Here is a 144,179-nt window from a genome sequence, read left to right on the forward strand (position 1 = left end):
AGCGAACCGGCAACAAATGATTCCTCAATGAGCTCCGAGGGCGAGTCGAGAGCAGATTTAGCAGGTTTGTGAACTCTGAGGAGGGCAGAAGGAAGCTGCATGTTGACCTGGTCATGGGGGAAGGGGTGGGAGGGGGTCTCTTTAGCAGGGACACCACTATCTCGTCCTGTCAGACGTTGCTCTTTGCAGTGTGACCCCCCCGCCCCCGGCCTCAGTCGTCAATGGTATTCTCCCACATTCCTGCTGTTCGTGTTGCATGCCAGGTTGCCCTCTCAGACAGCGCTATTTGGTTACAGAATGTCACCTAATGCATCATGATCCATGCTGAGCAGTGCCAGGGGACATTTGCCAGGGTTACTTATTTAGCAGAGTTCTAAACCAGAACATCTTTGCATCTTTTTTTTCACCAGCTGTGGTCACTCTCTAGATGCAACATTTTTCCATTAACTCACGCCATATTGTTTTAATGAGAGTGGTTTATCATTTCCAGACTGTCATGTTGTTAATAGAGTCTCTATTGAGTAACGTAGGCTACCACAGAAACATGCTTCAGAAAACACTTGTAGTGGAAGGCTTTGGGCAGTTTAAGGTGAAGCTTTAAAAGTGAAACAATCTATGAAACTGCAAAGATGCAAATTTTTTCTGTTGCAACACAACCAACCAATGCTTAACACTTTCTGCCATAAAACCTCTGAGGTTTAAAGCTATGAAGTTACTTGGGTCAATTAGCTTTTCCATTTAGTTTCAGGTTTTTTATCAGATGCTGAGAGGGCAGACGTTCTGAAAATAGGCGTTCAAGTCCGGTCATGATCAGATCTAATGAATCGTGTGCTTTCTGCAGACAGGTGTCTCGTTCGTGCGCTCACCTTTTGACAGCATGTATCACTGGAATGCTGGAGGGGAAGACAGAAATATGATCAGATCGCATCATTCATGAGATGTAAAAACACAACATAGTTTTTCTTCTTTAAATAGTGCAGGCCCAGATGTTAAACATGATTGGCTATCAGATAAAAAACCTTGGCACACCATCTTGGTCTGTACGCTCTGCACACTGTGACTTGTGCCATCTACAGTTATTATGTGCTGATCATTCATGGAACATTTCAAGTTTGAATTGAAGTGTGAAATAAATAAGCACGCAGTATTAGCAGTGTTGTAGCTGTTTTAGCAGTGTCACTAATTTGGCCCTTTGCCCTTTGTTATTGCTTGGTATTTTAAACCATGACCTACTGGACCACCAAAAATACCCTCTTCCCCTTCCCACACACACCCACACACACCCACACACACCCACACCCACACACACCCACACACACACACACACACACACACACACAAAGGAAGAAGCAACATACAATTGCTGCAGCTTTATAAGCTGGGAAAGGACATATTTAGCCAAGGAAAACGTCCGTAGGAAGCAGGCAGTTAAAATCATAGTAGTTTAGTCTAGAAATATAAAATAGATTTGAGTTGTTTGTTAATTTGTTACAGTGTTACAGACATCTGTTGATCACTATTCATCTTCCAGTAAGTATATTTAGAGCTCTGTAATCAGATTCCCATTGGTAGATAAACTCCTTTAAGCGTACTGGTGAGAAAACTCAGTGGTGTGTCTGAGGAGACCTCGGGACATGTCTTGCTGCTTATGTTTCTTTGGGGTCCACTTACCTCCACAGAACTTTTCATGTCATTTGGACACCATCCGTACTATTAAATGTTTGGGTTTAGAGGCAAAACAAAATGGAAACAGCAAAAAAATTTGTCTGCACATTTTCCGGTTTTGATGTGCCCAATTAAATTTCGGCTTTGAAAGCCCTCATTACAAACTGTCTCTTGTTTGGCGTGGGTTTGATCTTTTGTTTGTTTGGGTTTTTCTTTTTAAACCCCATATTGAATGGCTCATTGTCAGAAAAGAAGCGGGGAGGTGATACAAACGTCTCCCTCCCTTCCTACTCTAGCATTATTCCACCCAAACACACACACACACACACACACACACACACACCATGTCCCCGCTCCTGCTGTTGCTGACTGGTAGTGTGGGTGTGTGACCTGTCATGGCTCATTTTGAACGAGCCCTTCTTCCGTCCCCATTCTCCCTTCCGCTCTCATCTCGGAACGAAGTTCGGTGGGAGTCTGAAGTCCAGGTCAGAGGTCAGCGGGAGAAGCAGCTCCTGGCCTGCACATCATCCAGCGTTTCCCTAGAGAAGTGCAGGTTTCTCCAGGAATGTGCCCGGCAGACGGGAAACAGCGGCTCACCTTGGCCCCGCCCTGCCCCGCTGAGATGAGGAGTGTTAGTGGGCGGGGCTTGAAGGCAAAGCTCAACCTGGGAACACAGAGACTGATATGGATATTAAAATCCTTTCAGGGGCCTTGACGATGGGCTTGATATTAGAGATTCCTCAGCTACTTTCACTAAGCTTGAGTCACACCAGAGTGGTTAGAGAACTTCTCGTGGCGGGACACCGAGACGACGGCCTACTGAAGTCAGTTCCCTATTGCAAAGTGGACACGCTTGCCCTCACCCATCTCTGGATCACCGAGGAGACAAGAACCACCACGTCCGATGGCAGAAAATACTTGTGTACATAAGCAGATCTGAAGGTTATGCTTTGCAAGAACACACAAAAGACACTGTTTTTGGTAGTTCAAGTTTTATCTTTGTAAAATAACACACATACACAGATACACAAGCGCACACATAAATATATTCCCACTTAGACATCGCTTGCTAGCACTGTCACAAGGTGTTATTTTAACAAGACATCACATACGTCTGCAGTGTCGTCTCCCTGTGGGTTGCGTTTAGTTAATAGATCTGTTCTTGACAAACACTCTTGACAAACGCCGATGTTTATTTTCAGAAATGAGATTGTCATCTGCAGATGTTTCCTTGAAGTAATTTTAATCCCAGTCACTTAGGAAGTGGGTTTTTACACGTATGTAACGTCTGTCTGAATCAATGGAGTTTTTCGCTCTCACTCTTTTTCTCTCGCTCTCTTTTTCGTAAAGGTCTTTTGTTCCTCCAGCATAATTAAGATGGAATGTATTCCCTGCAGGGGGCTTTTGGTCTGGAGGAGAGAATGCCAAAGAAGGGGAAAGAAACAGAGGGAATAAAAGTCTCCCTCCCTTTATGTCTTTCTGTCGGTTCACTCTCTGACCCCACCCCCACATCTCTCTCTCGCTCTCTCTCTCTCTCTCTCTCTCTCACTCTTGCTCTCTTTCTGTGTGGACCCTTCGAGCAGAAACAAGTGTATGTGTCCTATATTGGTCAGTGGCCTGTGCACTTCTGACTCATCAGTAATCTCATGAGAGCCCATTGTCCAAACAGTTATACACTCTCATCACTGAGTAAACAGCATGTGTGTGTGTTTGTGTGTTTTGTGAGTTTGTGTGTGTGTGTGTTAGTGCTGAATTGATGAATGCCACAATCGTAAACTTTCCCTTCCCTTCCTGCTTGTTTTGACGTCACCTTTCCTCTTGCCCTGGTCGTTCTGTGCAGGATACTCCATCCCCTGGATGTGGGAAAAACGTTTTAAAACATGAATACATTCCTTAAGTGTGCGTACAGAGGGATGCTGTTGTAGCTTTAGCGCCAGATGTCAACGGACCCTGTCGACCCCGTCTGCTTCCCCGAGGAAAGGGATTCGGTCTGATGGGGGCAGATGGCTAAAAATGGTGGATGGGCCTGTGAGACCCAGTGAGACCCAGTGAGACCCTGTGTCCCTCTCTTTGTGCAGCCATCCCATCACTTTACTTTATTCCATATACAAACCAGAGGAAACGGAAACACGCCTCGCAAACTCCAGACGCCTGATGCCTTTTCCCATGTTACCACAGCTTCCTCACGTTCCCTCAGGACATGAATCTTAGCATCACGTCCTATGAGTCAGCGTGAGGGATCCAAAATGATAAAAGATCATGGAGGACGACGGCACTGTTGCCTAAACTCCTCCTGCAGGTACAGATGTTTGTGCAGCTAATCATGCGGGCGGCAAGGTTTGCGGGGCCGGCTGAGGGCAGATGATCACACGCCGTGTCAGGAAGTTTCCTGTGTGTGAGAAGGTAGAGAGGGAGACAGCTTACTCACTGTCTGACACCCATATCATTTGTCTATGTTGATATTCTTAATATCACAGATTAATGACTCACCTGACACAGAAATATGTATTTTTCCTATTGTGTGTAGGCTACACAAAAGAGCTGAATTTGAATAGGTCCATATAATACATTAATTACTATTATACTGGTTATATTATACTTATATATGTATATTAAATACTGCAATATATAATTACATTGCAGAAGAATTCTATATGTTAATGACATTTTCTGTGTGCTGTAAGAAATCTGAGCTGTTTGAGTATCCTGGGGGTGTTTGAAACTATGGCATTTACTGTATATGATTCCGAAGTAATTGTGGTCAAACAGTCCCGGTGTTATAGAACTAATGACACTTCTTAGGGCCAAATTCCTCGATTACAATCAGTAACAGAAATCAAGGGCGTAAAAGTGTTTGTTGAAAACGAGGGCTGAGGAGCAGAAAATGATGAGGGCAGACGGGGGGGGGGGGGGCAAGTGGAGCGAGACGCGGCATGTGACTCCAGACGGCAGGCAGAAGACGCGGCGCACGTGCTGCAGCGCTCCTGACGTCTCACGTGGAGAAACGCAGGCCGTGGTACGCAGGTGACGCCCCCGGCGCTAGTCTAGCGGTGCGGGGCGTCGGGGTGCGGAGGTCCCAGGGCTCGTGCTGAGTGGTGTCCTCCTGCTTCCGGCTGCACAGCGTCGAGGAGGGCGGGTCGGTTTCCCGCACCTTCATCACGCAGCCTGCTCCTCTTCAGACAGCACATGTTCACTCGAAAGAACCCTGACGAGGATCACCTGCTTGTAAAACGGAGAGGAGACAACTGATGATTTGCAGATAAATACACACCTTGGCTGGTTATGCCTGCAACAGGAGTGCCTTCAGTAGCGTGCGGTAAACATCGTGGCCAACAGGTGTCGGCGGGAGATTCAGGCCCGGTCGTGTCCTCTGGTCCAGGTGTTAATGCCAGCGCTCATCACCCGCATTGCCGCTCTGACGCACGTGACCCTCAGACTCACAAAGATGCGGGAGTGACAGGGATGACAGGGCATAGTGTGTGTGTGTGTGTGTGTGTGTGTGTGTGTGTGTTTGTGTGTGCTCTCTGTCTCTCTCCTCCACTCACTCAGGCCCAGACCCCATCGTTGCTCCCCGTGCCGTTACAAACATGAGATGAACTGTTTGATCTACTGAACTGTTTATCTTTTCAGACTTTAGTTCTTTTTTACCCTGAAAACACAGCTGAAGTGTCGTGTTTTGGTCGGGCCTGGCCGTGAGTCAGAGGTTTAGCTTTCCTCCGCGGTGGCGTTGTGTTTCGGAGATGCCGGCGCGTGTCTGGAGGAGCTTGTGCTCCATCAAAGCCACGCCGACGTCCTCCTGAACTCGAGGCGAAGGCTGTTCAAAGCTGCTCCGCCCGCCTGCAGCCAGCTGCCGTCACCCGTGGAAACCCCCCCGGATGAACGGACTCTCAAGGCAGGGTGTGGTCTTCCTTCAGAGCCCTGCTTCTAAAAAGGGGACTTTGTGTGCTTAAAGGTGTCGATTGCAGCACCGGGGTCGACGCGCTGCTTGTTCTCAACAGCAGAGGGCACCATGGGGCCGGCCAGCTGGTCGCGTTTGACTTTCACCTCTTCATTCGATCCCCTTTTCCTCACTCCTGTCTTTCTTCTGCCAAGCGGAGAGCGGACGCTGGTCTGCTCCGGTTTGATCCTGCACAGGACGTCTTGTCTTTGCTTCTAAATCCTGTGTGTTTGATTTAGCCTCACCCATTGCTGCTGGCATGTGTTAATTATGAACCCGGGGTGGCCGGGGCTTGGCCCCTGTGTCTGGGTTGTGCAGGTGGAGCATGTCTGAGCTCCCTGCCCTGGTCAATCATTAGCACAGACTCACAGCAAAGCTATGACAGGCGTCATCAAAACGGGCAAGATCCCACGGCCACAAGCACAGTCTGTATGGCCTTTGTGTACACATACACACGCGCACACACACACACACACACACACACATTCACCCCTGCAGAGGTACACAGTGGAGCACTTAAGCCGTGCTAATGACAATGCTGCAATGGAGCTGCCCTCTGTAATGAGGTCAGTGCTACAGGGGCTGCACTCACCACATCCCCCCCCCCCCCCCCCACCCCATGGGTCCATGTCAGCTGCTCACCAGCTCCCCCTGCTGGTGACCCAGTGGAATGCTGATCCACGACCACTGCTTTCCCAGGAATACATTTCACTTCTGTCACTTCTTCCTGACTCAGTCCTCACTGGAATCAAAAAGATGTCATGTCTGAGTAACAATAATGAAGGAAATTTGAAGGAATTGGATTGTGGCAGCCAGAAAACACAGTAATAAAAACATAGATTTGTGGTTTGGGCAGCACTTTAGTCTTCAACAACAGTACAGAAGCAATTATGTACCTTTAGTTTAGCCTCTGGTTATTTTCTTTACCTGTTAGCATGTGGGTGGGTCGGGCATTACAGGTCTACAGAAACATATCAACCCACCAAAAGAGACATGTTAGTCAGCGCTTCAGTATGGCTAGGTCTTGTATAGCTGTCCACCTTCCTGATGGATGTCGGTTAAGAGGTCATGAGCGTGACCCAGACGTGAAGCCCTGCATCGTTGCACGTTGTACCCGCCTATCCCCTCCCCTCCCCTCCTCCGTCCGTCTCTGGGCTGCCTGATCGCAGCCTTTTGTTGCGCCGATATGCTGACAAGTCTTATTAACGCGCCCTGTGTGTGTGCGTGCACATGCATGCTTGCGCATGTGTTTGGACAGGTGTGTTGTGCCTGTGAGGGACACTCCTAATCTTTCTGTGTTTGCTCTCCCTTTCTGTGGCGTGGAGCACCAGGTTTGATCTGCCCTGGATAAAATAAAGAATAGGCAATCAAGCGCTGTAAGCCCGGTCAGGATGCACCGTAATGATAGTGTGGCTTTTTGCTCCTCTGTGCACAGGATAAAGGATCTATTATCCATGTAAGACCGACTCAACACTGAAGGCTTAGAGAAACACACGTACATAGAACAGCGTGCGCTTATCTTAAGTTACTTTTAGTTAAAGAACCATTCATGTATTTGTGTGTCTTTATTGCTTTGCTCTGAAACCTTCAGCTTGGGGGCATGTAGTATAGGAGTGTTCCATCATTCTTGTCCATTTTGCTGCTCTCTAGTGGTAATACAGAGAATTACAGTTTTGGCTGATTTGTATTCATTTCAGTTGTTTTTTTTTTAATTGGATAAATGCATATTGGCAAATGATTAGACAGATATTTGATGCAAACAGCGATTTTGCCTTTTGGAAACCTTTGGGCTACAGGTGAAATCTAGATGAAACGGAGTAATCTGGTCTTTAAATTTGATCTGTAAATTGTGCCAATTGAAAATCTTGCAGTTATTTTTCTCACAGCAATTGTTGCCATAGCAAATGTCTGGAAATGTAGTTGTTAAATGTGATTGGTTATTATGCTTTTAATTTGCAATTCTGATCTTTAAAAAAAAGTGACTGTGTGTGTCAAAAGAACTGTGTCACGTTCTTACGAAGACCTTTAGCTGGCCACCAGGGGGAGCTACTCACACACACTGGAACTGCAGTTTGCCTGTTAGGCCATGTATATTATGCACCGCTGCAGTTGTATTCTTAAATGTGGTCATATAATGCAGTTATTTTTATAACAGGAAATCATATTTTCTGTCCTTTGGGCATGAAAATAGCAGCAATCCATTTACTGTAGTGGTTTTCTGGTTTAAAATAGGCGTTCATTTGATTTAGCCACTTGTTTCCACAAGCAATTTTTCCAGCATCCCCCTGTAGTTTGTCCTAGAAGTAAAGAATTCTGTCATATCTACATCATGTTAAAACTTGTGGCCTACAGTTAGAAAGTGGCCTACAGTTGTATTATACAATGTTACACAATGCTTGTGACTAGCCATCACCTCACATGTAGGAGACCCTCCTCCACATGAACAAATAACAACAGGTTATCAGATTTATTATTTCAGTTGTATTTTTGTAAATATAATATAATAATTTCAAAAATCAGTGGGAATTTGCTTTAATTGTGGTATAAATTCAAACTGGATTTATAATTTCCGGTGAATATCTTTAATTATATTTTTGCTTCGGATATTTGAGTGGTGGTTTTGTGTGCAGTGATGAGGACTGATGGCTGTGCGTGGCGTTTCTAGGAGCGGGTGTTGTATGTGTTAAGTCTCTTGGGCTGGAGGGATGTGTTAGTGTAGGGGGAGATGGCCAGAGCGAGTCTGAGCACAGCTGCAAATCCTCTGGGATGATCTCTACCTGGAGCTGGGCTGTCTCCACAGGACGTGTTTACATCCAGCACATGGCCTCAAACAGACCACAAGAACCAATGATCACCTGACCAATCGCTCTGCTGTGCCATGGAACATCCTTGGTGGGGTTGAGAGGGATCTTTCTGTCATCTTTTTTGCTACACTCACACACACACACACACACACACACAACACAAATTACGGTCTCAATGAGAGGCTCTTGAGCAGTTCAGAGCATTGCTTCTTGCTGGTGTCTGTCCAGACTTGCCATGTTGAATCTTTCAGCAGTCAGAAGCAGACGGCTCGGTGAGCTCCAGTGCTGATAGGTGTGGGTGTCGTGTGGAGCAGAAGGTCATGGAGCTGATAAGGACTGTGGGTGCTAATTAAAACCGAGGTGTATGTGACAGTGAACTGATAGTTGTTTTTAAATTGCAACATACTCTTATACCCTACCTCTCTCATACCCTACCACCCTTATACCCTACCTCTCTCATACCCTACCTCTCTCATACCCTACCACCCTCATACCCTACCTCTCTCATACCCTACCACTCTCATACCCTACCTCTCTTAAACTCTACCACCCTCATACCCTACCTCTCTTATACTCTACCACTCTCATACCCTACCACCCTTATACGCTACCTCTCTCATACCCTACCACCCTTATACGCTACCTCTCTCATACCCTACCTCTCACACCCTACCTCTCATACCCTACCACCCTTATACCCTACCTCTCTCATACCCTACCACCCTTATACCCTACCTCTCTCATACCCTACCACCCTCATACCCTACCTCTCTCATATCCTACCTCTCTCATACCCTACCATCTTTATACCCTACCACTCTCATACCCTACCTCTCTCATACCCTACCACCCTTATACCCTACCTCTCATACCCTACCACCCTCATACCCTACCTCTCTCATACCCTACCTCTCTCATACCCTACCACCCTCATACCCTACCACCCTCATACCCTACCTCTCTCATACCCTACCACCCTCATACCCTACCTCTCTCATACCCTACCTCTCTCATATCCTACCACTCTCATACCCTACCACTCTCATACCCTACCACCTTTATACACTACCTCTCTCAAATTCTACCTCTCTCATACACTACCTCTCTCATACCCTACCACCCTTATACCCTACCACCCTTATACCCTACCACCCTCATACCCTACCTCTCTCATACCCTACCACCCTCATACCCTACCTCTCTCATACCCTACCACCCTCATACCCTACCACTCTCATATCCTACCACTCTCATACCCTACCACTCTCATACCCTACCACCTTTATACACTACCTCTCTCAAATTCTACCTCTCATACACTACCTCTCTCATACCCTACCACCCTTATACCCTACCTCTCTCATACCCTACCACCCTCATACCCTACCTCTCTCATACCCTACCACCCTCATACCCTACCTCTCTCATACCCTACCACTCTCATACCCTACCACCTTTATACACTACCTCTCTCAAATTCTACCTCTCTCATACACTACCACTCTCATACCCTACCTCTCTCATACCCTACCACCCTCATACCCTACCTCTCATCCTATTTTGCTTTGTTTTCCTCTATTTGCTGGTCAGGTCTTTAGACTCATGTAATGTAAAATGTTTTGATTCCCTGGCCCCGTTTTATGGCATAAGACAGCAAATCACTTGTTCTATGGGGAATACCAGACCTCCCCTCATCAAAGCACAGGCTACATTTCCATCATTCTCTCCACTCAGGTTCTCTTGAACAAAACAAGTCTTGTGTTTGCATACAGTTTAGGCTCTGGTGAAAGTGGTCTGTTGCCCACGTGGGGTCAGCAGATGAGATCAACTTCTGTCATCAGCACACAATCAGGCAGAGATTAACAGGGAACATCGCAAGCGCTTGAGATATGACTTACTCCTCTGTTGGAAGCTGCCCCCAAACGAAATCCAGCAATGTCCATCAAGTCTCCACCTCCCTCAAGGCACAGCAAGGCCTCTGCCAACAGTGTTTAGCATCTTAATGGCCCCCAACTGACTGCCCCAATACTGCCCCGCCCCCTGGGGGACCACACGGGGGAGCTCCAGACAAAAGGAAGTTGCCCTCAGGGTGACATGCCCTGCATGCCAAACCATTGTCATCAGACCTTTTGAAGTCTTTGCCCCACCCCCTGTTTTCAGGGTGCACACCTCCTCTCTCCGCTGTTAGTGAAAACACATTTGCAGACTGGTGTTCAGGGTGGGTGAGCTTTTCAGAACCAGAATCATCAGGGGTGTAGGGTGTGTGTGTGTGTGTGTGTGTGTGTGTGTGTGTGTGTGTGTGTGTGTGTGTGTGTGTGTGTGGGTGGGTCTGTGTGTGTGTTTTCACACTGAGCGAGGGATTCATTTTTTGTTTGCTTTCATTCTTGTTTTATGGTGCAGAGCATTCTGGACAGTCTCGCGACCTGGACAGGTGGGGGCTGGGATTTTTGGGCCCTGGGGAGCAGTACGGAGGCCTTATGGGTCAGACTCGTGTAAGAGTGTTTGGTCGGAGTGACCTGCCATTTTAATGGAGGTCCTTTATAATCATATCCAGGATGTGTCAGGAGGGACCAGGAAGGCAGAACTGCCCACGCATGAATATATTGGGAAAAGTGATCTGAAACATCTCAAACATCTATTTCAAATGTGCATAGCTGCTTAGTATAACCTTTAATTGAGGTTTCTTTTTCTTGAAAAGGAAAGTGTTGAAAAGCCAGAAAAGTCTCTGTTCTCATTTCTCATGATCAGCACCAACATTAGCCTCTGTCGCCGCATATCAGGTTTCAGGTACTGTTCTGAATGGGATTCGTATTCTCGTGTCGTCTTATTGGTTCAAATAATGGCATCAGCCTGACGAGTGGGAGTGCATACTGAGGAAATGATGAGGCTTTAAAAAGGTGAGATCTGTGAGGGATTATAGTCCAGTGAACTCCCTGGCTGGTGGTTCTGTCATCAAAGCCGAGACACGGTTGTGTGGGTGTGTTTGATTCGTTCTGTTACAGAACGGTGTTTGTATATTCACCATGTCGCAATCCTTTTTTCCACAAGGCATTTTACGAATCACTTATTTCCAACAGGGTTCTGGACAGTAAAATGTTTGTGGCCCTGCAATGCCGAGCTGGTGAAATGTTGTCAGGGAGGCGTTTAAACCAGGCGCTGACTGGTGTGTCAGTGTTGGCCTCGGGGAGGATACGGAGTGAACGGAATAACTCACTGCTCACTCGGGATGTCCAATCTGCAGGGAGAATGTGTACACTGATGAGTGATACGGCACTGGGGAGTGAAACTCTGCTCAGGTGTGAAGTGTGAGATCAAACCTGTACTTCTGAAGGTTTAAATTTACATCAAGCCCGTACTTTGCAACCCAAAGGGCAGCTCCACCTGTAACATCACCATCACATGCAAACTTTCTCAGGAAAGAAAAGAACTACAAACAGATAAATAAGCCTTCAAACATTGAGTGAGGACGTTTAATGTTAATAATGATTTGTGTCTTTGGTTACATGCATTAGCACCATCTTCCATACTGCAATAAAGCTGATTGACTTAGTACAAAAATGTATTATTGCATTACATATTTTATGACCAAGTGTATGATGCACTCATGTGGCTCCCAGTTCTGCAGTTTCCATGTGCCGCCTGGTGCAAAGTGGAGATCAAATGATGACTTTACCCTGCTGGGGTTTCTGCCTAGCTGCTATGGCCACAGGCCTTTCTCTGCAGCTGATTACTGGGCCTAGGGATGCAGTTTTTATTGAGTACCTGCACAAGCTCGGGCAGGCCTGGTCAGGCATGGCAGAGGGGTCACGTGAGGAAGTTTACTTTGTGGTCTACTATGCAGTAACTTCTGTAAACGTGATCTTTGGTAGACAGGCGAACTGCGTGACCCTGCCAAAAGATTCTGAAAGCATTAAAAGTGAAAGAATGCAACAGTCTGCTTTGTCGTGTCGGTGTGCAATCATTGAGGAATGGAATGAAATAGGCCAGTGTGAAGCCGGTTGGTGGAGTTTGGCTCGCCTTGTCCTGCTAGCAGAGGAAGAGTGCTAATGGCATCACATCTGGTTCTGTGTGATTTTGGATCAGTCACACTGCTTGCATGTCTCATCATCTCGTTGGCTCCTTGTCTGTTTGCAAGCTGACTTCCTCTGACAGCACAAACTTGCTATTGGGAGGTATTATTATCTGGGTATGTACAAGTTAATTACAAGCAGATGGCAAATTCATCCGATGGGCACATACAGATTGCTGTGCAGAAGCATAAACCTTTCATTTCTTTTATCGCTTCACCCAAATGCACCTATGCTCTAAGCTTATAGCTATAACTAATCCCCACGTTAATATTAATATTGTTTCTTATCTTTGTCAAATTTGAATAGATTTACCATAGCACAACTTGGGCAGCTTTCCTCTCATAATTCCCAGCCATAATTCCCAGCCGTAATTCCCAGGCGATGTTTAGTTTGGAGCACTGGCTCAGACACTCAAAGGTTCAGAAGCATTACAGACATGAAAGGGTGTGTTGCTGTGTTCTGTCACTGCAGCATGGTTTAGTATAGAGAGAGATAAGACTGACTTAGCCATAATTTACATTACAGGAGTTGTTTCCAGCCTCCCTGAACTGATCTTGAAAGTAATATTCCAGGTGCCGCCTGCCCCAGGGTCCTCACACCCTGACCCGGTAAGCACCAGCACAAATAAGGAAATTTGTGAACACTGAAGAACAAGAAAGGCATTTCCTTGTTGATTTCCTGACCACCCAACCTTCTGGCACTTCATCTGTCATAAATCTTCAGGGCTTGTGCACTCGAATCCCCGTGTTTCCTTCCCCATTCATTCGTCCTTAACTGCTCCGATAACAAACATGAGCAGACCCTCTAGACATGGCAGTTGGTCCACAGCATCCGAGTGGGGCGGAGGATGTTCTGGCTCAGGGGTTCGAACTAGCACCTGAGGTACGAATGGGGCAGAAGCTGTTGTAGCTCAGGGTGTTGCCCTAGCACCTGAGGTACGAATGGGGCAGAAGCTGTTGTAGCTCAGGGTGTTGCCCTAGCACCTGAGGTACGAATGGGGCAGAAGCTGTTGTAGCTCAGGGTGTTGCCCTAGCACCTGAGGTACGAATGGGGCAGAAGCTGTTGTAGCTCAGGGTGTTGCCCTAGCACCTGAGGTACGTGGAATGCGGGCAGAAGCTGTTGTAGCTCAGGGTGTTGCCCAAGCACCTGAGGTACGTGGAATGCGGGCAGGCTCCTGAAGCTCCCTGTGGGGCAAACGGGGGAATAAGGGGGGATTCTGTGAAGGCTACAGCCAATCAGAAGAAGGAAACGGTGATGCACCATTCTGCCCCAAGCTGGTGTTGCGATCCAGTAATCCCCCACAATCCAGCTGTGGAAGAGCAGACAGGCAGTGCATGCTGGGAAAGGTCACTGAGAAAGGGCTAGTGAGGAAGTTAGCACACAGAGTACTACAGTTGCTACCCACACAGAAATGGTGAGCTCTCTTAACAACCTTCTGTGGGTAACATCAGAGTAGGAACATTAAAAAAATCAAGGCCATTGTCACATTGTACTAACAAGCATGTTTTTAAACTGATGTTTGCAAAAGTTACATATGTCTTTATACAATAACATGTTGATGTTGTGTAAAAGTATGTAACAGTTCTAAAAGCTTCCAGTAGTTCTTGGTATGAACTTCATTAACTTGATGTGTTACTTTCCCTTTTTACGCAGTGCCAGTTATTAACATAGAAATGTTATTGACATCTGTTACACTTTTCCTTATCTGTTCTTAAGTTCACAGGTGTTAATTGTTAAAAGAATCCTTTCAGTCTCGAATAAACACAGTAAGTTCCTGTTTAAGACACAACAGTTGTTTGGTTGTGGTTTTGGCACAGGAGAGAAGTTCTGTTCAGCATTTGTCACTCCCTCATTTACCTTGGACAGCCCCATGATTCCTGGGGGTGGGGGTCAGGGAAGTGAGTCTCCTCTCTAGGGGCATTATGGGTTGCCAAACCTGTGCGTAGGTTGTTTCCGGAGAATTATCCTTATTTCCTTCTCTAACTCAGTTTGGCATAGAGGTACAGCGCAACTGCAGGGGTCAGAAGGTCGACCCCTACCACCCCCAGGCCCCCCACCCCATATCCCTTACCCCATCTCCAACATGACAATTTATGACAGATATGCTGAAAATACAGTTATGCTCACTCAGCATGCATGGTAATCTAATGTCTGGCTCTGTGGGAGTCACATGGGTTCTACCGTACTGGACCTCGTGTGATTATGTATAAGAAAAATGACCAAACAGTTGCCAAAGTGAGTTGTGGCCCTATACAGTCATTTATTAACTTTAAATATATTTAATTGGGTATCTGTGTGGGCTAGGGAGTCATGAGGCTGTCATTCCATCTCGTTTAGTTATCTGTGACCACTGCGAGCACTTTGGAATCGTTATAATGTAATCTAATGTATAACAGACATAGAATTCCCTTCCCCCATATGATTGGGCCCTGTGTCAGACTGGGCTGACGTGTGCGGTGGTCTCTGGTGAGTCAAAGCCATCAGCAGTGATGCGTGTGCACAACTCTGTCAACAATTGGAAAGTGAGCAGTCTTCGAAATAGACAAACACTGTGAGATCCATCAACCGTCTCCTCGTTCCTCTCCAGTGCTGTGGTACAGCTACAGCTTTCTTCTGTAATAATCCTCTAGTTCACGGTCTCTATTAGCGCACATAGATTGCATCTGTCACCAGCACCCGTGGGCCTGCCCGTACTGGTCTGAGTAGGACCGTGGGTCCTGGAACGCTGTGTGATGGCTCTCATGGAGGACTTGGGGGGTGGGATGGGTGGGCCGTAGCTGTGAGGTCGAGCTAAACAGCAGATTTTGAAGAGACAGTGGAGTGGGAGAGAGAGAGAGAGAGAGAGAGAGAGAGAGAGAGAGAGAGAGAGAGAGAGAGAGAGAGAGAGAGAGAGAGAGAGAGAGAGAGAGAGAGAGAGAGGGGGGGGGGGGGAGAGAGATGGAGAGAGGGAGAGATGGAGAGAGGGAGAGAGATGGAGAGAGGGAGAGAGAGGGAGAGATGGAGAGAGAGAGAGGGAGAGAGAGAGAGAGGGAGAGAGAGAGGGAGAGAGAGAGAGAGGGAGAGAGAGAGGGAGAGAGAGAGGGAGAGAGAGAGGGAGAGAGAGAGGGAGAGAGAGAGAGAGAGAGAGAGGGTGAGAGACAATGGGGTGGGAAAGAGTGGATTGAGAGAGTGAGAAAGAGAGTGAGAGACAGTGGGGTGGGAAAGAGTGGAGTGAGAGAGAAAGAGAGAGAGAGAGTGAAGGTGAGAGAGGGTGAAACACGGAGAGTGGGCTGAGAGATATTGGGGTGGGACAGAATGGGGTGAGAGAGAGGGAGAGAGAAAAAGGGATGAGAGAGACATTCTGTACTGCTGGTGAGAAAATTAAGAAGGGGTTTTCTCCTGGTGTTACTGAGTTGCCTCGTTATATGGTCCACTGATTTAAGGTCCTTCTTGCCATCCATAAAGGAACTGTCTTGTGACTCTTGCAGAGAGAGGTATTTTGGTGCCAAGTAGAAGTTCTCTTATCTGCCAGAGTATTCAAGGGTGGTTTCAACTGATTTTAAGATTTCTGGGGGGTAATCTGAGAGATAATCTCTTTGTTAAATGTTCAATAAGTAAATAAGTAAATAAAGATAATGTTAAAGCATTTTCAGAACAACTTTGCACTGTCCATGAAAATAGAAATTTGTCCTGATTTCTTGTGATGGTTTAAATGTGTCATGGTTGAGGACCCCCCAAAAAACAATAGATCATTATTCTTAATCAGGAATTAAATAACCATTACTTAGAGATTTAATCTACCTGCAGAACCTTTTTTAAAGGCTGCTTTGAACTAATTTTGCACAGTTCATTTAAATGTCAATGGAGAACAGATTGTGGAATTCTTGTGCCCCTGTGGAGACTGTAAAAGTGAGCTAAGAAAAAACAAAACAGATTCCATTAGAGAAACATTTGTCCCAGTTGCTCGGAGGCACCAGCAAATACAAAAGGAAGCTTCGCAGGCATTTTTGGTAAGATTATCTATCAGCAGAGACACTCTTTCACTACAGACACAAAAGGAGGGGGAGGAGTCATCGGAGGAAAAGTCCTTCTCTTGGCCCAATAAGGAGTCAGCTCCCCACACCCCCTGCCTGTTCCCTATGAATAGTTTACTCCTCCTCTGAACTTTTCCCGCCCACTTTGAGGACTGCGTGTGGTGACTCTGGGGTGAGTGTGTGTGAGGATTCCTGACTGTGGGCATGTCTGCTGCGCGGCCCTGTGCGATCTGCTGAAAGACGGATTGAGCGCAATGTTTCGGCACGGACTGTGGCTTGGCCTCTTTGTGCTCGCGGGCCTGTGTGTCGGGCACTCGCACGGATGGTTCTGGTTCGAAAACAAGGACAAGGGCGAGGGCACGCAGACACCCACTTATGTGACTACTGTGGACAATGCTGTGTCCACATTGGCACCTAAAGGAGAGATCCTGAGGAGAGGAGGCAAGGATGCTTCCAATGGGGAGGACGCTACTGAGGGTGAGGAGATGGGCAATGGAGGGGGATTTGGAACTGGTCATGAAGGCTCAGCCATGGATGGGGAGCCAGTGGCAGAGATTGTAACCAGTTCTGGGTTAGGGGCAGAGCTTGGATCTGGGTCTGGACCGTGGCCCCTTTTGGGGTCTAGGTCTTGGGTTGGTCCCAAGTCTGAGTCTGCACTTACACCCACCTCTGTGTCGCCTTTGTGGAAAATCCAGGAAGTTGCTGATATGCAAATTCATCCATCTAGTGTTGTTGAGGAAAACGTTCATGCTTTTGCAGAGGAAGTTGAGCAGGAGACGAGCCTTACCAAGGTGGACCTCACTCAGACGGACAAGCACAACATGGTCAATGAAAGTGCTGCTAGTCCCAGTGGCGAATTCATGGAGAACCAATTTAACATAGGCATGCATGTGTCTTCTGACAGTGTCAATGGCAGTTCTGAAAACACATCTGGTAGTAATAGCTCTGCTTGGCATGCTGATCATAACACGACGCAGTATTCTCCTGAATACTCTGTCTCGGCCGACACACTAACTGCCAGAAGCAGCCATGTTTCACCAGCTCCAGACCAGTCCACGCGCTGCGTGCCGGTCGACTCGGACCTGCCGTTCTGCGGCGGGAGGGGAGCGGAGAGCTTCGCCGTACCCAACTTCCTGAACCAGAGCAGCGTGGAGGAAGTGCGGGCGCTGCTGGGTGAGTGGGCGTGGTTCCTGCGTTCGGGCTGCCACCACGGCGCCCCCTGGTTCTTCTGCCTGCTGGCGACGCCCCGCTGCGGCCCCCCCGGCCGGCCCGCACCGCTGCCCTGCCGCGGCTTCTGCGAGCTCCTCACCGACAGCTGCTGGACGCTCCTGCAGGAGCGTCGCCTCCCCGTGGAGTGCAGCGCCCTGCCCGAGGAGAGCGAGGCCGGCTATCGGTGCCTGTCAGTTAGTACCCAGAAAGGTAAAGGTGGGTTGGAATGTCATCTCTCCTCCTCCTGTACAACGGGGGGAGATGCATTCCGAACCGGGCGGCCACCTGTTCACGTGGTGTGTTGGTCACCTGCTCTTTGAGGGCTTTTTTTTTTTGTTTTTATTTGTTTGTCCGTTTGTTTATGTGTCACAAAGGCTGTGTGGTCTCGAGCCTTGAGTGCATTACACTGTGGGTGGCAGTGGGGGTGGACACACACTGGGTGATCTTTGCTTCACACCTTCATGTATGTATGTAGCATGTCTGGAGAAAGGGTGCATGGCACAGTTCTGTTGACCCCTTGTATGTTCATGTTAATGACTTAATATTTTAATATTTAATATATAATATTTGCATGTGACTGTCAGTGCTGCGGTTTTGTTCTTTATGTTATCAGCGAAACTATGTGGATTGTTCTTGATTACTAACAGAGATCCCCTGAGGAAAATTATTTTTTGTTAACACAAAATTGTATTTAAATAAGTTTTCACCTATGTCCAGTTATCTTGAATAATTTCTTGAAGTGGTAGCATGATTGTTCTTTAGTGTGCAGTTAAAGAGCTAGAGGATCAGCCTCATTTCATCCTCTTAATACAGGTTTGACTTCTGCTCAAAACTCAAAGGTCTCACTAGAACATAGCACTTGCATATGAAACTAATGTTTCTTCTCTTATTGGTCAGAAATGTACTCACGTGGAAACTAAGCTTCGTTTTGCAGTGCATACACATTAATGAATATTGTGGAGTATTTGGGTTTCCTGGCAGATTAAACCCGGTTTAAATCTTCACAGACAATGTAGTTTGGTCCACGTCCAGGCATAATCTGCCCTAATAATGACTTTACATGAAACATTCACTTAATCCTCCCTCAGTGTCCCCAGCTAACTCTCAGCGAAGCCCTGGGACGCCGGATGGCACCGGTCTGCAATTATGGCTATAATACTAGAGGATGAGGAAGATGAGGAACACGAGGCTTCCGCTGCACTAAAGCCCCTGCTGGCAGGGGTCTCGTGATTGTGATCTGTTTGCCTTTGTGCCAAGGTTTGGAATATGGGAGATTCTGAGGAAAAAAGAGCCCTCATGGTGTATCAGACTTTATGGCTTAATTGTCTTGCCCAGTATGACTACAGAGTCAGCAGTTGGTGCATTTCTGTTGTTTATGACTGTTATCAGGACGTGAAATCAAAGACGTGTTCAACACGTAAAAAAAAAATTGCATGAAAGTGATTTATGACTGAAAACTGAAACTGAAGTCGAACAGCACGAGAGCAGAAACGATTATGTTTAAGAACAAAATTTCAGATTCCTTCCTGAACGCTTATCTTAAAACATTTAGACATAAAAGAAGTATCTTTAGACGGACTGCCTGAGTGGACAACACTGACCAAGTGAATCCAGAAAGACTTGGAGGAAATGCCTTTTTTAGACATTTCCTGAGATGGCAACTGTCACAACATTATTACTTTTCCCATGACTAAACACTGCGTGGCAGGCCAGTGACAGCTTTATGACAGATTAATTCCGTTTGTCTTCAGACACTATCAGTGTAGCTTGTTGGGTAACAGGTTTACACCGTGGGTCTGGGCTTAAGCATCTGGAATCACTCTTTCCAGCTCAGCAAAGTCGGATCCCTCTGAGTGACTCAGCGCTGTGGGGGCGACAGTAAGATTCAGGCTGCCATATTAGGGGACTTCTAATGTGAGCAGTATGTTGAATAACAAAAATGGCCTTGTGATCTAACAAACTTTGGTGCTGGACTTTTTGCAGAATAGTGTCTGAATGAGTGTGTGAAAAGCACGTTACAATTTTTTTTCTGACACAGCACTCGCAGTAAACCCATTTACAAAGTTACATTGTCCTATAATGATCATTTGAATTCCAGATGTGCCATGTGTTATGGGGATTAGAGCCTCATCAGAGATTGTACAAGATGAATCTCGTTACATTTGAACTTTTTAACTGAAGAGTGAGCTTTGTTTCTTAAACATACACACACTAATATGTACACGTTCATACACAGACATACATAAATTCATGCTTCAATAATCCCTTAGGGTAAGATGTCGATTTGAAGGGGTCATGTTAACATTTCCTGAATGGAAAGTCCAAATTTATTGGCGGTGTTGTTAATTTGCCTGTTAGCTTAAACGCAGTAGATCTCTCTCCCATTGGTACCCGTGTCCAGATTTCACCTCTGAACTGTATTTCTTCCACTCCCTCCTGCCTTAGCGACTATCTATCTTCAAACTGAACACAGGGTGTGCTTGTGTATGGTTTATAACCCACTATGGTCAGTACGTAAGTCTTGTTCTTTGTATATGTGGTTCCTGTGTCCTGTGTGTGGGGGAAGTGCCCACTTTATCAGTAGAATGAACGCTATGCTCTCTCAGCCACTAAAGGTCCCTCTGCAGATATTTCCCAGTCTCGTTTCATTTTAAGGAGCTGGAATTTGTGTAGACGTTGAGGAGAGATGGTGTTGGGGTGGAAAGATCTTTCAACACAAGACAGTGCAGATGATAATGGAAACTCTGTAGAATTCTTTTGTAGCTAATGGTGCAAGTTTGTGTGAGAACATGGCAGACTTCGGTTGCGATGTGGCTATAACTGTACGCTTTTATCATCACCAGTGGGTCAGAGGCCACATTTCTGCACGCCTTACAACAACAGGGTCTCTGACTAGCACCAGTCAGCATACCACGTCTGTGAGATGGGTCAACAGAGAGGGGAGATCTTTAGAATACGATACACAAAATGGCTTGAAGATAATGGAGATCACAGGCAATGCGCAGTAAAACGAACCAGAAGGGTGAACGATGACGGGCTTTGTGTCTGGAGGGAGTTTTTAAACCTGGCCAAATTTACCCATGATGCACATCCTGGTGTTTTTTCTTTCCTATACTGTTCCATGGTGGGCATAACATTAAAATATGTTTGCTGATGTTACTTGGCAATGTTTGTTGTCATAGCCTCAGTTCTGGCTCTCTAAGGAACTGTGTTATGCCAAAGAAAACAGAACTGTTGTGGGCAGTTTCTGTCGAAATGTATCACAGCCAAAACTCTAATGCCCACTAGTGTCTTACAAATAGTAATAGATCCCATTAGACCCTCAGACGTAGATCCGATAGGAGGGGCTGTGGCTGATTTTGGAGGGACCCATGATTACTTATTCCTAGCATTAAAAAAATGTCCAAATAAATCCAGTGTGCAGTCTGAACTCTTGATCTGAACCCAACTTTTTTGGAGCAGTTTGCTAACGTCTTGTTTAGGTAAGAACAGCCTCTATTCAGATTCTGGACATTTCCAGTATTGACAGTTGGTTGGTTTCTGTGGTTAAATGCTTCATTTACACAGGGATTTGTCTGCTTTAAAGCTTGAAGCTGGTAAAGTTTAGGGTATTTTCTAACACCAAACTAAATGTTGAAAAGCTCAATTCATTTAAAAATTGTACTTATCTCTACTTATCTGTATATCGGTAATAGACACCGGTTGCTTTCATGAGGCACTTATGAAGACCCAGTGGCTGCATAACATAAAGAGTTAATCGTACATCCCACAGCCTCTGCCAAATAATTAGACAACATAAAGCAGATTTGATCAAGGATACTGTGCAAATAGACTAAGCAACTGAAATGTCATTAGTGATACTGAAAGATTGAGCATAGCCTAATGCCCTCATCTCAGCTGTGCCCAGTTTCCCTTTACGCTTCCTAAAGCAAAAAGCACAGTCCTCCTTTGTTCTCTACAAACAAGGCATCAAAGGATGGTTGATCAGGCCGCTGCGTGCCACATTCTCTGTTCCATTCCCACAAATGTCAATGTAATTTTTAGTGAGTCTGGAGTCTCCTTGTGTCCACACATGAACCTCTGTCCCCTCAGGAACATGGCCTGATCGAGGCATAGCCACTTGGCAACTTGGGAAAAGGTCACCATAGGTCTTGGGAGCCCCTGAGGTGATGGTTTGTCTGGTGACCTAGCACAACCGGTTGCTTGGAGACTGGGACAATCGTTCCGAAACCATTCCTGTTTTCTCTCAGGTCCTATAATTAAAGAAGCCAGGAGTCTTGGGGAAGGTCAGCTGATGTTTGCTCAGGTCAAACTTCCATATATTCAAAAGTTTTCCCTACTGGAGCTCCACTACTTATAGGTGTGTTTCTAAACAGTGTATTTTTTCATGAACATAGTGAATGTAAATGGCCTGGCGTTGCTTTTTATTTTAGTCAGACCAAATCGCACCATAGTGGTGGGCAGGTCTTGAGGGAAAGACCCGCAGACATGTCAAGACGTCTGCTCCTACCCTGTCTCAAAGACCTGTTCAGACGTCTGCTCCTACCCTGTCTCACAGACCTGTTCAGACGTCTGCTCCTACCCTGTCTCACAGACCTGTTCAGATGTCTGCTCTTACCCTGTCTCACAGACCTGTTCAGACATCTGCTCTTACCCTGTCTCAAAGACCGGTTCAGATGTCTGCTGTTACCCTGTCTCACAGACCCGTTCAGACGTCTGCTGTTACCCTGTCTCACAGACCCGTTCAGACATCTGCTGTTACCCTGTCTCACAGACCCGTTCAGACATCTGCTGTTACCCTGTCTCACATACCCGTTCCAGACGTCTGCTGTTACCCTGTCTCATAGACTTGTTCAGATGTCTGCTCTTACTGTCTCACAGACCTGTTCAGACGTCTGCTCTTACCCTGTTTCACAGACCTGTTCAGATGTCTGCTCTTACCCTGTTTCACAGACCTGTTCAGATGTCTGCTCTTACCCTGCCTCACAGGCCTGTTCAAACATCTGCTCTTACCCTGTCTCACAGACCTGTTCAGACGTCTGCTCTTACCCTGTCTCACAGACCTGTTCAAACATCTGCTCTTACCCTGTCTCACAGACCTGTTCAGATGTCTGCTTTTACCCTGTTTCACAGACCTGTTCAGATGTCTGCTCTTACCCTGTCTCACAGACCTGTTCAGACGTCTGCTCTTACCCTGTTTCACAGACCTGTTCAGATGTCTGCTTTTACCCTGTCTCACAGACCTGTTCAGACGTCTGCTCTTACCCTGTCTCACATACTCCAATGATTCATTTAGTTGTCAGAGGTCAGTGCCAAGAGCCTGAATGCATGAATAAACAATCTAATTAAAGTGTTAATGCTTAACTCGTGATACAGGTACACTTTGACATGGTAATTGGAAACTGATACACTTTTACATGGTTAATGGATCTGTGCTTTGTATTCCTCTCAGAAGTGCTAGTTTGGCTGCTGGGATTTGTCAAAATTAAATTATATCCCTTTTCTTTTTTCCTCGAGTAAGTGATTCTGTCCCCAGCTACAACTCGGTAACAGAAAGAGATACATACCTTTTAGAAAGCAGACAGACATGCAGAACTCATTAAATTAATCTTTGGCAGTGGCTCAACTCAGCCGGCTAAGCAGAGAAGATCTAATTTCAGTTAATGGGAGTAATTACCTGAAAGACTGCGGTGTGTCTTAAGTGTTTGTCTAATGTCAGAAACCACCATACCAAGTTTCATTTATGAAAACTCCTTCCAGAGTTTGGTGTTTGGTTAACATTTTATTTCATTTAACTGAAAGTGTTGAAGAGCTCTCGTGTTTGTCCAGTGTTAGAGGTGCCCTGACATTTGAACAGCAGTCTTATGCTTTTTAACCACAGAGCCTTGTGCTGGTGGTGGAGACTGGCAATGCGGCATCAATTGGCAAGGTTCTTATCATTGGGTCAATGGTATTAAAGCTTTCAAAGAGCTCTTGTTAAAAAAAAAGTGTGATTTGGAGAGAGGGCTGTTTGGGACAGGAGTGCTGCATTGGCTCTTCATCACCGCATCTGTCTATTAATGGGCTTCATCTTCCTCAGCTGCCTGTTACATGGTTATTATTATAACTGAAATAATTGTGCAGTTGTACATTGAACATCCTGTGAACAGAAGTGAAGAAAACCATTCAGAAAAGGTCCATTTGTGCTGTAAAATGTCTGGTTTTGTGCTCATCTCGTGGACCCATTCTGCCCCAAAGGCGTTTCTTAGTGTGACTTACAAACATCTGGATTGTACTGTTCCAGTTCATTTCCTGCAGTTAAGGTAACAGTCAAGGTCTCTGGTTTCCCTACAGTCCTCTTCCCAAACCTTTCCCCGTGAGTCACAGGGTTCCTCTGCTTGTGCCCGGGGTGACTCTGGCCATATGTATGGGTCACTCCTGAGTTTTTCCTCCTGCCGCCCGTGCTGGAGCACCTGGACACGTGGAGCCCCAGGTGGTCATTTGGGTTGTCATTATCCTGTCAGGGCTTGACGTCGGCTTTCTTTCTGTTCGGTTATTTTGGCCTGTTTGTAGGCTTGAACAAAAGATGCACCGCGGGGTTGAATGGGACGTGCCTGTGTGTCACAGCTCGTGTGGGCTATGACGCTTGTGTTGATGTGACAGTGGCCTTTCAACAGCTGATTTATCCCCAGACATGCCGTGTAACCGCAGGCATCGCCTCTGATCATATGTTTTGACTTGCTTAAAAAAAAAAAACTTCCGTCTGCACCTTTTAATGAACTTACACAACGCCAAAGCACTTTCATCCCCGTTTGATGAACAACACCAGGTTTTCATAAGCTAAACCAGTCAGGCTGACATCATTCTCATTCTATTACTCTGTCATGACCTCAATACTTAATAACTAATAACAAGTACTGTTTTTAATGATGATTGCAGCCTGTCACATGTCCCCCTTATCACCTACTCTTGATGACGTGTTAGCACTGCAAGCTTGTCCCTTTTTTACCAGGCCGGGTGCAGAGACACCAGAGTGGTCCTGTCTTGGTGTGGTGATAGGAAGACTTATCTCTGCTGGGGAAGAGCACCCGGCCTTCAGTTTGGCATGTGAGACATAGATGGTGAGGGTGGGGGAGGCTGAGGGTCTCCATCTGTGATGACTGTCCACGGGTTTGGGTGTTTCACATCCAGATGAGCTGGTGCTACATCAGTGGAGCATAACCGTGACTGGTTTCCTGATTTTCACAGCCACACTAATGAGCATGTGGACAGGATCGTTAGATAACCATCTCTATCATAATAACTTACAAAGAAAAATGAAACGTGTTATTGTACCTGCTGCAAGGGGGGGGGGGGAAGCTGTCCTCAATAGGCCTTGGAGCGTTTTTATACTGCTTTTGAATACACTGAAATGCGTGTTTACTGTTCACCAGCAGACATTATTAGCTACTGTAATTTTAGTCACTCTTTTAGCTCACACAGACGTTTGTGATTCCGCCCTACCGCCACTGGTCATGGAATGAACACAGAAAGGTTGATTGGTAATAGGATTTCTGAGTTTTAAATGTGTGGCACACATTTGTAAAGCAGATTATTGATTAGCTGTTTCAAAATTGCTCCTCCTTTCAATGTACACGCAAAGTTTGTGTTCTTGTAGTCTTACTTTACAAAGAAGGCTTTCTATACAGCTTAAAAGAGGCTTTGAGATTAAAAAAAATGTATTCATGGATTTGTCGCAGGGCCTTAATACGATTGTTTGCTCCACCCTTTTGTGCTGAGGTCATGTGGTATGTTTTGATAAGGCACTCTATTTAGAGAAGCTTGCGTGGGCAGACTGGTCTTTGTTTAACCTCACTGTTGGGGTGACCTGGCTCGTCTTTGAGGAACTGACTGCTGAAGGTCATGCCTGCAGGAGAGTTGATATCACTGGTGTTGGGTAGATATCCTTTCCCATCAAGAAAATTCAGACACATTTCTCTTATTTTAATGGTATGTATAATATTGTGTAGATATTGTAACTTGAAAGGAACATGAACTATAAAAGTATTCATACAGTATTATAAAAAGTGTGTGGATTGCCTTATACTGACATAATTGCATAGATTATTGTTAGAAGAAACATGATTCCATGTCATGTCGGTTTAGTTATAAATCAATAAATCAATCCTGCAATATGTCGAAAATGTCCTGAAAATGTCCTTTTAACAAAGGAACTCCTCTCAAGTTGCTCAAGCTGCTAATGATGACTGAATAGTTCATCATGGGCCCAGCAAGTATGAGTCCAACCGCAGCCATTCCTACTGCTTCCTGCTGTCTTCTCTGCTTTGTGGTTCATGTTGTATTCCTTTAAGGGGTAGTCCAGCAGTCTAATACTGAGGCCTCCTAACCTGGTCCTTCCCTTCTGCCCACCATAACTCTCACATGTTCCCCCTTTTGAATCCGTGTGGCATGCATGTGTTGCATTAAGCTCCTGTCTTCTTCCACAGAAGAGAATGGTGTGTCACTCCTGCAGCTGGTTGGCGATCCTCTCCCCGAAGGCGTCACCAAGACCGCGGACAGCAGCCCCGGCTATGTGTTCGGCCTAAACTCCAAGACGGGTCAGCTGGCCCAAGCTCATGTGCCAAACCCGTTTTTCCGCGACTTCTCGCTCCTCTTCAACATAAAGCCCACCTCCAGCAAAGCCGGCATTCTCTTTTCCATCACCGACTCCTACCAGAAGATCATGTATGTGGGGGTGAAGCTGACAGCCGTGCATGCCAAGAGGCAGAACATCTTGCTTTTCTACACGGAGCCAGATTCCGAGACGTCCTATGTGGCTGCCAGCTTCATCGTGCCCTCCTTGGTGGACTCTTGGACCCGTTTCTCCATCAGCGTGTTTGACGAGCAGGTCTCGCTCTACCTTAACTGCGATTCGGACCCACAGGTTGTCCGCATCGAGCGCTCCCCGGACGAGATGGAGCTAGAGAGTGGAGCTGGGATCTTTGTCGGACAGGCTGGAGGTGCTGATCCTGACAAGTTTGTGGTATGTTCCACCCTCGACTGATAGAGCCTCTAATTATACCAATAATAGCAGCAGGGTGCAGGGAACTCGAGAGACAGTGTAAGCCAGGGTAATTGCAGTTGATAATTAAGTGCCGTTGTGGTAGGAGAAAGCAAGACTGCTTGTCCTAATCAAAGCAAGCATGTGAAATGAATGGAGACCACTGTATGTGACCATACTGTAGTGCACACAGGTCGAGCCATCAAGCTTTATATAAATTGAAGAGTTAATGCAACTTTTAACTCTGCAGGGGAGCGATTACAGCTGATTAGACAGGATGTGATGGCCCCCTAGCCTTCCTTAACTAATCCTTAGCCTCCTTAATTAGTCCAGGACTTAAACGGATGAAAATATGAAAGCGATGAATTATGAATAGAGTTCTTTTAAATGGTTATCTCTGAGATCGGCACAGTAACGTGGTTCAGGGAGGTGGGGGGGTTAACCAGACTCTTAATGCTCGACTGTTTCTGAAAGGATGTCTGCGGGTCTCTGGTAGGAACGTTCTGCTCATTTATATGTGCAGTATCATATGAATGTCTCTCAGATGCGGTGCCTGAGGTCCTTTAGTACAGAAGAGCCTTTTGAGAGGCAATCCAGTATGGCTGAACTGCCTTGGGCCCAAGAGTTGTGCAAGAATTGAACCTAATTTAAAGCGAAAGAACACCCAGAAAGAACGTCTGCTTAGTCTGTATGTGCTAAAGCGTGGCCATTCCCCGACTAATTTGGGACTGTTAGCCTGTATGCTGTGGGCTTCGGTTCAAGCGTGACAGTCCAGTCCAGCGCGCAGAGGAACAGAGCCGGTGCAGGCAGTACTGACTGGCCCTGTTTGGTTCTGAGAGGGCTCTCGCTGACCTTCCTGATCAGAACAACTGGATTGTCAGCCAAATGGATTCTTTAGCAGCTGCAGAGGCACCACAGTGTGTCCCTTGAACTGTGAAAGTATGTGACATTATGTGCCTTTTCTCTCACAAGACAGATCTTAACTCCAGAGGCCCTGAACAGTAAAGTAAATTACTGTGATTTCAGGTTTACACTGTCCCCTTGCACAACACACAGCAGCATAAATCTTCCTTTCTCCACATAATCATAATATATGATTATTGTGTAATAAAATCACCATTTCTGAATTATCTGTTGCTCAAATGGACAGTGTAATTGAATTTGCTGATTAGTTTTATATATTACTTGCACATTAAGGTCCATTATATTTAGTTATTCATAATTTTTTTCACTGAACTTATATTTTTATTAGAATACATTTCAATAGTGCAGTCACAGATGAGCCAAAGTTGATATTGTGTCTGTGGTAAAGAGTACGAACATCCCCTTTTGAGCTGATTAGACCACACCGAGGATGGTAATCTCTCAGCAACCTACTAGCCATGGAAACCCCAGCCAGCTTTCTGCCCATAGCCATAGTGAGGCGAGCAAGCCTGCAGGAATGCTCCACTGTCTGTGCACGACAGCGGTTTGACAATAGGCACTCAAGAGCAGATGGCAGGGATGTGCTTCAGCATGTCTGCTCTGATCTCGCCATGTTTCATGTGGACCGTGGGGGGACGTGGAAAGGGATGGTCCCGTAACCAGGGGCCCATCATAATTACAGGCTTCATTAGTCCGGATATGATTACTGCCCTCCCGCTCTCGACGGACTGACGGGCAGATACGTCTGTCCCGCTGAGCTGGGCAGAGGCGCAGGCCGTGTGGGGTTCTCACACAACGTCACGCCACAAAGGCTTAATTAAGGCATCATAAAGCCCCCCTCTGAGAGAATTCCCGAGGCTAACCTTTAACCCCAACCCTGGGCATTCACACAGAGAGGGAAATACTGTTGGTTATGAAGGTCGTTAATGTCTCCCCTTCCGTGTCGTCCTTCTGTGGTGTAGATGGTGAGACCACTGTATTGAGTGTATCTTGAGCTTATGAGACTGTAACGAGTCCTGTTGTGGTGTTTGGTGCAAGCCAGTTTGAGTTGCGTGGTGTGACTGTGATGATGTCTGAAAGGAAACATTCTGGGGTTAAATGCTTTGGAAGTGAAGTACATGAGACATGTTTGTATTTGATTTAAGGGCTTTTATAATGGTGCTTGGATGCACAATGTAACATGTAAAGACAGGGAAAGCCGAACAAACAAAATGTCTGGTTCACAAGCAGCCAAACTATATAAATCCAATCTACTTATAAATCATGTCACACCTGTGTTCTTACCTGTGTGTGTATACATTAGGGCATTATCGGAGATCTGAAAGTGATCGGTGACCCTCGTGCAGCCGAACGCCACTGTGAGGAAGACGAAGATGACTCCGATGCAGTAAGTCGCAAAATGCCACTAACATGAGTCTGTAATCACACACTCACTCACTTTATACAGATGGATGGGTTTGAGGGATGACACCTTGTCTTGCGTTCGTTTATGTGGTCAGTGGAATTCAATTCGGATTCCTCAGACTACAAAGAGACTTGACCTGTGTCTGGGAAAGCAAGTCTGGGTTTGATGTTATAAGTCTGCTCCAACTTTAATTGTTTCTGCATTATGTCCTATTTAAAGTGTTAGAGCAGTTAACCAGTAAAATGCCATTATAGGGGATGAATTTAATTTGACCCACATTGGTCATTCACAAATAAATAGATTAATAAATAAGTGAAGTTTAAAACTATTAGCATGAAAAAGGGTAAAATACCTATATATGCATTTTTGCATTAAAAAAATATATATATATTATTTCTCTGATTTTTGCAATGTCTAACCATAGCCCTGTTCCACTAGTGGCAAGGGGTGGCACTGTATTGTTGGGTGTGCATTAACCCAAGCCCTGTCTTATGAGGGCCACAGCCAATGTTTGTGGGGCTAAGAAATATCAGCCCTGTGGCTGACGCTGGAATTCATTCACCAATTCAGTGGAATCCATTCACATATTTCAGAAGAATGTATCACCTCCAGCTAGGTTTTCCATAAGTTGAAGTCTTAAAACTGTCTCAGAAAATGTATGTCCTACAGAGATCCACTAACCAGTAACTTACTATCTTATCAAGATAATGCTGATAAAATGAGAGTAATTCTCTTTGTGAAGAATAGGGAGAAATCAATCTCTCTCTCTCTCTCGATATATATATATATATATCTCACTCTCTCATTCTCCTTCACAGGCCTCAGGTGACGATGGAAGTGGTTATAACGAAACACCAACTATCACGGTACAGTCTTCTCTTTTTAACCTCATTACCTTTAGTGCATTGCTTACATCTTCTGTGCGACCTCCAGCTCTCCTGATCAACCCCTATGTCTCGTCTCCTCACTCAAAGCCCCACCAAACATCACCACGTCCGGTGCCTCTAGGCTGTTTCCAAAGTGCATGGGCTTTATGAGCTTTGGCAGTGATTCACGTTTGACAGATTCCTATCTTCTGGAGGGAGTCCCAGTTAAACACTTTATCATCTGTGATTGAGCTTACAATATTTTAAAAATCCGCTCATTCCCTGTCCCACATACACAGACAGTGGACCATATGTAAGCAGAAACGATCCTAGGCCCCTGTTACCCAGTGCATCTGTCTGAGCACGCCACACCTGATTACAGAGGAAAGGCTAAACCAGGTGGTTCCTTAGCACCGAAGACGAGGTTTCCTCTGACTCCACCACTGTTTTGTCTGTGATCTCTTTCTTACCCTGGTTTCTCCATCACTGTATACGTGCAGCACTCTCAGAGAAAGGGAGGTTCTGACTGCTTCACCCTTGCTGAACTGAATGGGTCTAAGTGCCCCAGCTTTACTGCTTTGAAGCCTGATGTCAGGGGAGCTGCTACTTTTCTCAGAGGTCTGTTAGCATTATGTAAAGCAGGTTTGAAAGCAGATGGTACCAAACGTGGCTTCGTTCTTTCCCCTCTAGAATACGTGGCGGGTTTAAACAAGCACCTGAGGGGAGGGGAGGAGGTTCCGGGTGTAAGAATTCCGCTGTGCGAACTTTCCATTGTCTTCCAGTGGAATTAGTTCCTGATTGATGGTCTGTTCCCCGGAGGGCATTTCCCCACTTGTTTCATGCTGAATTAAGCCGTATGATGGCTCAAGAGAAAGAAAGAAAAAAAGTTTTGGAGGCAAAGACACTCTATGGGCTATGGGTGTGAATTCTTGTAGTCTCCTGAGTCTAGCATCTGCAAGCTGTTTAATGCAATCCAGTCATGTGGCTTTTTTTTTAAAGCACACACACAAAAAGGCTTCATCTTGTGACTACATAGCAAACATCTTGTTACCTTAATGAACTGAAATTAAGATTTGCAGAAGCACGCTGGGTTGGACTCAGCGTGAGGTCATGTCCATCTGTGTGGGCGTCTCTGGCCGTCTCCCCTTAATAAGCTCCAGACTGAGGAGTCAGTGATGGATGCATGTGGCTGCAGGGCCTTGTTTTCAGCCAAATTCCAATGAATGCGGATCTCCAATGCAACAGTCAAATCACGAGTGTCAACACAGGGGAGAGCGCTGTATGTTACTGTTCTATTTCCCAGCATTTGAGGCAAATTCCCAGAGCAGAGATCTCCCTATTCACCTGACCCACCCCATATTCTCCTACGTAAGGTTGCAATGTCTGATCTGGCCGGAGGTGGCTCCCTGTTACCTATACGCCTCATCCGTCTAGCTCCATGCCCCACCCCCCGGCCTCATGCCTCACTCCCCCTCCCGATTGCTCTCTCCAGGCTAAAACACACACCATCAGTCCACCACAAAGTCTCAGTTTTGCTTTTTAGAGTCAGCCATAAAATCAGATCATAGTCTCAGTCTGCGCATGTCTTGACCCCTGACCCCGAGACACGCCCTGTGTGCTTAGAGCACATCTAATTGAGCACTGTGTGTTTTAAAAGAATACTCCCCCCCCCCCCCCCCCCCCCCCAAAAATCTAAGCATGACTAATAACGAAAGTGATCTGACTACTGTGGGACAACTTACATTTGCACAATGGCCTGAGTGGGTTTCATTTTTAATAAGTAGCATGAGACATTTTGGTGTAGTTCTCCTTAGTGTCTCTGTCCCTAGAGGGTGTGGGTACTGAAGCATGTGAGCACACATGGCACGGCCCCCCGGGAGGGAGCATGACTGTTCTGTTATGCTCAGAGTCCGTCATGGCCCTCCTCTGTTCAAGGCAGCAAACTGTTCAGATGTGTTGTGCTGGTGTAGACACTGTGTCTGCTGTGAACAGAAATATATATATATATTACAATAATTCTGTATGTGTGTCTCCATCTGTAGACTACACCTTCCTTAAGACCCATCCAGGAACCACCAGTAAACCGCAAGATACCGAGTTTGTCAGAGACAGGTGAGTGTTCTCACAGCCCAGAGTTTGGCCCTAAGCATCTATTCGTGACACCACCAGCTTTACAGAACAACTTCATGTTTCATCAACATTTAGTGCAGTAGCCTAAGAATAATCCAGAGAGGTTTGTTTAAATCTTCTGCACCATTATTTTTGAATGATGAGGATACCCCAACCCTGTCTGGGGAGCATCTTCCAGCATTTAGTGCCCTCTAGTGGCAATCTGATATCCAACAAGTTGGCCCCTAGTCTTATAGTTTTTGTTTTACGTGTTCACATGTTAAAGGGCTCCTATTAAGGAAAAAATCATTCTGTAGTATATGTAAATATATAACATTGATAAAGTTTCAAAATACTTGGTTCATGCTCCCAGCCCATACAGCTGACATATGGAATCTTAGCTGCAGAATAACCCATTCTGACGTCAGTTTCTGTGGTGTCACGTGAACAAATTTATTTTGTTTGTTTTTAACAAACTTGTTCAGCCTATAGCAGTTCAGTCCCAACCACACTGCAGTTCTCATGTGTGTTTTATCTGAATGGGGCAGAATATAGGGCAGCCAATCAGAACATGTCATTTATCTTATATCCATCTTAAAGAGGCAGTAACAGAAACAGCCTGTTTAATTCTAAGGGATAAAGAGATGTTGGAAAATGGTGATGGAAAATGGATTATGACCATAATTATGGATATAAAGCCAAACAGACATTGTAAATGAACAAGGAAAAACGTGGATTAAAACAATTTTGAACATGGTACCTGTAAAGTAATGATATCACACTGTTCCAGATCCATAGATGGTTTAAACAGTTGGTTTTTGTAGTATCAGAATACCATAATTTATAGTGTTAAGCTGGAACATAACCATTCAGCAACCAACTAATGTTCAAAATGCTTACTCTGGTTTAAAGATTTGGGGTTGTTTATTGTTAATGAACATCAGACTCAGTTGACAGTTCTGAAAGAACATTTGGCTCATATGAAGATTCTTGTTGAACATCTGGGTTCATTTGCTGATCCCCAACAAGCTTCTGATTCATATGATGGTTCTCAACAAGTTTCTGGTTCATATGAAGGTTCACAACGAACATCCATCTCACACGAAGATGTCCGACAAACCTCTAGTTTGCGTGATGGTTCTCGAAGAACATCAGGCTCACATGATGAATCTCGACGCACATCCGCTTCACGCGATGGGTCTCGACGCACATCCGCTTCACGCGATGGGTCTCGACGAACATCCGGCTCGCATTCTGAATCTCAACCAATATCCAGCTTGTGGGAAGAAAGACAAATTTCTAGTTCCACTGATGACAGCAGGCAAATATCAGGCACATCGGGAGATTCACGGCAGACTAGTAAAACATCAGGCTCGTTTGATAGCTCCCGACATACATCTATGAGAAGTGGAGATGTCCAGGGGGTTCCTGCCTCTGTTGATGAGACACTCCACTCAGCATCGGTCAGGCCAGGAGCTCCTGGGCTGCGAGGTGGGTCTCGGAGCGTGATGCAAGCCTGCTTGGTGATCTTCGGCAGACCACATGGCACTGCATGAAATGCTGATATAAAGCTTTTGAGCTTCAGAACTGTCAGATGTCTTGTAAAGGAGACAGAGTGCTGGAAACATGTCACATGGACTACACGTGTTGCATGTAGTGCCGCAGTGCTATGCTAATGCTTGTTTGTTCCAAAGTGCTGCAACTAAGGGAGCTTCTGCCAAGGGCACTTCACAAAGGGCACTTTGCTCAAGATATCTATTGCTGTTAATGATGAATACAAGCAAGTCAGGAACAGTTTGCTTGATCGCATTTGCATATCATCATGGTATCATGCCATCTAGGTTCATCATTATCCTTGTTGGCTTTTTGCATGAAATACTCCTTAAGGAATATGATGCCTTTGGGGCTAAATGGGAGTACGGTTGGTTTGTTCTTGCCTTTGGGGCTAAATGGGAATAAGGTTGGTTTGTTCTGCTAAGGTAATTATTGTTTTTCATTTATATTGTTTAAATTGTTGTTTTTTAAGTTCTGAGAACGGAGTGCATTATCGTAGATATTTTCACAGATATTTTCATGCACTGGTAAACCGATTTATTTTGTGTCGTCAAAGCCAAAGGCATCAAAATGGCATCAAGGCTGTGAGGAGTTGTGTCGCCGTGTTATCTGGGGTTCTGACTGCAGCGTATTTACAGGCCCAACTGGAGCGCAGGGACAGAAAGGGGAAAAAGGAGACAAGGGAGACAAAGGAGACCGTGGCCCCCAGGGGCCCAAGGGAGATGAAGGCTCCAAGGCAGGACCAGGAGGAGGCCTCAAAGGAGACAGAGTATGGTGAAATAATATATTCACTAACCTGGTCTTTTAAGGTTTTTTTTTAACAACAAAACTGTGTTTTTATTCAAGGTTATACAAAGTGTGTAAATGTTTGAAGCACATGGAATGTAGGTTAGACCACACCAGGAGATCATGGGCTGTTTGGACTGGGGCTTCCAGGCCTGTAGCTTGGAAGATGGTCTGGGAGGGATCATCTCAAGAAAGGGATGTCAGAATGTTTAACCATCTGCTGCACTAGCGGCTGTGGCAGAGTGTAATTTATCTTTTATATGTGCTTCCTCAGGGTAGCCCAGGAGAGAAGGGAATGAAGGTATGTTATGACAGTCATCTTATGGGACCCCCAGTGTGTGCATTACTGCAGTGATAAAAGACTCTGCCTGGATCTTTCATGTTCAATGTGTAGCATATCTTCATTGTAGACTCTCATTTATGTCATTTATGTGTATTGAGCGAAACTGATAAATAGTCTTCTTAGATTTTTCTCTCAAATTATGATTAAATATTCTCTTGCTTGTCCGGCATTTACTAAAGATGTTGAATCATGATACGTCTAGATGCCCTTGGACCCATTTTTTTCTTTCTGACATTCTCAGGGTGCTGCAGGCTTTGGTTTTCCTGGACCAAAGGGTGAGCCAGGACTTCCTGGTCCACCAGGCCCACCTGGGGCATCTGGGCCCAGTTCTGATGTGGTGGAGAGAGGAGATGGGACTGTAGTCCATAGAGTTGCAGGACCCAAAGGACCTCCAGGACCCCAGGGGCCCTCAGGCCCAGCTGGTCCTGCTGGGACCGATGGAGAACCAGTGAGTAGTTGCAAATAATGTCTGAATGGTTCTTCACTCCAACCTTTACATTGTATCTTTAGTATCACCTCCACATGACCTTTTTGACTAGTCAAGTCTGCATTCTCTGATGAAGAATAATGTTCATGGTTCATAATTATCAGCACCTCTGCCCAAAGATAAGGGACCGTGAACTGCATTAATCAAAATGAGCGTTTCCGGATAGTGGTCCTGTACATGCAGCTATCCACAGAGCAGACAAATTTAGCGTTTACCCTCTTTAATTAATCAGTCTCAGCGCATTCGCTGAATGCCAAGCCCTTCATAACCTGAGGCGTAGTGGGGCAGGGGAACACCTTGCATAACTGTCCTCCACTGGACCACGAGGGAAGAACACCAGCCAAGAGTAACAGCCATGATTACTTAATAGCTCTCCTAAAGCATGAAGCCCTTTATTGAAGAAAGACCTTAACCACAGCTAGCGTGACACTGCTCTCTGTTTGTGTAATATGTATGTGCATGTGCTCTTCCGTCATTAATATCGCACAAGAGGCCATGTTTTGTCAATGCTCATTGGAATCATGCTTGGAAAATGTAATTAACGTAACCCGGTGAGAGATGGGGACGTATTGTATTCTGCCCTTGAGATGCGCGACCCCATGCCTTGTGCACCTCAGACACCGCTGGCCATAAAGATGGACAAATGTGCCATATAAATGTTCTTTCTGCACTTTGATAGGGTGACCCTGGCGAAGACGGAAAGGCGGTAAGTCCCTGCATGTAATTGATTCCATAATGGAACACATTCTAACATGGAGTCAAGTGCATGTCCTGCTCTTCAAATATCCATCTTCTTCTCTTCCTCCTCATCCATTCACCACGGCTGCTCTTCCTTCATCGCCTGCAGTTTAGAGTGTTTAACGCAGTGATGGGGCTTGTACGGACTTGTACAACCAACGGCCAAAAGCACTGCAGGGCCGTAGGACTCTACTCGCTTCAGTGCTCTCCCGGATTCAACTCAAGGACTTGATGATTAGCTGTAGTGTACTTACAAACATGTGATATCCAATCATTCAGTGCTGTAGCCGTCCAGGACTAAACTAGCCATTCCGGACATTGAGCAAAGCTTCATGGCTAATCATTTTCCTTGATGATGCATTTGACCTGTTCATCTTTACAGATCCCTCTTTTTGGTGATAGCATTGATTTACACTTTCATGGTTGTATAACCTTCAGTTTCTCTTGTGACCTTTTAGGGGGCAGCTGGTCCCCCAGGTTTCCCAGGAATCCCAGGTAACCCAGGACCAAAGGGAGAAAAGGTGAGTAAAGTGTGTTTTACAGCCCATATTAGAAAAACCTCTGCCTACATTAAAGTCAACAGTGTTTAACGGTCATTGATTCTTTGTATTGAGCCTCTGTTTAAAATCAAAAACTGAATCCAATGACAGAGCAAATCTGCTGTGTAAAACCATTTGAGCAGTATTACATCCATCAAACACTACTCTCTTGTTTTGGGGGCGACCAGGGAGAAGGCCACCCAGGACCAAGAGGACCTCCAGGGCCTCCAGGGCCCCCTGGACCCTCATCTCGCTCAGACAGACCTGTGAGTTCCTCTCTTCCAGGTTTTAGTGGTTCGGGTTGAATTTTTCCCTCTATGCAAACTCTTCAAGCATACAAATGTTTTAGTAATACATTTTCTGTATTTCACTTGCAGACATTTGTGGACATGGAAGGCTCTGGTTTTGGGGATGTAGAGGGCTGGAGGGTAGGAGCTGTTGGTGCTTGAAGCACAGTCTCCTCTTGTATGTACGGATCTCAGGAAACGTTTCTCTTATAACGAGTGACGGTTTTCACTCTCCTCTGTGTGTTTGTGCTCTTCTTGGTTCTCATCTCTGTGCAATAGGGCTTGCCAGGTTTGCCAGGCCCTCCTGGACCTCCTGGACCTCCAGGACTGCCGGGTCCTACCAGCTCTCCAATAGCTGCTGCTTCTGGTGCCTTTGGGCCACCTGGTCCACCCGGACACAACGGAGCTCCAGGCACACCAGTACGTCATGTACAGTATGCTATACAGTGTGCTAGCCATTATAGGCTCTGCAACACCCTTGGACTGCCTATGGTTTTCGGCGAGAAACCAACATGTCAGCTGACTGAGGAACCTCAAGGGTTGGGATGAGAACCGCTTGTGTTGGATATTTCCATTCACAGATTCACAGCACTGTTTTTTGTGTTATAAGTGCTTAATGTTCTATTTTGTAGGGGGTTTCTGGACCACCAGGTGCTGATGGCAAACCAGGCCTACCTGGCCCCAAGGGAGAGAAGGTAGGAGTAGATTAGCAGCCTAATCCCAGGCCCCCTACTAGTTTCTGAAGAGCTGTGGGTTTACATCATTAGTTTTCATGAATAAGAAGAATTTGCATGTTAAAAATAGACATGATGATAATCCTATATGGGATTCAAACTGCGTGGCAGAGTCCTAATTCTGCCCCGTGAAGCTAAAGAAGTGTCACTCACGTGTATGATATTAAACGTCCTCATGTCACTTCCTGCAGGGCGACGCCGGTGAACTTGGCTTACCTGGAGCAGTGGGAGCAAAGGTTTGCATGCACCGACACACATATATACAGACGCCCCTACACACACACACACACACACACACACACACACACACACACACACACACACAAATGCATTATGATGCAAACTCCTGCAACATGCACAGGATGCACATGCATTTTGAGAGTGGTGCATTCATGATACATTAGAATGTGCTGTTCAGTGTCATAGACAACCATGTGCTGGGGGTTCTGACACGGGATTAAGGAAAATAACCAAAATCTCATGGTTTTTGTCCTTTTCTACTTTTAAAGCTCGCAGCAGTCTTTAAAGCTTCTCAGCGCCTTTTTTCTCTTTAGCGAGCCATCGAGCATCTCCAGGCTTTCCTTGACCTCTTCTCTTTCTTCTCCTCATCCTCCACTGATAAATCCCTTGCAGCATGGTGGGCAGTACAGCTGTGTTACTCTGGGGCAAGCTTGCGTTATACGGCGAGTTGGGTGTTTTTTGTGAGAGTGGGGTTTGATCTCGTCATGCTGGGTGTTTAACTGTGAAGAAACCAGAATAGTTTGGGAGTATTTTTAATTTTGATGACTTGTGTCTTAATGCGCTACATTTGATTATATGTCATCAGGGTAACCGCGGGTCCTTAAAAAGTCTTAAAATGTCTTAAATTTAGTTTTACATATTCAAGGTCTAAAAATGTCTTAAAATGTCTGGAATTTTAGGAGGGGAGGCATTAAAAAGTGTGTTGCTCAGTTTTTCTATTTTATTTTACCGATGTATATCCCACAATAATTATCATTTCCGCAACGGCCGTATACTCCGCCTAATGGCAGTAGTACGTCACCTAACAGGTGGAAACAGCAGACGATGCTTTAGCTGCCTAACAAGCTGCTTTTCTTATTTGAGGGCTGCGGCGGGAACAACAATACAAGGCTCCGATACAGACATGGGTAAATGTCCATTCAGGCTGGAGGATGAAAAATATTGTGGCTGGCTGAAACCTTCCAGTGATTCGTATGAGGCGCGATGTGAACTTGCCGAAAAACATTCAAACTTGGTACAATGGGCTGTAAAGCGCTGGATTCTCATATGAAATCTGAAAAACACAAGCGATATGATGGCACTTGTAATAGTAATATGCATATCGAGTCATTCGCTGCTAACTGCAGTTTAACTGTAAGTGCCAAAAATGATTTGTCTACTGTGTAGTGCGACCAAACGTCTGTATTTCCCGGGACGTATTTCACGTCCTGTGAGGAAATGTCCTGATTTTTAAATTACCTTCATTGGACCATTCAATGTAAATGTACAGGCACTAGGGCACTGCGCACGGCGCTGCATGTGCCGTAACCCCTCAAGCTTTGTTTATACAAGATGCGCCGCGACCGTCGCGAGGTTTCGAGTGCCGACGATGACGTAATCGCGGTGGCTCCGCCCCTGCGCGAGGTCCCCGCGTGCTGTTGCTTCGCGAGGTTGTGCACCTCCCGTCAGCAACTTTACGGTCGCCACCCCCCCCCCCCCCCCTCAACAATTTACACTCGCCACCTTCTCCAGGTTCAAATCTCACTCCAAGAGATCTTGAAAAGTTGGCAACCCTGGTATTATTTTTTCTTGTGAGAGGTATTAAAAAGGTCTTAAAAGTCATTGAATTTGAGATTTAAAAATGTGCAGATACCCTGCGTATACCCATGATTATATGTAATATTTTCAGAATGTTGTTTATGTTAAATATGGTAACATATTTATCTCTGCCTCAAGCGTTGCTAATACAGACTTTCACACAAGGTCCCATCATCCCTTCTCTTCACACATTGTTCCTTCATTTCCTGCATTCCTACAGGGTGCCCAAGGGCCTCCAGGTGCTCCTGGAATAGCAGGAGAGACTGGGCTTGCTGGTCTCCCAGGACCAATGGGACCCGTCGGACCCCCAGGGCCCCCGGGGCCTCCAGGGCTGGGCTACCGAGTCGGCTTTGTGAGTATCAGCAGATAAAAGGGAAAGCTTGGACTCACCTTCACGCACAAGCAGCAGCTTTTCACAGAAGACATAATAGGAGCTTAACATGCAATTTAAACGTGAGGTGCTGCTGAGGAATCGGCAACATGGACATCCTTTTGCTTTTAAAGAAAACGGGCCCACCTGACCCAGAGTCGGATCGAATCGTCTGAAGCTTCAGACATGGTCGTAAAATAGCTGCTCAGTCGATGGCTGCCTTGTACGACAAGTCCAGCACCTTCGCCCGTTTGAAGCCGTGATCTCACTCTTTGTTTCAGGACGACATGGAGGGCTCTGCTGTAAATGTGTTCAGCAGTGTGCCCGGAGTCCGAGGGCCAGAAGGCATACAGGTCAGTGGAGGGTGTCCAGTGTGGAGCTCGTTTTCCCTTTCCACACCTTTTTAGAGCCCAAATGACAGCCACTCTCATTCATTTTCAGGGACCCCCTGGAATTCCAGGTCTCCCTGTAAGTTTTTTTTCTTCCTTTCTTTCTTTCCTTTTTTGGTATTTATTCATATAGAAATGTTCCATATAGAATATAGTATGCATATAGAAATATTTCTCTGATGTTTTTTGTCTTGGTGTATTCCTGATGTGCAGGGCACGCCAGGTCTGCATGGGCCTAAGGGAGAGAGAGGCAGCGAAGGACCTCCAGGAATGGAGGGCCGTCCAGGGCTCGATGGGATCCAGGGGCCACAGGTACTGGTTGGAGCCCTTCCAAAGCCAAGAGGCCCTGTCTCTTTGTCCTGTGTGTGTCATCCTCTCATGATGCATGGCTCCCCCAGACTAGCACTCACACTCATGGGCTTTGAACAGTTTTATCTGTGGGCTGCACAGATGAGTTCAGGTCAAAAGAAGATGTTGTGTGACCGAGGGAAACAGTGGTGTATATCTGTAAGCCCCTTCTTGTGCTGTTTTGGGATGTTTTTGGGCAAAGGTAAACCAGACCAATCTGCCACAAGCCTCTTTTGGTAGAGTTCTGTATATCACTAGCAAGGTGTTGATGAAACCGAACACAAGCTGGAGTGTTTCATGCTGATGTTGGTGCGGTTTGGGTTTTGCCTGTAGGGACACAAGGGTGAACGCGGAGACAAAGGAGACAAAGTGAGTACTTCCTCTGATGTTTCCAAACATCGCAGAACTTTGTGAACCTGACAGGCTGATGTGCAAACGGTTGGATGTACTCGTCTCGTAGGGTGAGCCGGGGAGGGACGGAACCGGCATTCCCGGCCCACCAGGCCCTCCGGGACCTCCAGGACAAGTCATCTATCAGACGTCCGAAGGTGTAAGTAAAATACTAGTAATATTAATAATAATAATACATGTTGTTTTCCATCATGCTTTACACCTAGTAAGTGCTGAATAATAATTATGTTTGTTTTTTTGTTTATTCACCAGCATAATACTGTTGGAGGGGTAAGTGCCTTTTTGACCATATGAGCCTCTAACATTTCCTAGCTTGCTGTAATAAACTTGTTTATCATCTAAAACCCTAAGAATGAATAATAAGGAATATTATGTATGTGCACCTTAGTCAGAATTATTCAGTAAACTGAAAATATATATAAAGAATATAAAGAATTTGGAATGAAAGTTTGGAATAGCCAGTGGTTCCTTGGAGTGTAAATGGTTAAATATGAAAAATTATTTATTAATTCTAAACACGATACACAGAAATTGAGAATAGAGAATAGAAACACCAGCTGTTTCGGTTATTACAGTATGATTGCAGTGCTAACTTTCAGATCTGTTCAATGATGGTCATATTGTGAGCAATGATTAAAAAATACCATCTCAGTTTTCTCAGCCAACAGCTACCAATTTGGAAGTCTGTTTTGTTTTTCACACTTGTTATTATTGTTGATGCTACCGTGGGAAGTAAGAGCTAAAACAGGTGTTCAGATTTTCGAATGTGTGTGTGTGTGTGTGTGTGTGTGTGAGAGAGAGAGAGAGAGAGATAGAGGTAGAGAGAGAGAGAAAGTAAGTATATTTCCTCCAACATAAAGAGGGGAAAAGATGGTTGTGCAGATAAACAAACTTAAGGAAAGCTAAACTCCAAATTGGACTTACATAAAGAGTCATTGTCTCATGAGACTCTGAAGGAATCTTTTCACAGTTCCTCTGTATTTAAGGGCTTTAGCACAACACTCAGATGGTCTTTCTTGGCCCTCCAGAACAAACATGAAGTTTGGAACATGGTTTGTGTTTGTGTTGTAAAGCGTGTGTGTTTTAATAAGTCACGTTGCTGTTCTTTTCAGGGCGTACCAGGTGTCCCCGGCCAAGCTGGCTTCCCAGTAAGTGTAGTGAGTCTGCTGAGCTGTTTACATTTGTAGTACAGTCCCTTTGAAAACTATGACTTCAGTCAGTGATGGGCGCCTGCTTACATGGGGTCATTGTCTTGAAAAAGGGCCCGATGGGACCGAAGGGGGAGAGAGGAGACCCAGGCGCCCCAGGCCACGCCACTAAGGTTAGTTACCCACTTTCCTTTGAGCCGAATCCTCTGTTTCTTTTATGGGTGTAAGCGTCATCAATTGCTAATGTCTTGGGGTATTACATGCATCTAAAGTATGCATTAGAGTGTAGCATAAAATATATCGGATGTATTTTAAGGAACTATGAAGCTAGCAGTAAACTGTTGCCCAGTTTGAAGGTGTTTTGTGTGGCAGGGTGAGAAAGGAGAACCTGGTGTTGTTATTGGACCTGACGGAAGCCCTTTTTACCTGGGTGGACTGGCTGGTCCAAAGGTGACTGCTTACAATCTAAAATAGGTTATTAGTTTAGTGATCTTGATAATAAAGACAAATATGCATGCTTCATGTTCACCCAAATAGTATTCTGCCCAATTTAGAAGGCATTCTCTTGTTGAAATACATCAGTATTGTTTCATATTATGCTATGTAATGTTGTTTCTAGGGTGATAGAGGACCTCCAGGACCTGAAGGACCCATGGTGGGTTTGATGTATTTTGGTATCACAATTCTCTAGTTTGATGACGTGACGTCTTCCTCGTGTAATGACGCTATCTGGCTGTGGTCTCACACAGGGGCCTTACGGCCGTCCCGGCATGAAAGGGGAGTTTGGAATGCCAGGCAGGCCTGTGAGTTCTCCATTTATAAAACAAAATATTAAAACCTGTCATTACATGCCTGACTTTCCCACAGCAGACAACAAGTCATCTAGCATTGGGTCTGGCTAAGCGCCCAAGTCGTGTCATTGCAGGGTCGGCCAGGAGTGAACGGATATAAAGGAGAGAAAGGAGAGCCGGGCTCGGGTGCTGGCTACAGCTACCCTGTAAGGACAAATTTTGTAGAGTATAAGGTATTTGCCCTTTGCCAAGTGAACTGCTGTTGTTCATAAGGGTATTCTTGTATGTTTTCAAGGGCCCACCGGGCCCTCCAGGGCCCCCTGGTCCCCCAGGACCTCCCGTGTCTCTGGACAGGTTCAGTGTAAGTGGGTTTTTCTGTTTATCAGATGTGTTATAATTCATGCGTGGAAGTTGCTAAGAGCACCATACGTGCAGAACACGGAAACGACTGCAGGATTGATTATCTTCATTCTCGAAGCAGCAACAGTAAACTTTGGCTCTGATCTCTTTGCCCTTCATTTCAGAGGTATGAAGATACTGGACGCTATCCAGGTGAGCTGATGTGCATCCCTGCACTATTTTTACATTGTTTCAGAAAGTGTAGCCAGGGGGAAATCTCTTAAATTAGAAGGCGTCACTACTCTGCCTAAATCGTAGTATAGAGACAATACCTGTCATGGTACAACCGTTAATTTGAACCTGCCACTGATTTCTAATTGCTTCTTACTTACTTATTGCTTCTTTTTAAGCCACTGATGTATATAGAACTGTGTAGCTGACAAGGTTTACATGGAGCACCTTGGTAGTTCAGTGTTGGCTCACAGTGGTGGTGCTTTAGACTGGACTCATGGTCACGTGCGGTGTCCTAATCAGGTGTCAGGAGTTATAATACACTGAGCTGCTAGCATTCACTGCTTAACTCACTGCTCAACATTGGATTTATTCCTACAGCTTTGAAAGGAGAGAAGGGAGATCGTGGTTCCCCAGGTGTTCCAGGACCAACAGGTGAAATTTCAGTTACTTCAGAGCAGTTACAGTCTAAAGTTGGTTGGCCAAATTCATTAAAGCATCCTAATGATAACTTTTAAGGGAAATGTGAATCTCTTGATACAGTGTGTGATGCTATGTGTAGGAATCTCCAACTATTAATGGCATCCGTTAACTGTATATTATTTAAAATCTTATTAAATCTCTTTTGGTGTTTGTTCTGTAGGCAACTTCGACATTTACACTTTGAAGGTCAGTTACTTTTCTCTAGCATATTGTTTCTCTAGCATGTTTGAGAACTGCTGGGTGGTGGTGTATGTATGTGAGTATTTGAGCTGTATGTGAGTATTTTGAGTGCTGTGTGTGTGTTTACAGAGTGAGCTGAAGGGTGAGCACGGAGATCCAGGCCTGAAAGGCGAGAAGGGTGAGCCAGGCGGCGGCTTCTACGACCCGCGCTACGGCGGCGTGGGACAACCAGGCCCTCCAGGAATCCCTGGACTTCCTGTAAGAACTCCTGGAGCAGATTTTGGGGGAAAATCCTTACATGGTTTAACACAAGGGTGTCAGCCTTCAGATTTGGAAGCTGCACACTAGCCACAGTTTGATTCAACTCACTAACTCATCACTTTTATTACGAGGCATCCACTCTGATATGATCCTAATGGCTAATGTGATCTTATGTTCCAGGGTCCTAAAGGAGATTCCATCAGAGGGCCCCCTGGTCCACAGGGTCCACCAGGGCCTCAAGGCGTTGGCTACGATGGCCGTCCAGGAAACCCAGGACCACCTGGACCTCCAGGCCCTCCCGGTTCCCCATCACTCCCGGGTGCTTACAGACCTAGTGAGTCAAAAACACCTCCTTCCCAAACCTGTAAAAATCTGTTATATCAGCAAATCGAATGCTGAGTCTGTGGCATGTTGCTTTTCTCTCCATGTGTGATGATTTCTCCCCTTCAGCGGTTGGCATTCCTGGCCCTCCTGGTCCGCCGGGGCCTCCTGGCCTGCCCGCCCAAAATGGTGGTGTAAGTAGCACACTACCAGAGCTCATTACTCACACAGCAACGACCTTGCGAGACAATCCTGTACTGCCCACAATTTTTGTGAGGTGTGCAGTATGTGAGGGACACTAACTGAGCCTCAGAGGGAATATTCTGTTAAAAGTTTTTTTGCTCATCAGTACAGCAATATTATGAGCACCTCCGAGTGCCCACGGCAATGGTGTTGCATAGCTGATAGAAAAAAGGAGTCACCTTCTATTTTCGATTTACATATAATATCCTGTAATGTTTTATAGGTGGTGATTTTGAGAACGCGTGATATAATGCTTGCAACATCACCTAGACAACCAGAGGGCACACTCATCTACACTGTGGAGAACAACGAACTCTATATCAGAGTGCGGGACGGCCTCAGACAAGTGATGGTAGAGTGAATTAGATGGACCTCTTTTGTGTGTTGTTGAAAAGAAATGCCCTGGTGTTAATCCATCCATCCACTGACATACAAGCCTCACTCTACTTCTTTGAGGCTGAATATCTGAATATGAAATTCTTCTTACTTTCAGCTTGGAGTTTATAGCCCCTTCTACAGAGATTTGGTAAGTAGTTTTACATCTGAATGAAGAGTGTGCTAAATCTGCCCCCTCTGGATATGAGCAGCCAGCAGCGAATCAAAGGAACAGCAGCTTTGCGCTAGCAGATACACACGTATTATTATAATGAGTTATGGCTCTGCCTTGCTGGCTCTCTCTCTCTCTCTCTCTCTCTCTCTCTCTCTCTCTCTCTCTCTCTCTCTCTCTCTCTCTCTCTCTCTCTCTCTCCCTCTCTCTCTCCATCTCTCTCTCCATCTCTCTCTCTCTCTCTCTCTCTCTCTCTCTCTCCATCTCTCCCTCTCTCTCTCCATCTCTCCTCTCTCTCTCTCTCTCTCTCTCTCTCTCTCTCTCTCTCTCTCTCTCTCTCTCTCTCTCTCTCTCTCCAGGACAATGAGGTGGCCGCGGTGCAGCCGCCCCCAGTGGTGCACTACTCCCAGGACCACTCAGCCAGTAGCGGAGCAGAGCAGTTTGCCCACGGCGGATCCGCCAGTCGCCCCATCGAGGCCCCGGCCCGGCAGCCCGTAGAGGAACACGTACCGGAGCCGCCTCAGCCCGCCCCCTTAGACCCCCGCTATGACCCCCGCTATGACCCCCGGTACTCCTCCCACCCAGACTCTAGGTACCAGCCCCAACCTGACCCCAGGTACCAGCCCCAACCGGACCCCAGGTACCAGCCCCAACCTGACCACAGGTACCAGCCCCAACCGGACCCCGGGTACCCGCCCCACACAGATCAAAGATACATCCCCGTGCAGCCGGACCTGTACCCTGTCACCCCGGCCCGCAGACCCAACCCGCCCAGCCGCCAGCGTGAGGATCATGCACATACATCAGAACCAGGGGTGAGCTCACTATATGGGTTTTCATTCTGTTGTTTTCTTTCACAAGCCATCAGGCATCACCGTAGTGCACGTATGCAACACTGCAAGAAATATTATTGAAAGCAAGCACAGCAATCCAATCTGATTACTATGAATATTTTATAAGTTACCTAATGACTCACTGTCTTTACATGACATATTTAGCCCTTTGTGGACAATGTTATCAGAAGAAGTGATTGTCCTTTATTTCATTTTGGCTGGGTTCGTCTTTTATGCCACATGGACAGTTGCACCTGATCGCGCTGAACAGCCCTCAGGTGGGGAACATGAGGGGGATCCGCGGCGCCGACTTCCTGTGCTTCCAGCAGGCACGGGCCGCGGGACTGAAGGGCACCTTCAGGGCCTTCCTGTCCTCCAAGCTTCAGGACCTCTACAGCATCGTGCGCAAGTCCGACAGGCACACCCTGCCTATTGTCAACCTCAAGGTGCTTCCGCACTCGACACTGCACCAATGATACGATTCAGGACGCTACGTTTTGCCTCAAATTCAGGTTTAGATTGCAATGTAAAAAACTCGTTTAAATGTAGGACTTTGGAGCACATGTTTGCTTCATGATTGGTTGTTTGTTTAAATTCAAGGCCCGCGGGCCATATCTGGCCCATAATACAATTATATTCGGCCTGCTAAATAATTTTACATTGATCTATTATTATTGTTATTAATGGCCCGGCGACAACGGCTGCCTTGCCGAATGATACATTCATGATACTGGGACCATTTCCACATCATTCAAGTCAAACCTCTATTAGTGTCTGCAACACTATTGTAACATCAAAGCTAAGCTAGCCCTTAACAATGGCACAAAGAAACATTGATTCTGAAAACAGAGCCTTCGAAAACCGATGGGAGGCTCAGTATATTGTGGCATTGTGTTCATAGCGCTACAGTTGGTAATTAGGGGGTGGAGCATTCATGTTGCCCAGAATGCTCCCGGGTTCCAACTTAGTCACCGTTATGGTGATTGCTGGCTGGGTTTAAGGAGTCGGTGTGTTTTCACTGTAAAGCAGTTTTCTCTCTCTCTCCTGATACTGTTGTTTTGTTTAAAAGAGCACTTATTGTGGTGGGTTAATTCCCTGCCTCGCTTCTTCACTTCACCACAATATGTTTATTGTAGTGGTGTCAATTCCAGGTGCCGCGATTAAAAGTCCTCACCAGGATTTTGCTCAAGCTTGCTAGATTTTCTAATTAGCAATCCAGGTAAAATTAGTGGAATCAACACAATCCAGGAAGCCTGAGCAAAATCCTGGTGAGGACTTTTAATCGCGGCACCTGGAATTGACAGCACTATTATTGACATTTCTGGTACACCTGTGTGTCTTTCTTGTGGAGCTAATGTGGCTGTAATTAAGGAATTTAATCTAAGACGGCACTCCGAGAAAAAACAATCAGGACAAGCTGAAAAACCTGAATGCAGACCAGAAGCTGCAGAGAGTGAAGGAGTTAAAGAAGACATTCGGCCCACGAACTAAAGTGTGCTTTGAGTTTGACACCCCTGGTTTAAACCAATCCAGTCGTTTGAAGTTCAGAATCTCTCAGCCCCTGTGAACAAGGCTGCGTGTTCTTGACTCTCCTTATCAGTTCAGTTCTCAAATCTGTTTACGTGCCGAATCGGCAGGGGCGTGAGTCACCCAGGCGTCACCTGCGTTCGGTCCTGCGTTCGGTTCTGACTCACTGCTGTGTCCATCCTCTGCAGGACCAAGTACTGTTTAGCAGCTGGGAGTCCCTTTTTGGGGATTCAGAGGGCAGGATGAAGAGCAACGCTCCTATCTACTCGTTTGATGGGAGGGACATACTAAGGGACAGTGCGTGGTGAGGCTCTCACTCTTTGTACAAACATTCTTCATCGTTAGCCTGATTATTTTATCCAGACACTTTAGGTAAGCATGAAGCTAAACAAGTTCAGACTATTGATTTAATAGTGCATAGTTCATTTAATATTTTGTACTTGTATGTTACTGTAAAACTTGGTTAATAGTAATACCAAATTACTAAAGTTTGGAAGTAAGCATGCCTTCATTACAAAAACAAAATGGTGAACCTTGTTGGGTTCTCACAGAGATGCTTGAATCACCTTCATGTATGACAGCACGTTTTTCCACTGTCTCTCGTTCCCGAGTGGAAGATCACTGGTATATCGAATATAGGGAACGTATCGGGTCATTCTCCCCCTCTCCCCACCTTGTGCCCTAGGCCAGAGAAGATGATCTGGCACGGCTCGGATGGCAAAGGTCACCGTCAGATGGACAACTACTGTGAGACGTGGAGGACAGCGGACAGTGCCGTGCTAGGTCTGGCCTCCTCGCTACAGGCTGGCCAACTCCTACAGCAGAACCCCAGCAGCTGTTCAGGCTCATATATAGTGCTGTGTATCGAGAACAGCTACATCACTCACTCCAAGAAGTAAGGGGCCCATCCGTCCCATAGAGTGCTAGGCAGCGCTATAGCAACTGTTGGAAGAGGACGATTTGGACCCCCACCACCCCCAACCCAATACACATAGCAACTGTCCTGCTTCAAAGCGTAAGAAAAATTGCAAAACACAAGACAGACAGACTGAGGATGACCGAGGGGCTGCCTGGTGTTCTGTGGGTCCCTGATGCTGAAGAAACGGGCAGAATTGAGCGGTGCTGGTTCTGTCTGCAGAACAGAGCGGTGCTGGTTCTGTCTGTAGAACAGAGCTGCTGGTTCTGTCTTCAGCCATTGGCACATATTTTCCAGATGGGGTTGAACCAGAGGAGAGGTGAGAGAGGCAGGGTTTTTAATTGCATCCAGATAAAAAGATTATTATTGTTTTTTTTTTTTTTTTTTTTTGTATATGAAATGTTTGTCACTCGTGTCGTTTTCTTTTTTTACATGTTTATTTTTGTTTCTTCTTAAGATGTCTTAATTGGTATATTTAACCAGTTTTAGCTACATGTTTTATGTAACTTTGCTTTTGTTCAATGCTTCAGTTTCAGACTTATTGGACACTGAGGGGCAGGAAAGACAAATGAGTTTTTAGAATTTACAAAGAGTAAATATTTATTCTACAGTAAAGACAAAATGATGAATTTGAAACAGGAGTAAACCGCATATGTTTAATCCTATTTTAGATAGCACATTTTTGCAGTATGTGCATTACATATACCTGTAAAAGTGTGAAACTAAAATAGGTAACTTTGGCTAAATTACAATTACACTGGCTAAGAAATATGTGATTCCTTTCATAATTCAGTGTATAGGTCCCTAAAGGACTTGCATCACGCATCAGTAAATGAGAACTGTGAGAAATGAGAAAATGTATTCTTGCTCATTCCAGACCAATTTATACAGGATAAAAAGATAAAACATATTTGTAAAAAAATATTTTACATAGTGTTAAAGGGTCAAAGTTAGTAAAAATAAATAAATTAATTAATAAAAAGGATTCCAGCTAATTCAAAAATCCCCACCAGGATAGAAAAGGAATTCTGAAGTTCCATTTGGTGCTGTTTCCTGTGAGAGGTGTCTGAACACAGAGTAACACTTCATAAGCAGTGTGGACGTATATGGAATTTCAGATCCTGAGTGCTCCAGAGATGGTGGTTCAGTACCACTCTGTCAAAGTCTTTTTGTAACCTAACATGCTCCACCCTTTTTTCAAGGCACTGAATAAATCAATTTTGAAATTCACCATAAAAATATCTGGCAGTGACACTGCTTCTTTTTAAATAAAATAAATGTTATCTTTACAGTTTGATAAACCTGTGGCTTTTTGTAGACCTGTACCAAAGGTCCTTGTTCAGTGGGAATGCAAACTGATCTACACTGTACAGAACAGATTTGCCTATAATCACATCCTGTTTTAATGCAGTAGTTATGACCACTTTATGCGTTTGGCAATGGCACTGCTGCCATCCTGTGGACTAATTGACCACTGACAACATATTAATGTGTCAATGTATATTTGTGTGACACAAATATTTGATGAGTTCATACCGAGCTTTGAGAGCTCAGCTGTCCGTGTGGGCCACGGTGCGGTTTCTGCCCTGCACAACTGCAGCTCGTCCCCTCGAGGCAGAAGCCCTACAGCTGTGATTCATGTGCGGCCTTAAACCGCATGGCTGGCCCCTGTGATGAGCCAGCACTGCCCTCTGTGGTGCTTTTTGCGCTGGCTCAGTGTCCGCCTCGGGGGCTTTACTGCCTCTTCCATAGGATTTAGCCCCGAGGCCTTCACTAGGCCTCTCAGGCACAAATCAGTGTACGCAGTGATGGACAGAGAGTTGCCCACGCGGCAGAACGCACGCGCTCCTGGCTCCGGCACGCAGGCTGCTTGATGAGAGGACAAACGCCACGGCGCCTTCCCCCTTCATTTATCTAAACCCACCATCTTCCCCCGGAGCAGACAAATATTATGCTTACTTTTTCCAGCAAAGTCATGTCTTATCGCGATCCTAACATTTGACATCGCGAAGGAAAAATATACCAGAGTGTGAATCAACGTTCAAAATATAATCTGCTGAGTGATGGATCATCTTCGTGTCTGAAAACAAGGAGACGATGTGCAGCTGGTTGTCGGCTCCACGCAGCTATGGCAAGGCTATACTTAGTATCTGGTGAGTAATAAGTAAACCCATCCAAATGGCCCACAGACAGTAATGATACAATACCCGGACAAGATGAAGACGTTAATTGCATTGCTGGTAGGGTGGAAGCCACGTGTGTCAGACGTGCTGTATTTATGCTGTCCCCCCCGTCACTGAAACTGTTTCTGCGCAGCTACTGTCAAGGTGCTGTATTTATATATTATTTTGCGCAGACTCGCTGGATGGTTCATATCTACACATGTCTGCAGACGTTCTGTCTTAAAACGGCAGGTAATTTATTTTTAGGCTTAAGTCCAAAATGTGACCTAAACAGGCCGATATGTGACCTAAAATATAATGAATGGTGTTCACGAAGAAATAAAGAACTTACAAAGCAAGGTATACTACGGCATGAATCCGTCTGTTTGTTTTTGTCGTAGGTTGTTGCAAAACACTACTTCGCTCACGCACTGCAAAACGAAAACTCATCCAGTTCAATTCTGCTGGTTTATGAAAAAAAAAATCAGCGTCTTATTTACTGACGCGCTTTTTAAAAAATTACATATTAATTATAAAATAATAATCTGGACATACAGAATATGTATCAATAAATTTAAATTTGGTTTATTGAAATTGAAACAGCCCCATCACCGACTGCTCCAATTTATGACAACATACACATATAAAAAATTGATTCACAGTTTAACATATAGCCATCATGTGAAGTGGCTTTTCCCCAAGCCTGACATTTAAAGCATGCCCTCCCCAGAGTGAATGCATATTTAATGAGGTCTCTTCCTGTAATCTTTCAGTATGGCAGCAGTCACCCACGTGCACTCTAACCTCACATCGCAGCGACTTTGGCATAAAGAGCACAGACGACGTTGTTCCGCATCTGCAAGCAAACGGCCTACGGGATAGTACTAAAACCACTTCCATTCTTCCACCTTTCGTTTTTCACGGCTTAACTGCGTTTCCGTGCCGTGTTGGAGCTGGCATTTTAGCGACGGTTAAGTGGTTTCCTCCAACCCCTGCGTAACACACACGCTTAGTCCCAAGTTCACTCGTACCTGCCTAGTCTCACAGTTTTCCATGCACCAATATATCTGCAGCTGCAAACGTATCCAATGTGACATCTCCTCCTGTCGCTCATGCATTTTTTATGAGGCCGTCTCCCTGACGCCGCGCACACTCCCGACACAGCCAACATGCTCCATAAGCGACTGCCTTTGGGTGTCAACATCCCGTCCTGCCCGCACCTTCCCAGGTAAACGGCGACGACCTCCGACAGGATGCTGGTGGAGGGAGGGTCATGCACGTGGAGAAAAGATCAGTGGGACGCGCGGACAGATGACGGCGCCAGAATGGCACGCTGTGCGCTGAACCAGCGATCCTGTCGAGTCATGATCGGCCCGTGTGCCGTGTAATATTGGCCCTCGTCGCAATGCACTCCGGTATCGATAGCCTTATTGATTTTGCTGCTTTGTAAAATTCACCGTGCGCGCTCACCCAGAGGAGCCAGCTCCGAGAAGCCGAGAGCGGCTCGGAGGTTCTCCAAAATCATTCCGCGGTTCATACGGCAGCAGGAGGGCTGAGAAAAGTTTGTTCACTCAGAGAGTCTTTTTTTCCATCACGCAAGCACGCAGTAGTGTGGAGATCCTACCTCAGAGAAACCCCCCCGTCTTTGTTAATAATGGGACATTATGGCTGTTCTCCCTCCTCGGAGCGCGCGCGCTTCCTGCAGCGAAGCGGCAAACACTTGATGTGCTTTTCATTTATCATTCTGACAGTTTGCCACTGATCATGTATCACACCGGGAACGCTATCGATCTGGAAAATAAAATAAGTCTTTATGAAATCAGCTCAGTTTTGGTGCTTGGCTTTTAGTCACGAAGGGGCAGAAACGCCGTTTCTGTTGTGATATTTAATGCGCCTGTGGAAGAAGGTCAGAAACTGGCTGCCTTGCTTATTCAAGCACGTTGATTCTTATTCGCGTAGCCTATATGCATCAGCTCAGTTTGGGTTTTCATCTGCCTCGACTGGCTTTATCTTGTGTCTGATGAAGTCCTCTGCACTTCGTTAAAGCCTTTCTGAGGATTTGAAGTCTGCCAGTTCTGCAGTAGAGCATACAGTGTTATTCTGCTGGGCTAAGTGCCTCACAATCTAATTACTCTAATGTCAGCTGCGGTCTTAAATCACCCTTACGAGCTAAGTGCATCGCTTCGTCTGTCCTTCAGAAACAGAAGCTTCACGCTGCTCTCTAAATGATTATTCCGATTGGGTATGAGGAATTGCACTTATTGGCTGGAACAAGACATGGGCTGCCTGGTCTCCTATTCGTTGCCACTGATACAGATTGCCCGCGTGCGATTGGCTCCTGGGAGAGAGTGGGAGGGGAGTTCTCCCTTTCCTCCTGGTACCGAAGCGCGTGTGCATTTAGGGGACTCTACTCTCCCATTATTTGACTGGCTGCAGGTATTGGAGTCAGCCTCTGTGCGTGCGCGCGCTTCTTGTGTCACTGTGTGTGTGTGTGTGTGTATGTGTGTGTTTGTGGCAGAGGGATAAAGAAAGAGGAAGAGGAGCAGCGTTTCATCTCCCCCCTCTGGCCTCCCCATCTCCCTGCTCCCTGTCACTCCGTCCTTCCTCCCTCCCGGACCTCCACCCTTCAGCGGCTGTGCCGGCCAGGACCCTCCACCCGTCACCCCCTTTGACTCTCCTCTCTTCACCGTCCCGCCGTGTCAGCCGCAGGTAAGGAGAGAGCAGGACCGCCCGCCCAGCTGCCCGGCTGCTCCCACGCTGCTATGGCTTCTCTCTTTTTTTTGCTTTGTTTTTATTTATCCGTTTATTTCATTCATTTTTCTCTCTGCCCATTTTGCCAGCACGTGCCCCCCCTTTTTTTCCTACTTCTTTCTCTCTTTCTTGTTCACACACACACACATACACACATTAGCGCTAACACCTTTTTGGGGTGGTTTAAAGTTCCCCCTCTGGCAGTTCCCTGTCTTGGAGAGGGAGGTGGGAGTTAGAGGAGGGGGGGGGGGGGGGGTTAGAGGTGGGAGTTAGAGGAGGTGGGAGTTAGAGGAGGTGGGAGTTAGAGGAGGGGGGGGGGGTTAGAGGTGGGAGTTAGAGGAGGTGGGAGTTAGGGGAGGTGGGAGTTGGGGGAGGTGGGGGTTAGAGGAGGTGGGGGTTAGAGGAGGTGGGAGTTAGGGGAGGTGGGGGTTAGAGGTGGGAGTTAGGGGAGGTGGGAGTTAGAGGAGGTGGGAGTTAGAGGAGGTGGGGGTTAGAGGAGGTGGGAGTTAGAGGAGGTGGGGGTTAGAGGAGGTGGGAGTTAGGGGAGGTGGGGGTTAGGGGAGGTGGGGGTTAGAGGTGGGAGTTAGGGGAGATGGGAGTTAGAGGAGGTGGGGGTTAGAGGAGGTGGGAGTTAGAGGTGGGAGTTAGGGGAGGTGGGGGTTTGAGGTGGGAGTTAGGGGAGGTGGGAGTTAGAGGAGGTGGGGGTTAGAGGTGGGGGTTAGAGGTGGGAGTTAGAGGAGGTGGGAGTTAGGGGAGGTGGGGGTTAGAGGTGGGAGTTAGGGGAGGTGGGGGGGTTAAGGCCACCTCAGAGTGTTGTATGTTCTGCTTCTCTAGTCATGACTCTCTTCTGTGCTACTTTGGAAACACTTCTTACCCAAACTGGCTGAGCTGTGAATCCGAAATGTAAACTGTAACTGCTCTTTGATCTGAAGTGCCATTTTAAATCAGTGTATTTCTACTTTTTCGATGAGCTGTTACTACAGTATAAACATTAACATGGGTCAATATCCATCTGATGGTGTTTGCTATTGTTTACTATAAGGACTTACTATAATTGTAATGTGTTGATGACTTTGCGGGTGGTTGGTATAAAGGAGTGAAAGCCAAATGTCACTGTAGGTCTCCTATAGAAAATATACGCCATGCTCGACGTGCTTCCTGAAGTTTGCATGATTTAGCAGAAAAAGTGTAATTGCAGCAGGAGTCGATTGACCTGGGCCAGTCAAGCAAGCGCTTAAGAGTGCAGCTCAGGCGTTCACATGCTGCGCTAGGCTTCGCAGGACACAGCGGCTCAAAAGCTGCTTATTCCCATGTCTTCTCCTGCACAGCATTCTGAGTGTTTTTCAGAAGACTGAAGGGACAGAGCTGTCAGCACTAACCAAAGCTCATCACGTCCACTCCTCTCTGCCTGGGGTTCTGCTACATGCTTGCTGGTCTGCCCTCCAGGTCTGGCCTGCAAAGATTTTTAAAGTTGGTTCACCGATACGCTCATGTGACAGTGGAATGAAAGTGACAAAGGCAGCCAGTACGCCAAGGACAGATTTTCCATAAGTTTGTCTGTTGTTTGTTACCGTAGGCTGGACAACGTTCTGCAGGTCATTAGTTACGAACTTCTGGTCACATTGCCCCACTGAACTGGATTTAAAACCACATTGCAGTCCATTGTTTCTCAGTGTCTGGTCAGGGGGGTATGCATCACCTCCATGTGGTTGACTGTAGGTGTGGAGGCTCACTTTTGTAATTCTGGAAGGTCCACATGTCCACAGACAGAACCACTTCACTGGGCCCTGGCTATGAGAGCTTTAAAGGGACCGGAGAGGTGGAATGGTGGCGCTGTGATTTGTTGGTCATGCGCGTGGCGAGGCCGGGCTCTTGTTCGTGGCTGTGGTCTTGTTTTGTAGCACAGTCCCCAGAGCGTCTCAGGACGCTGGGACTGTGGACGCATTGATTAGGCAAGTAAAGGGAGAGAAGAACAGGTGTCTTAATTAACACCAATATCCCTTTGCAGCCACCCTGGCTGTGTTCCAGCGGCAGGATAAAGAACAAGTGATTATTCAAATTAAAAGGCTGTTTCTTCATCGCAGGCAGTCGGCAGAAACAGGAAGGAACTGGAACTGGTTCCTAGCAGGGTGGCTCATTTTAGCACGTACACATTAAGAATCTCCAGTGCAGGATTAAACCCTACCGAGTTAAATGTTTATTCCAACAGAGCAAAATTGTATTCAGTTCACAGTTCATGCATGTGTGGTAAATGTTTTGTTGCATATCCTAGGGTAACTGTGGTGTGTGTGTGTGTGTGTGTGTGTGTGTGTGTGTGTGTGTGTGTGTGTTTTAAATCAGGACACCATGTCTACTGTCTTGACATGTAAACATATTTATACCCTGTTTTTACAGTGGCTCCACTCCTGTCTCCTAGAAAGGATTTCACTAAAAGCCTTGTCTGGGGTGCATATATCAGATCCCATGTGAAATTAGTAATTTATAGGGTTAGGGGTTTCTCTCTCTCTCTATCTCTCTCTCTCTATCACTCTCTCTATCTCTCTCTAATTTTCCCTCTCACTCCATCACTCTCTTTCTTTCTCTCTCTCTGTCTCTCCCTGCTCGCTGTCTCCTTTCTCACATTCCTCAACTTTCCTTGACTCCTGAAAACTGTAATGTGTCACCGGTGCATATAAAGGATCTTTCATTACAGCACACTTACTGCACTACACTTCACATATCCAAGCTCACAACATCACAGTGTCTTTCCCGCGGCCGTTATTTAATTGTAAATATTTGCATATTGACTCCTGCTCCTATAGACACAAACTCAGACTCAAGCTCATCATCACAGGTTGTGCTAGTTACACATGTATATTTATTAAGTACTGCTATTTTCTCTTCTTGCCATGTGCCATGGAGAGAAAAGTTGTTTTTTTTATATAATGCTGGAATCTTGTGAACTTTGCCTGTCAGTCAGGACGGATTTGCATTTTAGCTGCTGATTCCTGTGGTGCTCTGACTTCAGCCCCTATGCTTGTGGAATTACGCAGAGCTGGGTGTAGGAAATAAGACCAGCTTATCTCACGTACGGTATATTTAAAAATACGGACCAGCTCTTAAGCTCTGCTAAATTGGAAATGTCATCGATGAGGGCTAAAATTTCTGCTAAACCAATCCAGATTAGTTTCGGTTGCATATTTATCTGGCTGTGTGTATTTTCATCAGCTCCAGACAGATGTGTGACGTATGACAGTGAAGTGAAGAACTCTTACTTGCCAGATGAATTTCTCTAACAAGCTGTTTTTTTTCTTCTTTTCCTTTTCGCCCCTTTTTTTCCGCTGACGCCCATGCTCTCTAAGCAGCTGGCCCTTTTGTGCTTTTTGCTCGTTTTTTTCTCTCCCCCCGCTCCGGATCCCATGCTGTCCTGGCTTCCGAGCTGCTGGATGGGCAGAACCGCAGTGTGAATGGAGCGCTGCGTTCTGCGGGCTTCCTCTTCACTCTCGCTCTGCCAGAACTCTAGTGGGCGCCTGGACCTCAGAGTCACATTCATTTGACTGTCAAAATTGCACACAGATCAGCCTGCGCCAAACTTTGCAACAGGACGCTCATTGTGCTTGGTGTGCGGGGGACATGCGCTTCTAGATCTCGCTTCCTGTGTTCATGGTTTATTTAATGCATTGTATTTGCTTGGGGGGGGGGGGGGGGGGGGGGGGGGGGTGGGGGGGGGGGGGGGTGGGGGGTGGGGGGGTTGGGTGTATATCCCCCCACCCTCTTCTCTGATTGGTAAGCATCTCTACTCCGCTCGGCCGAGTAGTGAGTTAACGGCGTCAGGCCCATGTCATAACTCATGAAAGCATGCAAAGTGCTGCCCTGTGGTGGGGGTGGGGGGGGGGCGATTGGAGGGTTGGTGCTGAAATTGAAATGCTGCACCTTTTCAGAGTTGAGACCGGATAGAATTATGGTCTATGAAATCCAGGAGCCCTTTGTCTTTTTGCACAGCCACTCTGCAGTGTAATTTAACCTGCCGAAGGGCCGTGAGATCAATCAGGGCCCATGGGCTGACGAGGGGGGTGGGGTGTGTCGGAGTGGGCGGGGCCCCGCGTGGCCACCCGCAGTCTGTCTTAAAGATCCTCAGGCTGGAGCAGCTGTTTGTACGATTCGAGGCGTAATAAGCACCCTTCCTCCATGTATCTCAGCTCTCTCCAGTGCAGGTCAGACATGATGGGGCTGGATTTTAAGCAGTTTCTGTAGTATTACACCATGACTTGGTGTAATTTGTCCTGTGGTTCATGTAGGCTAAACATAGACCATCACACACGTCCCTGATTCTACAGCTTTGTGTATGTGAGCTGGTTCCCTGGTACTGCTCCGTAATGGCAGGGTGGAGGCCTGTCTTCCCTGCTACTTTTGTCCATCTGGATTTTTGGGTTTCTCGCTTGATTTAAATGTGTGAGTTTATTGCTTTTTGGTAGGTGTAAGCAGAGGTCTGGCAGCTTAACCACTGATTATACAAGGCTCTGATGCTAAGCTGTGGCACTGCCCTGATGAACGTCTCCTCCACTTTTCTCTCCTCTTCCCTCTCGCTCTCTCATTCTTTCATGCCCATTCTCTTGCTTTCTCTCTCCATACATCCTACTTTCTCCTGCTCTTTCTGTCTCTCTGTCTCTCTATATCTAACGTTTTCCCACTCTCTCTCCATCGCCGAGGCCCAGACAGCTCCGTGTCTCAGCCGGGATCATGCCGTGCGGGGGGCTGTATTTAGACATAATCCTCCGAGTGGTCACTTCTGCAAGGAGCTTTGTCGCCCCTCACCATAACCCCCCCCCCCCCCCCCCCCCCCCCCCCCCCCCCCCCCAGCCTCCGGTCACGTGACGCAGGCTGCCAGGAGAGGGACCACCCCGAGTGCCCTAGCGGCCCAACCCCAGTCGGTAGCATGTGGGTAAAGAATGCCACGGAGCGACGTCTCCCTCCGGCTGAAGTCTCCTGCGCTGTTGGACAGGCCTCTTCACACTACGCTCCCACCTGCTCCTTGGCAGGGTCTCCGTCCCAGCCGAGTAGGAGCACACCAGTGGACAGATTGGCCTCAGCAGGACGAGGGCCGGCGAGGGGGGAGGAGAGGACCAAAGAATGGGGAGTGGGAGGGGTATCATCTGTCCAATCACGGGTCTCAGCTCCCCTTAACTCAAAGACTGCCTCTTTGCAACGTCACCCCCGCTTACCTCAAGGTTTTACTTTTCTTTTAAACTCTAAATATCTTTCTTAATCTTCCCACCATGTTGCCTTCAGACCACTCCCACTCCCCCCCCCCCCCCCCCCCCCCCCCCGCCCCTCCCCCCACCCCCCCTTTTTTCCTGCGTAGTTCTTTGGCGTGTCCTCTCTGTAACAAATATGCTTGCCTGACACACTTTCCCCAAGCCGCTTGCGCTTGCGCTCCCAAAGCATCTGCCCAGCAAAGTCAGCAGTAAGTGTGCCGGGCGCGGTAGCAGATGGAGGAGGAGAGAACAGTTCCTCCCTGCTCAGCACAGTTTGCTGTTCTACGAGCCAGAGCCTCCTCTTCCAGATTAGCCCGCCGAGCAGAGATGCGCAGCATGTGTGGCCGTAAGATACTCGGCTTAGAAACACGCTAGCCCCGAACCACTCTGCTCAGAACGGCTAGGAAAATACACCCAAGCTAATGGCTGCCTATGGTGTGGTAATATCATATTCCAGATTTTGGGAATAATTGCCAGATGGTCAGTATAAATGTTTCAGATGTTGGCATCTCTTTAAAATCTTCCTGTTGTTATTAAAAAAAAATCTGTCGTTAGCTACAGCAAATGTCTTCTCCATTCATTGTATCTTATAAAGATCCCTTATGAACATGTCTTTACTGTACAGGTGGGTCCTTGAATACCATTTATAGATTATATCACGAGGTGGTTATCAAAGCTAACAGATTTCTCTGCTCTAAAACATTAGGCTTAGCAAACTATTAGGCAACTGCAAGTTCATCGGCCTTTAGTGCAATGTAATTAATAGGAGTGCCTTGATTTCTGACGCGTTTAAACAGCTCATCACAAGTTGGAGATTCTTTTTTTTTTTTTTTTTTTTTACCCGTAGGCAAATGTGAGTGCCAGATTACTCAGTGTGCCATGATTTCTCCCACGAGGCTTGAAATATGAGCGGCTGGCTAATTCCTCGCCATCATTCCCCTGAAGGAAGAGCAGTTAGTAACATCACAACACTCTTTCTCCTCTCCATTAAAACCTTCAGCATCGTAAATCAGAAGATAGCATTGTCTGTGTGTGTGTGTGTGTGTGTGTGTGTGTGTGTGTGTGTGTGTGTGTGTGTGTGTGTGTGTGGGTGTGTGTGTGTGTGTGTGTGTGTGTGTGTGTGTGTGTGTGTGTGTGTGTCTGTGTGTGTGTGTGTGTGTGTGTGTGTGTGTGTGTGTGTGTGTGTGTGTGTGTGTGTGTGTGTGTGTGGGTGTGTGTGTGTGTGTGTGTGTGTGTGTGTGTGTGTGTGTGTGGGTGTGTGGGTGGGTGTGTGTGTGTGTGTGTGGGTGTGTGTGTGTGTGGGTGTGTGTGTGTGTGTGGGTGTGTGTGTGTGTGTGTGGGTGTGTGTGTGTGGGTGTGGGTGTGTGTGTGTGTGTGTGTCTGTGTGTGTGTGTGTGTGTGTGTGTGTGTGGGTGTGTGTGTGTGTGTGTGTGTGTGTGTGTGTGTGTGTGTGTGTGTGTGTGTGTGTGGGTGTGTGTGTGTGTGGGTGTGTGTGTGTGTGTGTGTGTGTGTGTGTGTGTGTGTGTGTGTGTGTGTGTGTGTGTGTGTGTGTGTGTGTGTGTGTTTTGTGTTGGAGGTGGTGGGTGGGTGGAGTGGAGTGTTATGGGCAATACTCAAATCTAGGACAAGGCTTTGAATTTCGTAAAGGAGTCTTTTGTAGGATTAAGACTTTAAAGGCTCCCAATCATCAAAGTGTTTTAATGTCACTACTCCATAAGGGGGAAGCATTTGCTGCCATTGAGGTATGAGTGTGTGAAGTGTTTTGCTGAACATTGCACCATATCTCCCTCCCCTGCTCATTTAAAGGGCTAATTTACATCCTTTTCATATATGACCTGCCACTGAGCTACACACTTGAGAAGGATATAACATGCTCATATATATTTTTTTTTATTCTCTCTTCACTCTATCTCCATGCATACGAAAACAGGGGTTTTTTGGTTTGATTCTCCTGTGATGTATTTGAATTGATGCCTAATCTGCCAGATTCATGACTAATTAAGTAATCTATATTATGTGATTACATAATGTAGTGTGTACAAATTGATTACATTTCAGTTCTCCGTTGTGTAAATGCAAGTGATTTCGCTGGAAGACATAATTATATTCACAGCTGTATTGATTTTACGTTTAATTTAGACAAACAGACTGGGGCTTAGATACTTTGTTTCTCTGAAGCCTTCCTTTTCCACAGAGAGGTACACGTTTAGTTCCCAGAAGGCTGTGTGTCTCTATGGTGCTGGGGGCTGTTGGATATTTCGGTGTCGTTTTGCTTTTGTTGGCTGCGATTGTCACGCTGCTTGTGGACCTGCTCGTTTTAATAATTACACCTGCAGTGTGAGCCCCGTCTGCCAGAAGGAGACAGAGGAGAACGTGGCACAAAGACCCTGCCTCCTTCTGTGCTGGAAGTCCCCTGTCTGGAGTGGCATGGCCTCTCAGGGGGGTGTTTAGAGACTGCGCCCGCATGTCGTATGCAGTACTCAGAGGGTGCACGCAGTGAGATGGGTCGTGTGAAGGGTATCTACAGAATGACATTGGCACCCAATTAACTGCAAAGACATGTATAATACAACGGCCTATCCAGGGAATGTGCATCGGTCCCAAAAGAATCAGGCCCGAACTGGGTTCTGAGAAACGCTCGGTGTCTTGCGTATGTGTGTATGCTGCCGTGTCTGAGAAGGGTGAAACAAGACTCCGTTTATATCACGTGGATGATATTGTTTACAGGGGTGTGTTATTATAAGAAACTGCCATTTGGTTTTCGGTGCTGAAACGGGTTGTATCATGGTTGGACATGAGAATAGCAGGAATGCACTGCAACTTCTACTGAAGTGGGATTTAATGAGGAAAAGGGTTGATTTAAACTACAGATAAACCCATCGTAGATTATGTATTCCTGGAAAGATACACTTCAGTGTCTTTAATCTAGTCCCTGTCCATCTCCCTCTCTGTCCCTGTTAGATCTTAATTTCATGTTTTTGAGGTTTGGCTCAAGTGTTTAGATCAGTGCAGTTTAATCACAGGTCATGTCAGCAGCACTGGGAAGTCTGAAGGTTCCTTGTCGTTGTGGGGTTTAACAGTTTGGGTCCTTTGGCTTCTGCATTTTTTCTGCTTAGTACATTTTTTTCATGTCTTTTTGTTAATGCATGAAAAACTAGAGGATAAAAGACCAATTCACATGAAAATTCATTGACCATTTTTTCAGTAATTAGTTTTGCAGTCTTTTGTGAAGGGGGACAAAGACTTTTCAAATCTGTGTCTACTAATAAACTATTCAGTAGAACCACAGAACAGTGAGTCAACGCTTCAGATGGGCACTGGAGTAAAGTAGCTTACTCAGACAAATCCTGTTCCTCTGAGCCCAGCCATTGCCGTGGTAATCGCTGTGGCAGACATCAGCACCATCCTGGGTTTGACACGCAGTCCCTCGGCCCACTGTCAACACGGCCGCTCTGCTGATTAATCTGTAGTTATGTTTCATATATAGGAAGGAATTCTCACACAAAGTTTCTCTTCGTGGAGAATAATTTCAAAAGCCCAATTGTCTTTGACCACATTGGCATTCACTGCCTTGCAGCATGTTAAATTATTTGGCCAAGCTAAAGATGTCAGGCTATCTCTCTAACGGCATGACACAAAGTGCAGATCCACTACCGAAGGGGAACACTATTGATTACTGCCTGCTCGGCCTGCTAACAATACGCCATCGCACTTAACTGCTTGAGTCACGCTACGCCAACTGTGGGTTTATCAGTTAGTGGCTGTGCGTGACAAGAGTATGGGCCAAGTTCATGTTTCATTTGAAAACATCTCAGACAGAATGTATTTCTTTTTTATTTCGTGTGGCAACCTGAGTTTCACTGAAAATCAGTGAGTGTGTGTTTGTGTGTTGGTGTACTGTAGGTGCATCCGATTTTAATGATGACAGATAAGTATGTATATTATGTGTGTGTGCGCGTGTCCATGAGTGTTTAAGGGCGTTAGATGCTTCTGCTGATGGGGGTGGATAAAGGTGTGCTTAAGTAAAGGTGTCAGAACTCACACAACTCCAGTGAATGTTGTTGTGTGTAAGGGACAAACCACCAGCGTCCACCTCAGTTCATACACAGTTGTGTGTGTGTGTGTGTGTCCTGCTATATGTGCTCTGGCTTGCAAAGACTTCACTCTGCTTCTGAATGCTTACCAGTGTCTTAAGCAGAACGTAGCCAGACGTGCAGACGCACACGTGCAGACGCACACGTACCTTCTCGTTTCAGGTTGTGGAAAAAGTGCCTTCATCAATAATTTCTCTGTCACGTTTGTGCAGTGTTAGCTGTAATATTTCAGAGGTTATTTAGTTGCTTTTAATATTTTGTCAATTCAGCGTCATTGACAGCCTAGTCAGTACAGCCCGCGGACCATTTTTGAATCAGCAAAATACTGAACGTCTTTTATTTTTTACTCAAACACCATCGTCACCAACTTAATGTTTTTTTCTTCATTTTAATCTAATTGAAAAAGAAACCGTGGAAACGTTTGATTGATTAGGGCCTGGACTGCTGGGAGATTCATTCCCAAATCAATGACTGCTTCAATCTGCACATTAAAGCAAGTGCCCACCCACAGGAGCGAGTCTGGCTTTTTCTGTGCCTTTGCTGAAACACTCAACTTTAAAAAGCTCTGTATCGCTAAGCTTTTTTTTTTTTATGTTGTTAAAAAAAGGCTCATTTGAAAAATTTTTCCCCATAGGCGACAAAACCATTTCAGTTTCATTAAGGCAGAAACAATGCTGTGTTTAAAGCGCTCAAAGGCTGTGCTGTTGACTCATCTGTAGTTTCATTAGTCTACATTAATGTGAGCTACTGCCAACACACATTACTTAGGTGTGATATCTTCCTTGCCAATAAAGGCAATCCAGATTCGGCATCTGATTACTGAGTCCCATCCAAAGACAAAACAGTTGAGTGTAATTATTTATTTTAAAGGACCATTCTCACAATTGAATGGTTCACTGGATGAACATATAGCTTACACAGCATAGGTGCTAAATGAAACTGTCTCTGTAAAGACTTCACCCGATGAGGCATAAAGACCTCACGTGAGACGCACGCGAGTCCTCAATGCGGCGGCATGCGTGCGTCTCTGATGAAGGATACAGGCTTGAGAGGAATGGGAACACATGGGAAGTTCACACATCGTCACACGCTCTCTGAGCGCATCAGTCGTCCATGTCAGTCCTGTACTTCCTGGGGCTTGACAGTGTAAAGGAGGAGGACACCACTTCTGTCCTGTTCCTGCGTCTCTTTCCACGTGTGAACCCTGTGTCCTTCCTCACTGAAGACTCCAGGATAGGAAAGCAGACTTTATGGTGGATTACATGCTGGGATCATCAGCTCCCCAGTCAGGGACGCCTCTGGCCCCTCAGCAGGTCCCATGCAGTGAGCATACTAACAAATGGAAATGGATCAAATATCTGCTTTTATCTCTTGCACTTATCATTTAAAGCACAATTTAAAAGCCCTGTAATGCATAATTGATACTAATACAATATAAATTGTTTAGGCCCTATTAATATTTCAGGAATTTTACACAAAGATTTGAGTGACTGATGTTTGGAAAATGATAAACTTAACTCTTCAAGCTAGTAAAACTTCAACAATGTCCTTATTACACTTGGCTAGTGTACGGATGTTGCATTTGCAAGCTTCAAATTCTTTGATGTGTTTTGTTCAGAAATCTGCAGTGATGTTCACTGATCTTATGTTTAAAATATGACATTGATTTGTGTATTACGGTACTTTGACCTCATATCAATATTACAGAGATTGTATCTTCAGTCCCCTCTCAGCAACCTTCTATTTCTGTCTCATTAGCTGTCGCTCTCATTCTTTTTTCCCTCTCATATTCTTTCGTTTGCTCTCTCTCTCTTGCTCTGTCTCTCTCTTCATCTTTCTCTTTCTCTGTTTCTCTTTCACTAATGTGCACATGCGGTTTGTCCCTCCAGCTACGGGTCACTGCCTCTTGCCCAGCTGCAGGGATCGGCCACCTTTCTCTTGCTGGGGCTGCTTGGACAGGGTCAGGACAGAGCTAGGGCAGGGGTCAGGACAGAGCTAGGGCAGGGGTCAGGACAGAGCTAGAGCAGGGGTCAGGACACAGCTAGGGCAGGGGTCAGGACACAGCTAGGGCAGGGGTCAGGACAGAGCTAGGGCAGGGGTCAGGACAGAGCTAGGGCAGGGGTCAGGACACAGCTAGGGCAGAGGTCAGGACACAGCTAGGGCAGAGGTCAGGACACAGCTAGGGCAGGGGTCAGGACACAGCTAGGGCAGGGGTCAGGACAAAGCTAGGGCAGGGGTCAGGACACAGCTAGGGCAGGGGTCAGGACACAGCTAGGGCAGGGGTCAGGACACAGCTAGGGCAGGGGTCAGGACACAGCATGAGGACGTTTGGAGCTTACGTTCAGACAACTTTTAGGTGCCAGCTTTTAGGTACCGTTAAATATTCATGTGGCCCGATTTTTGTGCCGAGCCTTCTTTTGCAGAATTTCACGCTGCGTCGTAATAGAATTTCACCTCCGGGACTGTCTGGAGTAGCAGCGTGTCAAATGGGAGATCAGATCACCAGCTGCTTCAGAGGAAACAATTAACTGTTCTGCTCCCTGTATACCCGTCCTCGCAGTGTGAGGTCACACGAATGTGCTCAGCTAGTGGCCGCGTAGTGGGGTCTGCGTCCCCCTCTCATCAGGGCCCGCATATAGAATGAATGAATCTCAACAGATAATGCCACATCTGAAGTTATTTTTTTTCATTTAAGGCTGTTAATTTGGTCTTATGATGACTACACTTGATATAGTAAACATTCTGGGGTTTGTTTAGGTAAGAATTCTGTTTGTTATCAACTCACTCACTGCATCAACTATGCACTTTTTATATATGTACTAGATAATTGTTAATGGGTTTCGTCTGATTTATGTAGCCACTCTACTGTACCAGTAGAGGGCAGTCTACCCATAGCCTACTCTTTCTGGGAATTGTGGTATGATAAAATAAATTCCTTCTTATATAGTGCGAGGTAGTTCATACAGTGGTGAAGAAATATATGTCAGAACTGTTCTGTTTTGCCCTCTCTGTGCCGAACATTTTGCGTTGTATTCTCTAAAGAAACACTAACCCAAGACAATGATACTACTGTTTTAGTCAGATGTTTCAAGTAGCTCTCTCAAATTCACTGTGCTGTACATAAAACAGCACCATTAGATGGCGCTGTGGGGTTAAGAGCTAAAGCTAAAGTCCCTTTTATAGCCAATGAAGTGTTAACTCATTATTGCTGTCAATCTGAAAGGTCCTCTTCATTTCTTCCTGCAGTCAGTGCCAGAGGTGCGTAGCACCAGCTCTGACAGAAGGATCTTCCAACCAGCAGAGCTCAATAAGAGTCCAATTTAAAGACACTGCAGTCTTAACCCTCTTTATCTACCACCATGGCTCTCAATGACGACTGCAGTGCCGCCTGCAGTCGTTTCAATTAATTAATATAATTAATTAATGATATCAGGCAGTGTGCTGCCATATATCTATTTCTTCTGCTTTAGAATATCCGTACAGATGCACAGAAACACATACATACAAGTGGACAGAATAATTGGACAGTAGGACATCCATATTTCATTCTCGCTGCTAAAATCTATACTGCCTTATTGATAAAAACACCAGTGTTATCCTAGTTCTGTAACATAAACATATATGTCCTGTTCCACAGTGCCTGAGCATACAAGCTCCAGTATTTACTTCCTGAAGATCTTTCATGAGCAATCATCATCCATCTATGACTGGATCGAATTATAGGTCCCAATTAGAATTAGTCTGACCTGTTTTCCAAAAGTCAAATGACTGTTGCCTTGCAAAATGGCGAACGCCAGCAACTCGGTAACTCCATCAAAAATACAAGCAAATGTCTGCAATCTGCCTGCATGGCTTCCTATTACCCCGCACAAAAACGAGGTTGAATACGACGTGACATGATTGGAAATGTCATAATATCCCATCGCATGGTCAGAAGTGAAAAAAGACAGAGAACCTCAATCATTTAGATATTCTTCATGAAAACATGCAATATCAGTCTCCTCATTAAAAAGGAGAAATTATAAAGATGCCTCCAACAATCTGAATGCTAACTACACAAAGACTCCATATCTTTACTTAATATTACTGTTACTTTCAAATCTCTGATTGGTCCAAATACAAATTTGAAAATTTACTTCTGGATTAAAACAAACACACACACAATTGATGGGACTTTATTAGACAAATTCACACTATTAAACACATATATTTTCAGCATCATTCCACAAACGACCCGTCGGCTCAGTTAACATTTCACCAGGTTTCTCCAGGTCCTTCCAGCCTGTCTGTTTGTTGTGCTTTGGCTGTTTTATTCAAGAAAGATTAAGTTTTAGTCATCCTTGCCAGATCATGTGGTCTATTACAGTTTCACCTCTTTACAGGACCTTCACGTGTGACCAACATACAGTACAAACAGAGTTTTATATACATTTACTGTGGTGTACTTACATTATTCATTTTCCTGTTTACAGAAGTGTCTTCTCTATATAAGAAGAAGAAAAAAACTTTAATTACATCCACAAACCCCTTTAAAAGAACAGCAAGGCTTAGGTAATATTTGAATGCTACTAATGCTACAGTACTTTAAAAAATTCTTTAATCTAAATGTGCTGATGGATTATAATCTCTCTCTCTCTCTATCTCTCTATCACAACCTTCGCAGGTGGAACTGTGCTGGGCAGAACAAATTCCCCCAGTCTTCTGGAAGTGTGACAGCACTTGGTCACATGACCTGGAAGAGAAAACCCAAGAGACCTTTTGGATCCCTCTCTGGTCAGAGACCCACTGTATCTGTCCATCTGTCTGTATCGTGAGTCTAGAGGAATGCCTGCTGGCTTCTACTCTGTGATACACAGAGCACGCCAAGATCTACCTCTTGTTTGTATTGATATTTTATTTTTTACTTGATTAGGCTTATAAACCAGACATTTGTCTTTTTATTTTTTTATAACGATGCATTCACTAATTAATGAGAACCATGAGTGTGCTCAGATGTCTCATTTGGTCTGTATTTCTGTGGGGCCTTTCCTAATGAAGCGAGTCAGCTAAGCATGTGATAAGTAAATCGGTACCCATATGGCTGCTGTGTGTTCGGCCGAGCTGCTATAGGGGGGGTAGGGTGGGTGAAGGCCTTTTGGTTTCTGTAAGGCCGTGTCACAGTCAGCGTGCGGCGTATGGCCGCCTGGCCTGGCCAAATGCCGGGACGACGCTGTTTTCACACCCTTCCTGTTCTGTGGCCCTCTGCTCTGCAGAATGGGCCAGATATCAAGCTGGAAAGAAGTGGAAAGGCTGATGCGCTGATCTGCAAAGGCAACACAGCTGCGCTCTCTCTCTCTCTCTCCTCCGATTCCGCCCGACCTCACCATTTATGTCCTGAGAGCCGCAGGCTCCGGTGAGTGCCTGCTCCCACCCGTCCCGCACATCCCGCCCGTCCCACACGTCCCGCCCCCTTCCCGCCTCCGCCTCTGATCCACTGCAGCGATCTGAATGTTTTTCAGGCCAGCGCTCCTTATTTCCTGCCCCGGAGTCCCCAGCACTCACTGAGCTGAGTGATTCATTGCAGAGTTGGTTATTAGCTGTTTTGTTGCTGATGTTGTGGTTTAGATTGAACTTTACAGCACTATGGCTCTCTGTGACTAAGAGTGAGGAACACTGGTGTTATCTGAGATGAGCTTTTGAGCTTTGACTTGATGCCCAATGGCATAATACTCATCCATTATCATGCTTCTGATTTAATAGGAGGATAGCTGTGATTGTCATGGCAGGAAATCTTACTGAAGGATTTTCTACTGGTTTGTGAGGCTCTCTGAGCATTTAGCTCAATGTGTTCCCCACTCACTGAGCTCTGGTCACCTGGGGCTTTCTGCTCTGAAAATCTAGAGTGCAATCGAAAGAAATGAAACTATATCACAAAGAGATGTCTAAGACCTAATCAGCAGTGCTGCCTTATTAGAAGTGAAATCAGACCTGTGACTTGCTCCATGGAAACATTAGTAACGGTTAATCGTCTTGGGGACTGTAGTTACTTCCAGAGGTTTTTCTTACACCCCTTTCCCCTCCATGCTGCCTGTTGCGTGATGTTGCTTCCTCATGGCTGGGTGCTGACGTCCAGACACCTCGGCGGCGAGCTCTCGAGGGACCCTCTGTCCTTTGTCATCGCGAGCCCTTTCACCGCAGTGGCAGTTCTCGCCAAGGGAGGGGCGACTGGCACGTGAGCTGCAGGACGGGTGTTAAAAATAGCGCATGTGTGGGTGTTGCCTTCACACACTGGGTGGTGAAGAGCAGGCGTCAGGGGGTGGGAGGGGAGAGAGACATTGAGAGAACGGGATACCCAGAATCCTCCAGAGGACCTCGCCTCTCCTCACACAGCTGCACAGGTAGAAACGTTCTCGATGCTGAGAGGTTAGCGAACATGCCAAGAAAAGCGCCGTGTTGACCCTAAGTAGCTGTAGTAGTCACATGACCACATATTTCCAGCTGCTCTAGCAAACTATAGCCTAGGGCTATTTCTGTTTCAAGACTGTGTGCTATGGGTGATGGGTGCAATATTTCAATATATATCAACAGGCACAGGATCTCACAGCAAATGTGAACTCCAGGCTTGATGAAGGCAAGAACGCATGTGTGTCCCTGGGCCACCATAATCAACTCATCTGTGGTGGTGGGTCACCCTGTTTGTCAAATCTGCTGCTTCTTAAAGGGGATGTGTTTCATTTAAATCTGACACAAGGACACCTACTGGTCTGCACTGTATTCAGATATGCCTGAAATGTTTGCCTTTTTATAATTCCATTATATCATAGGCTTAGGCATGAGGCCTAGATTATTACTTTTTATTCTCCACATTAACTCACTGTTCTCAATCATTTCACATCTGTTTTTCCAGAACTAGTACAAAAATGAACTAAAATCCTGATCATTGAGTGGAATGAATAAAGATGTGAATGCAGCCACTGAGAGAAAGAGACCCTGAAGAAGCCCTCACCCCTCACAGTGCCCTCACACCGGGCTGCCCTGCCTGAGCAGCTGTGCCATGCCAAGACGCGTGCGTGTGCAATCAACCACGCGCTCCTGCGGCCTCACGCTCTCCCTGCTGAAAACACCTTCGTCCGCCTGGGCCGGGAGCTCTCGCTGGCTTCGCCGTGGCTATCGTACACCAGTGTGGAGCTGCTCGGCAGGAGCCCTATGTTGTGGAATCTGGGGGGTGGGGGGGATACTTCACAGGCTCGCAGCTGTATCTTGGCATGCGTTTCAGAGAGCCAGAGTGGTGTGAAAGAGCGACTTGCCTCCGTTCTGGGAGGCGAGGAAGGGCAGACTCAGACGTTCCATGAGGAGCGTCCCGCTGTGCCATGACTTCACGATCAGGACTTGACCCACAATGCTTTAAACGACTGCTGACGATTCACTTTGATGCTGATTGAGTCTGATTAATTGGCAGGCAATTAAACACAGCATGCGCACATGCACGCGCACGTACACACACACACACACACACACACACACACACACACACACACACACAGTCAAATTCTGCAAACTCTGCATTGTTCGGTTCACACCTACAGTGTTTATTTAAGCTCAGAGTTCACACTGTTGTTTGTTTGAATGTTTGCTTGCTTGCTTTTGCTAGGTGCCTTAGAAATAGTTTTGGTCTTTTTATCGTTTGATCTCTATAGCTAAATTCTTGTGTTTCAACATTTACTTTGGTATAAGAAAATGTATACCTGATGCTGCAATGCAATACTGACAACAACAGCTATCCCTCATCAAGCTGTCTATGGTAATTGCTAGTTGTCTATGGGCAGGGCTGCCCCAGGTACTGGTCCAGTTGCTGCCCCAGGTACTGCCCCAGGTGTGGGGCCACATCTGCGGGGCTGAGCTGGGAGCTGCTCTTCTTCAGCTACGATGCTAGTGAGTGGCAGCTATAATGGTGCAGAGTTTAGCCCCATGCCTCACGGATGACGTGCACCCTCAGTGAGAGTTGCGAGGGGTTGCGATTCCTCCTGTGGCCGCCGTGCTGTCTGCCAAATCCCGGGCGAGCGACACTTCCGGTCGAATGAGACACGTGGCCCAGCACAGCCTCCCGTGTCCCACGAGAGAGGGGTCGGCGTCTGGGTCCAGGAACGTCACACCAGGAACGTCACACCAGGAACGTCACACCAGGACAACTTTAGCAGTGAGCTGCTGTGACATCCTCCTCGTCCTCGGCCACTTCTTCTACAGACACACGCACCCACACACGGGTCGCTGCCGCTTGCTCATGGAGGAAAGGGCGATGGGTGGATTCCAGAGGCTCCTCTAAGTCTTCCCTATGAAGGAAGAGTCCGCATGCCTCTGGAGAAGAGCAAGTCCCTCTGACCTCCATTAAAGAAAAAACCCATACAGCGCTCTGTTCTGCACGGTGCCACCACCGGCTGTATTGGCTTACTGTTTTATGATGGTGTCATCAGATGTTATGTTTATTTTGGTTCATGCTTTCAGAACTTTGCCGCCTTAATCTATTTTTACATAACGTGACCGAGTTTCCTGCGTGCCGCGTGCACTCTTTCAAGTCTCTGCTTCAAGCCACAGTACATTCAAGCTACGACGTCAGTTCTCTAAAAACATTTTTGTTTGGATTTTTGACGTTCAGAAACTGGGAGATGAAAGTTCCTAGAGATCCTCGATAAACACCAGACTTTATTTCAAAGAGGTTTTGGCATACCAGCAACAATTAGCAGTGTTTAGATATTCACCCCCTAGTATTTAATTGTCGCGCAGTGACAATTTTGGCTCTGATCTTCAGCTGTAACCTTTCTGGAGCAGTTGTCCTCTATGGCGTCCATCATGCACTTATGCTTTTTAAACGGCACGCCACTGTGAACAGGCCAACAGATTCAGATTGTTGGAGCATCATTCAAATCTGTCTTGTATTCTGTCTCTAAGTAGGACTGCTCTGAACGCACTCTGACTGTCGTTTTGAGGTTGTGGTATCTAGACGGCGTCTTTGTTGGACATGGCCAATTGATGATCAGCAATGTCAGAATCTAAAGGAGCAGCACACACCACAGTGATGTTCCTGACACCACGGTGATTTTCCAAACACCACCACCTTTCTACTCCTTTCTACTGCCGACATCACCTGCGTGCATTTGACCAACTGGCCGGCGGTCTGGTTCAGATCCATGCACATCTCGCTGGTGTAGTAAACATCTGAGGCTGTGTAACTGCGCTCAAGAAAGTCTCACGGTGCCCCCTTGGTGCACTGCAGCTCTTCTTTAAAGCCAGAAAGGCTGTCGCCTGAGGGGCTGTGTCCTGTTTAGATTGGAACAGATGATAGTGACTCTGCCTCAAACACCAAAGCAGATCAAAAAGGAACTAGGATCAAACCCCACCTGCTTCCAACTGGGTCAAAAATCATAGCGCTAGACACTATCTCTGACAGACCATCTCTAAACACCAAAGTGTGTTCTGCACCTTAGAAATTCATAGCCTGAAAACAAGGCCATCTACCACTCTCATAGATATAAAGATGTTTTCAGCTGTACACATCGTGATTGGGGCCTGGGGTGGGGATCTTTTTAGATCTTTACATCATAGCATTGTTTGCTCAGCAAGACTTTACGAGGGAAACACCACAGGAGAAGCTTATGAAGATTACGATCTTCATAAGGAATGTTCTGAAATCCAGAATAAACTAAAAAAAAAGCATCCATGCATTGCACATTGTGGGATTAGTCTGGTTTTGATTCTTTTTTAATTTAGTCTTTTTTCCCAGTCCAGAGACAGTGTGCAATCTATTATCTTCCCATAATACCAATTAAGATGCTTCATCACCTGATTCACTTTGTAAGAGATCATTTATAATTAGCTGATGAGCAGAATCGAGTGTTTAGGTGTAGATGACGATACGCAGCACAACAGGCTCCAGGGAGGAGGTCCGACTTCAGCTGCAGCCAGTTTTACTTAGCCAGAAATATACATTTATTTTCTGTTATACTGGATGATTTTTATTGAAATGCATTAAATGGTGCTGCTGACTAAATCACTTTAAGTTTCTCCGAGGTGCATTTTATGCACAGTGACCTGGGCCTTTTGACCTGATCTACTCCATCACATTCGCACATTCTCCCACAGCAATTTCAGACTTTAATCACAGTCTCCCATATGGCAGTTGAAAAGTGCCTTGTCCAGCTCTATATTTATTAACGCCTGGAGTGATTAAGATCAGAAATGAATCCAGCATCTCTAGCAGAGAGTCGCAGTCACATGCAGGTCCCTGGGCGGGTTGACTCTGTATTTTGTGTCCTGCCTGGTCTAATCTTCCAGGATGGGGAATATAAATGTTCTCTCTCTGGAGACCCCTGCACAATATATGACCTGGGACTGTTGGAGGTGAGCGCAGAGAGAAGGAGGGGAGTGGTGAAAGTGTGGCAGGAGGCTGCTGTCATTGGTCCAGCCCAGGGCCATGCCTAACTCTCCTTCACACGCTCGGCTAATGGATAACGTGAAGTACAGAGTGCTCGTGAGCCTGGGGGGGTCCTCACCTCCTGGCGGTAATTTCCTCATCCATGATTGCACACATGGAAGGTCTATAGAAATTGAACTTCTATAGCTGTACTATTCACTGTTTTATTGTTGTTGTTGTTTTGTTCCCAGGATGATGTATTGATCTAATAACTAACACACGTGTTCTTCAATAGCATGTGGTTTCATGCACGTGTACATGTGAATTAGTAATGCATCACGGACATTACAGAAGCCCTCTGAAAGTTCCACTTCAAGCTCAATAGTTATTGGTTTTAGCTGCAGGGCCCTCCCACTGAAAGCATTGACTATGGCTGAGTATACAGTTAGGCGAAATTTTCCATTAACGTGTTCTGGGCAGGGTGGATGGAGACAGGGGTCATGAAAAGCTTGGGGTCAGCACCAAGTTACAGGGCCACTGAGTGCCAGAGAATCTTCCACTCATGAGCCACTTTCATGCACTTAGCCACTCCAGCCAAACCTAGAGAGAGAGACATGTCGTAAGTATCCCCCATCACTTACAGCTCTCAAACAGAGCGATAGAGCCCTGTGTGTTGTGATGGGACAGAGAGAGGGCCTATCACTGACCCCATGTCTGAAACACATGGTTCTTTCTTGGTATGAAGAGATATGGTATGAATTAGATTTGGTGAGGTGGCAGACGTTGGCGTTCTTGGTCAAGTGTCAGCATGAAAAGACAGCTGTCCTCTACTGTTTGTGTGTGTGTGTTTGTGTGTGTGTGTGTGTGTGTGTTTGTGTGTTTGTGTGTGTGTGTGTGTGTGTGTGAACATTTTAAACACTCCATTTCTAGTTGGTGATGTATGGATTTTCCGCTCATCTCACCCAGCAGTCTGAAGCGCTGAGCCAGTGGAGTCATGGCCTGCATCCCATAATGAACTGCTTGATTACAGCTTACTGGCCTGCAGCTCAATTAGACCCGATGCTGCCAAGCGAGCTGAGCAGATCGATCCGGGGAGCGCAGTGCAGCAACACCGCCGATCATGGAACTAAGTTGGAGAAAAATGCGTTATTGAATGTTACATATATGAGCTGCATTGTAAGAAAGGGATATATGTACATATAGTTCTTAATGTGCTCCATGCATGCAAATTCCCTGCCTGGAAGTTCTGGATGGTTTCATTCCACTGATCGTTTTCTCCTTCACGCTCGTCTGGGCAGGTTAGCTGCCCTGGTTGACAAGTGGATGATGAAGCAACGAAGGCATTAATGTAAACCAACAGTCCAGTAATGCAGCCTGCCCTGAACCACCCTCCCCCCACTGGGGGCAATAGGGTAGTTTACTTATAGGGCCGGGAAGCGTCCCAGATTCCTCATTGTGTCCGCACTCTTCTTCATCTGGTCCTAACTCAACCTCCGGAATTTCCCCTTGTCTGGTAAGACCAACAGACTAAATGACTACATTATAACACTAATAACGAATTATGGTAATCTTTAGTTAATTAAAGTTTCACTTCTCATATATACTTTTAACTTTTAAGGAGCTTCAGAAGAAGCTTGAGATTTTGTATGAGCATGTCCAGTTTAATATACGGAGGTGTCATGTGGTGTCACTCATAGTGAATTTCAGCAACACATGCAATTGCAGTGCTTCTCTGGACTTGAGTGTTTCTGAATCAGAGGCTATGTTCTGCAGTCACACTGACATACGCTCTGTAGTTGTATTATATGTGACAGATAATCCGACCCATGTAGGCAGTGGAAGAAATTCCCAACCAGTCATATTTGGTTAAAATTGGATCTAATTGTGCCCATAGTCCAGGCCTATAGAATATGCTCAGGAACACATGTTTCTATTCTGATACATATTGTTCCTGGCCTTAATTTCATTTCAGTGAGCAGAAAGGCTGAATTTGCGCTGATGTAACTGCGCTGATGTGTAGTGAGCTGATGTAATTCATCATCTGCGATGCCATCTGAAGGGCAGAGGATTGGCACGATGGCCCAAGGGCTGTGTGTGGGTTTTAGGAGGGATGTGAGATGGTGCTGGTGATGGTGGTCAGGCCACAACGTCATGTTCCATGAGCTCTTTGACCAGAAAGGTGTCTTTCCCCACTGAACCTCAATTCATGGCTCTCATCACCTTGATGGATATTCATTCAGCACTATATCTGTAAAGGCAACGCCGCTCTAGCAGCTAAGCCTCAGCCAGGGATGATTACATCCCGTTTTGCTGTCCAGTAGGTTAGTTTGCAAGGTTTATAATCCCATGTATCTGGGGCACTGCCCAAAATCCCACACGCTGCCAGATTAAACCAGGAAAAAAAGTGGGTGTGCGATGCTGATCTATGCTGGATTCATTTTCACTTTGTTGTTCATCAAACCAGGATAAGTTGGGGCATGATGGGTAAGCACACGATGGTCTAAATATCAGTAAAAAAATTGTTTGTCTAGAAGTTGATGACTGAAGTAGCAGATAGATGGAGACATGGCAGAGTGCGGGAACAACTGTAGTGAGGTGGACAAAACTACACAAGAGCATCGCCTGGGAAGAATCCAGATGACTGTAGCCTTGAGTGCCAACCACCCCTCCTGCCTGCCACAAATACCCCTGGGGCTGTTCACTGAGCGCACTGAAACAACTCTCTTTTTTAAAATAAAACTATCCAAAACAATGACAAAAGCATTAGGCATTGATCGGACCATCACAGCGGAATGTGGATTTAGATTTTTAATGCGTAGCTTCTCAAAGGTCACGTGTCCAGTGCCTCGCCCACATGACCTCTTACAGGGGCCAATCAGATGCCAGCATTCTGTAAGCGCAGACAGACAGAAAAGGGACGGCACAGAAATCCTTTCCTCGTACATTTAAAAAAATTAATTCAATTCTTACCAAACATCCTAAGTGGTGGGCATCTGTTAGGAGCCGAACAAAGGTAAAAAAAAAAAACCTTTTGAAAACTTACTTTTGCATGTTGCATGACTGGCTTAAAAAAGTCATTTGTGCCCTTATGGCTGAATCTTGGAATGCATTGGTAAAAATGAACGTATTCTATGGCAGGTTCTAAGCGTTAAAGAATGTGATGGTGTTTTGTAACGAAGAGGTGAGCAGAATCGATCCTTCCATTGCCTGTGCAACTTTGTTCCCACCCCAGTTTGGATTTCTGCATGGTTTTAACCATAGGTATGCTTATTAACCAAAGGACTAGATTCTACGTGAAATTGTGCTATATTTCCAGAAGGAACTATGCAGCTCAAATAATGGTGCTGGGTAGCTAAAAGAAGCCCAGAAGTCAATGGGCAAAGATGTCAGTATAGTACTGCACTATTGTAGTTGATTATAGCTACTGAACTATTGTCTGACTTGGACAATCATTCAGAACATTTAGAAATGCCACCCAACCCCATTGACTCTTGTTCAGAGCCATGGGATCCATCATCGCATCATTACTTCAATTACAATCATGTTTTTTTTTTTTCTGTCATAGTTAATTAGACGATGTTTTATCCCCAAACAAAATGTTCGGTATTACTGCTAACGTTGAGTGATGAATTAATGCGTCCTCTGAACATGTTAAGCAGACTTCATATTTAGAAAGCTCAGACAGAGATTATTGAAACCTAGGGATATTAAAAGGATTGCTATGCGATTGGTGAAACACTGATGTAGCCATATAAGAATGTTCTAGGTCAGTAAACATCTGATTTGCATCCAGCAAATTTACTGCCTAACAGGATTGAGGCAGCGGTGTACGTAATATGTCTCAGGAGGCTTATGCAGAGATCTGGGGTCTGGCTTTAGATGTGCTTATTGTCTAAGCATGTCTTTGGTGGTTTCCAGCCTTCAAGATGGCCAATATCGGAGCTAAGTGCAAATGGCAGCTCTTCTTGTCTTGTGTTGGTTACCTTCCTGCAGAGGATGGTGGCCCGATGTTGTGTTTTTTTGCAAGGCAGTTGTAATGAATTTGTAGGGGCTACACTGTGCATGAGAGACCGTGCATGCGTTGCCATAAGAACCAACATGGCGATAGTTGTGACTTCCAGTCTCCACTCATGCTGCCATGCCCACAGTCCATCTGTGGCATCGCTGTTATGTTCAGGCTTGCGCCATCACTGCTCATGCCGGTGGTTGGTAGGCTGGGGGAGTAGCCAGTGGAAGGTGATTGGCCCTGTGATTATAATTTGGGCTGAGATCAAGGCGAAGGCGACCGATCGGAGCTGACAGTTGTAGAGGCGGCTGCTGGAGACAAGGAGCATTGAGGGGAGGGGAAGGAAGGGGAGGTGTTTCCCATTACACGGACACTGCAACAAAGACCTCCAATTTGACTGACCCATGCCCCCTCCTCTTTCATGATGGCCAGTATTCTAGGGCCTGGCCATGCCGCATGCCTTGTGGACATTTCCCAAGACAAGCAGAGAAAGGATTTCTGACCAACAGCGAGGGTTAGTTAGCATTTTACAAAATGGAAATACCTTTAATAAAACACTTTTCTTCATTTATACAGGGGCGATTAGCCTTGAGTAGCTCAATTTTAATTCAACAGAAAAAAAGTTGTCTCTGATTTTTCAGGCTTGTTCCTCAGTGAACCTAAGACAGGGACAAATACAGTTTCTGCTCCTGACAGTACCTGAGGAAGGAGACCTGATTCTTAGAAAAATAAGAGGCTGTCAGGTCCTGACAGCGATTCAGATGGTGAAGAATATTTACATATCCCCAATAAAATGAAGCCTGGGGTTCTCCTGTCCACATTTCCTCAGCACTAATCAGACTGTTTCAGCAGTCAGCTCTCCAGTTCTCAGCCCAAACTGCTCATAGCTCTTCCCCATGAGCCTTCCCGTTTAGCACTGGGGGAACCAGTGAACGCTCGCAGAGATTACGTTATGGAAATGTTGAAATAATCAGCTTATTAAATAAGTCTGCATCCTGGTTAGAATACAGCTTTGGTGTCCCGATGACAGCAGCTCCTGGATATGTTGATATCGGGGGTCGTGTTCAAAAACCGATTTTCTCCTGGAAAATCAAACAGATGTGTAATGGCCTGGGAAACACTGTAGGCAAAACTCACTTTCCCAGTGCAAGGCTGGCAGGTCTGCTAGGAACCGAGTCTAATTACAGATATTATCTGCTCTAAAATATTGAAGCACCCTTATATTCCCCCCACAGATTATTCTATGTGCATTTATAATTTCCGAATATGTCACTTGTGTGTAGTGTTTCTATCATTAACCAGAGTAATGTCATGGTTTAAAAAGCTTAAACCTTCAAGGTAAACCTTAATCATATGTAAATGGATTATGGATATAGGGTAATATGCTTAATTTATTTAGGAGTTGATTGTTTCTGTGCTCAGTCTGAAATGATGAGAGGATTAGAGAAGGAAAGGACTGGCCCTTTATTGCCATTTTAATGGCGCGGTTACCCAGAAAAAGAGAGAAAGAGTAACTTTGAGGGTTTAATTTGGGAAGAAGACTTCCTTCAGTTACTAAGCACTGCTGTGTATGCACAAGCATTGTGGAGTAAGTTGCTTTGTCATGGCAGTGTTCAAGAAGTCCTTATGTTGAATATGACCAGGCTATCGTGTTTTAATAATGTTCCACTTAAGAGGGTGAAATAATTGGCGCTAATAATACCATAAATCTTGTTAATAATTTTAATAATAATTTTCGTTGTTGCACAATTGTTTCTTATATAAACACATTTGAATATACAAAGTTAATATACACTGGGATCTGCTTTTTAATACCTTGAATATTTTACTTTGTAATGTCTGTTGAGTTTGGTGTCAAATTGCAAGCGGCTAAATACTGATAACGTCACACTGTCTCTGATGAGTGAACACAGCAGACGTCTGTGACATCACTCTGATGGTTCATATTAGACTGGAAGGTCTGGTGGTCTGAGAGGACTGGGAGAAGCCCAGACATCAGTAGATCCACACGGACCACATTGTCTTTCCCACTGGGCTTGTAGAAATCTGGTTTTCTTGCTGTACAATTGTAAAGCTAACCATATGTTCTCACAAATATGAGAGTGATATTTGATCATATTGTTGAAAACTTGGTTTTCAATATACTGTCAGCCTCTACCCAGTTTCAGAAATGATGTGACATGCCTTTAAAATGAACACATGTAAATCTAACTGCATAAAAAAAGTGTGTGTATGTAATCAATTTGGCAACATGCAGGTAAATTACAGCACAGATGTGACCAGTGACCACTGACCAGAAATGCATTATATTTTGAGAATTCTCTACTTCTCAAGTAGCAGATGTTGAAATTAGTTCTGATGATGCATTCCAATCAGAACCATTCTGGAGCCCTGGGCTTACTCCATAGTGATGCTCCTACCACAGCATATCATCACACCATAAAAGAGAAACATTATCTAAGGGACATAGACCAGAATACAACCACCTAGTAGTCACACAATGTAACTGCATTTTTGTAAAGGACTATACTTATTTTGACAGATTTTATTGTTTGTGATTTATTCAGAAGCAGCCACTAATGGATTTTAACATTCGGATTAGTGACTTTTCCTGCTGTGACTTTGGTGGCTAAGAGGGAGAGGGAGGCTAGTGAAAGAGAATGTTTATTCTCCATAACGCCTCAACTCAAGCAAGCTCAAAGACAACAGCTGACAATGCAGTGGTAATAGCTCAGTGCGTAGAGTAAATTCAGCAATTATGGCACTTAAGAGCAGGCACTACAACAGACGCCATTACGGCAGACAGCATGACGACAGGTAACATACAGCAATGACTATCAGGGAGAAGAAAAGAGGGTAAACAAGGAACAGGTGTGTGCAATAACTAATAAGGGTGTGATTGGGACCATGGCGGTGTGTGTCCGTCCTGTGGAGTGCGTGGCGCACCGTGGTTTATACTTTCGCGAGCGACCGTAGCGCGCGGCTCCGCCCACCTCGCGCGACCCTGCGCGAGCGGTGTAGGCGTTTATACTTTCGCGAACGTCGCGAGCGTCGCTGCAGTGTTCTCCGAAACGATAGGTGGCGATAGGTGGCAGTGGAGAATAAAAAACCCATGCAAAACCGGTGAAAGAACATTTTTACCTGACCAGAGACCGTATATATACACATCAGGCATCAAACGTAAATATGGCTTTGCAGTGTTGTCCGAAACGATACGTTAACAAATACGAGCCTCTTGTAATTCCAGGACGAAACATGAGAGAACGTGAAGACGTTGCGTTTTGAAAATAAACAACCATTAAATAATGTGATAAAAAAAGCGAATTATTTCGATTCATTTCGAGTATATGTATAAATATTTAACTTAATTAAGTTTAACGTGCTGGGAAATATTGAAATGGACCTTTAAAGTGACGTACAAGTGCTTTAATTCCACCTTGTATAGGTGTATGAGCCCGGCAAACATGACTTTGTCCATCGCGCTGAAGCGCGGCGCGCGCGCGAAGTTACAAAATTCGAGAGGTGCACGACCTCGCGCCGCGACAGCGCGCGAGGCCCTCGCGCACGGGAGGAGCCACAGCGATTACGTCATTTTCGCCGCGCGGACCCTCGCGCCGCTTGCGGCGCGTCGAGTATAAACTAGGCTTAAAACACACGCATGAGTAGCAACTGTTCACACAAACGTGCTTTCAATAAAGAGTGAGGGAGAGAGTATTCATGAATTCATTTTTTTTAAATGACTGTCTAATCACAGTTTATTTTTAAAGAAAAATACTGCATCACATTTACTTAGCATTATTTTCACCTAATGATATACGGTCTGTATGATAATGATATATAACATTGCTTAAGGTACAAATGGTTCTTGCACGATCATGTCTAGTTTAATGCACAAGCTCAATTATCACTAAATGATGTGCACATTTCCATCCCTTCGTTAAGTAATTGAAGACAGCAGCATCCATTTACCATGACACTTAGGAAAGATAAATGTCCTGCTGTAAAACCTGTAATGAGGACATGATGAGCAGCTGAAAGCCTCCCGTAAGCAAGAACCATCGTCAGAGGCTGATGCAGCGTTGTGAATGTACAGGAGTCCTGGAGGCGACAGACGGACTCTCCGCTGGGCAAGGTCAGACAGTCGGAGACGCGCGTGCAGCGCCCAGCACACGCCAGCCGCGCGGGCTACCCGAGACGCTCGCGGAACTTCCTATTTCTGTGATCGTCAAGCGCTGCTGCTGCCGGCCCCTCGCCTTTTCTATAAACGCCTTCGGTTGAGACACGCCCTGCACCCATCGTCGTGATTTCTGGAAAGGCCCGCTCCATGCAGCGTTAGTCAAATGAAGCAGGTCTTGGCCAATCGGCCGGATGCACGAGAGTGTGTGATGGACGGGGCAGTTGCACATGATTATACATTGTGTGCAGTGTGTCTGAAATCAGTTTTGCCTGCTGGCTAAGGGGCGACCGAATACCATTGTCTGTCTTGAAGAAGAACATTTTAAAGATGTAGTGAAATAATAATGTCCTTTCATCGAGCGAATCAAAGTATATGGGCATCGGTGGATAATGAAGTGTGTTCTGTGAACTGCCCTCCCCCCTTTTCCGCTGCTCTGTCGTTCTTTGCCACCTTTTTTCTTCCACTCTGATGGCTTTGGTTGTCCTGCTTGCTCCAGGCTGCCACTGCAGCCCAGAGAGTGAACATGGAGTGGGAGGGGGAGGGGGGGTTGGGTTGAGGGGAGGGGGGGTGGTAAAGGCGTGTTGCTCCAGGCTGTAATTTGCCCTGAAATCTTGTATGAGCCACAGTGTCTCCAATAAACAGTGTCACTTCATGTTTGGCCCTGTCCCCTGATGCGCTGACAGGACTAGTGATGTGTTTAATACAATAAATCATAGCTCCCGATCTGTGCCGCCCTCTCTGCCAGCACTCCTCCAGCTCAAACCTGGGACAGAAGCCCCAGTCTGGGAGGGACTGGCAACCCACACCACCACCACCACCGTGTCCCCAGAGCCCCGAGCAAGGGCAGCTCGTCTTCATCTTTATATCTCCCTCATCTCTGTCACTCTTCCTGCTGGCTCGTCACCCCACGCTCCCACCACTGATACTTTTGAGTATTTTGATTTTATACAAAATGGGACAAGGCCAATCTTTCATTTACATTGGTCCTGATATCCACCAGGTGACACCGTTGCAATGACGATAGTGAGGGAAACGATTTTTCAGCTCAGAATATGAAAATGTTAGCCGATCCCTTACCGGACGCGCGGAGTGTTAAGCAGTGTAATCTCCTCCTCATCTCAGATAAAGTTCTGTCTAAAGAGAGGTGCAGAATCACAACTTCTTCCTGTCTCACAGATAGCCTAAGAGGGAGCAGTTTTTTGCAAATCATAAGTTACTGTAAGTTGCATGCATCCTTAAACATGAATAGGGGCCTGGATTCGTGTCTGTTCAATATGTAAAAATGCAGGGTGTGAGATATATAGACACTAAATCAACTAAATCAACCCCAGTTTAGAAACACATACATAAAGATATTTTTAGCATACTCATAAAAATTTCATATTTTAAAGAAGTTGGTAAACAAGTTTTGACAGCCTTTTCAGATGTGTTTCTCCACAGCCCTCATTTCCTCTTGGTTTTAGATGAATTGAAAACCGAACAGTCTGCCGTTGAAGGGAAACATTTTGATTTGTGTTTTCATTTCCTGATGGATTATTCTGAGGTGATTGTTTAGCAGGAGGAAGGTGTTTGTGTCGAGGGTTTATCTGATTGAAATGGCAGCCTGGGGCTGGGTCTGGCTGCGAATTAGATGGCGATGCTCCTCCCTGTTATAAGGTCTAACCACATTTCCAGTTTTTCCCCTGGGGATTAAACCTCAGTCAACACACTAGATGCGGTAAAATGACCTCCTTGAATTTAGCATGACCACATGCCGCCAAGATTAGCCTTTAGGCAGTCAGGGTGGGTCGACAACAAACCACATTGAGTTGCCGGGCTGAGCTGAGTTGATCTGAACATCTCTTTATCGAACAGCCTATTTCTCAGTGGGTTTTTTTTTATTTTTATGAAGGTGTAAATACAACATATACGGTAAATAAATTTGATATACGTGTATTGATAACATTATGTAAGGAATTTCAAATGAAATTTTTACATGAAATAATTGATGCTGACGTGCTTATTATACCAAAAAAGGGAGCGAGAAATAAGAGGGGAGATTTTAGGGTGCCTTGCTCGACCAGGCGTAAAGCGTGATTAATTCAGCCAGCACAGAGGCCAGCAGCTCTTTCCACGACAGCCTGACCCACTTTCGGCAATACACAGTACACCGCAAACATTGCTCATAATAGCCATCAGGGGCAGTTCAGATTTACATGTAATTCATATTAATGAGAACTGAAACGGTGAACAAAAGGAAAGTGTATTTATAAGGCTTCTCTGTGTTAATTTTGCCTATAATGAATTCGGATGCTCAGGAGCGCTTTTGTGCTCTCTCCCTTGCTGACATCTTCGCCAGGGTGGGGAGATCGCACGTGGCTTTGATTCACAGCCATTTTTGACATGCTGCTTTTGGGTTTGTGGGGTCTACACCTGTAATCAGAATGCACCCATGCAGAACGTGGACAGCCTCTGAATTATAAACATGCACCAGGGCCTGATTTTATTTATTCATTTACTTACTTATTTTTTGATAGCCCATTAGTGCAACTCCATGTTTAACATTTTCAATACAGAACCAGCTTTGAACACAGAACCTTTTAACCTTTTCTTAATCAAACCATAGCACAGCAGGAGGCTGGAAAGGCAAACATGCACATGAATGGCAGATATGCACCCAACTAGCCCGCTCTCCCTCTTTCCTAATGTTTTCAAGAGTGTGTCCAAAGGACCATGACTTGTTGAATCACTGTACAGGGCAACAAGTAAACATCACGGCTGTGATTATTACCGTAAAACTGCACGATGGTTTTATGGGGAGCACTTTGCTCTCCCTCCTACACGTCCCTTCTCAGTAGTGTGGACTAGATTTGTTCTTTGCTAAACATCAAACAGAATAAACCGAACTTTAACATTAGCATTCCCACATCCCGAAGGTACCCAGCCAAACCAGAACTTTCACTAATGCTGAGATAAACAGTATGTGCGTTAAAAAGCTTCAAACAAATTAATAACTTAGGGAGCTGGAGCCCTAAACTTCCTGTTTTATGTTTTGCCTCTTGACCTTCAGTGTAAGATCACGCCTTTCGCTGCCGCCCTGCAAGGTTATTCCGGTTATCGCGGTGTTTTACTCCATTAGCAAGCACAGAAGGCTCAGACTCTGATCGTTTTTATCCGGGTCACTGGCTCTCTGCGGCCTGTGAGAGGGAAGGGGCGTGGCCTTTGGTACATCGCAATCTCTTCATGTGTGACGTGGCCTTGCTCTCTGTCATGGTTTAAGAGGTTATTAGGATTTCTCTTTTTTTTAAGCCCAGTCTGAGCTCGGGGGGGGGGGGGGGGGGGGGGGGGGGGTGGACAGCTGGCTGCAGATATCATCTGTCAGTCTCATTTTACAGTTCTCTGTGATTTCATTTGCACAAATATACATATGCTCTAATTTCCCTCTTCTCTCCTCTCTCCTCTCTGTCTCTCTCTCTCTCACACACACACACACACACACACACACACACACACACACACACACACACACACTCACACAAACAAATCCCATTTGTCCCCTTATGCACCACCACTTTATCCATAGCGATTTCATGACTCAAGCTGTCACACACTCTGACCTTGAGTCTGGAAACTTCTCTGAAAGATACTAATGGGTCAGGCTGTCTGCCGGATGATGGCTGATCTTCACAAAGCACAAAACATAGAAGCAGAGAGAGAGAGAGAGAGAGAGAGAGAGAGTGTGAGAGAGAGAGAGGGGGTGTCTGAGAAATAGAGAGTGAAGTATAGATCTGAACTAAGAGAAGACTTATTCTACCCCCCCCCCCCCCCCCTCTCTCTCTCTCTCTCTCTCTCTCTCCCCAGTCTGTATCTGCCTTTCTGTGGATTTTCTGTTCAGGGGTCTGGTCATTATAAGAGATGTGGCAGACAAGTGGGATTGTATCCAAGCGTTTTACTTTTCCCATGTGGAATCAGGAAGCTTAGACACATGCAGGGCCACCGGTACTCATCTGTACGCGTGTTCAAGCACTGCTTTGTTCTGCTTTTGTTTACACGGCATGTTATTTTATCTTTTATCCCGTGCTCTTATTTTGTATTCAGACCACTCTGTGTACTGATGAACAGCTTGAATGTGTCTGAAGGAATCAGACACTCCTTAGCCAATTAGTGCATGTGGACTATGAGTACAGTTGGCATGAGCACCCTGAACCATAGAACTAGATTTGAGGGCAATTACATTATTGTCATAGTAATTTTGGATTAGTTAGGCAATGGTGTGTGAAATGTTATTTATGGGACTCTAGATATGTTAAATCCATTTGTAATGGTTTACAGAAACAGTAGGAACTGATATTTCTGTTTAAATGAATTTTCCACCATATAGTCAACGTCTGCTTTTGGGTGTGATAATAGAGTGACATCAAAAGTGTAATATATCCAAAGAAAATATTAGATGTCATTAAATGTATGAGAATTGAATTTATGAGAAGTGCTCCCTCTTGTGTTCAGAGTATGCATATAGAGTACCATGAATGAGGTCAGACAGTTGACTCAGAGCTGCCTCTTTTAAAACAGCCTTCATTCAAAAAACATAAATGGAAATGCATTCTGTCAGGCTTTCTCCCATCAATGAAGTGTATGTGTGTAAATTCCTTCCAGGTGACTAGTTGGCTGCCATACCATCTCTCTCTCTCTGCCCCTGGGGACTTCCTGTTCACGTGACCACTTCCTGCTGCTCCTCCAATCCCAGTATGGAACCCAGCAAAGTGCAGTCCGAAGGAGGGCTCAACGTCACCCTGACCATCCGCCTCCTCATGCACGGCAAGGCAAGTAGTGAAGGAGAGAGGGGAGAGAAAGAGGAGACGGAGAGAGGGGGGAGAGAGGGGAGAGAGGGAGACAGAGAAAGAGTGGGAGGGTAAGGGTGAAGGAGCTAATAGGAGCTCGTGCAGCAGGGAAGAGCTGTCGTGATTGGGCTTGTTCATGGAGGAGGTCTCCACCTGCTCGTCCTCAGAATGGCTGCACCAGCATCCATGTTCTCATTACACAAGGACAGACCTGATGCTTTTTCTGGTCATGTCACCATGGGCTTCGAATATAAATATGGCAGTATTGATATTGTACAGTTCACAGTGGTTAATAATAGGAATACACTTTTGTATTTTGTTCTTCTGTTCATTTGTTCTGCAGTAGGTTTAATTTTTCTCATTCTTTCTTTTCCTTGTCTTTTATTTCCACAGGAAGTTGGAAGTATTATTGGAAAGGTGTGCATCGTGCTTTTGCCATTAATTCATGCCTTATGTCAATTTAAAGTTTGAACTCTCAACATTTTGCTGCTGATTTGTTTTCTAAAAATGTACCATGCTGGTGTTTTTTTTCCAGAAAGGGGAAACTGTGAAGAAGATGCGCGAGGAGGTCAGTTAACTTTCTCACTCTGTCTCTCTCTTTCATTCTGTAGTCTCTCATTCTCTCCCTCTCTCAAGATCCCCTCCCCCCTCTCTGTTTCTCTCTCACTGATGCACATGTGCGATACTTGGTCCCCTCCTGCCTCGTTATCCTCCAGCTGTGACTGAGCTCATGTTGCAGGATTAAAGGTTCAGTCAGGGAGACTGGTGGTGACAGCATGTGGCCCTCTCTCACCAGGGTGTCTCCAGTAGGAAATGATGGCTTTCCAAAGTAGCTGACGTGAAAAGAAAAAAAAAACAACAACAGTCAGTGATATTCAATAAATGGAATGAAAACTCTTTAAAACTGTAAATGCTTTTCTATATACAGTGAGTGAATTTGGATTGTTCCACAAATCTAAACTAAACAGCACATTGCTGCCAGAAGGTTTAATCTAGAGCTCTGAAGATTTAATCTAGAGTTTTGAATATTTCATATAGAGATTAAGATTTTATCTCAAGTTTGTGTGAATTGCAGAGTGCTGCTCGCATCAACATCTCTGAAGGGAACTGTCCGGAGAGGATCGTCACCATTACAGGACCCACAGACGCCATCTTTAAGGCCTTCGCCATGATTGCCTACAAATTTGAAGAGGTATGTTGCACTACTGGGCTTATGTCTCTCTGTCTGTTTGACATAGAAGGAATGATATAAGAACTGAAAAAAAAAAACCTCTCTGCAGCCAGTGGGCTACACACCATTGTTGCTGAACAGAACTGAATTTGCAGCAGTTTATTACTGTACCAGGTGCCAGCCTTCTCCAGGACGGCCAATCAGAGTGGAATGAAATGACTCACAGCAGTCAGGGCTGAACACAGGAGTCCTCTGGCAGGCTTCGCAGTAGCAGCTTAAAAACGCCTTCCAGCTGGAGAAAGCTGTAGGATCGCACCCATTTAAACGCTACAGTGTGCACGCCAGCCGCTCCGAGAGCCGCCGATGCTGGCGCCATGTTGCCGTCTTCCCTCCCTTTCCCCATCGAACCCTTAATTTCCATATGGGTTTCATTTTTTTCTTTTTTGCAGGATATCATCAACTCCATGAGCAACAGCCCGGCCACCAGCAAGCCCCCCGTGACCCTACGCCTCGTGGTCCCAGCCAGCCAGTGCGGCTCTCTCATTGGGAAGGGGGGCTCCAAGATTAAAGAGATGAGAGAGGTGCCATTCCCCTACCATGACTGCACTCACACACAGCACTCAGCACCCCTTTCCAGAACATATAGCCTGATCATTCTTTATTTCTAAGCTAACAGAGCACTGTGGTCACGAATTCTCAGATTCCACTGCAAAATGGCAGTGATGTATACAAATAAATTTTGTGATGGTGACAAAATTGATTGTGTGTGTTGGTGTGTGGTGCGTGTGTGGTGTCTCTCCCTAGTCCACGGGAGCCCAGGTGCAGGTTGCCGGGGACATGCTGCCCAATTCCACTGAGCGTGCGGTGACAATCTCGGGCACCCCGGACGCCATCATCCAGTGTGTCAAACAGATATGTGTGGTCATGCTGGAGGTAACAGTGCGGTAGCCGGACTGGTCAGACAAGGCCTCCGAGACACAACGTAGAAACGCAACCAAACACATATTCCTCTGATGAGACACAGCCTATGTGATGCCTATCTCTCTCTCTCTCTCTCTCTCTCTCTCTCTCTCTCTCTCTCTCTCTCTCTCTCTCTCTCTCTCTCTCTCTCTCTCTCTCATCTGTCCATTTAACGGCTGGTCCAGCAGTGGGCAGCCAGGCAGCAGAAGACAGTGGATCAGTGAGCTTTGACAGGACTGTATTCATTCTGGCTCCTAGCTCTGTCCTGAGTCAATAACATGTCACAGGCTTTTTTTGTAGGAAAAAAAAATATTTCCTCTGTCACAGACCTCTCTTGTTACACGTGGTACTTGAGTTTAAGACCTCTTTTATTTGTGGTTGATATTTTTGTATAGGTTTTATTTGAATAAGTAAAATGAGCGAAGATTTAGAAGCAGACATTTTGAGTGAAAATCAAAGTTTGGTGTATTGTTATGTCAACTGGACTCATAGAACAAATGAAATAGTCATTTATATGTGTCATGCACAATAATTAAATAGTAACAGATATGAAATATAATTATACAATATTAAGGAGAACACCAATGCAAACATTAAACTGCAAATGCTGGGGTATTGCTGCGGTGCTGAACACTGCTTAATGCAAACAGGAATGAAGGGTTTAAGTTTATTTATGTTAATGGAGATTGGGGACAGGACAGAGAGGAATGCAGTTTGTGTTCAGATAGATGAAGGCACATATGCAGATCCCTGGGAGATGTAGTCTGATGGGAGGGAGATGTAGTCTGATCCCTGGCAGATGTAGTCTGATGGGAGGGAGATGTAGTCTGATCCCTGGGAGATGTAGTCTGATGGGAGGGACTGGGATTGGCAAACATCCTTCCACCTGCCTCCTTATTAGTCTGATTTACACACACCTATCGCAAACATACACCTGTCTTCACGCTGTCTCTTTCTAACTCTAACGCGGTCTCCACCTCTTCCCTCTTCCCCTCTGCTAGTCCCCACCGAAAGGTGCCACCATACCCTACCGCCCAAAGCCCGCCTCCACCCCCGTCATTTTTTCAGGTGGCCAGGTAAGAGCCGAGCCGCTGGCCGCGTCCACAGCCAATCTCAGCCTTTTGCTGCAGCACCAGCCCCTGCCTGTTAGTGCACGCAGGTTTCTCACCTTCTCGCAAGCATGGTCCCGTCTTAGGCGAGGGGGGGGGTTCCCCTTGGGGAGTCATGCGAGGAGAGGGCGGGGGCACAGGGCGTGCGGTTAGACACATCCTGCTTTACCACTGTTTAACATAAGACTCGAGAGCATCCTCTGCTATTGTATGTAGGGAATATGAATTTTGCAGTGAGCGAATATTGCATATTGCAATCAAAGAGATGTATTTTCACTGCTGATCTTAACATGTGTGCTTTCATTAGTTCTTACTGCTCCTGACAGATGCTCGGAATGCGAGCTCTTTTTATGTAATATGCTTCTTTCTTCTGAAGTAGAAATCACATCTTTTTAATAAGCAAACGCTAATGCACAATCAAATAAGATTCATATGATAAGAAGGATGGTTATGAAATGAGGGATGTTCTGGGGTCTTTATTGAACTGGTAAGGAATCCAAAATGAAGTGCAGATTAAATAGACATAAATATTAAAGGGCTGTTTGATAAGGCAAGTGTTTTATGGATGACATTACCTATTCAATAAACATAATGACAGTGTGTGTGCAGTGTGTTTCTGATATATTTTCTCAATATTCTAACCTAAGGTAGATAAATTACACCTTTCTAATCCACTCTTAGCATTCTGCTAACTCAACGTTAGCCATTCATGCTGAATTTCAGACAGCCATCCATTCTAGGTGTCATCTGGAATAGAGTCTGACAATCTGAGACCATATAAGGACCATTAGTGTCATATTTCTCAATTGTAGGTGACAGAAAGCACATTAACACAAACACAATAGTCATTTAAAATGAAATAACCAGAGAGGTTAGATGAGTTCTTATGGTAAGGGATGTCTAACATCACATGCATTTCAATTGTTCAGACTTTAATTGTGTGTGAGATGATATTTCAAATCTAGAATGAAGGCATAAAATATTTACAACGTGGTATTTCCCTTTAGTTTTTTTTTTCTTTCTTGAAATACTTTATCAAAATATAACCCCAAATTCCCTTTATTAAATCCATGTCTCCTCCAGAGATAACCAAATAGAAGCTGGCATGGTTTTAGGAGGTTTTTTATTACTGTTTATTACATCATTCCTCATAACTGGGAGAATCATAAGACAGTTGAACATACACAGTAGGTAAAGATAGGATCCTTCCCATTTTAGCCTGTGTAGAGCTATAAACCGATGTTGTTTTCCTGTAGTTGTCAAAGTCTGTCACTGTAAGCTGAGTGTCTGTGTGTACTACTGTGTTTCTGTTTTACAGTAATTCAGTAATAAAAAAATATGTGTGAAATAAGAATGCTGTAACAGGTATTAATTTCTTTTTTGTTTGTTTGTTTTTGTTTCTTCTTATTTGCAGGCTTACACAATTCAGGGACAGTATGCCATTCCACATCCAGATGTGAGTTCCCACCCCTAACCCCGTCCCCAGCCCCCTAACCCCGCCCCCAGCCCCCAATTTAGCACCATCAGCTGCTTGGTCTGCTTTTTTTTTTTACTTGGACTTCTATTAATATTAACCAGTAATATTAATATGACATGTCTGATAGGACTTTTGTTGCATTACAATCTGAAACTGTTCTCCACCTCAGTCATCCATGTTGAGAACAAGACTTCTTAGGACTTGGCCTGTTAAAATCGAAATGATAACACAGCAGAAACAGATGTTTTCTGGAGCAACACGTACAGGGCTCTATAATGGAACTTAACAGCATTTAAAGAGGTCAAGCAGCCAAATTACCAACAGGTCTGACAGATCACAAATAAATGTTCTTTTAATTTCCACTCACTATTAACCATTTACTTCATAAACCTACTGTTAGCTAACTACTTTGTAAACAATAGTTGGCAGTGGTCATCAGTAAACAGTATTGTAGGTCCACTCAAACAGAGCAGCACCCATGTGAAGGGTTGGTGCCTCGCTGAGGCTACGTGGGAATAGCTGCTCGGGGAGGTGCAGGGTGACATCGCAGTTGCTCATATGGACCTTGGCTAAGATCTTCAGCTGTACAGCTTTAGAGGACCAAGGCAGCGCTGGAGTTGAGCCAGTGGCGACGAGGGGTGATGTGGCCATAATCGTAACCTCTCGTCTTCAGAATGAGTTTGAAAACGCTACCCCTGCCCCCTGCTGTAAACCACTCATAGACAATTGAAAAAGAGTTCGTTCAAGGTCGAGGTGTGTGTATTAAGGTAAAGGCTTCCCTTTACAATAAGAGCAAAGGTTATATCACAAGGGTTAGATGAATACAAACCAGATTCCCCTCATCGTTTAGCCCATAAGACAGCAAATCAACAAGTGTCTTCAGATCTGACCTAGCTCTTTCTAAAAGCCCAGAAAGATGGATCCACTCAGAGTCAGGCCAAGTCCTCGAGCTTATCTCTCTCTTTTGCTCTCTCTTTCTCTCTCTCTCTCTCTCTCTCTCTCTCTCTCTCTCTCTCTCTCTCTCTCTCTCTCTCTCTCTTTCTTTCTTTCTTTCTCTGTGTTGCTCTCTTCAACCATGTGTTATGGCTTCTTCTCCTTTCTCCTTGTCTTCTCTTTTTTGTGTTTTTTTTTTTTTTGGTTTCTTGGTGTGACCTGTGCGTTATATAAATAACCTCTTAGTTCTACTGTCCCTCCTGCCCCCCTCAGCAGTTGACCAAGCTCCACCAGTTGGCTATGCAGCAAACCCCCTTTACCCCCCTTGGACAGACCACCCCTGCTTTCCCCGGTACGTACCCACAAGCCCTTTCAAAGTGTCCTTCTCTCCGTACCTGTAGAAAGACTCTTTCTTTCTCTCTCTTTCTGCCTTTCCTTTTCTCTCTGTGCCACGCTTCATGACTTGCCCCTGGTGGTTGCTTTCGACTTTACTGTGGCTTTATCTTTCTTTTTAACTTTTCAGCTGCATTTTTCTTCTTTTCTTTTGTTTTGTTTTTTGGCGTGAACAGCGAGTATGGCTAGACAGTATCACAGGAGTGTCAGCAGCTGGACAGACTCCACCGCCAGTCCACTTCACCTGATAAAAGAGCGAAAAACCTACTTACGTCTGTGGACTTAAAAGACATGTATAAATTAAATATAAAGCATAGCAAATTAAAACACCAAGGCAGGAACAAAATTCTAGTTTACAAAAGGCAAGGTGATAATGGGTGAGTAAATGTGGTGAGAGTTGCTTCACACAGGGATTGAATGCCCACTCTTCACATGACATGACTGATGAATTGAGCAGGGGACCTTTCTTCAAGTGTCTGTGCCTGGAGGGTTTGATGAAGTGTCTTTAAGCAGTCTTGGACCCATGAAACAAAATAAGCACCGTTCTATTAATTATGCATCCATCTTAAATAAGCACCAGTCTATTAATTATGCATCTCTCTTAATTATGCTCTTTGGGTGTGCTTAAGCAGCTGATTTTTATCACCGCCAATTGTGTGTGGCAAGTTTGTTCAACCTGGTGAATGGATGTGAAGTTTTAACTGTGTTATTGAGTTGTGCTCAGTAGCCCTTTTATGCTGGTCAGAAATATATGGAATAAAAACAGTTCTCTCATTGTTGGTACTCTGACCCTGCACTGTGCTGGTTGGTGATGCTGTGCAATATGTGTTGTGTGTGTGTGTGTGTGTGTGTGTGTGTGTGTGTGTGTGTGTGTGTGTGTGTGTGTTTGCGTGTGTGTGTGTGTGTGTGTTTGCGTGTGTGTATGTATGTGTGTGTGTGTGTGTGTGTGTGTGTGTGTTTGAGCGTGTGTTTGCATATGTGTGTGTTTGTGTGTGCACTGTACTGTTCATCACGGTCTCCCCCCACCCGCCCTTGTGTGCTCTGTGCCGTAGGTCTGGATGCCAGTCCCCCGGCCAGTACTCATGAACTCACCATTCCCAATGATGTGAGTATAGGCAAATACACTGAGAGGCAGCCCAGGCCCATCCTGTCCCAGAACACCTCAGCACCGTGTAGTGCTTGAACCACCCTGACATATCAGATATCAGGGTGGCAAAGCAGGGTACACAAACCCACACAGGGCATGATTAACACAAACAGGTCATGGTTAACACACACAGTCATGGTTCACTCACTCACACAGGTCATGGTTCACTCACTCACACAGGTCATGGTTCACTCACTCACACAGGTCATGGTTCACTCACTAACACAGGTCATGGTTCACTCACCCACACAGGTCATGGTTCACTCACACAGGGCATGGTTCACACACACAGTCATGGTTCACCCACATCAGGAACAGCTTAGTACTGTTTTGCAGCCTTCACAGGAAGTCACAGGATTTGTTAAGGGATCCACTGAAGTTAATGTTGCCAAAATTGGTTAGTTAACAGCCAGTAGGAGCTCTTCATCTTTCTTTGGCCCACAGAGTGCAATTTTGTGTTTTGCTTTGTGATTTCCTCTCAGCTAATAGGCTGCATAATTGGGCGCCAGGGAACCAAGATCAATGAGATCCGTCAGATGTCTGGAGCCCAGATCAAAATTGCTAACGCCATGGAAGGGTCATCAGAGCGTCAGATCACCATCACAGGAACGCCCGCCAACATCAGCCTTGCCCAGTACCTCATCAATGCGAGGTAAAAACCTGCCTCAGCTCCAAACCGCGGAGACACGTTGCCCTCCAAAACCCATGACCTCCCCCTGACCTCATGAAACCAGCATCTGCATACGCCACAGGGCTAGCTCTGTTTTTGAAAGGTTCACGTGCACTTGACATATGCTAAACAGCTACCTGTCCACGAATGTCTGCTGTGTGGGCGTGCTAAAGTGTGTGAAGATGTGCAAAGACGTGCACTGTAATGAAGGCAGGCCATGAAGACAAGTGTGCACGCAGGGATGTTGAGGTTATCATGGAAATGTTTGTAGAAAAGTGTCTGAAACAGCCATGTCTCTGCTTTACAGCCATGTATATGATAAGTGTGTGTGTGTGTGTGTGTGTGTGTGTGTGTGTGTGTGTGTGTGTGTGTGTGTGTGTGTGAGAGAGAGAGAGAGAGAGAGAGAGAGAGAGAAGGTGGGGCTTACACACCGGCGGCAGGGGATCCACTAATGGATATTGCTTTCCCACAATTCCGCTGGCAGGTTCAGAGACGTGGCAGCCATGTGGAATGATCCCTCATCAATGACTACATCCTGAAGCCCCCCAAACTGCTATCATTATCGGGAGCTAACAGCCGCCGTTTTCCTATTAACCTTATGTACCACACTTTCTTAGCACTCCCAGCCTACCACTGAGTCTGCACTCCTTATGTTGAACCTCCAGCTTAACTTGTGTCGCAAGGCTACTGTAAAAGGGGAGGAGTTATAAAAAGAGACAGTGGTTTGATTTTGTTCATGTTATATAGTGTTCAATACTGTGTCTTAGCATGCTGGATGATTAGGTTTCTGCTGTGTTTTCATTTGTTATTTTCTCTTTGGTAGATTAGTTATGTATGATTGCCAGTTCTGTCATGAAGCTCCATGCTGGGAAAGCTTAAAAACATATAAAATAGAAAAAAAAACTTCATGGAGTATATCAGATTGCTACCAAGCAATGCTTTTGGCCAGAGAGAGTGATGTGATCCATGAACATGAGGATGTTGTGTGTGTGTGGGGGGTGGGGTGGGGTGGGGGGATGTGCTCTAAACTGGGGGGGTTGGAATGCTGGAACGGTCTTATTCCAGTCAGAGCCTATGAATATGCTTGACAAAGTGCTGATTTTTGAATGACTGCATTTGACAAATTATGTATGTCAGTTCCTTAAATCTGATTTGCATTTAAGAGGTGTGGAAAATGTCTTTTTGTGCAAATCAATTTTATTTAAAGCTGATCAGGTGTTTGGCTGTTTTCTTTTTGATTGCATCAGTAAATACAAACGCATGATCATTATGCAGGACTGTGGGGATCACGTGGTGCATACAGACAAGGTGGACAGAGCTGTCGATTTTCTATGAAAGAGTTGAAAATACTTTCAGAATTATTTTATTTTCTCTATTTTTCTACCTCTCCCCTCCCTCCCCTCCCCCTCTTCCCGACTGTTCTAGGCTGACGTCTGAAGTCACTGGAATGGGCACTCTCTAATTTCTACCCATCATCCTTCACTGCATCACATGACCCTTGAGCCAATGGCATTGCACCTAGTTTGTTTTCTCTTCTCTGTACTTGGCTTTCCTGTATTTTTAAGTGATTATAACTTATTTATATTCTATAATCTACATATTTAAAATATCCAGTTCAGTGTCGTTCTTACTGGTCCCATATTGTTATCTTGATGCTCCCCAGTTTCCCAGTTTCTCCTTACCTCTTGATTTTAAAAGACACCACTTTTTTGACACTCTAGTACCTTTCATCTCATCCACTGGCATCCTGCTTTGATGTAGATTTTCACTGTGAATTCATTCTTTGTTGCTCTTTGCCATTGCCTGCACAGCTGCTATCAGAAAATCAGAACACATTCCATACTATTTATTGCTGGTTTCCTCAAAAACCGAAACAGTAATGACTAAAACCAGTAGGCGTATTGTTTATCAGAGCCCTGAACCAAGTGCGTCCAGAGACAGTGTGGCACATGAAAAGCCCCTCAGATCGGTGACCTGTCAAAGTCAGGCATTTTTACTGTGTGGCACGACCCCTCAAAGGCTGACCATCATCAGCCTGAATTCTATATTTACTTTCTGAGCTGCGGGCAACAAAAGTAAATAAATAAGTACATATATATATAAACTAAACCAATAAAGAATGGTAGGCTGATGTAGTGCATGTTCACTGGATTACAGCATGGAGGAAGGTCAGTTTTAGTCATCTGAGAGATGGTGTATAGTAGATTATGCCACTCTGGAGGTTTCCCCCGAATTGCTGTAGCACAGAGAGCCTCAGAATACAGTAGAAAGACCATCACTTTCATCTCTGTCTCCAGCTCTAACACTCTCCATGAGCTCAGCCCTGTGGTGCATTTGGGGAACTGCCTGCCTCACGTATAATCACCCTTCTTCCAGTCTTTGGCTTTGTTCATTCAGTTTAGCTTAAGACCACCGTGGCTTGTTTTACAAATGCCTCCCCATCGTTGTTTTCCAACACACATCGTCCAGCTATCACGGTAGTCTTGCTTATTTCCCTTTTGTAAGTAACTGGTGCTGGTAATGGTCTTGTCGCTGAATTTCAGATGTCTGTTAGTAAGCACAGCTTTATACATTGGCTGATTTGGATTTTAATTGTTATCACTGTCAGGATTGGTCAGAAGACTCACAGTGCACACCAGAACAGGTATAGAGGCAAAACCCATTCTTCTGCTGTTACATGCAACTGCTTATAGATTTCAGAGCTCAATTGGTTTTGTAATCTTGAGTTATGGTTCATGTAGAGACCCTTCCAGAGCCATGTGTAGCTTTAACTGATGTCAGGAATTTATCAATAAATCTCTTACCGCTTTACCTCTGTGCATTTACATTCTTGTAGGTGACACTTCATCGTAAGTACGCATTATCTCTCCAGTACGAGTAATGAGCACCTTGTTAGTGCTAACAAACCACGTGTTTTCATCCTAAACATTTAAATCTCATGAGATTTTGATACTGGGTCTGAGAATTGAATGTAATTGCTTCAGCATTGGCCAATTGCCATTCTTTACAAATACTTCCTCATTCTGTTTTTATGCCACTGCTCCAGATGTTGCTGTAAAATGTCTACCCACTTTTCGGCTTGATTTTTCCATATTAAGTGCAGTTTTGAGCTAATTTACATAGTACTCCTAGTCTGGGACTGAACCGGTCCTGCCACACTGTGGAACAAATCAATATGCAACTGAATGTTATTCCACTGCACAACACTTTCAGAGGTAATTAGACTCAAGTCTGAAGTTTCTTTATCTGTGAATTGCTTTCCGCTGTGAGCTCAAAACTTTTGTAATTTTGGAACTCAAAAATGTTAGTATGCACATGTATGCACATGTTTATTGTGGGACAGCGGTGCACACAGCTAAGATGATGTGCTATTGTAGCTATAAAATTGCTACATTAACTGAGATTATATTAGCTACAGTTTTTATTAGTGTTTAAACATACGTATTCAGTTAGAGATTATTTTCTTTTATCTTTCATTTTGCACCAAGTTGAAATGAGGTTTGTGACTGTGTTCGGGTCTGTGCTTGGGGTTTTTAAACATTAAGTTAGATTGTATGTTTCAAGCAAGACTGTGTCTTGTAATATTTGTATGGAATGTTCTATTTGTTATGTTTTGGACTATAATGTGCTGTACTGTAGCTCATTGTAGCAGCACAATGTTCTCACAGCATGCTCTGTAACTGTGACACTTCAAAGAAACCTAGTGCTTTGCCAAGGTAGGCAGTATACCATGTTCCATTGGCATCATCATTAATATTACTATTGTTTTATACATGCAATAAAATTATTCAGTTAGGAGTGCAATGTGCAATGATGTTTAGTGTTTACAATGCAAACATGGTTTAGAAATGGTTTTTTTTTCCCTTTCAGACAGCTTTTGTGGCTTCTTCTTCCTTCATCATTGTCAGATGTCATGATTTGGCATTTCCTGTCTCCATAACATTCACATACTGCATTTGCACATACAGTACACACACATTTGAACTCAGCTTAGCTCTTTATTTGTCTGTTTATTCGTAATCACAACTAATGCACATAAATTTGCTTTTATTAGTTTCTTTGCTCATGAACAGACTTTCATTGTACTAGAGCAGCAAAAAACAAACAAAAACAGAAGAAGGACCCTTTCCTCGTTGTGCTTATGTAAATTATGCTGTTTGGAAATGTAACAAAGTAATTACTAAACACCCCAAACTGCCGCTTGCAGGTCTATGTTAGTTTTACATTACTGAAGTTAGGTTACCTTTGAAATGTTTTGTAAAAGGAGAAAAATAAAGATTTTTTTTCCTTGATAATGGTGTGATAACTTATAATTATTGTTGATTATGTCCACATTACTGCAAATATTGCAAGAGATGTGGATAAATGATCTCCGTTTCCTGTAGATTCCAGTCTGTTTACAGCAAAGGTTGCAAACCCTGTCCTACCACTAGAGGGCTCTGAGTGTTGCAAAGTCTCTTAGTGATCGCAGTAATAGGTAACAGTAATAGTAAAATTGCGTTGTAATCACATTATAATGATTTACCTAATTGATTGAATTTTATGAAACACATCATCATGATTGTCAGCATGCAAAACTCAAGTACAGATGCTGTAGTTAATAGGCCAAGGGCTGGGATGGTTTTAATAGCTGCTATTCTCTGTAGGTCAATGGGACAGCAATGGCCTGGATTACTCAGGCACAACCATGGTCAAAATTACACCTAAACCATCTCATTCTTGATACCCCTGCCTTGTGTAAGACATTAGCTATGACATCAAATAGTGAAATAACATGAATGTTTAATAGAATTTTATAAAATCATAAAAAATGGCATTACATTACCAATAGATATGACATGCGTTAAAGTTTGAAACTCATCACAACCGGATGCCTACATTTAGAAGGACAAAGTGCTTAATTGCATTGGGGTGTGGGTTCCTCGTTCTGCCCCAGGCTCAAAGCACCATGGGAAGGCACAGTGATGGGCCCAATCCAGTATCGTGTTTCCAAATGAGCACCATCTCTCCAGGGAGAGGTGAGGTCACCTCTATCCATCCTGTGCCTCTGCTTCCAGAGCAGTTTCGTGAGGTTGTAGATTGGATCATATTAAAGAGGCCCTGATCGCTCTTCTAAAGTCCCTGAATGCCTGTGTGTTTCTGAGTCCTGAATTTGAGTAGTGAAAAACAAATGAATTGGGAAAGAAACAAGAAAACAAGCCAGATGACAATCATACACAAGTACCACAAATCAGTGTGTTACCAGTAGCAGTGGGCTTCAGCAATAATGTCAATTCATGACATGACCCTTAGTCAAGGACAGTGATCATGTGCATACGCACACACACACACACACACACACACACACACACACACACACACACACACACACACACACACACACTATTATATCAGAAAAGTGGCCTCTGGGAGGATCCACTGCAAATTTCTGCTTGAAATAAAAACGTTTCATTCTTCCTCTCTTCCATTCATAGTGGCTTAGGATATTTTAATGTCTCTTTCCCATAGGAATATAGGTATACTCATGCATAAATGTATGCATAATTGTGTTTACATTTACATTTAGGGCTCTTATCCAGAGCAACTTACAAAGTGCTTTGCCCTCCGTTGCTTTTGTGGGTCTAAGGAACGCCAACTGTCTGAGGTCTCTAGGAAGATGCTCAATCGTCTACTTCTACTATATTTCTGTTTATCTTCTTGAATGTAAACATGTTGTTGAATGTAAACATGTTGTTGCTACACAGGCCTGCAGCGCGGTGCAGGCCATCAATACAAATTTATTGGCAACAGCTTCATGTCAACACATGTCAAGTGCAAAGATTACTGTCATTCATGAGCAAATGCGTAGGCTATTAGATGGCAGTACCCTGACAGAAAGAAAGATAAGAGGAATAATCCTTGCTGATACCCACTGCTATTGTGTCCTTATACAATGTGTTCTGTGCAAAGGAGGACATTACATGCACAGTACACCTTGCCATTTACTTACATCCATCTTGGGTTAAAAATGTGCAAATATTGCTGCAGAAATGATGCAAGAAAATACCAAACTATACTTTCCCCTTACACATTTACAGAGTTTTTACAGCATTAGCACAGTATTGCCACAATGTGTATTGTATGGATTATGGAGGACAGTTCCATGGTGCTGAAAGAAGTACTTAGTATTGTATACATTTACGAATGATCTGTCCAACAGGATTTCAAATGTAAGATTCGGCTTGGAGAACATTTTTTGCCTAATTTACGTGACCTGAATGCCTAACATCACTAGGACATAAGACACTATAAGGAAGTTGCAAGACTGTCTTGTGTGTTTTTTTTACTTCTGATTTGGTGTTATTAAAATGTCCTGCTAATTTGATATATTCCAGTTACTTTTTGACACGTTTAACAAAGGTAAACACTTACTTAAGAACAGTTCTCGGTCCAATGAGAACTGAGTTATAATTACTCCTAATCCCACATTCGCTGACGGGCCAGCATATAGTAATTTGATTTTCCTCACCAATGGCTGGAGAGCGCAGTGATGAAAGCCAGCACAGACTATAAAAGCACAGGAGAGCTGGCACGCCTGCTCCGCTTTTACCTGCTGACAAATTATTATTCCTACATGTCTTTTGAAATGTAGAAGTGGAATTCCCAGCTTGACAGACTAACTAAAAGGCTGTATGAACGGATGTGTTTATACGCAGACCCAGTCGTGCTACGCTACCAGCCATGTGCGTGCGGCTACACGTAACTTGCCGTAGCAGAGCACAGTCGATGGCTCAAGGCTCATGACTGGTTATTTATGGATGACACTGGGATTTTAGATGTCGTGAAGCAGTGCTTGGAAATTGATTAGGTGCTGGGATCATACTTGTATATAATTCAGGCACAGCGCACTCAAAGGCCGGGTGGCTTTTCAGGTGTATTTACAAAATATGGCCCAGATTTTGCTGATGGCAGCACTTCCATAGTACAAGTGTAGAGTAGAGGTATTTAATTTCACTTTACCACACAACCTATTGAAAACATGGAGATTGTAGTCATTAATAATTGGAAATTTGGATTCAGGTCTCATTGCTGTATAATTTCTATTAAATACACTAAATTACTTGGCATATAAATTATGTATTTATCATAAGCTGTCAGAATGATTATGGCTGGTTCCTGTCTGAAGAGTGCTTGTCATTGTCTGTGTGTTCTCAGTGAAATTTAAAAGATTAGTTATCTGAAATTTAAAAGATTATCTGAAAAATGTGTAATTACTGCTTCATAACTCCAGCCTGTGTAGGAGTCATATTGTTCACCTGCTAACCTGCCTTTTCACATAAGGAATTGTCTGCTGCTTGGTGTCCTCTGTCTTTTTATACTCATCTTCTTGGCTTAGGTTTGACCATTAATAATGCATAACACAAACCATGGAGCCCAGCAGAAAGGTCAAAAAGTCCTTCTTTTTAATTGTATGCCCCTCCCCCCACCCACTCTTACTCACATGCGCACACACAGACACTAACACACACACACACACACACACACGAACATGTCCTCATTTCCTCCACATTCACCTAGATTAAAATGTATTTGTGTGATTTTTAGACATGTACTGCTCCTAATTAATTTGGCCTGTCTCACTGGATAATGGCTTAATTAAGGAACAAACAGAATTCATGCTCCAGCTGTTTTTTCTTGCTAATTCTCAAAATGTTTTAATCAATTTAAAAAATTACCAAGAAGAAAGTGGTTATTGGTCACTTTCCTCATGTATTCTTTTAAATAACTTTTTGATTTATTGCAAAGTTTCCTTTATTTTCATTTTCTGTGTTTTTACTCAATCAACTTCTTAGTCTTGGTGAATTTGGCTACTGAAAGTATTAAGTCTGCCACTATGCCAGGGTTATTTTAAGCACGCTACAACACACTGAAATAAACAACCCGTTCTGGAACCAATCTTGTAATTAGCTGGAGAGATTTCAAAATGAATTAGTGAAGATTTAATCAGTATTTCTCTCTTCACATAATCTCTTCATATAACGTTCTTCGGTGGTAGGCCTGCACATTTTCAGCTGATGCAAGTGGCAGATAAGAGGACTTTTAAAGTAGCAAATAGCATGTCTGTCACGGTGAGGCGGCCCCCTACCGGCCGCCTCTGTCCACAGCGGCTGTTGTTGTCGTTGTTTGGTGACGTCATGTGCGTCCCTCAGGTGGGCGGAGCCCGTGATCCGTCTCACCTGAGGGTCGTTTGTTTGCCTATATATGTCTTGTCTTTGTACCAGTTGACCGCTGGTCATTATATCCTTAATTTGGATCTATTGCACGGGTTTTAGTTTTGCACACTTTATATTAAACCATCCTTTTTCCCTGAGACTTTGCGTGATCGCTTCCTTTTTGTTGCTCACACCTGCCCGTCACAGAATGACCAGCCACCCTTCGGAAGCCGCCGAGTCTCTTTTTCTTTCTCCTTCGTTCGTGGTCATGTCTCGTGGTAAGTGTTTGTCTGCGTGGTGTTTTGTTTGAAGAGCTCCGCCGTGCTTTTGTGTTTTGTGTGTGTGTGTGTGTGTGTGTGTGTGTGTGTGTGTAGCACGGCGAGGACCAGGGCAGTCTGCCCTGAGACAGCTCTTCGTGTCCGTTGTATGTTGCGGGAGTTTCGCCGTGCGCTTGTGTGTATGTGGCACGGCGAACACCAGGGTGTCTGCCTGGTGGACTCTCGTGTGTGTTTTGTATGTGTGTACGGGTGACGGACGTGTGGACCAGTGTGCGTGCTCGTTCTGTTCTATGTTGAATGTTTTATGTGTGACGCGGTTGCTGCTCGTCACTGTCGCCTCGCTCCCCGTGTGTCGTGTGTTTAATGTGGGGAGCGACTGCGGCTCTGAGCAGCGCGCGTCACTGTGTGTGTGTAAGCAGAGCGCGCATGTGATGGGTTCCGTCTGTCTGTTTGTACACCGTTTTTTGTTTGTCTAGTATTTGCGTGTGTGTTTTGTCCTAGCGTAATGTCAACTGTTAAATGTAATTCCACACATGCTCCTCCCCTTAAATGTGTGTTTGGGGGGGGACCGGCTGTGGTCCCGTGCCATGGGGTGTGGCACGGAGGGCGTCTCTCCCGAGGGAGGCCCTGAATAGGGTAGGGCGCGTTTGTGTTTCGTGTTTGTATATATGTGTGTGTGTGTGTGTGTGTGAGGTTGTGTTCTTTGTGCAGGTGCTTCTCCTTGGCAGTGTTCCTGGACCTTGTGGGGGTCTCCACCTGGCAGGAGCCCCCTTGTGTTGTGGGGTGACCGGAGCCCGGTCGTGAAGAGCCCCTCCCTAGAGGGCTGGGGCCCCCGGATGTTTGGGGACCATGGGGCTCCGGTCTGAAAAGCTCCTGCTGGGGATGGAGATCCTCCCTCCTGCCCGGGGTGACCAGGAGGCCCTTGGGGCTGCTCCCTAGCCCGCGTCGGGGGTGCTCTGGGCCTCGGTCTCTGGCGCTCCTGGGTTGGGTGGAGGAGTCCACCTTGAGATGAGAGGCCCTGGGAGGGGTTGGCTCCCCAGGAGGCTGGGGTGACCCCTAGCAGAAGGCAGGGGTCAGCTCTGGGAGGAGGTAGGTCCAGGAGGTGAAGTAGCCACGCCTTGGAGAGGTAGCCTGCACACCCACACACACACGAGGGACGAGAGAGGAGCCGTAGCCCCTCGTCCTCACACCATGGGGCTTACCAGCTGAATGCCGGTTAGGGCGTGAGGGCCCTGTGACCGACCGGGGCGTGGTTTTGTGTTAACGGCCCGGCCGGTCCAGGGTCCCGCCCGGGGAGGTGAGCTGTGTAATGTGGTGTTTTATGTTTCAGCTCCTGGACGGCAGGAGATGTGTTCCTGCCTGTCTCTGCCTTCCTGCCCCTTCATGTTTTGTGTGCAGCCGCTGTGTGCCACACACCCAGTGGAGGGGAGTGCGGCTTGGTGGGGGGGTCTGTCACGGTGAGGCGGCCCCCTACCGGCCGCCTCTGTCCACAGCGGCTGTTGTTGTCGTTGTTTGGTGACGTCATGTGCGTCCCTCAGGTGGGCGGAGCCCGTGATCCGTCTCACCTGAGGGTCGTTTGTTTGCCTATATATGTCTTGTCTTTGTACCAGTTGACCGCTGATCATTATATCCTTAATTTGGATCTATTGCACGGGTTTTAGGTTTGCACACTTTATATTAAACCATCCTTTTTCCCCTGAGACTTTGCGTGATCGCTTCCTTTTTGTTGCTCACACCTGCCTGTCACAATGTCAAGGAAGTCATCTGCGGTGTTTGTTTTCAATTAAAGCAGTAATTTTTCAATAAAGGCATCAACCTAATTTAAGACATAAAAAAAATATGATTCACTCAATTCAGTCTCACATTATGTTGTTGCTGTAGCAAATATCGCATGTGCAACTTTTAGAAACAAATCAAAACGTAATTAAAACAGTGTTAATTATTATATGAATATTCATAGTTTTTCATCCTGAGTCTATCATAACACATAACATGGCTTCAACAGAAGACATACCTAATATCCAACTAAAGTGCAGTAAGTGGGTCAAGCCTATCAAAGTTAAGCCAGTATCAAATCAAATCAAAGTTTATTTGTATAGCGCTTTTCACAACACATGTTGTCACAAAGCGCTTTACAGGATTTAAAAGGTTAACAATACTATGGGTCCAGAACCCTAATGAGCAAGCCAAAGGCGACAGTGGCGAGGAAAATCTCCCTAGTATAAAAATAATGTATGACTATTATTGTAAAATGTGCACGCATTAATCTGAATTTTGAGCAGCAGCATTAAATCCATTGTTTCGTGAATTGAAAATTATATCAACATGAAACTAGCCTTCTTTTAACTGACATTGTTTTCACACATATCACAAATATCAAGAAATATCTTGGATGGGTATAAAATCTTCTTTCACCCTTACAAAAATGGCAGGTATGTGAAGGTGATGTGCCCTGCCCCCACCTGTCTAGAGTGTTTGTGTTGCCATGTGCTCTTTAGCAGATTTGACCCTGGCCTGCCTTTATGACCCTGTTTGCCCTTCATTAAACCTCTCACTCTTTTTAGCATTTGCGTCCAGCTCCCTTTCACGTCACGACGCCCTTGGTGTCACATGAGGCAAAAAATAGACTTTGTTTACTGTGAAATTGCAACCTATAATTAAAGTTACAAACAAGAAAAAAAAAATGTGCAGTAACCTAATCCGTTGAAGCACCTTTAGACTAGGGCTGCACGATTAATCGTATTTTTATCGTTATCGCGATGTGAAGTTTCACGATAAACACATCGAAAGAGCCACGATAACTCCTTGAATAACAGCAAACTCAAATTGCGTTATCCTCGTCCAGCAATAGAGGGAGCTATTCGCGCTGCAGACTATGATCACGTGACGTAAGTAGGCAAGAGGCAGAGTGAGGCAGAGTTGCCAGGTTCGCGGTTTTCACGCCAAATTGGGCTTGTTTGAAAATCCAGCCGCGGGTAAAAATTCTGGGGCCGCAGGGTGCGGTTTTTTGGGCTACTTTTGAGTTGGGCTACTGCGGAAGTTACAAGTCAACACTAAGAATCGATCGCGATATAATACTTAATTTGTCTCCATTTCACACTCGCAACCCCCACCCCGCCGACAACTTACACTCGCAGATTTTGTGCGGAAAACTTTTGTAGGACCTGGCAACCCTGGAGTGGGGCGAACACGCTCATCAGACACGCGATTTGGTTTAAGCCTGGTTTACACTTGATGCGGCGCGAGGGTCCGGGGGGCGAAAATAACGTAATCGCGGTGGCTTCGCCCGTGTGCAATTGCCTCGCGCGCTTTCGATTCACGAGGTCGTGCACCTCTCGAATTTTGTAAGTTCGCGCGCGCCGCGTCTCGGCGCAATGAGAACAGTCATGTTTGCAGGGTTCATACACCTATACAAGGTGGAATTCAAGCACTTGTACGTCACTTTCAAGGTCCATTTCAATAATTCCCAGCACGTTATTGAATTAAATATTTATACATATACTCTAAATCAGTGGTTCCCAAAGTGGGGGGCGCGCCCCCTAGGTAGGGCGCGGAGCTATTGCAGGGGGGGCGCGGAGCTTGAAAGTAAAACGTGCACATGTGTTAATTTTAGGGATGCACCGATTCCGATATTAATATCTGAAAAAATTCTAGATCGGGTATCGGGGACAATGTGACTGATCCATAAAAACAGATCTATTCAGTCTAATTCTATGCTTGTATTGCTTGCTTTTCGGAGTTAGTTCAACCTTAATACTCGCGCTGGTGGTAATACTCCACTTAGTCCGTTTATTTGCTGGTTGACCAAAATAAACCTGGGCTCCAGCAATACTTCACTGTTCATACATGAACTGGTGAGTTGTCCAAAGCTCATTTAATGCGTTACTTACAGAAATAAATTAAAGAGCAGTGGTCTGAGTCTGTCTACGGCAGAAAGCTAAAAAAAACAATATTCCATACGCGCGCTCTACTCGCTCCCTTAAAGAGACAGTACACATATTTCTGGCCATTACATGCTTTGTGCTCTGCGTGATGTCTGCGCTTGCAAACTAGCCGCATATGTATTGCTGTTTCTCTTATTTCATCTCCTTATTTATTTTAAATTATATGTAGAATTATTGAACCATTTAAAAGGTTTCTTGCTGTTTATTTTTTTCATGTTTGACCAAAGTTGTGAACCTATTGTTTTTGTAAGTTTTAAACACATTCCTAGTCAATATGGGGGGGTGTAGGGGGGGCCGCAAAAATATTCTCATCTACTAAAGGGGGGCACGGCAGAAAAAGTTTGGGAACCACTGCTCTAAATGATTCGAAATAATTCGCTTTTTTATCACATTATTTAATGGATATTTATTTTCAAAACGCCCAATCTTAACGTCTTCACGCTCTCTCATGTTTCGTCCTGGAATTACAAGAGGCTCGTATATGTTAACGTAATACAAGAGAATTGTTCAGTCAGACAGATATTTGTTGTGAAACGAAGTAGTTACAATTTCAAGCCTTTTCAAATACTTTAGCCTAAATTCCAGCAATTTTCAAACCTGAAACACAAAGCAACATTAAAATTGGTCAGGTAAAAGTTCATTCCCCTGTATTTGAGGGGTGTTTTTTTTATACTACTAGGCCTACATATCGTTTCGGACAACACTGCAAAGAATGTGACACGGCAAGATTATACGCTTCCGCCGTTCGCGGAGGTTAACGAGGTGTGCGGAGTCGCTCACTCGTGAAAGTATAAACCTAGATTGAATCTATTGTTGAATAAACCTGCAAAATATTTGGAATTATTCTGGATTCATTACACAGTAAAAAACAAAACAAATTAACGTGCTGCTGTTCAGAGAGACACTACATTTCTGTATTTTAATCTTAATTTATCGTGGTTCACATCGATATCGGGATATCCAACAATGTTATCGCACATCGCAATTCTAGTCCATATCGTGCACCCCTACTTTAGACTATTCAGTCTTTCTCAGTAAGAGTGGATCAGTTTGGCATGTCTTGACTTATATTTTGTCTTTCTTCCTTGTAAAACATTGTAAATGTCAAACTGGCTGTAAATCTCTCAACCTGGCTGGGAATCTCTCAACCTGGCTGGGACCCTCTCAATCTGGCTGGGAATCTCTCAACCTGGCTGGGAATCTCCTGTGCACAGCCATCTTCAGGTTACCCCACAGATGTTTGATTGGATTTTGATCTGGGCTCTGACTGGACCATTCCAAAATCTTGTTCTTGTTCTAGTGAAGCCATTCCTTTCTTGAGCTGGAGATGTGCATTCGGTCATTGTCTTACCAAAAGGTGAAATTACTTTTCCTGTTAATTAAGTGCTGAAGCAGAATCCTTAATGTTTTGTGCCTGGTGTGTGGAGCCGTTATTCCCTCCACCTTGATTAAAGCTCCAGTTCCAGATGGAGAAACGTGGCCCCAATACACGACTCTGCCACTTCAGTGCTTCACCATGGGAACTGAGCTCTTGTTTTGCTTGTTGTTTTGCATCAAACATGTATTTTGTTATGGCCAAAAGGTTCAACTTTGTTCAATCAGACAATAACACATTATACCACATGTATTTGGGAAATATTTTTTGCAAACTTTAGTTTTTCTTTTTCCTGTGTTTTTTAATTGGTGTTGTTGTTAAAATCTTCCATCTTGCCACCTTACCACGTAGCCCTGACACATCAAGAATTCAGGAGACCTGTCATCACATGTCGTCAGAAATTGCTGCAATTTTTTTATGCTGCTGTAGGCCTCTTGTGAGCCACCATAACCAGTTTTCTCCTTCTCTTCTCTTCAATTTTGGAGGGATGCCCTGTTGGTAATGCCACTGTTGTGCCATGATCTTTCCACTTCTTGATTACTGTCTTTAGTCAACTAGATCTTTGTTGTCATCTCAGCCATTTGCACTGTGCAGTACACAGTGAAATAATGTTTCTCTTCAACCCATACATACATACGTGTATGACAGAGACAGTGGGGACATAAACAGCACAATTGAAGTTGAACTGGGGAACATGGAACACTGTGAAACGTGGTAGGGGAGTCGATCTTACAATAAGACATTAATGTGACAATAAGACATTTCAGAAAACATGACATTGCTCTCGGCTGCAGATATATAGTGACGGTGCATGAATTGTGTGTCTGAGAAGAATGATGTTTAAAACTCATGTGCAGTATGGCATGAGTCACACCGGTCAAAGTGTCTTATTGCTTTAAAGACACTCGTGGTGCTCGAGTCTGACATCCAGTGTGTAGAAGTTGTTCATCAGCCTGACAGTCCACCAAGCACAAAACGCAGAACCTTCTGCAAGATGTGAAGGAAAGACATGGATCGTGATTGTCCACCATGCCAGACGCTTTGCAAATGGTGCATGCATAGAGGTGTACCGATGATGTGGTCAGCTGTCCACACTACCCCCTGTAGAGATTATCAAAGCAGACAGACATGCGGGCTGGGCAGGACACTCTCTGTGGTGTAGTGAGGATGAGTGGGGGATGTTAGTCTTTCTTATAAATGCTGCTGGGTTCTGCTGGCCAAGGAACCAGTGTTGGTCCTGAAATCAAGTCTCTTTTGTTTTGTTAGTATTCATTGACAGATTGGTGTTCCTACACCAGGCCAAGAGTCGTTCCACCTCCTCTATACAATGTTCCCTTGCTGTCTTTGATGAAGCCAACCACCATGGTGTCCTCCGCAAATTTAATGATGTGGTTTAAATTGATGTTCATGGTTCTGCAACGTGACTCTGGAGAGCCTTTTTCTCACATGCTGTGAGGACACAGAGTATCTGGTCATTTTGTGGGAGTTGTGGATTTACCCCTGGACACTGATTACTGCCCCAAATCTGGGTTCCTCTTGGAAAATCTTTTCCGTGTCTGAGACCACAGCACATGGTGGAATATATTCTAGCCTGTGATGGCAGGAATAACTCTGCTACATGTGTGGAGCATCTCTAGAGTTATTGAATTGGCTAAGGATTTATTTTCTGTGTGGTTCATCTTTGCCAGGCTGATACCACATGACAAGTTGGTTCTTGCCATCTGTCACATTTGGTGCTGTCACATTTGATATTAACTGTGGGCTTTTTTTTTCATTTCGATGTTACCAAGAAGATGTCAGGAAAATCTTATAGGAGGTGTAGACTAATTAGTATTTAACATGAGTTTTAATGTGATTGGTTGATTCTGAACTGCCACATTCCTCATTATTAAATGATGTGCACACAATTGCAATTAGGTCATTGTATGTTTTTGGTTTTTATTTTTTCTTAAATTGTCAGATTGTTTGTTACTGGATATTTATATGTTGCTATTTGACAGTAAAGGTGAAACAATTCTGACATTTAACTTAACTTCTTTTTTTTTATTACAATGTCCTGTCATTTTAACAGTGATGTGTAGACATTTCATATCCACCGTATGTCTCAATATTTCCAGAATGTTCTTTTTTCTTATCCTCTCCTTCTCCACACTGTCGTGCCTCCTCTATTCCAGTTTTTAGCAACCTACCACTAACCATACAAACTGACTAGCATTCTCTGGTCTAAAAATTAGGATTAATATCCTGCCTAGTTTCAGCAATTATGTAGAAGGAATAGATAAGAAATTTGGATTGTGTACATCAGAATGTAAATGCACTGTGTTGTAATTCTCTTCTGGTCTAATGATGAAAGTCCAACTTTTACCACCAGATTAAAGATGCTTGGATTTCAATGTACCCTTGTGGTAGTCTGGGATATGTGAAATGTAAGCTTTGAAATGTATGTGCAAACAGATGCCTGAAAAATGCAGTGTAATATATGGTGCCAGCTGAGATGTCAAATATAGTATTTGTAAATATAATGTGTATATAATGTAAATAATAGTGGTCCTAAGATGGAGCCTTGCGGGACCCCATATTTAACCATTGTACGTTTGGATGAAATATTATTGAGCTCTACAAACTGATAGCGATTTGTTAAGTAAGTAATGATGGACATTATTACATATTTTTCGGTCTAAATGGACATTATTGCATCTTTTACATTCTGTCTACATTCTGTCTATATTATTGTTGTTGTCATGGTGACCGGTGTCGGCCAGAGGAGGATGGGTTCCCCCCCTGAGTCTTGGTTCCTCTCAAGGTTTCTTCCTCATGCAAAAAACTAGGGAGTTTTTCCTTGCCACTGTCGCCTTTGGCTTGCTCACTGGGGGCTAGGACTCGGCACTTGTAAAGCTGCTTTGTGACAACAACTGTTGTAAAAAGCGCTATATAAATAAAATTTGATTGATTGATTGAGTATGTGGATCTGGCTAAACAAGATATTTGGTGTCCACAATGTACAATCCTCATGGCATTTTTACAAGATTTTTTACAGGACTCCAGTTTTGAGTGATTCACCAAAGGTGGATCTGATGCCTTCTTCATTTTCTTTTGTCAGTGGGTACTGTTTGAGTCTGAGCTATCCAGTTTAACTTGAAACCTGACATCTCAATGCCTTATCAGGAATTCAGGCCAACTGTCAGGTGGGTCACCAGGAAGTGTATCCATGTGCCCCCTTTATGCAGTGCAAAAAATATGCCACATGCTGGAATGCTCATTCATTTATATTTTGGCCTGTCTCACCCAGAGAACAGAGAGAACAATTTTACAGCCTGCCACCCAAATGTACCCCTATTTAGGTTCAATTGCAGTTTATCTTTAAGAGTTGCCTGGTTTGCATGCATAGTTACAAAGACATGAAGACAGCTTGTGAAGTAACGGTCGAGGCTCTTATAGGAGCATTCTGTGTGTCATGGCTCCTCTCCTACACAAAATCAGAGGCAAACTGGAATTTCTGAAAAAGCTACTTAAATCCAGCCACGATTATGTGAAAAGGTGGAGCAAAGGTCAAGGATTATGTTTATTTCTTACTACAAACATTCAGATGGTTGGGAAAGGACTATGTGTTTGTGTGAATGCAAGTAAGTCCTTGGTACGGGTTAAAGGGGTGTTTTTAAAACACTTTTTGCTTTTTTAAATAATGTATGTGCATCACAAATTATAAAGGTGTAACTATGTCCTGAGAAGTACATTTACATTTACATTTACATTTACATTTGGGCATTTAGCAGACGCTCTTATCCAGAGAGACTTACAAAGTGATTTGCATCTGTTCACAGCATTCATCATAGATAGTAGCACAGATTGGTCAGAATTCAAGATACCCTTGAATCAGACTACTACTAAACTACATGAATCAATGCAATTATCTAGTGTTTCAATTAAACAGACTAATTAAAACTGGAGTTAAAAAGCTTCTTATTCCAAGAAGCACAATTAATCATAACAAGTGTTATCTGCTTCTTTAAGTACAGCAAACAGGTGAGTCTTTGATCTACATTTGAAGACAGCAAGAGACTCTGCAGTCCGAGCAGTATGTGGAAGATCATTCCACCATCTCAGAGCCAGGACCAAGAGCATCGCCTTGAGTTTTGTCTTCCGCACAAATATAGACTATAGACTGTAATGATCGCACTTTATTTGAAAATGCTGTTGTATTAGAGTGCATAGACCTGCTGGATATTTTCCAATCCAGCTGTGTGATGTTCAGATGCTTCACACAGTAGACAGTTAGTTAACATGCAGAAAAACCTTCCTTAAATGACTAACCTCATGGAATTTTACAAAGGTAACAAAAAGAACCTAAGACTGAAACCAAACAGAGGCGGCGGTCAAGTCCACAGACGTGGAAACATGTTAAGCCTCCGGCTTAGCAGACTATATGAGAAGCTGTGGAGAAGCGTACCTGTGGGGGGTTATGTAGGAGGAATAATGAGGCTCAGGTGAAGGCGATGATTAATACACTGGTGATTGTAAATGGGGGGATGGTTGTGAAGTGTGATTACTGTAGCAGATTCTTGACTGTGTGGCTCCGTCTGAAATGGCGTGCTTCCCTCCTATACAGTATGCCAAAGCAGTACACGATAAAGGGTAGTATACCCTTTGGCTTACTTACTTAGCAGCCTAGGTGTCTAGTTTTTTGTTTTAGAATAATTTGAGAGAACATATGTCAGAAGGACACAAATGGGCCAAAACATTAGCATTAGATTATCTTTAAACATGGAAGCCGTGTGTGGTGTTTACAGTAGTTTGATTGTGGTGTTAGCCCGGATTGTGGTGTAAGTATCAGGTAATGCTTTGTAGAGCATTTTATCAAGACATAATAGATAAACAAATGACTCAAATAAATATATTTAATATAACATTGTAAACAAATCGACGAGTTAATAAAATAAAACCTTAAGTATTTTTTGGCATATTTCTCCAAGATGATGTTTTCACATGTCCTTATCTAAAAGCACCAGGCACATATTTTATTTGTTAAGGCACTGGGTAGTTCATAAGCCACATAAACTGAATTGGAAATGAAATTTACCAAAACGTTCAACTAATCCAAATTTGAAGTGTTTTAATGATCTTTTAAATATTAACTTTAGTGCACAGACTCTACGCGCTATTCAATGCTGGCTCCAAATCAGTGAAACACTACAAATAATGCGCTATTATCAGAGGTAATGTAGTTTCTCACACACCCACGACGATGACCCAGTGTAGGCAACTCTATAAAACCTTCCTGCTTTGTCTGAATATTGCGCGGTGCCTTGCTGAACATGAACCTTCTCCGGTCGGCTCTTGCAGACAGACGACTCGTTACTGAGTCATTACATAAGATGCCAAAACCGCGAGGCTATTTTAGAATCAAGACAAAAGTGAATCAGTCAGATGGGCATGAATGACGATGCACTGTACATTATTTATAAATAATCAATGTCTAATGTTCAGTAGTACAAATACGAACGAGCAGACCTATTTGTTGCAGATTTCTATACTATTTGAAGGGGAGGAGTGCTGAGTAGTCAATATAAATTTACCTTGTTTTTTTATATATTTATAAGCAACCCTTATATAGGTTATTTGAACATATTTTAGTTTATTGCTTGTGCTTTCCTGTTATTATGCATATAAGGTCTAAGGTCTAATGCCCCTTATAGCCTTTATAAAAGACCTGACAAGTTTCTTAATCACAGTAGAAGTCACCAACATTATTGCCCTATTTGCCAGACCCTCCTCGCTCCTTTGAAAATGCGCACGCGCAGCATCTCAAACTGCCTTGGCAGATAGTGCAAGAGCGCACGTGACGTTATCCGACGCGAGACTCGAACCCAGTCGCAGAAGAGCTCGTGTCTTACACTGCACGAGCGTTCTGCAACGGTTAAGACACCAGAAGTGGAGCAACAAGTCTAGGAGACGCGAGTAGTTTTACACGCACGTGAATGAATAATCCTCGGTACGGTAATGTATAACTGTCTGTTCTAAAACGCATCATGAAATGTATCTCATTGCAAAATGTTAAAAACTGTGTTGCAACTCAGGCAGCGTTTTCTCGCGTGCTGTGCGTTTTAACGTGAGATCCTTGGCCAGGTGTGTCTGAAGTTAAGCCATTTGGTGGTTTTACTCTGTTGGTTGATCCATTTTGAGAAGTGAATATAGTACGGGTGAGAATTGAAAAACTATTCAGTTTGCTTGACTTTGTTAAAAAAAAATCATGAACGTGTCTGTCACCTGGGAACGCGTGAATATTGAAACTGCGACGAAGTTCATCAGTTCTAAATGGCCAGAATTAAACAAAGGAGCTAGTTTTTATTAGATAACTTGTGTCGAAGTAGTATGTAACAAAGTGCACCTCATCAGTGCCCAGTCTAGTCAGGTCCTACCGGCTATTAGATGCTCCCTTAGCCCTAATTTTGCATGTCGGAGTAAAAACTTCTCAACATGCGACCGATAACTAACGGACATGTCGCTGCGAGGAAGCTACACACCACACTGTAATGCACATAGTTTAAAACCTATATTACCCAATCTGCTGTAGCGTCTTTCTTCCTTTTCTCTTTAATGTTGCCTTTCTCATTTGTGTAATTAGAGTGTCCGTGGTCCGTTTGATCGCATTTTGAATTGCCGTTTCATCTTATAAAGGTTCAGCTAAAGGTTTAATTGGTCTGCTGATTCTTTGCTACCTAAATATGTTGTCTATGTAACCCCCTGTACACTCTTGCAGTGATTCGTTAATCTTTTATTTTGTGTGCTGTTTAAAAGGCGAACTTTGTTTAATAAGATCTTTGAAGAACAAATGGAAACGTTGAAGCTATTCCTTTTCTACTTCATTACATGGAATGATACTTTGAAGTGCTGTCAGAGTAAGGTAGTTAGGCACTTATGTGTGTGAAACGAGTTTCCCACAAGGGGGAGATCTGATGTTACTCAGGGAGAAGCCAGATCCCTTGGGTTTGTACCGCTCACCTAAGAATCTGATTAATCCTAAACACTTTACTGATGATGAACAGTTCAGTCGAACTAAATGTTTTAAGTCGATTTCCTTAACCGTATAATCTAGTCTAATGCTATGTGATGGGTTTGTCATTGACTGAGGTAGTGACTGGAAAGAAATGAGGCAGTATTTTTAAGGGGACATTTTATTTCCATGATTGACTGCATGTAAATTAGGCTACACTGTAAAATAAATACTGAAAGAATGCTCCATTCCATTTTACTTAGTTATGCAATTAATTCATAGTATGTGTGTGAGTGTGAGTGTGTGCCTGCATGTGTGTGGTTTTTCCCCTGCCTTATTATTTTAAATTGTGTCTGCCCAAGTAATTACGTGATAAAATCACAGTATATGAACCTGCTGATTCTCTGTCCCTCCACTGCTGATGAGAGACCTTTGGTATTTGATTTTCTAGTGTATCGTTAATGCGGGTTGGTGTCCATGGTTCCATTTAAACTGATCCAGTCAGTTGCATTTGCACTGTTGTGCATGAAAACATCCGCATGGATGTTAAATGTATCATTTCACTTTGAAACATTATACTGTTTGACCTTCGGTGTGTACGGTGTGTGTGTCTGTGTAATTTGTATTTTCCTTGCTCTTTCAGTTTTCTGCACTTCGGTCTACATGTGAGCCCACATTACTTTTCTCCTGTTTTCCTATTGTGTTTGGTTCTTAAATGTGCCCCTCTCCAGCCTCTAACCACCTACCTGAAAGTGCCCTTCCGCATCCTTACCAGGTCACTTGCAACAGACCGGTACAGTTTATGTACTACTGAACCTGTGCTTCGCTACAGGCAAGACAGGGATGCTTTGGAGGTCATTTGTTTATTGCATCACATGGATAAATAACAGCCCTTGAGTTCTAGTCTGGTGGAAACCATGTGTTACCCTGGAGGGACCTGCATGTCTATGAAACATTTTTCCTCCTTTGTGTTGGGATTGAATTTTACAGCTCTCTTCCTGAGCACGGTAGCGTCCGCGTGTCCAAAGACCTGCCTGTGCACAGAGAGAGGCGGACTGGTGGCGGTGCAGTGCGCCTCCCGCAACCTGGAGACCATCCCCACCGACCTGCCTCGCGACACCGTGTCTCTGCTGCTTTCCTCCAATTACATCACCACCATCCCCAGTCAAGCCTTCAAGGGACTTCCTCACCTGCAGGAGCTGGACCTGTCCCGGAACGCCATCGAGAACGTGGACGCCGGCGCCTTCCAAGGGGTGGCGGAGAGTCTGCGCATGCTCGACCTGTCCCACAACCGCCTGCGCGGCGTGCCGAAGGAGGCCTTCGCCCGGCTACGCGCCAGCATCGGCCTGGCCAACAACCCGTGGCACTGCGAGTGCGCGCTGCAAGAGGTGCTGCGTGAGCTCCGGCTCGACCCGGAGACGGCCAACGAGGTCAACTGCCGCACGGCCATCCAGGAGGAGTACGCCGGCCGGCCCGTCATCCAGGTGCTCGACTCCGGCATCAACTTCTGCAACTTCCACCATAAGACCACAGACGTGGCCATGTTTGTCACCATGTTTGGATGGTTCGCCATGGTAATCGCCTACGTCATCTACTATGTGCGGCACAACCAGGAGGACGCCCGCAGGCATCTGGAGTATCTTAAGTCTCTGCCAAGCAGCACCCAAATTAGCAAAGACTTTGACACAATCAGCACTGTTGTGTAGCACGTGAACCACAGTGGAGGCGGGTGTCTGGGTGTGTCCAAGTGTGAATGTATTTGACTCACAGAGCTGATGGCACAACAACAGCACGCCTTAAAGCTCATTACATGTGCTGATCAAGGAGTTCTACTTGCTAAAGGAATACAAAATGCCGTTTTATTATTTTCGATGTGTAAGTTTTTCAAAATGTGTTGGTCATTTTGACAATTTTTATGATGAAGTGACGGTATTTTTAAAACCATTGTAAAATATCTGTTAGCAATGTCTATGTCTGTGTGTTTCCTGGTGATTATTTTCTCCAGGATAGAATTTTGCGGTTGCACCCAGTAGATGATGATGTAGACATTTTGGTAGCGTTTCTATGTGTCTCATCCATCTTCTCAGTGTTTACAGTGGATGCCTAGTTTCTCTTATTTTCTGCTTTCGTTTGTCCATGTATGTGCTTTTGAAGATCCATTTTAGGGGACAGGACGGTGTAGTCTTCTTTGCTTTGTCTTTATTGTAGAAAGAGACTCAGGAGGACTTGATGTAGCTATGAGTAGAACCATCACTGCCAAATGCTGTTCACTTCTGCCTTGTTTTTTATTTATTATTATTCATTACTAGTTGGATCTGTCCAAGTGCCTATATGATGGTACAACAATACCTAAACACTGTGCTTCGGGCTTGGTCATACTCAGTCCTTCTGCCATGAAGATGAGACCTTTAATTCTCTATGTACTGTAAACTAAGTACAGTTTGTGTTCCTGCTTGGTTTCAATGAGATACAATTGTTCTCATCTTTGATTGTCTCAGTTTTACTGTGCTGGAAAGTTCTATCTTCACCTGGATTGAGCTCAGTTAATTAGGGTTGTTATTACACAGTCTGGAAATAAAGTGTGTCTCGTATTGTTTGACCTGAAAGGGCTATGATATCAATGAGTTTCTTCACTCTATGTTCATGTGTTCACTTGCACTTCACGGTGGTTGACTTGTCCTCTAAATTATGCATATCCTTTTTGCATTAGGTATTAAAGGTTAGCGAAGGACACAGTGACTGTTTTGTTGGACATTCTGTGATTCACTCTCAGAGACATTTTTTTTCTTTAATGTTGTCTAATGGCTTTCTGGCATCAGTGTTTTTCATGTGTAGAAATACATACAACACGTGCTGTGTGCTATGTGGCTTATCTCTCTTTGGACTAAGCTAATACGGTTGAATTTAAAAGTACAGTGAAGAATTTGCTCAATGTTTCATACCGCAGTATGTTCATACTACTATCAGTACTCCTCATGCTTCTGTAATAATATGAAAACTAGTTAAATCCAGCAAAGCTAACAAATCCTTCAATTCTTTCATAGCTTCTATACTCACAACAGAAGCTATCTCAGTAAATCTCTTCACCATCTGGCCTCCCCTCAGTAGCTGAGAACGTTGGCATCGTTATAAATAATTGATTTTTAATCTGGAGAGAGTATTGCTGAATATCTCAAAGAAGTGTTTTCTGAGTGCTACCTGAGAATCCTACCAAGGCCTGTGCTTCTGGGAATGCGTAACTTTGCCTTCCTGACTCACCTGCCTGTTCTGTGGTCACTCGAAGCTCCGTGGCTGTTAAAAGATTGATAGCAGATTCCAGTGATAAATGTGTATTGCTGTTGCAAAATTCAGAGTACGGGCTTCTTTGGAGCAAATGTCTTTGACAATGTCTTGCAGCTTCTCCCAGTTCAGGTGTAACTGGAGATCGTCTTTGAGGATACTTTTTTTAATCCCAAGGAAACATTGATTATAAAGACCAAACCAAGACTGACATTATGTAGAATGTTTGTCTTCGGTTTCACAGGTATCTGTGCTTCTCAGTTATGCGTTACACAATTGTGAGACAGCCAATATGGACTTAAATATTATAATTTATTGGTCATTTACCTGTTATGTAAGCTAATTAATCATATCTGCTATTCGCCTCCAGGATGTTGATCAAGACCTTCTTGTCAGATTTTTCATATACATATTGCATAGCAAACTAATTGAAATAAAAAACAATATTTTATAGGTTGTCTTTTTGCAGGGACTTATGTGTGTGGTGTGCATCTCTGTATTACTTTTAAGTGTAGGTTAACCATTTGTCTTTTAATTTTGTTAACGACTCTTATGTTCTCATCTTCCTCTCGAAAGAGAAGTCAATAAACGATTACAAATTAATAATACTAACAAGCAAGATTGCATTAGTCAAAATTCAGGGAACACCACCTCTAACAGTTAAGTAGGTGAACCAACAACAATGAAGTTTTTGCTGTTTGCATCCAACAACAGGTCCTTCCGTTCATACACATAAACACAGAGTACCGAGCTGTATTGTGGTCAGTAGAGTTTGGTTATAGTTTTTTAGCATTACCAAAGTTGACATGACCTCACTTTCCAACGTACGGTTTATTAATAATTCTTCCTTATTTAACAGGTTATTAGCAAAAGTGAGCCGCAGGGTAACAATGATCTCTGGGAGTGAGTTCTTGTATGTAGAAGCATAGATATAGGTAAGTATCAGAAGAAGACTTCAACATTTATGGGCAATAACTGATTTAGTCTACTTGGCAAATTATGATGATATACCATTACATTTTATTTCAGAGACACTAACCATGTTACCAAGCTCTCAAAAATAATTTTTGATATAACAGTGGTGTTTGGCCAGTATCTAACTCCCAAATTTGTTGCAAGGCGGAAGTAACGAGTATTACACATTGAAAACGAGGCTGTCAGAAATGCCCATATTAAAATTCAGCAATAAAAAAAATACCTGTGAACTGAACATTCAAGTGATAAGTTATTTGATTTGATAAAATAACCGGTTATTTGATTAAATCAGTGGTTTTTTGATAAAACAACGATCAAATGTCACATTTGATCATTTATCACCAAGGGAATATGTTGAAAACAATTTGAAATTACATATCCTTATTAGATCACGAACGACACAGCAACGGCAGCAGAGCAAGAGAATGAGTGTGTACAGGGTTCTACACCAACAAAACACACCCAGAGAACGGGGACTTAAATATGCACACTAACGGGGACAATACCGACAAACACCTATCAAGGGAGGGGTGTAACCATGAGGAAGGACATACACACACAACTACAGCACCAAGGGAGGGCTTGAGTAGGAGGGGGCCGTGCCATGATGAAGAGTTGGTGGTGGACACCCAGTGGAACAGCCACGACCGATCCACTTTTAGGGGGAAAAGCACATCAAGGTCTCAGACAAAATGTCCATAATGTGGGGTGCCAAGAATTCAGGAAATGTTTCATCCTCTGACAACAATGAAGGAGACATGTCATCATCTTGCGTAATGGTCTGCACTTAATGTGCCATCAATGTAGAAAGGTTCCACAATCAGGGGACCCTGTCCACCACACATAAGCATGACTTTAGGTTAGGCAGCCGTGTTAGATGGGTCAGTCCAGTGAGGGTTTGTGTTCAGTTATTATCGGTATTTACGAGGGAATTTGCTTCATCACTGAACAGCACCTGACAGGGAAAATGAGGGTTTATCTGAAGTTGGTGTGTCACCCATGCTGCAAATGTTATCCAACAGTCTGGAGGAAAAAGTAAACAACAGATAGAAAACACCAGGATTACTAAACAGAGAAACACCAGATAGAAATCGCCAGGATTACTAAGCAGAGAAACACTAGTCTAAATAAGACAAAGAAAAAAATGCCTCTCAGTAAAACAATTGCAAAAGCAAAAAATAATCAAGGAAAACCCAGACTAGATTATATAGCGATGTTGTCATTTAGACAAGCACATGTGTAGGTGCAATACTTCACACCAGGACTCATTGAGTGGGCTTTCGTAGGAACATGAAGAGGAACACCAGTGTCAGTACTCTGAAATCTGGGAGCACATTGCTGTAGGACCCATGACATTATCTTGCGGTCTACATGCAGACACTCAATTACTAACTAAAATTGCATAACTGATCAGAAAAAGCTGAAATGTCTCTCTGGGACCATGATTAAGTCCATAATGTGTTTTGCTTGCACCAAAACCGTATTTGAAACACTTGGAATAACATACTAAAGAAATCAGAAGCTTTCACAAAATACCCTTAGGGTCATACACAGTTGTGTATGTTTATGCTATTAGCATTATTTTAACATTATCATTACTGGGAAGGGATGGCTCCATGGTAGGATTTCCCAATACTATATGTAAAGAGGAGATGTTATGACAGCACTTTGGGCAAAACGACCCAATCTCAGCCAGTCATGGCCAGGACTTACCCCAGCTGAAACTGTCAAATTGTGCACAGCTAGCATCCTATTAGCACAAGATCAGCTTCCCAGTCAAGGTGAGGCTTTTTGGGAAGCCTTTAATGGCTACTGGCCAAACAGTATCATTGGCACAGCTCCCTGGAGGGGGGCAGACTTATTTGATAATGGTACCCTTCCTTAGTCATTGATCTGACAGCTGGCGTTAAGAACACTCTCTCTAGCTTGAAAGGATACACAGCTGGTATAGCAGAGTCTACAGGTATACAGCTGCTATGTTTAAAGAACCAGTTCCATAAGCATAACCTCAAGCATGATTGTGCAAATGTCTCTTCTAAAAATAATTTGTGTACATTTATTTATATGTACATAATTTATATGTACATAAAAGATACTTATCTTTTATGTATAATACTTAGATGTTGTAACAGAGCAAAGCCAGCCAGACACTTGAAGATAATATAAACCAGTGCAGCATTACTCAAAATAGAACAAACCAGGAAGTAAGTCAGAACACAGGTGATGGTAGTAACTGCAGTACAGAGACAAAACGCATACATGCAAAAAGGGGCACATCAGAAAAACAGGGTCAAAGATACAAGTAAAATGTGAAACAGTTCAATGGGGTGTATGGTCATTAAATGACTCGTGCGTTAGGCGCCGTCCTGCAGCAATTATAGTTTATTTTCATTAATTTTCATATGGAAAAATGTATTCTGAGCTTGTGATTAGGCGGGCCCAGCTGCCAATCAGGGTGGGCCCCTAGATCCGCCCCTGGGTGTAGAGATGTACAGAGTGAACTAAACCAATACATGGGTAAAATGTTTGTTATATCTCGTATAATGTGTCTAGTTGCTGTCTGTCACTGCATGTTAATTAAGCTATTATTTAACATCATTTATTGAATCACAATTTATATATGCATATATGAACACAAGATTGAACAAATAATTAATACAATAATTTGTTAACCATTAATAATATAGCATTTAATGTTAACAAATGCATGACTTAATGTTAGTCAGAAGCTAATAATGTAGCTGTTATTTGCTTACTTAATACTACCTAATCAATATTAATGTAGTACTTCATGTATTGCTCCCAGAGTGTATGAAAGTGTTTTAATAAAACATGAAAAAATGAAAGAGTAAGTTAGGGAACACAACAGAGTCAATATCAGAAAACAGGAGAACTTGAGCTGGAGAGACATCTGGCGCGAAGTCAAAAACCGCAGAGTCTCAAAATACCGAAACCAGAGTACTAGATAATCAGGCCAACAAATATCAAAGGGCATCCCAAAAAACAAAAGTCAATACCAGAAAAACAAAACCATGAGCAAAAAATTGAGATACAGTAAGAAAAAAGGCGCTAAGCACTTGAAAAACACTGTCAATACTTGGCAAAAGACTTAAGACAGTTTATATCAGACAGTTATATAGGAACATGGAAATGTGCAACAGGTGATTAGGATCAGTATTGTCAAACAATAATCTGCTAAAAGTGTCCTGATAGGCTGATGTGATCGCTCTGTGTGGAGTTCATGTTAGCAAATGCATTATGTAATGTTAGTCAGCACGTATTGTGAAGCATTACAGAGTTTTCTGTTTATTCCTGTTTGTCTGTTTCTTGCTGTTTGACTGGTCTATCGACCCAACAAAGTCTATTTTGTAGAAGTCCCTAAGCCCCAGTTCAGTCTTCGTCTGTTTGAGCCTGGTTGGATGTGCTTTTTGGTTCTGTTGGCCTATTTCAAACCCATTCGCTCTCCCCCCAGCACCTGCATGCATGTCCTTCTTTACGCAAATCGTAAAGTTCTCTAAACTTTATCAGTGCTCTTCTTGCATTTATGTTTCTGTACTTCTATTCTAATCCTTTTCTCGTGTAAACCACCTCAAAAATGCCAACTGTATATTGTTTTACATTGGCGCCTTTGTTTGGGATCGTTTACACTCCAAGAATAGATTTTGAGAGCTTCTCTTCACACTTAAAATGGCTTTGTTCCCATTTCTGAGTTATTTCAAAGCAATTTTCTGTCCCTAGTTTGCTCCAATTATATCAGTCTCTCAAGCAACAATAAGCACCTAAAAATCTGAATGCTGTTTAGATGCATACAAACATGGTCACCATTATCATGTTTGGAGGCACTATTTTAGTAAATCATGTGTTTTTCATTTGAAAGGCTGAAAGATTGCAGCTCTTTCTGTTAAACAATTAGAGTTGATTTCCAGACGTCTGAACATGTCTCACCAAAATAGACTCCACATTTTGGAGTGTACCGATTCCTGTTAGGTGTAACTGAATCTCCTGCAGGAATATTATAGCCCCTTCAGTCATCTCCTGCCAGTAGGTTGAAATGTTGGAGGAAAATTCAGGCCCTGTCAACTTTGGAAGTGCTTTTCCTTTTCATTTTCTCTTGACCACAAAAAAAAAATATTGAACAATACTGCAAAAGAAATCACAAGACCCTTGTTTCAGGCTGGAATTTGTTATACTCTATTCATGACAAAAGTAGTCTTTTACATAATAAGATGTATGTAGCTTTAAAGAATGCAGCTTTATTTGTTTAATGCAAAATATTTTTTTCACTCAGGTGCCCCTGTAGCGCATGATAAAATGCTTGTCAATTTAAACATTGCGAATAAATACAGTATATCCCACTCTTATACATACCTGCAGCTCTTAGAAAGAGCAACATACTGTACAGAGTACAGAGAGAGTAACAGAGGTACAGAGAGAGTAACAGAAATTAAATTGTTCAAAATGACTAAACAGCAGGCAACAGTCAAGCACATTTCATAATGATCCATTGTTCTGAGCAGTATTCTGCTGGTGCAGTCACACAACCGGCATAGGCCAGGGAATGGTGTCAGCAACCATGACGACATATGCCTCCGGAAAAGTGCCTCAGGAAAGAAGAAACGTGATTGGACGTGGAAGCTCACAGGGAGAGCTGGAGCCCTAACTATCGGAGGTGCTAAAAAAAAGCGTAGGTGTAAGAAATGCTGAAATACTTTATTCGGGTTAAAGTGAGCTTTTGAGAGCTGTTGAGAGCTCGTCAGGACTGCACAAGGCACTCCAAAAGCATCCACTTCCTTTCCAGCTGAAAGACGAGGTTAAAACTGAACATGCTTCTCAGAAAGTTTGTTTCAGAGTTTATGACCACCGGAGTGAGTGGGACAGTCCCAAGGAGAAGAAGGGGTCAGAGCACCCAAGTCTGGAACACACTTTAGTCAAATGTCTCCGTTTACATAATTGTCTTTGGTGGATGGTGTGTTATGTGTTGGTAAGTATCTGTTATGTATGAGAGCAGAGTCACTATTTGCCTTTGGCCACTAACAGCCCCAAGGCATTGTTGACATTCATGTTGACATTCATCCAGTCCTCCGAGTTTGATTCTCTGTCTGCCTTTCTTATAAAAATGCAATAAATTTATGTACATTTCGATCATATTTCATGCATTAGCACAATGACAAATATAATAGCTTCATAGCAATTTTTGTTCCTAATATGTGCATGACTGTTGGTGGATGACACATGCTCTGTAGAAGAAAATCTTTTCTAAAAGGAAATAATGTTTAATTTGATTTCACTCATTTGTGGTTGACTCTATGGGGAACCAAAACCACCAGTGTTGTCAGTGAGTTTGCATGACCAAAACATTCGAACATTAATTACTGGTGCAGAAGAGATTGGTGAAGTGTTTTACATAAAGCTAAAATTATGGTCTAAAATGACTATAACATCTAAAATATAGATGTAAATAATGTAATTATTTAATTGCAGCTAGTTTTTATGCCTATAAGAGTAACCAAGAGGATTTTATTTTCAATTTGCATTTCTTTCTAGACACAGATGAATAGGCAGTCATAATTACCATGTAAAGTGTTTGTGTTTTACTAGAGACCGGTTTCTACCTCATTTTTATTTTTTTTAGCATCTGTCACAATGCTTGGTTGTCTGTTTTGTTTTGCTTGGTTTTAATGACCTTTCTCATGGGCCGTCTGGCAGAATGTGTGTGTTGCTCACTGTAAGTATTCTTAAAAACAATACAGATGCAAACATGTAGTCAAGGTTAATTTTCCCTTGTGTTACTTCTGTTCTGAGCTAAATTGGCTATTGGATCTAAAGCTAATTCTCTGTCAGACACAGATAATGGATCTAATCTCATGTCCCAAAGCAGCAGAAGGTTAACCTTCTTTAAAGCCCCATTCAGTACTGTCAGAGATTTGTTCTCTGCCACAGATCCTACTAAGTTATCATTTCTGCTGTGTGCTTATCTAAAGATTTGACAGAAAATTCCTTATTGGCTAGAAGCTTTTTTGTGTAGGTCAGTTACTGTTATCGCCTTTATCTATGATCAATGCCTGACTGCCGGTGGTCTGTAATTGGTGTTATGTAACCCAGTCACTCCTCGTCCTTTCCACCAATGTAGGTGGCCTTTAAAAAAACGCATCCTGTGAGCAGTATCATGCTTTTTGCTAGATGAACAGGAGCTCGGCACAGAGCGCTCGGGCACCCCTAGTGCAGGAGCACGCAGCTTCACTGAAGGTAGCGCAGTTTCATCCTTTCCACTGCCTGCCAAGATCTTGAAGGTCATAACCGGCTGAGACTTACGCAGGATTCTTTCCATGAACCGTACTTGCACAGTATAATGAGATAGACCTTTAAGATGAAGAAAAAAGCCCCATTTAAAGATGTGCTCTTTTCTTTCTAAAATGTTTGTTTTCATTAATTAAAGTCTTAAGTGCCCTATTCTTAAGTGTGAATATCTTACCCTTCTTTTTGAAACACACATGAGCAAATGCTTATTTTGATTTGATTTATGGGGAAAGTTCAGTTTTCATTAGATTATGCACAAAACACAACCATTCACTAAATGAGAAGAGACACAAGACAATGGCTTTTATTCAGCTCAAGAAGGATTTGTGCTCATTGTTGTAAGTGTTGTTCTTTCTAAACGCCATTCATTATATGTAATTAGCTTAAATTAGTTTTAAACCGACTGCTGTTCATATAACAAAATTCACCAGCTTTCTCTCTGCGAGGCAAAAGAAAATACCACATTTGCATGACAAGATCAGAACAAGATGATTTACATCAACAATCTTCAATGTGGTGTTGCTGAGTGGAATATAAAAAAAACATCAGTTTGTGTATCACACATATTTGAATAGATAGGCAGGTGTGTGTGTGTGTGTGTGTGTGTGTGTGTGCAAAGTGCAGTACTTTATTGGCATTTGGCCAACTTTGTGTGTAATAATATGTGCCATATTTTGTCAATTGTGATTTTTACACCCCAATCGAAATTTGTCCTCCGCTTTTGACCCATCTGTTCAGTCAGAACACACACACACACACTAGTGATTACTAGGGGGCTGTGGATCACACGTGCCCAGAGCGGTGGGCAGCCCTAGCCCGGCGCCCGGGGAGCAGTTAGGGTTAGGTGCCTTGCTCAAGGGCACCTCAGTCATGGCCTGTCTGGGAATTGAGCCAACGACCCTCCGGTCACAAGACCAGTTTCCTAACCGCCAGGCCATGACTGCCTTGTTTAACTTTTTATTCAGTTGCTATTTACATTTATGGCATTTAGCAGACGCTCTTATCCAGAGCAACTTACAAAAGTGCTATAATTCACTACAGTATAATGCAGCACATCCCTGACCACAAGGTGTGTGAGTACAATCCCACAGCTTCATTTGAAGACACACGTGTAGATGCAGCTGTTTTATTAACTCAAGGCTTCGCTGCTTCTCCTCCCCCCTGCATTTCTGTGGAAGGCGTTATGGAGCGCGGAACGTGCCTCTATGATAATCTCCTGCAGAAGCGTTTAAGCTGCAGCACGTAGGAGTCTGGGATTAGTGCCTTTCATTTTATTTAGATCAGGAGAAAGTGTATCTATACCCCCCAGCACACACACAAACACACGCAGCCTTTCCAGACAGGGGTCTCGAGACTCCTAGACCAGTAAACTCTGCCGCGATGCAACTCTGTGTCCAGAGTTGTAAAATGTAAAATAATGTAGTTTTATAATGTTTTGGATATGAATTATTTTCACAAAATAGCTTTATCCAGATGTATTTGATAGCACGTAAGCACTAAAACAAAATCAAGCTTAAAAATAGTGGAGTATATAACTACAGTATGAATTTGTATGGGTTTTTTTTGTATTCTCATAGAAAAGTGTAAGAAAATATATGAAACATGAAAAAGTTTGATACCCTTTTGCATATATTTAAATCTTCAGTGCATACATATTTTAAAATATGTATTGTTTTAATATAAAGATCTGGAAGTGGGAGGTACCACAAACACTGAGGTAAAGGACATTAATGTACATCCAAAATACCGCTTGATTTGAAATAAGCAATTACCCAACATAGATTAATGTTGTGTACCGTTTTCAATGAAAAGATTTAGGAGTCCATGAAAAGACATCGTTAATTAGAACCTGCTGTGTGCTGATTATTCACAATATGTGCGCAGCACGATGCTGAAACATGGTGTTATAGAGCATGTGAGCGCAGTAATTCACCTCTACCTGCTGCCACTGACTGGCTGTCTTATTGCCTGACTGCTTGTCTCATTATCTGATTAATAACATTAGTAGCGCCAACTGAAAAATCAAGTCAGCCTCAGCTCCCTGCGAGCAGGCTGACAGAAGGAACTTTTTCACTCATGGCTGTGTTCCAAGGAGTTAGCTGGCCGTGCTGCACTCCAACAGCGGTTTAGAGGAGGCTGGCTTTGAATTTGATCAGGGTAATGTGACTCTAAGAGCAGACTTCTGGAGAAGTGTCTGTTGCATGGCTAAGGGCGCCGTGACCAAGGCATCTCGCTGGCAAGCGGCGTTAACCATACGGTGACTTGTCGTCATGTTCTGGCTCATGCAGAATTCTGATGAGCTGTAGTAAAGTAGAGTGGAACACAGAATCTGTCTAGATATTAGTATTTGCTGAAGGCGAGCAGATCATGCACTGAAAATGGTGGATAAACTGTAACATTTTTATATATTTTTTCATTCAGGACGTCAAAGGAATTTTCCCCCGATATTCCTAATCCAAAGTATTATACTTTGTGAAAAGCTCAACTTTGCAAGTTGTCAGTTTGGGTTTGATCTGTAATCACTGAGTTTGTTTTGTGCTTTGGGGGGACTGATGTTTTCAGTTCAATTTGATTATGAGTAGAGGATGTGCTTCCTGGTTTGGTCCTGGGCTTTATTATTTATTATTGAAAATAAATCAGTAATAAATTGATTTTATCTACAAGCTCTGAATATATAGACATACAAGGCAGATTTGTTTGTGTAATTATAGGTAGAAACTACTCAGCATAACTGTGTGTGCTTCTGCTGTCATAGGCATTATTTAAATAACCTCACCCCCCCCCCCCCCCCCCCCCCCCCAAACACACACACACTTACAAGGGGATGTCATGTTCATTCATGAAAAGATAAGATCGATATATCGTCCTCACATTGTTTTTGAAAATATTGTTAGTGCAATCATGATTTTACATGTTGTTAAATTGCTGTGGCTTTTGTTTTAAGCTTTTGATGTTACAGGTGTAGACACTAATTTCACCTTCTGAATTATGATCTCTTGTTTTACTCAGAATGTTGTACAATGGTCCCTTTACATTTGATATTTCACCATGACATGTATTGATAACTTAACATGTAAAATGTACCGAATTCCTCACCTTCCTTATTAATTATTTATGCTGAACCATCTTATTGCATCAGTGTCATGTCTTTTCCATATGGGGTCCTCACTTAACAATGTGTAAGCAAGACTTCGTGTCATTTGAGGCTTTGATTGATCAACATGGCATGATAAGACAGAATCTCTAGTGGCATGTGTGACTGTGGTATCCATGGAGAGGGCTTCAGAAGGGGAGAGAACTGTTGGTGATTAGAGGAACCAATGCGACGACATCTAAAGCTCTGTTCACATTGCAGGATCACGGCCACCCTCACAGAAGCGTACTTCACAAGGTCTCCCAAGCCTCTGCCTTTGAGGCCAACATGTGCTATTTGTTTAGATGGCACAGGTAGTCATTTGATGAAAAACACAGGAATACGTACCTCTTCTTGGTTTCCTTTGCTTTTTTTTTCTCAATATGGCTTAATCGGACCAAAGCAGACATGCTGTTATCCTGCATCTGGGAGGAGGTGTTTGCTTTATGCACAGGCCAGCAGTTCTTTGTCAATAGTTGTCAATGGTTCTTTAAAAAAATTGGTTGTTAAAACAAATTGAAGCATTTTGCTGATCAGACAGTAGGCATCCGATTTTCTCAGCTGTGACATACTGTAAATTGATTTGTTATGTAATTATATTCGTGATTTGAGTATTCTGCCACTCATCTAACCAATTAAAGTAGATAAACAATGACATACTCTTAAAGTGACTCTCATTAATCAAAGTCCTAATGAGTTAAAATTCGAGTGTATTGGACATAAACAAAACCTTTGCTGACCTGTCGTGAAATGGGTTTGAAAATCCAGAATTTTCAGTCTCTCATTTCTCAATTCTGGCACTGTGGATCCAAATAGAATCCTTGGTCCACAGAGTAAGAAGAAGAACAAATGTATGGCTTAATGGGACATGAATGTACATGCAACATTTGTACTGTGTGGTGAATGAATTCACCAATTTATAACCAATTTATATTAGAGCATTATAGCTTGTAATAAGACAACAGGCAACAGCATAGTCTGCTTCCTTTGTACCCTTCTGCCTTATTTGAACCTACAATCCAGCATTAAACTGGAATCCCTTTTGTACATGCCTAATTAAAATAATGGTGTCATTGCAGCAGAGAGGGAGACATTTTCTGAGCCTATGGAGAAAAAAAAACGTTTCTCCTTCTGCTCTTTTACAAGCTATATTTTAGGCGTGGTCTGTTAATGGGTTGAACCTTTGGTGACATCCATAATTTCTTTCTTTGTTCTATTTAAACCAAGACTTATTGAGATTCTATGAAGCTCACTGAGGCTATATTTAAGAAATATGTATAACCGAAAATTAAAAGGGCTTGTTTTGTTTATTTTAAGATTGTTTACTATATGTAATTAGCCATATGCCAACGCGTGATTTTGCACTGTGAAAAGATGCAGTTTTAGCACAGTTCACTCAGCTCAACCTGCATACACAACCATCCTCCTCCCTATTTCATTTCCTAAACCATTTCTTTTCCCCTAACACGTTCTGGATCAATAAGCAGGAGAAAACATCTTTCCATCTCCTCCAGTGGTTCGAGAGCAAGGCTCCGTGCATTATTCTCATGGGTGTTCTGCCTCAGTGATCCCTTGAGTATGGAGTACAGTAGCTACAACAGTATGACCTTTTCTTTGTGACCATTCTCTAAGCATGGCCATCAGACCGACACAGAGCTCGATGAGGAGCTGGGTTTGATCCACCTGGAAAGAACATGCTAAGATCAGAGTGATGGACAACACCTTTGATCCTCTGACAACCCTGCCACCCACTTTGCTTTTAACCCTCATTATTCTGGAATGGTGTATAAGAAGAAAATGAGCAGACCTGCTACAGCATTACTGTGACATTTACAGCAAAAACTTTTTTGTGTTTTTACTTTAGCTTATACTTATACTGAGCTATTAGTTGTGAATAATAGATTAGGTGTCCACACTTCCTGTCCCCATTTTACAGTGTCGTTGTTAAAGCTCCAGCACCTTATCTTACCAGTGAGCACCTGGCCCAAGGCTCTCTGTGCCCGGCACTGAACAGGAAGCTGCTTGTACCTAGCAACCACAGTCATCAGCTCATCTTGACTACAACATGTATAATCACCGTAGCCATGGGCAAGGGCAACGTATTTAATCCAGAAATGCAAAAGCAAGTCAGCAAGTGAGTGAAAAACTCCCAGCGTCTCTTAAACTTTGATGTCTTCATTTTGTAATTAACACGCTCGTTACCAGAGATGTTGAAGGACTTTCTTATGCCCCTCCTTCGAGGCACCATTGTGAAGCTTTGGGTCGACATTTTGTCAGGGCTGGCTCGGATGCCGTGCCGTCCACGTCCGCTAGGGGCACCCGAACCAGTCCTAGACTCCAGCAGCGCAATCAGCAATGATCTGTCTCACCTGTTGCCATGGCTTCATAAGGAAGCGTTTGGAGACAGATCATTGCTGATTCGTTTTGGTCTCATGCCGTCTCGTACTCAGCCTTCTCTCTCTTGTCTCGCTCCTAAGGTGTCTCGCCACCTTACTCTTGCTTTTTCTAGCCCTCTCTTGTCTCTATCTTTTACCTTTACTTATTCCTACCTCCTGCGCCACGTCTGGCCCATCTCAAGTTTTCCACCAACCTTATCTCTTCCTGTCAGTTACTCTTTTGTTTTTGGGAAGGGTTTTTGTTTTGTTGCGGCGTACGCCTCTGGCCAGCCACTTCCCCTGGGTTCCTTAGTTCGTTTTACGCGTTGACTTTTTCCGCGTTCTTTCAGTTACCTTTATTTTCCTACCGTGTCTTCACGGTTTTAGTATTGCATTTCTACGCGTTGAGTTTTCCGCGTCCTGGTGAGTTTCGTTTTACTTCTGAGTGTATGCGGAGTGGTATTCTGTTGTGTTTTCTGTTTGTTCGCGCGTGTCTATGTGATAAGCACTTCTCCCTATTTGTTCCTAACGGCATTTGGGTTCTATTCTCCCTTCGTTTTCTTACGCGTGTGTACCGGTCTGTACACCCCGCGTTACACATTTAGCTGATTAACAAAGAGTTTGCCTCTAGATCCCCATGGTCCTTTGAGCAAAGCATCAACGAGACAGTATGTGCATCACAAGTGCCACAATTACAGGTGGAGCACCAAACGATACGGCTGCTCTTAGTGACACGCACATTTAAACGGAACACGGAACGCATGTCCACAATCCTGGACACTCGACTGCTTGATGCTCCCACATTTGCTGCATGCAAACTAGGTCCTCACAAGACCATGTCACGTCTGTTCTGGTAACACTCCCTGGTGTGTGGGGACGTGCACTAACATTGAGTCTTCTTCCAAGCATTCCTTTCCTTTGAATTTTATGGTCCTTTTTACCCCTCATTGTTTTTGGCCGCGTCGCAGCCGATAATGATAAAGTGACTTGATTGCGAGGATTATGATGCATTGTGATGGTGCCATGACAGCTGGTCGCTACGGTGACTATGGAGGTTTTTTTTAAGATAATGGTGGGTGGTGCTGCCCTATACTTCCGAGTTGAAAACAAAACAACTGATGTTCAACATAATGACGGATGCTCTGATCGATTAAGGCTTTGTCAAGTAAGCGCGTGCTGACACTACATCCGCTCATTACACGAGCGTTCCCAACTCTGAAATGAGATTAATGAGAAGATGAACTGCTCTCGACATGACTCAGTTACACCATGCATCTGCCAATGGGTTTCAGCTAAGGTAAGTTCATTTAGGAACCACCAAGCAGCATCTATTGATTTCTCAGTCATTACATTCAGGAACATTCACGTTTACAAAAAGAGGCTCTACATTCTTCACCAAGGGAGACTTGTGCTGTCACTTCCATCTTGATTAAACTGGCCAGATTTCCTACTACAGCATTTGCCACATATAATAATTTTGTTTCCATGCACAGTCTTATATGATGGTGTTTGTAATAAATCGTGCAAGTCTTTTAAACTGAACAGCTATATGATTTTACTTTGTCCCTCAGGTTGCACAGACTTAGGAATATATTAGACTATACCATAAAAGTCACAGTCATTCTAGATGGAGTATTGATTATCAAAGATCAAATCTGGGCAGTTCATTATGGAGTGGGGGAAGAGGGACACAGAGAAAGACAGGAAGAAGAAGATGAGTGTCACAGCTTGCCCTACCAGTTCCGCCTTCTGTCTAGTTTTATTTTTGTTTTGGTTCCTTACTCCTCTGTGTCTCCACCCCTTAATCCCTCACCAGCAAATTGATCACATCCCATAATTTATCAGGTTCAGCGGTTCCTTTTTTCCCCTTGCTTGTATATATACTCCCTTGTTCCCTGCTGAATGCAGCCAGCAGTGTGAAGTGTCCTGAAGTGTTCTTTGTTGTGTTCCACCTTGTCCTGTGCTGTTGTTTGCTTCAGGACATCATTGTGGTATTGCTTCAGGACATATACAACAGCAGGTTTTCACTGACAAAATAACAACTGGCCCTCACATCCTGGAAATCACTCCCTCCAGCCAGTACCATCTAGGTGGAAAATTCAGGGCCATCAGAACCAGCACAACCCAGACATCCTAACAGCTTTTTCCCCCAGAGTTGCAAAGCTCAGCCACAGAAGACAGTTTGCACTACTTTAAACCTTAAACTAACCAAACCGCCTCAATTGCCGTATTACAGCAACATATCTGTAATGTGCCATTTTTCTCACATCCTTGGAATTGGAAATAACTAAGCAGATGTTGCGGTTGTCTGGCGAGACGCGAGGAGTTCAGGGACGACGGTTCTGAACTCCTCCTCTTCCCGAATTGCGGCAATTGTTGGCTCTTCACATAGCGTAATGTTATATAGCCCTGTATTTATGCCCCCATATTGGTTCGTGTAGGTATTTTCACGTCACTATTCAATCCCCTGTGATGCATTACCTGATTGAATCAACCTGTATGTCCTAGATCATTTCTTTTCTTGATGTTCTTTGAATCTACAAACAACATCGATGTCATAAGCACTCCATCAATTGAGCTGTTTTACTCACATGCACACCCTGGTGAACAAAGGGCAGGGATAAAAACCTTGATCTTTTCTTGCTTTCCTTTCTTCCCATCTTTCCTTTCTGAGGCACAAGCAACTGAAAGATTTGGAAGGTTCAAGAGCTCGTTCTGCTTGCTAGTGGAAGGACTCTGCCTGCCACACAGCGCCCTCTTCAGACGCTAATCCACAGAGTGGGGGTCAAGGTGGTTCTCTCTGTCTCTCTGGGACAAACATTACATCCGCTGCATCTTGTTGAAGTGCAACGGTGTGTCGTGTGCCTTGTAAATCAGAGTTGAACTTAAAACGCCTGAAGGAGAAGCACTGAAGTATATTGTGGGCTTCAGTGAGATTACCCATATGTATTCCTACACCATGAGGTGTCACAATTACCTGTTATTGTTGTGTGAAGACCAGGTGATGAAAAAGGAAAATGAGATATGTCTGCTTAGGGAAAGACTGTAGGAGGCAATAATTAAATTTGAAGCATACACACTCACACACACATACACACTGTGTTAATAGACGGTTGTATTGCTTAAAACCTCAATTAGATTTCAGCTGGTTTTGCTGGGCACTTTAGTAAAGCTGGCCTGTTTGGTAAATTGGTTTGTAAATCGGTTTGTCTTCCCCTGCACCATGTTTTGGCTCAACAAGCACTTGCTCTGCTCTAAATCCCTCTGAATCGGTGCTTTAAGAAAATCAATAGCAAGGACATCTTCAGTTCGATTAATTTAGCCTATTGCCCTTCGGATAATAGGATCACCTATTACACACCTTTTAGGCTCAAAGCACAGTGGAAACTCTTTGTACTGGACTGACATATAACACAAGCTGACCTTGTATTTATCAAATAACATCAAGGGTCAACATTTTTCTTACGTGCTAATGAATACAATTAAACAGACAAAGCCAGGATGTAATGTAAAGTGGCAGGATTATTTTAATTTCTCCCTTTAAACAATTTGGTCTTAACATGACAATGAGGTGTTATTCTGTTATTCTTTGTGAAAAAATTTTTCTATTACTGCTGAAAGGAAGAGAGAAGTAAATTATTTTATAAAATATATAAATATTTATCCTTGAAATTCATCCACCAGGAAGAGATCTATATGAACACTATACACTGAATATTTTTTCATTCCCTGAAACATAAGACATTGGTATATAACTACTGTCACGTTACGGTCCCCGAACCCTTCCTTTGGGGCGTGTGTTAACGTTGTCTGCGTCTATTCGTCTGCGTCAGTGTAGCTCCGTGGGTGCGGGTGCGTCTTGTCATTATCCGTCTCACCTGTGGCTCGTCTCGTCATCACGTGGGGTTGATGTGGTCTGTCTATTTAATGTGCGTTCGCGCAGTGTCTTGTGCTCGTCGTTGTCTAAGTCTACACGTTTCAGTGTGAGTGTTCCATGTTTTACGTGCGCTGTCTTGCGCAATAGTTGTAGTAAATAAACGTGACGTCTGCTAAAGCAAGGATCTGTGTCTCGTCCTTCGCCTCGCACCCATTGTCACAGCTACATTCATAATTGTTCTCATTTTAAAAGAAAATCAAACTTGCCATCTATTTAGAGGAGTTCATTGATCTTCTCTCATGTCTTAATCATTTTTCCCAAATTGTCTTTGAGCACCTATTTATTTTTGCATTTAGCAAAGTTGAAATTCAATCAGGTTTGTTTTGGTTAATTGTGGGGTGTAGTAGCTGAACAGGCGTTGAGTCAGCGTGGAGCTGAACAGGCATTGAGTTAGCATGGAGCTGAACATTCATTGAGTTAGCGTGGAGCTGAACTGGTGTTGAGTTAGCGTGGAGCTGAACAGGCATTGAGTTAGTGTGGAGCTGAACATTCATTGAGTTAGCATGGAGCTGAACAGGTTTTGAGTTAGCGTGGAGCTGAACAGGCATTAAGTTAGTGTGGAGCTGAACATTCATTGAGTTAGCATGGAGCTGAACAGGCGTTGAGTTAGCGCAGAGCTAAACAGGCGTTGAGTTAGCGTGGAGCTGCTGGACCCTTCCTCCCTTTCCTCCCCCTCTGCGCTTTCATCATCACACAAACCTTGCAAACAAATTCTAAGCGCTATAATGACATTGCAAGCTGCGAGTCTGTCCCCAGCTGGGAGGGAGATGAAGACTCTCCTGCTCTTCCTCTCACATACTCATGCAGAGTGGCTGTATCTCACTGAAACAGGGCACGCACCATGCTGGGAGGAATTAATCACAGTGAACCAAGTTGTTTCGTACAGCCAGAGAGAGTTGCCTGTTCTTACAATGGGCAAGGAAAGGCTCCCCGTGGCTAGTTGTCCCGTTATCAGCTCTTACACATGTTAATGTGAACACCAAAGTCTCGGTCCCTGTCTGAGAACTCAAAAGAAATTAGCGGGTGTGAGCTAAGATGTGTCTTCCACTTTTTATAATTCTCTCAGGTTTTTTTTACTGCAGTGTTGGTGACCCTGCAGCACGACCTTCAAACTGTAAACTGTTATGACAGTTATAGCAGGAATAAAGTAGCAGACAACACCACAGGCTTAAGAAAGAGGCCTGTTCAGCTCAGTCAGAGCCCCCGTGCTGAACCCTAACCATCCCTAACCTCTTTACAATGGCTATTCACAAGCTTTTGCAATGTAACATGATAAAGTGTAATGCTGTTCTTTTTTTAATTATACACCCTTTTTATGCCAAGCTAAATTACATAACTTCCTCTCAACCTCTTATTTAAATGTAAAGCTATTTAAAGCTTTTAATCTTTTCTTTTGAAGTACTTTTTTGCAATGTATCCACAGTGCATTGCACTGTCTATGTTTTAACATGTTTCCTAGAGAACACAAACTCACACGTTGCACCTAGAAACAATTTTGACTACAACACACCATCACCACCTTCGAGGTAATTCAGACACACACATTCAAATGACCTTGGCAAAAACAGTAAGAAACAGTTACAAGCAGTAACCCCTACTCACCTGACATTTTAGTGTATCCTGACCAAGTAACCTTCTCCCCACTACCACCAGCTTTTGACCCTGACCAGAGCTTTCTAATACTGTCTATAGGTGTGGGGTTCTAATGCTCTATCACTGCTCTGCCAGCAAGACTGAAGTTCATGCTTGTTCTGGAGAACATCCTCTGCTTCAGTTTTGGCCAAAAATGGGTTTTAACCTTCTGCAAAATGTCAAGAATTAAACCATGCCATGGTACAGTTGGGTTAGCTTGGTTGCAGCGGCTTTTAGTATTCCACTGGAAACCTCCCTTCATTACACGGTTCCTACCATGCATGAACACTTCTGTCTGATTCCATAAATCTACATTAGATTCCCAGATCTCCATCACTGAAGTGTTACAGTTTAAACATCTATTTTATGATTCTCTGTTTAATACATCATCCCAGGAAAACAAAAATGAATTAACATTAATTAATGCTTGTTAATGCTTATTTCTGTTCCATCCTTGAATAAGTAAAGGCACTAATGCACACAGCACATCTCTTCATAGCCACCTCTTGGATAAATAATGAAAAAAATTATTCTGATTCTGTACATTCATCACACAGATTCTGTACATTCATTTGTTCAGACTTTTCTTTCAAAAGGCATGTGTCCAGTTTAATCTGCCTGGCAACTGTATCCCCTGATTTGATGGATGCTGGTGTGCTCAGTGTAAACAGAAGCTGCACAGAAAATGATGGGTTTTGCATTTCAAAGGATAGATTTCTAGGAAACATAAAGAACATTGATTTCTAGACTTGCCTGCTAGGACTTTATTTGTTTATGCCTTCCAGAACTTTTAAACTAACTTAAAATCCCACTAGACAATTCAACTAAACAATTACCCTTTACTCATTAATGTTATTTGAACACTACTGATGGAGAAACGTAGTCTATTAGCCTAGAGTATACACCCACAAACACAGCGCTGACCTTCCTTGTCCATACACACCACGCTAAATTCAGTCAAAGATTCAGTTGTTTTTTTTTTGTATATGCCATTACTGATTACATTTTCAGCTTATCCTGTAAAATTATAAGTGGGACACCATATTTTGAGCACTTGTATTTACAGATTTTCACTATTTGTCTACACTATGGCAAGTTTTGTTTTGTGTCTACTGGCAGAAATCTCTCACTTCATTTTTGCTCAAATATATTTTTAGCTTGGGCTCAGTGGGGCTCACAGATATAACCATTTACGATTTCAAAGATGTCAACTCATTAACATTGGGAGGCGGACGGATTCATCACACCCTGCAGTAAATCATTAGGACCACTAAAGTGTGAAAGGTACGGTCTGGAGACACAAAGGCTACACACCCACGCCGAAGCTCCAAACCAGCCCACCACTAATAACTGCAATTAGGACTCAGCATATGGCCTGCAACAAGGCAATCATGTTTTAATGCGAATTCATTTTTGTAATTTGTTTATCAGAACTTGTGTACAGCTGCTCTGAATAACAGGCAGTACCGGCAGGATCTGCTTTGAGTCTGCATTTCTTTGTTCAGCTATAAGCATTGACTGACACATGGAAGAGAAAATAGATTTTTGCCTCAAAGCAATTATCACTTATTGCACAGTTTTATTGAGTTCTAATCTGCATTATTTTTGGACGGCTAGTCCAACTCTTCCCATCACCAAATGGTCAGCGTGCTGTGTTAAGACAATGTTGTACCAGAATTTGAGTTGTCTGTCATTTCTGTTTTAGTAAAAACATAGTGGGATGTCTGATAACTACAACTTTAGTCGTAGTGGTTGAGGTGGCCTGAAGTCAGTATTCTTGCTTAAGAAGAGGAGACGAAGAGGGAACATGTAAAAATGTAAAACTTTTCCAACCATTAAATAAGCATTATACTTTAAACCAGATTTTATTGTTTAAAATCATATAAAAATATCATTGTTATGAGTTCAGGTACATTATGAATGCTACACATAATGCATATGATGATGATGATGATGATGCTGACTTTTGATTGGAAAAATACTGGCTCAAGCCCATATCACAACTTATCCAATGGTGTAGTTATACAAAGTTGTATAACTGTCCATGGTCCTGAACTGCACATTTATTTATAAATAAATTAATAAAAATTGCATTAAAGTGTCTTTTTCAATAACACTTTTTTGCTGTAATAAAGCATTGGTTTGGATCATCAAAACATATTATAATAGTACACATAGTAATTGGTAGTACTATATTATAGCTAGTATTATAGCTATAACTATGTAATTACACATTGTAATTCATATGTACTATCTATGTACTTACATGTTATTACACATTGTAATAACACTGTTACCACTGTAATTACACACATTAATAATACTATTTTAACAATGTAGTAACATATTGTAGTAAAATATTGTAATAACACTGTAATCACATAATCACATATAACGTAAAATAACAATGTAAGAGTAGTTCTCTAATTGTAGTAGTAGGTCTCTAATTTCTAATATTGTTTTGTAACGTATACATCCTAAAAATTCAGGTGCATTTTGCTTGCTAATCTAACAAACTGTAGAGAGGCATGGCGTGAACTTCTGATGTCTCTCATCACCTTTTGTGTCTTTGCCTCCTCTATCCAGTCTAACCTAATTCTGCATCCTGCCGCTTCTCTTCAACCTGAGGTTCCTGAAATGGACTAAATTAATTTCCTTAGCAGTGAAATCACACATACATTTAAAGTCCATTAAATGAGGGTAAAGTAAGGAAAGTTAAAAAAAGAAGCAGAATGCTTGGCTGTTCTATTTCACGTTCGGTAAATGTTATTGACTTTGTTGCCAGGCAAGGTCTGACTCTACTAGTGTGAAGTAAACTGCATTTGTCATTCCCAGATATCTAAACGTAGTTTGTGTCCTCCAGGCAATGCCATTGGGCTCAGGTCTCGAGGTCCCCAGTCTATGAGAAAATGAACGCAGAGTGCTGAGAACATGACCCCTATCACTCTGTGATGAGAGTGTCACTATACGCTTCACGTGTACAACACTGTCAGCATTTAGAGAACTGCACAGCATGGCACTCCACATAATTGGTCATAAATTGTGCATGCCACCACGGCGATGTCTCCCATTAATAACGCATAGTGGCATCAGCAGTTGGATTACAGCCTGTTATGCCTCGTCATCACGTGCAGAAAGTGCCAGAAGCATCTGGCAGGTTGCTGCTCTCCAGCCAGATCTGCATGGAAATCAGAGGCGGACGATGGACAGATTGCTGGAAGAGGGACAAATTGCAGAATCTCCCCGAAGGCGCTCCAAACGCCTGCATGTCACATGGAGTCAAGCGGGCTCGAAGTCCCGTTAGATCACGTGAAGTCCCGTTAGATCATGTGAAGTGCTAATGGGAAAGACCTGCAGGGAAAACTCCTTTCGTCAGGTACAAAAGTGGTGGCACCATCATTACAGGTGGATTTGACACTTTGCTTTTCATGTTATATAAGTTTGCCTTAACCATTCTTTAACATTAGGATCTGAATTGGTCTGCAGGCTGATTCCAGTAGATTCTTCTTCCTCAGATTACAGATGATGCCTTTTTATTCATAAAATGTAAATCTGATCAAGCGTATCAAACATTGTTATTCAATGCAAGCTGATACATGAGTCTTGAGGAAAGAGATACAGGAGATGTCTTGTGTGTCTGAACTAAAATCCAAGCGGTGACGGATGACATGAGTCTCAGTGGTATGATTTTGTTGGCTGCTTGGCCTAAAGGAATACTTCACTGAAAAATGTTAATATTGTTAATGGCTCATATTCTGCACTATTTGCTAACGTTGACAGTTAATAGGGGCCAATAGCATTATGCTAATTAGATATTGTTAATTGGTTTCCCACCAGCTTTCATTCAGTGATGACTTTTTTGGGTAAAGTTGGGAGATTTTTTCAGAGGTCATAAAACTAGAGTAAAAAAAATAGACTATAACATAGATGGCTAATAAGCATTAATTTTGGGGGAAAAGTGACAAAATGAAATGCAAATGTGGGCTATAAGACTAATGATAACTGCCTTCTGAGCTGACTGTTGAGCTGTTGAGTGCACTGAGCTCTGTAGGCTAAGAGGGCTCCTCTAAGCATCTTCTTACTAAACAGTCATTTTAGAGCAATAGAGATAACTACTGTCATTATGTTGCAATATTCATTAAATTCATAACGCTTTTGCATTTTTTTCAGTTTATTTTTTATACATCAAAATTATTTCATAATCTTCCCAGCAGTTGCATGAAGGACCAGAATGTGTCTCTGTCATACTCTGTAAAGCAGTTTGATATTGTTGCTTTGCTGACTCCAACTTTAGGGGCACAGATGGTTTTATGAATCAGCTAGTAAGAAGCCTGTTAATCACCTGGAACATGCTTCTCATCTCACACTACTGACTATTTTCACCTTTTTCTGATTTCTGGCTTTGTTAGTATGTTGTCAACTAAATTTTTCATTCTGTAACACCTACGGCTGACCTTTTATGGAGATCCTGTGCAATTGTTTCCCAAAACAAAGGAAATAAGGCTGAAACGATATAATAGGATTGCCTGCATATGTACAGAATGTGTCATTTGAGTTCCTGTTTCACATATTGCATACATAATCGTATTGTAAAAAACACTGAAAATGGTCCTTTTCCTAAAACAAAACCAAAGGAAGGTTAAAAAAAGCATTATATCCCATATTTATTACATTTCTAAGACCCTACATGACGTCTTCTATGTCTTAAAAGATGAATCGTGTTATTGCATATTTTTGCAGGTGCAGCGACAAAGAAAAAACTTCAGAAACATCACTGGACACAATCCTCTTGAGCTAGCGGGCCTTTCCTGCTTGCTCATCTCTTTATAATGGACTCAAAAACACCTTTATGGGTGAAATATGGCTGACAAAGCACAGCATGTCGTGATTTGTAATAAATCATACTGCAGCTGAATACGACTCTATTTGAACAACCACATTTTAAGGGAACTGGTAGGTGAAATGTTACAATGTTGCCCTCTAGTGACTTGAAACGGTGTTGCACCTTGGTGATCCAAATGCTTAGCTAATTGCTGCTCTATTATTTCTGCGCATTACTCTATATACATTTCTCCCATTTTTTGTAACGTTACAATATTTGTGTGGGTTGGTGTGTTGAATACTCATTTTCCATACATATTTAAGATGTAGTCTAGATGTTAAGATGTAACATGAAGACTTTTGTCGACTTATTCAGTTACGTTCATAGAACAGTGTTTAAATAGCACTTAAAAACTGTTGTGCACTGCGTACAGTGTTTGAATATGAAGTGTCTTTGTCACATGTTGGCTTGTGTATCAGGCAATTATTCAATATTACATTCTGAATTTGAAGAGCGAATAAGATATTCTAGAAGATATCACTGGTCTTCACAAGACAAATATTTTTTACTCACAACCATTTGGAAACGTTAGCTTGCTGTTCCCGGCCTGGACTAAGTCTGGTTTAAACTGTGTCATTGTTTGAAACACAGCCATCAAGACCGATGCTTCCCCTTTCTAAAGTATAATTAAATTCACATAGTAAGGTATCAATATAAAAACTGCTAATAACTGTGGAGACAGAAGTAGTAGTAGTGATGCCAAATGTTTGACAAATTACTATTTATAATTACTATGCATGTATTGCCAAATGTGCTATAGGTGAAATATATAGAAGCATTCATTCGTGTGACCTATTTAAATTTCCATACTACTTATATTATTATTCCATACTACTTAATTATTATTAAATTTTAAATTGTTTTCTTCAGATGCAGTTTCTGGGATTGACCAGAAGATGGCGGTAGATATTACTTTTACTCGCATAATCCCACCCTCGAACTCTTCATAAACCAAAGGCAGAGTTTAATTCATTGTCACTCCGTTGCAGGCAAATGGAGAATTCAAGGAGTTCAAGGAAGAAATCTTGTCGGTTAATGTTACGTTCTCATGGTGATGTCTCCCTTTTCCCGTTTTCTTTCGCCATGTCCAAATTATCCGAGATCTTGTTTATATTACTAATATTAACTTTATTAATATTCAGTAAGAATGGGGTGAAGAGTACAGACGTCGTCCATAAACGTGTCACCGCGGGACACAATGTTCACGAGTTCGTTCGTACAAGCGTTGTTGCTCCAGATGACACATTAAACCAGGTGGTATACCATCAGCATCCACAGAGGGACGGAGGGTTGTTCGTCAAGGCAGGTATGTTTCACGCTGTAATGTGTGTCTGCGTTCTGCGCCCGCTGTGGTCTGAAGGAGATTAACTGGATTAATAGGGCGCCATCGTAGTAAATTTTGCAAATATGGTGTTGGGGTGTAAGTGTATTTGAACCCTGGGGTTCTAAAGGGGTTTCTGTTTGTTTACAACTGCAGGCGATGATGTCATTAGTAGTCCACAGAAGTACAGAGAAGTACAGTCTACTACAATCTCTCTCAGCGATTATTTCTAAACGTCAGCTTTATTTAGAACTGTACATCTTTGTAGTCCAAACAACTGCAGAAACACATATACACATTATAGGCATACACACATCCACACACACATCCCCATGTAGTTTATTTTTCCAGTACAGATGACATGGTGGAAGAAACACAACTTTGGACTAAACATAGCTGTACTGCTACACGTGTTAAGTGCTGTTAGATACTTGCATGGTATACATAAGAGAGAGAATACATTTTTGGAAACAATCAACTGTTTAGTAATCTGAACTTGACTAAATGAACTTGAGGTCTTGATATATGGGCCTGCGGCACATATATAATTTCTTGAACAGCTTTGCTATCCTTTATTGTGTACTTCATAAAGCCATTGATTACTCCTGATCATTATAAGTCAGTATGAAGCCTGCGTATTGCATAACTGCATCAGCAATCTGGACTTGATCCCAGTGCATTGCTAAGACGAAATGTTCCCTGATACAGGAAACAGCTCGATGCAATGGTCCGCTCCTGTAATGCTCTGAGCTCAGATCTGCTAAACAGCTCCCTACTGTTCCCTTGTCCATCTGCTGTTGCCCACCAAGCCAAGCAGCGCAGCTTATGAAAATCTCTAATACCCTTTAAGTGCAGTCTACTACAACAGAATAGACAACCCATGCTTTTGTGCTCTGTTGCACCTGCCAGTAACGTGCAGGTCGCATGTGTTCGTTGCTGGACTACAAGCCCCAGGTACATTGCCTGGAAGATCTGGAAGACCATCGTGATAATTCTTCAGAAAGACATTGAGAGACGAGTCATGGATTCATCCCTGTTTTAAAATGCATTTTAACTAATGGTGTGCTTGCAAGGTGGAAAAGGAGGGTTAACATTCCCCTCAAACGGTGATGTTACTACTGAATGCTAATAACCTAACGTTTCTAATAATGACCCAAGCGGTCTGTCGGCCCTCATACAGGAGTGTACTGGATTCAACACCCTCATTTCTTTGGGTTGGATTTTACACATGCCAGCAATGGCCCACAGCTTCTCAATCAGTTAATCACTTAGACCTGCTAGACTGGCTTTAAGTGAATCCTCAGATTTAGTTACAGACCAAGGAGACCGTCTATCCCCTGCAGTCTAGCAGGACACAGCGTTTAAACCAACCAAAGATAATCCCACAGTACATGGTTAGCTGTGTTTGTGAAGCATGCCACAGGTCCTAGTG

At 44.0% G+C, this 144,179-nt stretch overlaps 4 protein-coding genes across 17 annotated transcripts in view; all 4 read left to right on the top strand.

The window, feature by feature from the left end:
* Positions 1 to 49,936, top strand: part of col18a1a (collagen type XVIII alpha 1 chain a) — a 63,470-nt gene extending 13,534 nt beyond the window's left edge. The window contains exons 1-43 of one of the 6 annotated variants that reach the window (XM_077002522.1): positions 16,648 to 16,966; positions 17,012 to 17,908; positions 26,164 to 26,699; positions 28,945 to 29,028; positions 29,865 to 29,912; positions 31,955 to 32,024; positions 33,099 to 33,512; positions 34,214 to 34,344; positions 34,636 to 34,662; positions 34,946 to 35,152; positions 35,871 to 35,897; positions 36,388 to 36,450; positions 36,657 to 36,734; positions 36,846 to 36,896; positions 37,035 to 37,175; positions 37,388 to 37,450; positions 37,681 to 37,725; positions 39,528 to 39,659; positions 39,959 to 40,030; positions 40,119 to 40,145; positions 40,280 to 40,378; positions 40,748 to 40,783; positions 40,875 to 40,964; positions 41,078 to 41,095; positions 41,938 to 41,973; positions 42,087 to 42,146; positions 42,346 to 42,423; positions 42,593 to 42,628; positions 42,723 to 42,776; positions 42,899 to 42,970; positions 43,060 to 43,125; positions 43,289 to 43,316; positions 43,716 to 43,769; positions 43,978 to 44,003; positions 44,127 to 44,255; positions 44,439 to 44,592; positions 44,709 to 44,773; positions 45,046 to 45,174; positions 45,316 to 45,348; positions 45,729 to 46,184; positions 46,451 to 46,648; positions 47,918 to 48,033; positions 48,415 to 49,936. In XM_077002522.1, the coding sequence (XP_076858637.1) occupies positions 16,744 to 16,966; positions 17,012 to 17,908; positions 26,164 to 26,699; positions 28,945 to 29,028; positions 29,865 to 29,912; positions 31,955 to 32,024; positions 33,099 to 33,512; positions 34,214 to 34,344; positions 34,636 to 34,662; positions 34,946 to 35,152; positions 35,871 to 35,897; positions 36,388 to 36,450; positions 36,657 to 36,734; positions 36,846 to 36,896; positions 37,035 to 37,175; positions 37,388 to 37,450; positions 37,681 to 37,725; positions 39,528 to 39,659; positions 39,959 to 40,030; positions 40,119 to 40,145; positions 40,280 to 40,378; positions 40,748 to 40,783; positions 40,875 to 40,964; positions 41,078 to 41,095; positions 41,938 to 41,973; positions 42,087 to 42,146; positions 42,346 to 42,423; positions 42,593 to 42,628; positions 42,723 to 42,776; positions 42,899 to 42,970; positions 43,060 to 43,125; positions 43,289 to 43,316; positions 43,716 to 43,769; positions 43,978 to 44,003; positions 44,127 to 44,255; positions 44,439 to 44,592; positions 44,709 to 44,773; positions 45,046 to 45,174; positions 45,316 to 45,348; positions 45,729 to 46,184; positions 46,451 to 46,648; positions 47,918 to 48,033; positions 48,415 to 48,628 (5,583 nt within the window). In that variant the 5' untranslated portion in view covers positions 16,648 to 16,743 and the 3' untranslated portion in view covers positions 48,629 to 49,936. The other 5 variants (XM_077002520.1, XM_077002517.1, XM_077002518.1 and 2 more) reach the window with 5 other exon arrangements.
* Positions 49,937 to 53,194: 3,258 nt separating this feature from the next.
* On the top strand, positions 53,195 to 98,425 carry pcbp3 (poly(rC) binding protein 3). Of its 8 annotated transcripts, none has more exons than XM_077002528.1 (16): positions 53,195 to 53,516; positions 67,359 to 67,437; positions 67,550 to 67,659; positions 68,139 to 68,278; positions 86,092 to 86,262; positions 86,674 to 86,693; positions 86,812 to 86,844; positions 87,352 to 87,468; positions 87,897 to 88,028; positions 88,252 to 88,380; positions 89,409 to 89,483; positions 90,931 to 90,972; positions 92,203 to 92,278; positions 93,372 to 93,424; positions 93,949 to 94,118; positions 94,621 to 95,094. In XM_077002528.1, exons 5-16 carry the CDS (start codon positions 86,184 to 86,186, stop codon positions 94,673 to 94,675), a joined length of 981 nt encoding a protein of 326 aa, XP_076858643.1. In that variant the 5' UTR covers positions 53,195 to 53,516; positions 67,359 to 67,437; positions 67,550 to 67,659; positions 68,139 to 68,278; positions 86,092 to 86,183; the 3' UTR covers positions 94,676 to 95,094. The 8 variants fall into 8 exon arrangements, with proteins under 8 accessions (XP_076858643.1, XP_076858642.1, XP_076858645.1 ...); XM_077002530.1 differs by lacking the exon at positions 94,621 to 95,094 and adding an exon at positions 95,562 to 98,425 and having other exon boundaries at positions 53,196 to 53,516; XM_077002523.1 differs by having other exon boundaries at positions 53,196 to 53,516; positions 92,200 to 92,278.
* Positions 98,426 to 113,715: 15,290 nt separating this feature from the next.
* lrrc3 (leucine rich repeat containing 3) lies at positions 113,716 to 118,723 on the top strand. Of its 2 annotated transcripts, XM_077002532.1 has the most exons (3): positions 113,716 to 113,914; positions 115,560 to 115,581; positions 115,692 to 118,723. In XM_077002532.1, the coding sequence occupies exon 3, from the start codon at positions 115,834 to 115,836 to the stop codon at positions 116,620 to 116,622; it is 789 nt and encodes a 262-aa protein (XP_076858647.1). In that variant the 5' UTR covers positions 113,716 to 113,914; positions 115,560 to 115,581; positions 115,692 to 115,833; the 3' UTR covers positions 116,623 to 118,723. The 2 variants fall into 2 exon arrangements, 1 of the variants encoding a protein (XP_076858647.1); XR_013130443.1 differs by lacking the exon at positions 115,560 to 115,581 and having other exon boundaries at positions 115,907 to 116,034.
* A 23,682-nt stretch (positions 118,724 to 142,405) lies between these two features.
* LOC143512341 (protein FAM171B-like) overlaps positions 142,406 to 144,179 on the top strand; it is a 10,831-nt gene continuing 9,057 nt past the window's right edge. Inside the window, exon 1 of the mRNA XM_077002531.1 lies at positions 142,406 to 142,732. Coding sequence (XP_076858646.1) covers positions 142,420 to 142,732 — 313 coding nt within the window. The 5' untranslated portion in view covers positions 142,406 to 142,419. The remainder of the gene's footprint in view (positions 142,733 to 144,179) is intronic.

Source organism: Brachyhypopomus gauderio, chromosome 4 (genome assembly GCF_052324685.1).
Source record: "Brachyhypopomus gauderio isolate BG-103 chromosome 4, BGAUD_0.2, whole genome shotgun sequence".
Classification (NCBI taxonomy): Eukaryota; Metazoa; Chordata; class Actinopteri; order Gymnotiformes; family Hypopomidae; genus Brachyhypopomus; species Brachyhypopomus gauderio.

What these genes read in the sequence shown, in the direction of transcription:
- lrrc3 (XM_077002532.1), top strand. Translation starts at nt 115,834, where the DNA reads ATGTGTTACCCTGGAGGGACCTGCATGTCTATGAAACATTTTTCCTCC.
- pcbp3 (XM_077002527.1), top strand. Translation starts at nt 86,184, where the DNA reads ATGGAACCCAGCAAAGTGCAGTCCGAAGGAGGGCTCAACGTCACCCTG. An exon ending in CCTCATGCACGGCAAGGCAA is followed by an intron (nt 86,263 to 86,673) that starts GTAGTGAAGGAG and finishes TTCCACAGGAAG; the next exon opens with TTGGAAGTATTATTGGAAAG. An exon ending in TGAAGAAGATGCGCGAGGAG is followed by an intron (nt 86,845 to 87,351) that starts GTCAGTTAACTT and finishes TGTGAATTGCAG; the next exon opens with AGTGCTGCTCGCATCAACAT.